Source organism: Drosophila elegans, unplaced genomic scaffold, assembly GCF_018152505.1.
Source record: "Drosophila elegans isolate 14027-0461.03 unplaced genomic scaffold, ASM1815250v1 contig_208, whole genome shotgun sequence".
Taxonomy (NCBI): Eukaryota; Metazoa; Arthropoda; class Insecta; order Diptera; family Drosophilidae; genus Drosophila; species Drosophila elegans.
Window position 1 is genome coordinate 28,232,456 of NW_024545578.1, and position 144,179 is coordinate 28,376,634.

The 144,179-nt window shown below is 40.1% G+C and overlaps 1 protein-coding gene across 1 annotated transcript; it reads right to left on the reverse strand.

Annotated features, from left to right (window-relative positions):
- Positions 1-3,424: 3,424 nt before the first annotated feature.
- Positions 3,425-96,541, reverse strand: LOC108140077 (leucyl-cystinyl aminopeptidase). Its single transcript, XM_041708029.1, has 4 exons — positions 96,431-96,541; positions 96,220-96,370; positions 95,425-96,119; positions 3,425-3,882 (listed from the first exon to the last, which is right to left on the reverse strand). The coding sequence occupies exons 1-4, from the start codon at positions 96,442-96,444 to the stop codon at positions 3,690-3,692; spliced, it is 1,053 nt and encodes a 350-aa protein (XP_041563963.1). The 5' UTR covers positions 96,445-96,541; the 3' UTR covers positions 3,425-3,689.
- Between the last annotated feature and the right edge of the window lie 47,638 nt (positions 96,542-144,179).

Sequence of the window (144,179 nt, forward strand, 5' to 3'; positions counted from 1 at the left end):
TACAGCAGAGTTAATCAAAATAATAATATTCTAATTAAAACCAGTTATAACATTTTTTGATAACTTTTTTTATATATTTAAAAAAAGAAGAAATAAATCAAGGTTAAGCAAGTATCTACGATTATTTTTCCATTATATTTGTATTATTTAGTATCTTTTTTATTAAACTATTTCATAAATTTGAAATATTTAAATTAAGTAAAAAATATTTACTACAAATATAAATAATAATTTTTAATTTTGCAATCCGTACTAGTAGTACTTGTAAACATTTCTATCAAACAAACTTATAATGAAACCCAAATTTAAACATCACTTGGAAGAAACCAATTCAAAGGGGATGCTGACGCTACAGTGGAGTATGTCAAGAAAATTACATAATTGCTATGTAGGATAGGGAAGAAGCTACCAAGAACCACACCCAAACCCGTCGAGTTCATGCGGCGCAATCCGGTGCCTGACCATTGGGCGCTTTTACCTCGGCCCATGTCCTTTCAGGACTGTGGCACTAGTATGCACATGTAAGAGAGTAAGGCAAAATGTTAGTAACAAGTAATAGTTTTAAGTCTATGCCTGTTTAAATAAGTTTGTGTCTCCCATTCAAAGTGACTGGCGCTACAAAACTAAGTGCTTGCTGCACTGGGATATTAATTATAATAAAATTAAATTAAAACAAGAAAGGAAGCAAACTTTGGCAAGCCGAGGTTCAAATACCCTTGCAGCTATTGCAAGAATTAAATATTTTTTAAAACATTAAAATTATGATTACCTTGCGTTTATGTCTAAAAACATTGAAGCTATGATGATTTGCAGCTCAATTATTAGATAGTTGTTTCATATATTTTTGTTATTTCTATGGGAGCTATAAGATATAGTCGTTCGATTTTGATGAAATTTAAACCGTAACTCTGAAATATTTAAACATTACTTTATGTCGAAGAACTAAAAAATCATTAAAAAACAGAAAAGTTATCATTTTTTCTTATTTTTTTGATTGTTCCTATGGGAGCTATATGATATAGTCGTCTGATCTTGATGAAATTTATACCGTAATTCTGAAGTATTTAACCATTACTACTTGTCGCAGAACTAATAGAAAACTTTAAAAACAGCAAAGTTATAATTTTTTTGCGATTGTTCCTATGGGAGCTATATGATATAGTCGTCTGATTCTGATGAAATTTAAACCGTAATACTGAAATATTTAACCATTACTATATGTCGAAGAACTAGCAAAAAATTAAAAAACAGCAAAGTTATAATTTTTTTTATTTATTTTTTCGATTGTTCCTATGGGAGCTATATGCTATAGTCGTCCGATCCGGCTCGTTCCGACTTATATTCTACCTGCAATAGAAAGACAACTTTTGGGAAAGTTTCATGCAGATAGCTTTAAAACTGAGAGACTAGTTTGCGTAGAAACGGACGGACGAACAGATGGACAGACGGACATGGCTAGATCGACTCGCCTGGTGATGCTGATCAAGAATATATATACTTTATAGGGTCGGAGATGTCTCCTTGACTGCGTTGCAAACTTCTGACTGAAATTATAATACCCTCTGCAAGGGTATAATTAAATCGGTCTTTACTGTGTTAGAATTGATCGTTAGCTAATTTTATATACAGCGACCACATGTTAATTGTATTGGATGTAATGCCATTGACATTGGCATTTTTTTAAGTTTTCTGTAAGTTCTCATTCACAAGCTTTCAAGCTTTCGATTGAACTTTAAAAGAACTTAGCCAAAATAAGCAACAAAGAGAACTTTTATTAAAAAATTATTGAATTTGATTAGGGATAAGCCGAATAAATATTTTAAGTTCGTTGTTTAAAACATGGCTCCTAAAAAATCAAAGGAGGAAGTAGCTCTTACAGCTGAAATTGGCCAAGTGAATTCTTTTACCGACAACAGGGTTTACATTACAAAAATCAAATGCACCTAATGGACAAGCGATTTTAATACAGTGAGTGACAGTGATTATCTGTACACCGTAGAAAAACTTTATTGTGCAACTAAAGCTAACATATTGAGCAGTCTAGCATGGCCTTGGTGACGTCTTGAATAGCACACAGACCCTCGGCAGCAGCGCTCGGTACCAATTCCTTCCTTGAATATTCCTGAATTTTTCGGAAAATTCCGTTCCAAAGGAACGGTTTTAATACAGTGAGTGACAGTGAACTGGGTGGGCTATCTTAAATGATTCATTTGAGATCTGCTCTAGTTCCCGTTCCATTAATCGTTGCCAGGGGAAGATTATATTTGTGCTCTTCGCCTGCTGCATGATCGTTATGAACATAATTTGTAATTTAAAACTCAGAAGACTTCAAAATTTCAGTAGACAGTGTAAATTAACAACTAGCTTTTTTAAAATCGCTAACTACCGAGCAGGAAATTTTATATGCTGTTATGTTTAATTTGGATTGTGGCAAGCTGGAAGATGGCACTGTAGGAAAATTAAATAGAGAATGGGATTGCACTGAACTCTTTTCCTGGCCAATTATTTTAAAGTTTATAGTATCTAGAGGTATGAATTTGGGAAAACGGGAGGCTCGGCAGATGAACAGCTCCAAGCCCAATGCTAAAAGCTATTCCAAAAAGGCAAGCTTAGCTACAGCGGTGTTTACCAGTGGAATAGGTAGTTGTTTTATTTGTGCGAAGGTGGACATTCTATTAAATCCTGTCCAACTTTTAAAAATCTTTTGCCGATCCAGCGACGGAATTGAATTCAGCAAACGCAATATAAATTGGTGATATTACACTGGATCAACAACTGCAGAATTCTATACATAGTTCATCCCCCAATTTTCTAGTAACTGCTATTGTAATAATTAAATTCACCGATGGAACTTACCAAATTTGTTGGTGCATTTTAGATTCTGGAAGCCAGTTAAATTTTTTGACAAGTGAAGTCATTTTGAATCTAGCAGTGAAATAATCGAGAACCTGACTTAGTGGGATCGGTACTTCAACTTCTCAGACTAGGGGATCTGTTACAGCCACATTTAAGTCCATAGTGACAAGGTTTGAGTTGCCCAAAATCACACAGTACCATGCTTCAAAGGATGCCCATTGTTTGAAGCTAAAAGCAACGAAGGCCGAAAACTGGCAGATCCCTCTTTCCAATCTGAAGAAAGAATTGATATGCTAGTGGGTGTGTCATCTTTTTTAAGATGATTTTAGCATCGAAGTGCCATCAAATTTTGTTTCCGTAATGAAATTTCAGTTGCTGAAACGTTGCGGATCATGCATTTGAGCTTGTCCTGATGATCAAAAAGCATTGTTTCACACACATTAACGCGACGACTTTTTTGCAAGAAATTGAGCACTTTCGGTACCAAACGAAATTTGACATTTCATAAGATAGGATCTGGTTTTCCTGATCCTTTTAATGTTCCCATTATATCAGTAAGGTCTCTAACAGTCAACTGACGATTTGTGTGCACAAATTCCTTCACTTTATTGAGGTGTTGGTCATCTGCTGAAATAAACTATGGTCGTCCGGAGCTCTCCAAGTCATCATCAAGAAAAAAGCCCTTTGGCAAAATCCTAAATTTCATTCCGCAAAGAAAGTTCTGAAGAACATAAAGCTTCTGCGTATTCTAAACGCACATTGGTTGACGTGAACAATCCCCTGTCGTGTAAAGACCCAAAAGATCTTATAATTTTCTCTTGAGAGCTTCTTTTTCAGATAAACAGCAGCGAGTTCATACCCAGCAGCTGAGGGGTTAGTCGCTGCTTAACTCCTCTTCGGTACGCACCAGCCGCCCGCAGTATTACGACCTTATCGGCCACGTGCTCAAATTTAATTATAATGACCGGGTCCACGGTCGGATTGGGTCTTCTCGGTGATCGATCTTTTTTAAGATTCATTGTCATACTAAAAGATAAGTTAGACGTAAAATTAACTCGGCTATTAAGTAGAATGACGTTAAAATTAGGGTAGATACAAGGCTTAATGTAAGAGAAGGGTTACAAGTCATCCGTGTAGGCGGGCGATTAGTAAAGTCTGATTTACCATGGGATACAATACATCTAATTTAATACCACATAATCACAATGCAGTAGTATTATAATTTCAGTTAGAAATATGCATTGCAGTAAGGGAGTAATTTCCACTAGGAGAGTCGATATACCCATGTCCGTATATCCGCCATGAAACTTTCACAAAAATTGTATTCCTGTTGCTCTTTTATATAGTAATGGTAAAGTATATCATAAATTACGGTTTATAGCTTATTAAAATCGGACGAGTATGTCATGTAGGTTTAATAGGAGTCACTGGAATACCAAACAAAATTAAAGGGAAAAAAATTGTATCTTCTCTCTTTTTTACTTTTTTTCTTGATATTTGGATATGGTGCTAAAAATGAATTACGCTTATAATTTTATTCAAATCGGTAAACGATATTATATAGCTGCTGTGGCAGCCTGTCACTGCGAGCGTTGCTGAGAGCGGAGAGCATTCTGGCCCTCATTAAGGCAGTCGTTTACATACACTTGTAAAGTGCGGATCGCACCGAAGAAATAATAAAAATTGTTTGGATGTCTGAGTAATTGGGTTCAGTTGGTTTGTAATTATTGGGCAATTTGCAGGTCATTACATTGGCGACGAGAGAAAAACCGAACAGAAAAAAAATAAAAAAGACCGATAAAGAATAAAATTCATTTCGGCTGTATGTGTGTTATTTTGCTACATACAAATTAAGTATATCACTTGTAATTTTGTTAAAAAATATATATTTTATTTTATGTAATTTGGTGTTAAACCTTTTTATTTAATTTCCCAAATACAATAAATACACTTTATTTTTCACATTCGAATTTTTTACTTCCGAAATGTTTCTTGATTTTTGAGCAGCTCTAATAACTATTTCGGAAAAATTATTTAAATTAAACTCCTCTTTTATGCAGCGAGCTATTTCTGTTAATGTTGAGTGTGCCCTTTCTACTTGTACGTTTGAAGTACTATGTCTTGGGTCTGCGTAATGCAAAGTAGTTCCACACCTTTGTTCAAATGATTTAAATTGGGCCGAGGTATAACTAGGTTCGTTAACGGTCATAATTACTTTTGCTTGGGGAAATTGTTGAAGTAGTTCCATTACCTTAATTAAACATTCAAATTAAGTTAATGGAACTACTACTTATTTTGAATTTCTTTTACAACAAGGTATTTTGAATACGCGTCTATACAAGTAATAAATGTTAATTTTGCGCGTAGTATATATCAATATGGTAGTATATATCAATTGGAATTTTTATTGGATGCCTGTTATATTTATTTTCACTACAAATCACACAATTTTTGATATATTCTTTCAATTTATTAAATAAGTTTGGCCAACAATATAACCTACTGTCTTGAAGAAAGATTCTCGTGAAAAGAAATGGGTTATTGAAATTATTTTTTAAGGGTAATTGAATGTGATATAAGTCCTCTAATGTACAATGAATTCCTACCGTAATATTTGGTGGAATATACTCTTTTAATATAGTTATTAAATTTTCTGGTTTATCATATTCAATTATGTGTCGTGTCCTGCCAAAAACTTCCAGTGACTCATGTATTGTAAACCTCCCCGTTGTTAATAACAGTTGTTGTTTAAACTGATTTAACGGTTTACGGGTTTCTTGTATTCCATTTTCAAAACTACTGTCAGCAGAATGCTGTGTGTTTTGATCTGAGTCTGACTGTTCTGTTTGTTCTACGTCACTGTTTGTAATGTTATTTATTTGTATTCGAGATAATGCATCGGCTACAACATTTGTTGTACCGGGCTTGTTTAATATTTTTGGGGTAAAAATTTCTATGAAATCTTTTCATTTCTACGTTGGGATTTTTGTCCGAAATCGTGAAAGACAAAGATTAATGGTCCGTTTGGATTTCTATACCAATTACTCCGTACAAAGAGTTTCTCAAATTTTTTATGGCCCATACTATGGCTAGCAGTTCCTTTTTGTTTGTGGCATAAAGTTGCTCGGTTTTATTAAATGTCTTAGGAATGAAAGTAATTGGTTTGTTATTCTGTGATAATACCGCCCCGATAGCTACGTCTGATGGGTCTGTTGTCAAAGTGAATTTTTTACTATAATCTGGTTGAACTAGTTCAACTTGAGCTATTAGATTCTCTTTTAGTTCGTTAAAAGCTTTATAGCTGAATCGTCTAACTGTATTAAAACTTTTGTAGATATTCTTATAGAAACATTTCCAGTTTCCCCACCTAAATATTTTGTAAGAGGTTTTGCAATTACGGACAAATTTTCGGTAGTAGCCAGTTTAGCCTAGAAATCTTCGAAGTTCTCTAATATTTTGTGGTAACGGATACCTTGAAATTGTGGAAATTTTTTCAGGATCTGTTTTGATTACATTAAAAGAAACAATGTAACCAAGAAAGGAGGTTTATAATTTAAAGAATTTAAATTTTTCGAGAGAAATTTTCATATTTGCTCTTTGTAAAATGCCTATTATTTGAGTTAAATCTGAAAAATTGTGTTTTTATAATATCGTCCATGTAGACGTGGCATGTTTTTCCTACTTGTTCTCTGAGAATATCATCCATTGCTCTCTGGAAAATTCTGGGCGCATTGGTTAACCCGAAAGGGTTCTTAATAGAAAAAGACGTTTTTTTCCAATATCTGAGTCTTTTATTAGAATTAGAATCCTGATTCCAAATCGATTGTGGTTCTAAAAGGAATTTGTCGGTTTATTTTAGAGTGTTTCTCTTCAATTATGTATATTATTCTTTTCTCCAAATCTTCTACTTAATTTGAATTTAACATTTAAATATTATTTATTTTATTTCCTTCAGAATCCCTTGATCCCAAAGTTTTTACTTTTTTATTGACGGATAGTTCGACGTCGGCACATTGAGGGTTTTGTGTTACCAAACGTTTTAAATTTTTGTTAACGGAAAATTCTTCGTCGGCGTGTTCAGGAATTTTTTGTCACAAACTATATAATTTTTTGTTGACGGATTTTTTTAAGTTGGCGTGTTCAGGATTTTTGGATCCCAAACTCTACATTTTTTTGTTGACGGATAGTTCTACGTCGGCGTGTTCATGTTTTTTGGATCCCAAACTATTTGATTATTTGTTGACGGATAATTCTGCGTCGGCGTGTTCAGGATTTTTGGATCCCAAACTATTTGATTTTTTGTTGACGGATTATTCTACGTCGGCGTGTTCAGGATTTTTGGATCCCAAACTATTTGATTTTTTGTTGACGGATAATACTACGTCGGTGTGTTCAGGATTTTTAAATCCCAAACTATTTGATTTTTTGTTGACGGATAATTCTACGTCGGCTTGCTCAGGATTATGTGATCTCAAGCTAAATAAACTTTTTTCCACCATTTGTGATTCTGTTTTAATTCTACTTTGCTCTTCAACGTATTTTTTTATAATATATTTTTTCAATGGAAGGATAATTTTTCTATTTGTTAGCGAGAATTGCTTTAAAGAATCATCCTCATCGTAAAGTAATTTTTCTTTTTTCCGTCATATTTGATGGTCCCTTTTTGAATATCAATTACCGCTCCTATTTTTTTTAAAAGATTAAAACCTATAAGTAGGTCGGATTCTAACCCTTCTATTTTATAAAATACTTGTCTTGTGTTAAATATCGTTATTAAATGATAATATTTTATTATTGTAAACCGAATTTTATTTATTTTATTATTGAAAATCTTTTGTAAATTGGAAACTCCTTTTTATTTGGATAAATTCCTGTTTTTATGTAACAAGATGTTGCTCCTGTGTCAATTAAAACTTTTAATTCCTTTTCGATTTTTTTGTCAGTTCTCATCAAGTAGGGTAATCCTACGCCGGATTCTGATCTAAAAAACGATCCTCATCTATATTATTTACTCTCATAATTTTTTGAGCAGGCTGATTAATTGAACCAGTTGGTTCCCGCTTTAACGGTGGATGTGATTCATGTGATGTGATTTGTTTTGAGTGGCGCTTATATTTGTTTTTTGCGCTTGGTTTTGATTATAATTATTTCTTGTATAATAATTATTATAATTTTGTCTGTTATTATTACCCCTGCTAAAATTATTCATAGGACAATTTTGATACTGGATTGATTCATCTATCTCCATGGGTTCAGGAGCAGACTGAACCTGATTGTTATTAAACTTCCAATTATTATTTTGTCCCCACTGATTATTTTTATTCTGACTCTGATTCCATTGATTATTTTTTACTTGTTGCGGATATTTTTGATTGTATCTCAAATAACTTGAATTATTGTAACTAGTGGTCTTTTGATTAAAAGAATTATCATTACTATAATTTGAGTTATAATTTCTATAACTCATTCCTACGAAATTGTGAGCAAATTTTGCTCTCATATTATTACTTTCCATCTCCTGTACAAACGCCATTGCATTAGGCAAGTCAGTTGGGTTCATGGAATACAGAGTCGATGATATTGGGCCGTTAAGGCCAGTTACGAAAACTCTTAGTGCACTCTGTCTATGTCTAGCATTAATTTCTGAAGTGATTGGCTTATTATGCCCATATGTCATTATAGTTTTGTTAGTCAGTAATGTTAGTTTCCTGTACACTTGGTTATAGTATTTCATTACACTTAGTTTTCCTTGTGTAAGAATACTTAATTCTTGTTCGATAATGTGTAGCGGTCTTCTATCGCTTAAAACGAAATCTAATCTGGCTAAAATAGCATCAAAATTTAGGATTGTTCCATGGATGGTTAGAGCATCGTTTGCTTTTCCTGTTATCTTGTTTCTTAACATTGCTGCGAAACATCGCTTACTTTTGCGAATATACTGACTCATAGCGTTTTCTGCTGCTTCCCTCCAACTCACATAATTTTCAAGTTCCCCCTTAAATTCTGGAACTGATTTAACGATTTCATAGGATTCTTCACATTTTGTCAAATTGTCAACTTCTTCAATTTTATAATCTTCTACTTTGTTGACATTCGTTTGAAGTTCTGTTTTTAGTGTTTCTATTTCGTTTTTTAAAGAATTTACTTCTGTTTAAACAATCTGTTTTATTAATTCTTTGGTCAAAAAGGCTTGCTTTTCTAATTCTTGATTCACCATTTTACTTTTGCTTTTTATGTTATTTGGTATTAAACCTTTATATTTGATTTCACAAATACAATACACTTTATTTTTCACATTCGAATTTTTAACTTCCGAACTGTTTCTTGGTCCAAGATGAACTGCCGGCTTAATTCTAAACTCTTATCCAACGAGCCTCGGCCAGAAGCTTCTCTTTGAGCTTCAAGAACTTTTCCTTTTGTTTAGAATATAAGCTTAGGATGAAATCATGGCATCCTATTGTGAAATTCAAATATGCTGACCGATGCAATTTGTTGGGGCTTAGATCGCAATAGTTTGAACTTAGAACGCAATTGATTGGGCTTCGAGTGGAAACTTGTGTTTACTTTACGTTTTGTTTGTTTATCTTGGCAGGGAAACCAAAGCCAAAGGCATGGGCAAAGACAAAGGCAAATGCAAAGGCATAGGCAAAATTGAATTTTAAAAATGTTTATTAATTCCATAAGCGGCTTGGTTTCACGGGTTGGTTAACTTACATACATATAAAAAAAAGAAGGAATACTAAAAAAAAAGTGGCTTCTTAAATGTAGCAGGTGTGGCAACTTAAATTTATCCTAAGAAAAAAAAAAATTGGAAGATAAAATAAAAAATATATATAAAAAAAAAAAATAGAAAGAGTGGCCACTTCAATGTATCCTAATGGAAGCCGTTTCGATACAGCTTAGGAAAATACAAAAATTAAAAGGCGCGTTATTACGGCTTTTGTAATACTTTGTCACTCTAAAGCTGTTTTTCAAAGTAGCGTGGTCGCAAAGTTACGTTAAGAATCGAATAAAAACAAAACAAAGTAATGGCCGAAACTAAGCCATTTGTGTGCAATAGCATAGACAAATCACTCTGGCGCTCCGAATAGGAGGTCTGGTGGCGCGCATTCAACATATATGCGGACAGCGACGAGATCCGCGAGCACTTTGCTAAGAGTTGTCGGACTACTGTGAAGAGATCCGGCAGAAATCGTCGAGGAGGTGCAAAGCAGCGCTATGTAGATGAAGCACCGGTCCGAGCATTGATTGGTGGTCAACAATTTTACAATCCCTGTTTCCGAGTTGCGAATGATTGTGACATGGGCGAAGTCATTTCTTGCCGAGTTTGTGGCTTACCATTTAGCATGGTCATCGATTCCGGATCCAATTATAACTAATTAAGTCAATATGATTAAATCTGCGAACTGAGTCGACAAATCAATTTCGAGTATATGCTGCGGATCAGTTGTTACAGATTTCATGTTGGAGGGAATGCTGAGTCTATTGCAACTTTTTATGTAATAAAAAAGGGTAGGCAATCGTTGCGTGGTCGCGAAACAGCCATTAAACTCAACGTGTTGATAATGGACATAGCTATAAATATAATCGAAAAGTTGGAACCTTTTCCAAAGTGGAATAATGTATCTATTAGTCTGTCCATTGATCCATATGTGAAGCCCGTGAAGCAACCAATGCGACGCATCCCAGCCGCCATTAAGGACAAGGTAAAAGAAGAGCTAGAAGAGCTATATCTCAAGATATAATGGAGCCAGTACACGTACCAAGTAAATGGTTTTCTCCAATAGTTATCGCATTCAAAGGTGATGGAAATATAAGGCTGTGCATTAATATGCGTCAAGCGAATAAAGCAATTCAACGGAAAAATTACCTATCACCAACATTTGATTCGTTTTTAACGAAGCTTAAGGACGCTAAATATTTTTTCAATTGAATTTGAAGAGCAATTGGAATTGCATCCAAATAGCCGAAATATTACTATATTTATAACACCACTAGGACTGTATAGATACAAGGGTCTACTCTGCGGTGTTAACTCAGCACCTGAGATAGTTCAAAAACTGCTGGAGGAACGATTAGCAAAATGCCCGAATGCATTAAATTATATAGATGATGTAATTATCTTCGGGAGTTCATTGGAGAAACACGACAAAATGCTGGAGATGGTAAAAGTTATTTTCGTTTCAGCATTTCTCCTGGTCCAGAGAAAGTAGAAGTAATTACGACATTCAGGCCACCAAAGAACAAAGAGGATCTTCGTAGTTTCTTAGGCCTGATCACGTACGTGGGAATTGGCAGATACAAAAGAACCGTTGAAAAAGTTACTTAAAACGGATGAGAAATTTCTATGGAACCAACGAGAACAAGCATGATGTCGAAAATAATCCATTTATCATAAGTCGTTTGCAAGTAAGAGTCTTTCTGATGTTGAGAATCCATATTTGAAAACGGAAAAGGAAAGTTTGGTATTCGTATGGAACGTGGAAAAATTTCATTACTATGTTGCTGGTCTGGAATTTGAGTTAGCAACTGACCATAAGCCATTGGAATCGTTTTTTAAACCATCTTCTAAGTCTCCAGCTAGAATTGAGAGGTGGTTATTACGTCTAAAGGCACACCGTTTCCAGGTGATATATAAGTCTGGGAAGGAAAATGTTGCTGACCCGAACTCAAACTTATGTGACATTTCAAGTACTAAATTATTTGATTGGGGTGGAGAGGAGAAAATATTCCATATGATTTCAATTTCTATTCCCACAACTTTAAATATTTCCGAGTTTTCCGAAATGAGCACATGGGTCGAGGAAGTACCAGATAATTCTACGTCGGCGTGTTCAGGATTTTTGGATCCCAAACTATTTGATTTTTTGTTGACGGATTATTCTACGTCGGCGTGTTCAGGATTTTTGGATCCCAAACTATTTGATTTTTTGTTGACGGATAATACTACGTCGGTGTGTTCAGGATTTTTGAATCCCAAACTATTTGATTTTTTGTTGACGGATAATTCTACGTCGGCTTGCTCAGGATTATGTGATCCCAAGCTAAATAAACTTTTTTCCACCATTTGTGATTCTGTTTTAATTCTACTTTGCTCTTCAAAGTATTTTTTTATAATATATTTTTTCAATGGAAGGATAGTTGTTCTGTTTGTTAGCGATAATTGCTTTAAAGAATCATCCTCATCGTAAAGTAATTTTTCTTTTTTCCGTCATATTTGATGGTCCCTTTTTGAATATCAATTACCGCTCCTATTTTTTTTAAAAGATTAAAACCTATAAGTAGGTCGGATTCTAACCCTTCTATTTTATAAAATACTTGTCTTGTGTTAAATATCGTTATTAAATGATAATATTTTATTATTGTAAACCGATTATTGGTTGAAAATCTTTTGTAAATTGGAAACTCTTTTTTATTTGGATAAATTCAGGTTTTTACGTAACAAGATGTTGCTCCTGTGTCAATTAAAACTTTTAATTCCTTTTCGATTTTTTTGTCAGTTCTCATCAAGTAACGTAATCCTACGCCGGATTCTGATCTAAAAAACGATCCTCATCTATATTATTTACTCTCATAATTTTTTGAGCAGGCTGATTAATTGAACCAGTTGGTTCCCGCTTTAACGGTGGATGTGATTCATGTGATGTGATTTGTTTTGAGTGGCGCTTATATTTGTTTTTTGCGCTTGGTTTTGATTATAATTATTTCTTGTATAATAATTATTATAATTTTGCCTGTTATTATTACCCCTGCTAAAATTATTCATAGGACAATTTTGATACTGGATTGATTCATCTATCTCCATGGGTTCAGGAGCAGACTGAACCTGATTGTTATTAAACTTCCAATTATTATTTTGTCCCCACTGATTATTTTTATTCTGACTCTGATTCCATTGATTATTTTTTACTTGTTGCGGTTATCTTTGATTGTATCTCAAATAACTTGAATTATTGTAATTAGTGGTCTTTTGATTAAAAGAATTATCATTTTGTTCTGGGCCATTACTATAATTTGAGTTATAATTTCTATAACTCATTCCTACGAAATTGTGAGCAAATTTTGCTCTCATATTATTACTTTCCATCTCCTGTACAAACGCCATTGCATTAGGCAAGTCAGTTGGGTTCATGGAATACAGAGTCGATGATATTGGGCCGTTAAGGCCAGTTACGAAAACTCTTAGTGCACTCTGTCTATGTCTAGCATTAATTTCTGAAGTGATTGGCTTATTATGCCCATATGTCATTATAGTTTTGTTAGTCAGTAATGTTAGTTTCCTGTACACTTGGTTATAGTATTTCATTACACTTAGTTTTCCTTGTGTAAGAATACTTAATTCTTGTTCGATAATGTGTAGCGGTCTTCTATCGCTTAAAACGAAATCTAATCTGGCTAAAATAGCATCAAAATTTAGGATTGTTCCGTGGATGGTTAGAGCATCGTTTGCTTTTCCTGTTATCTTGTTTCTTAACATTGCTGCGAAACATCGCTTACTTTTGCGAATATACTGACTCATAGCGTTTTCTGCTGCTTCCCTCCAACTCACATAATTTTCAAGTTCCCCCTTAAATTCTGGAACTGATTTAACGATTTCATAGGATTCTTCACATTTTGTCAAATTGTCAACTTCTTCAATTTTATAATCTTCTACTTTGTTGACATTCGTTTGAAGTTCTGTTTTTAGTGTTTCTATTTCGTTTTTTAAAGAATTTACTTCTGTTTAAACAATCTGTTTTATTAATTCTTTGGTCAAAACGGCTTGCTTTTCTAATTCTTGATTCACCATTCTACTTTTGCTTTTTATGTTATTTGGTATTAAACCTTTATATTTGATTTCACAAATACAATACACTTTATTTTTCACATTCGAATTTTTAACTTCCGAACTGTTTCTTGGTCCAAGATGAACTGCCGGCTTAATTCTAAACTCTTATCCAACGAGCCTCGGCCAGAAGCTTCTCTTTGAGCTTCAAGAACTTTTCCTTTTGTTTAGAATATAAGCTTAGGATGAAATCATGGCATCCTATTGTGAAATTCAAATATGCTGACCGATGCAATTTGTTGGGGCTTAGATCGCAATAGTTTGAACTTAGAACGCAATTGATTGGGCTTCGAGTGGAAACTTATGTTTACTTTACGTTTTGTTTGTTTATCTTGGCAGGGATACCAAGAGCGGACTCCAAAGCCAAAGGCATGGGCAAAGACAAAGGCAAATGCAAAGGCATAGGCAAAATTGAATTTTGAAAAATGTTTATTAATTCCATAAGCGGCTTGGTTTCACGCTTAACTTACATACATATAAAAAAAAGAAGGAATACTAAAAAAAAAATGGCTTCTTAAATGTAGCAGGTGTGGCAACTTAAATTTATCCTAAGAAAAAAAAAATAAGTGTGGCTACTTAAATGTAGCCTAATTGTGGCAGTTTCAATACAGCCAACGAAAATTGGAAGATAAAATAAAAAATATATATAAAAAAAAAAAAATAGAAAGAGTGGCCACTTCAATGTATCCTAATGGAAGCCGTTTCGATACAGCTTAGGAAAATACAAAAATTAAAAGGCGCGTTATTACGGCTTTTGTAATACTTTGTCACTCTAAAGCTGTTTTTCAAAGTAGCGTGGTCGCAAAGTTACGTTAAGAATCGAATAAAAACAAAACAAAGTAATGGCCGAAACTAAGCCATTTGTGTGCAATAGCATAGACAAATCACTCTGGCGCTCCGAATAGGAGGTCTGGTGGCGCGCATTCAACATATATGCGGACAGCGACGAGATCCGCGAGCACTTTGCTAAGAGTTGTCGGACTACTGTGAAGAGATCCGGCAGAAATCGTCGAGGAGGTGCAAAGCAGCGCTATGTAGATGAAGCACCGGTCCGAGCATTGATTGGTGGTCAACAATTTTACAATCCCTGTTTCCGAGTTGCGAATGATTGTGACATGGGCGAAGTCATTTCTTGCCGAGCTTGTGGCTTACCATTTAGCATGGTCATCGATTCCGGATCCAATTATAACTAATTAAGTCAATATGATTAAATCTGCGAACTGAGTCGACAAATCAATTTCGAGTATATGCTGCGGATCAGTTGTTACAGATTTCATGTTGGAGGGAATGCTGAGTCTATTGCAACTTTTTATGTAATAAAAAAGGGTAGGCAATCGTTGCGTGGTCGCGAAACAGCCATTAAACTCAACGTGTTGATAATGGACATAGCTATAAATATAATCGAAAAGTTGGAACCTTTTCCAAAGTGGAATAATGTATCTATTAGTCTGTCCATTGATCCATATGTGAAGCCCGTGAAGCAACCAATGCGACGCATCCCAGCCGCCATTAAGGACAAGGTAAAAGAAGAGCTAGAAGAGCTATATCTCAAGATATAATGGAGCCAGTACACGTACCAAGTAAATGGTTTTCTCCAATAGTTATCGCATTCAAAGGTGATGGAAATATAAGGCTGTGCATTAATATGCGTCAAGCGAATAAAGCAATTCAACGGAAAAATTACCTATCACCAACATTTGATTCGTTTTTAACGAAGCTTAAGGACGCTAAATATTTTTTTCAATTGAATTTGAAGAGCAATTGGAATTGCATCCAAATAGCCGAAATATTACTATATTTATTACACCACTAGGACTGTATAGATACAAGGGTCTACTCTGCGGTGTTAACTCAGCACCTGAGATAGTTCAAAAACTGCTGGAGGAACGATTAGCAAAATGCCCGAATGCATTAAATTATATAGATGATGTAATTATCTTCGGGAGTTCATTGGAGAAACACGACAAAATGCTGGAGATGGTAAAAGTTATTTTCGTTTCAGCATTTCTCCTGGTCCAGAGAAAGTAGAAGTAATTACGACATTCAGGCCACCAAAGAACAAAGAGGAACTTCGTAGTTTCTTAGGCCTGATCACGTACGTGGGAATTGGCAGATACAAAAGAACCGTTGAAAAAGTTACTTAAAACGGATGAGAAATTTCTGTGGAACCAACGAGAACAAGCATGATGTCGAAAATAATCCATTTATCATAAGTCGTTTGCAAGTAAGAGTCTTTCTGATGTTGAGAATCCATATTTGAAAACGGAAAAGGAAAGTTTGGTATTCGTATGGAACGTGGAAAAATTTCATTACTATGTTGCTGGTCTGGAATTTGAGTTAGCAACTGACCATAAGCCATTGGAATCGTTTTTTAAACCATCTTCTAAGTCTCCAGCTAGAATTGAGAGGTGGTTATTACGTCTAAAGGCACACCGTTTCCAGGTGATATATAAGTCTGGGAAGGAAAATGTTGCTGACCCGAACTCAAACTTATGTGACATTTCAAGTACTAAATTATTTGATTGGGGTGGAGAGGAGAAAATATTCCATATGATTTCAATTTCTATTCCCACAACTTTAAATATTTCCGAGTTTTCCGAAATGAGCACATGGGTCGAGGAAGTACCAGATAATTCTACGTCGGCGTGTTCAGGATTTTTTGGATCCCAAACTATTTGATTTTTTGTTGACGGATTATTCTACGTCGGCGTGTTCAGGATTTTTGGATCCCAAACTATTTGATTTTTTGTTGACGGATAATACTACGTCGGTGTGTTCAGGATTTTTGAATCCCAAACTATTTGATTTTTTGTTGACGGATAATTCTACGTCGGCTTGCTCAGGATTATGTGATCCCAAGCTAAATAAACTTTTTTCCACCATTTGTGATTCTGTTTTAATTCTACTTTGCTCTTCAAAGTATTTTTTTATAATATATTTTTTCAATGGAAGGATAGTTGTTCTGTTTGTTAGCGATAATTGCTTTGAAGAATCATCCTCATCGTAAAGTAATTTTTCTTTTTTCCGTCATATTTGATGGTCCCTTTTTGAATATCAATTACCGCTCCTATTTTTTTTAAAAGATTAAAACCTATAAGTAGGTCGGATTCTAACCCTTCTATTTTATAAAATACTTGTCTTGTGTTAAATATCGTTATTAAATGATAATATTTTATTATTGTAAACCGATTATTGGTTGAAAATCTTTTGTAAATTGGAAACTCTTTTTTATTTGGATAAATTCCGGTTTTTACGTAACAAGATGTTGCTCCTGTGTCAATTAAAACTTTTAATTCCTTTTCGATTTTTTTGTCAGTTCTCATCAAGTAACGTAATCCTACGCCGGATTCTGATCTAAAAAACGATCCTCATCTATATTATTTACTCTCATAATTTTTTGAGCAGGCTGATTAATTGAACCAGTTGGTTCCCGCTTTAACGGTGGATGTGATTCATGTGATGTGATTTGTTTTGAGTGGCGCTTATATTTGTTTTTTGCGCTTGGTTTTGATTATAATTATTTCTTGTATAATAATTATTATAATTTTGCCTGTTATTATTACCCCTGCTAAAATTATTCATAGGACAATTTTGATACTGGATTGATTCATCTATCTCCATGGGTTCAGGAGCAGACTGAACCTGATTGTTATTAAACTTCCAATTATTATTTTGTCCCCACTGATTATTTTTATTCTGACTCTGATTCCATTGATTATTTTTTACTTGTTGCGGTTATCTTTGATTGTATCTCAAATAACTTGAATTATTGTAATTAGTGGTCTTTTGATTAAAAGAATTATCATTACTATAATTTGAGTTATAATTTCTATAACTCATTCCTACGAAATTGTGAGCAAATTTTGCTCTCATATTATTACTTTCCATCTCCTGTACAAACGCCATTGCATTAGGCAAGTCAGTTGGGTTCATGGAATACAGAGTCGATGATATTGGGCCGTTAAGGCCAGTTACGAAAACTCTTAGTGCACTCTGTCTATGTCTAGCATTAATTTCTGAAGTGATTGGCTTATTATGCCCATATGTCATTATAGTTTTGTTAGTCAGTAATGTTAGTTTCCTACACTTGGTTATAGTATTTCATTACACTTAGTTTTCCTTGTGTAAGAATACTTAATTCTTGTTCGATAATGTGTAGCGGTCTTTTATCGCTTAAAACGAAATCTAATCTGGCTAAAATAGCATCAAAATTTAGGATTGTTCCGTGGATGGTTAGAGCATCGTTTGCTTTTCCTGTTATCTTGTTTCTTAACATTGCTGCGAAACATCGCTTACTTTTGCGAATATACTGACTCATAGCGTTTTCTGCTGCTTCCCTCCAACTCACATAATTTTCAAGTTCCCCCTTAAATTCTGGAACTGATTTAACGATTTCATAGGATTCTTCACATTTTGTCAAATTGTCAACTTCTTCAATTTTATAATCTTCTACTTTGTTGACATTCGTTTGAAGTTCTGTTTTTAGTGTTTCTATTTCGTTTTTTAAAGAATTTACTTCTGTTTAAACAATCTGTTTTATTAATTCTTTGGTCAAAACGGCTTGCTTTTCTAATTCTTGATTCACCATTCTACTTTTGCTTTTTATGTTATTTGGTATTAAACCTTTATATTTGATTTCACAAATACAATACACTTTATTTTTCACATTCGAATTTTTAACTTCCGAACTGTTTCTTGGTCCAAGATGAACTGCCGGCTTAATTCTAAACTCTTATCCAACGAGCCTCGGCCAGAAGCTTCTCTTTGAGCTTCAAGAACTTTTCCTTTTGTTTAGAATATAAGCTTAGGATGAAATCATGGCATCCTATTGTGAAATTCAAATATGCTGACCGATGCAATTTGTTGGGGCTTAGATCGCAATAGTTTGAACTTAGAACGCAATTGATTGGGCTTCGAGTGGAAACTTATGTTTACTTTACGTTTTGTTTGTTTATCTTGGCAGGGATACCAAGAGCGGACTCCAAGGCCAAAGGCATGGGCAAAGACAAAGGCAAATGCAAAGGCATAGGCAAAATTGAATTTTGAAAAATGTTTATTAATTCCATAAGCGGCTTGGTTTCACGCTTAACTTACATACATATAAAAAAAAGAAGGAATACTAAAAAAAAAGTGGCTTCTTAAATATAGCAGGTGTGGCAACTTAAATTTATCCTAAGAAAAAAAAAATAAGTGTGGCTACTTAAATGTAGCCTAATTGTGGCAGTTTCAATACAGCCAACGAAAATTGGAAGATAAAATAAAAAATATATATAAAAAAAAAAATAGAAAGAGTGGCCACTTCAATGTAGCCTAATGGAAGCCGTTTCGATACAGCTTAGGAAAATACAAAAATTAAAAGGCGCGTTATTACGGCTTTTGTAATACTTTGTCACTCTAAAGCTGTTTTTCAAAGTAGCGTGGTCGCAAAGTTACGTTAAGAATCGAATAAAAACAAAACAAAGTAATGGCCGAAACTAAGCCATTTGTGTGCAATAGCATAGACAAATCACTCTGGCGCTCCGAATAGGAGGTCTGGTGGCGCGCATTCAACATATATGCGGACAGCGACGAGATCCGCGGGCACTTTGCTAAGAGTTGTCGGACTACTGTGAAGAGATCCGGCAGAAATCGTCGAGGAGGTGCAAAGCAGCGCTATGTAGATGAAGCACCGGTCCGAGCATTGATTGGTGGTCAACAATTTTACAATCCCTGTTTCCGAGTTGCGAATGATTGTGACATGGGCGAAGTCATTTCTTGCCGAGTTTGTGGCTTACCAATTAGCATGGTCATCGATTCCGGATCCAATTATAACTAATTAAGTCAAGATGATTAAATCTGCGAACTGAGTCGACAAATCAATTTCGAGTATATGCTGCGGATCAGTTGTTACAGATTTCATGTTGGAGGGAATGCTGAGTCTATTGCAACTTTTTATGTAATAAAAAAGGGTAGGCAATCGTTGCGTGGTCGCGAAACAACCATTAAACTCAACGTGTTGATAATGGACATAGCTATAAATATAATCGAAAAGTTGGAACCTTTTCCAAAGTGGAATAATGTATCTATTAGTCTGTCCATTGATCCATATGTGAAGCCCGTGAAGCAACCAATGCGACGCATCCCAGCCGCCATTAAGGACAAGGTAAAAGAAGAGCTAGAAGAGCTATATCTCAAGATATAATGGAGCCAGTACACGTACCAAGTAAATGGTTTTCTCCAATAGTTATCGCATTCAAAGGTGATGGAAATATAAGGCTGTGCATTAATATGCGTCAAGCGAATAAAGCAATTCAACGGAAAAATTACCTATCACCAACATTTGATTCGTTTTTAACGAAGCTTAAGGACGCTAAATATTTTTTTCAATTGAATTTGAAGAGCAATTGGAATTGCATCCAAATAGCCGAAATATTACTATATTTATAACACCACAAGGACTGTATAGATACAAGCGTCTACTCTGCGGTGTTAACTCAGCACATGAGATATTTCAAAAACTGCTGGAGGAAGGATTAGCAAAATGCCCGAATGCATTAAATTATATAGATGATGTAATTATCTTCGGGAGTTCATTGGAGAAACACGACAAAATGCTGGAGATGGTAAAAGTTATTTTCGTTTCAGCATTTCTGCTGGTCCAGAGAAAGTAGAAGTAATTACGACATTCAGGCCACCAAAGAACAAAGAGGAACTTCGTAGTTTCTTAGGCCTGATCACGTACGTGGGAATTGGCAGATACAAAAGAACTGTTGAAAAAGTTACTTAAAACGGATGAGAAATTTCTGTGGAACCAACGAGAACAAGCATGATGTCGAAAATAATCCATTTATCATAAATCGTTTGCAAGTAAGAGTCTTTCTGATGTTGAGAATCCATATTTGAAAACGGAAAAGGAAAGTTTGGTATTCGTATGGAACGTGGAAAAATTTCATTACTATGTTGCTGGTCTGGAATTTGAGTTAGCAACTGACCATAAGCCATTGGAATCGTTTTTTAAACCATCTTCTAAGTCTCCAGCTAGAATTGAGAGGTGGTTATTACGTCTAAAGGCACACCGTTTCCAGGTGATATATAAGTCTGGGAAGGAAAATGTTGCTGACCCGAACTCACACTTATGTGACATTTCAAGTATTAAATTATTTGATTGGGGTGGAGAGGAGAAAATATTCCATATGATTTCAATTTCTATTCCCACATCTTTAAATATTTCCGAGTTTTCCGAAATGAGCACATGGGTCGAGGAAGTACCAGATAATTCTACGTCGGCGTGTTCAGGATTTTTGGATCCCAAACTATTTGATTTTTTGTTGACGGATTATTCTACGTCGGCGTGTTCAGGATTTTTGGATCCCAAACTATTTGATTTTTTGTTGACGGATAATACTACGTCGGTGTGTTCAGGTTTTTTGAATCCCAAACTATTTGATTTTTTGTTGACGGATAATTCTACGTCGGCTTGCTCAGGATTATGTGATCCCAAGCTAAATAAACTTTTTTCCACCATTTGTGATTCTGTTTTAATTCTACTTTGCTCTTCAAAGTATTTTTTTATAATATATTTTTTCAATGGAAGGATAGTTGTTCTGTTTGTTAGCGATAATTGCTTTAAAGAATCATCCTCATCGTAAAGTAATTTTTCTTTTTTCCGTCATATTTGATGGTCCCTTTTTGAATATCAATTACCGCTCCTATTTTTTTTAAAAGATTAAAACCTATAAGTAGGTCGGATTCTAACCCTTCTATTTTATAAAATACTTGTCTTGTGTTAAATATCGTTATTAAATGATAATATTTTATTATTGAAAACCGATTATTGGTTGAAAATCTTTTGTAAATTGGAAACTCTTTTTTATTTGGATAAATTCCGGTTTTTACGTAACAAGATGTTGCTCCTGTGTCAATTAAAACTTTTAATTCCTTTTCGATTTTTTTGTCAGTTCTCATCAAGTAGGGTAATCCTACGCCGGATTCTGATCTAAAAAACGATCCTCATCTATATTATTTACTCTCATAATTTTTTGAGCAGGCTGATTAATTGAACCAGTTGGTTCCCGCTTTAACGGTGGATGTGATTCATGTGATGTGATTTGTTTTGAGTGGCGCTTATATTTGTTTTTTGCGCTTGGTTTTGATTATAATTATTTCTTGTATAATAATTATTATAATTTTGTCTGTTATTATTACCCCTGCTAAAATTATTCATAGGACAATTTTGATACTGGATTGATTCATCTATCTCCATGGGTTCAGGAGCAGACTGAACATGATTGTTATTAAACTTCCAGTTATTATTTTGTCCCCACTGATTATTTTTATTCTGACTCTGATTCCATTGATTATTTTTTACTTGTTGCGGATATTTTTGATTGTATCTCAAATAACTAGAATTATTGTAATTAGTGGTCTTTTGATTAAAAGAATTATCATTTTGTTCTGGGCCATTACTATAATTTGAGTTATAATTTCTATAACTCATTCCTACGAAATTGTGAGCAAATTTTGCTCTCATATTATTACTTTCCATCTCCTGTACAAACGCCATTGCATTAGGCAAGTCAGTTGGGTTCATGGAATACAGAGTCGATGATATTGGGACGTTGAGGCCAGTTACGAAAACTCTTAGTGCACTCTGTCTATGTCTAGCATTTATTTCTGAAGTGATTGGCTTATTATGCCCATATGTCATTATAGTTTTGTTAGTCAGTAATGTTAGTTTCCTGTACACTTGGTTATAGTATTTCATTACACTTAGTTTTCCTTGTGTAAGAATACTTAATTCTTGTTCGATAATGTGTAGCGGTCTTCTATCGCTTAAAACGAAATCTAATCTGGCTAAAATAGCATCAAAATTTAGGATTGTTCCGTGGATGGTTAGAGCATCGTTTGCTTTTCCTGTTATCTTGTTTCTTAACATTGCTGCGAAACATCGCTTACTTTTGCGAATATACTGACTCATAGCGTTTTCTGCTGCTTCCCTCCAACTCACATAATTTTCAAGTTCCCCCTTAAATTCTGGAACTGATTTAACAATTTCATAGGATTCTTCACATTTTGTCAAATTGTCAACTTCTTCAATTTTATAATCTTCTACTTAGTTGACATTCGTTTGAAGTTCTGTTTTTAGTGTTTCTATTTCGTTTTTTAAAGAATTTACTTCTGTTTAAACAATCTGTTTTATTAATTCTTTGGTCAAAAAGGCTTGCTTTTCTAATTCTTGATTCACCATTTTACTTTTGCTTTTTATGTTATTTGGTATTAAACCTTTATATTTGATTTCACAAATACAATTCACTTTATTTTTCACATTCGAATTTTTAACTTCCGAACTGTTTCTGGGTCCAAGATGAACTGCCGGCTTAATTCTAAACTCTTATCCAACGAGCCTCGGCCAGAAGCTTCTCTTTGAGCTTCAAGAACTTTTCCTTTTGTTTAGAATATAAGCTTAGGATGAAATCATGGCATCCTATTGTGAAATTCAAATATGCTGACCGATGCAATTTGTTGGGGCTTAGATCGCAATAGTTTGAACTTAGAACGCAATTGATTGGGCTTCGAGTGGAAACTTATGTTTACTTTACGTTTTGTTTGTTTATCTTGGCAGGGAAACCAAAGCCAAAGGCATGGGCAAAGACAAAAGCAAATGCAAAGGCATAGGCAAAATTGAATTTTGAAAAATGTTTATTAATTGGTTTCACGGGTTGGTTAACTTACATACATATAAAAAAAAGAAGGAATACTAAAAAAAAAGTGGCTTCTTAAATGTAGCAGGTGTGGCAACTTAAATTTATCCTAAGAAAAAAAAAATAAGTGTGGCTACTTAAATGTAGCCTAATTGTGGCAGTTTCAATACAGCCAACGAAAATTGGAAGATAAAATAAAAAATATATATAAAAAAAAAAATAGAAAGAGTGGCCACTTCAATGTAGCCTAATGGAAGCCGTTTCGATACAGCTTAGGAAAATACAAAAATTAAAAGGCGCGTTATTACGGCTTTTGTAATACTTTGTCACTCTAAAGCTGTTACGTTAAGAATCGAATAAAAACAAAACAAAGTAATGGCCGAAACTAAGCCATTTGTGTGCAATAGCATAGACAAATCACTCTGGCGCTCCGAATAGGAGGTCTGGTGGCGCGCATTCAACATATATGCGGACAGCGACGAGATCCGCGAGCACTTTGCTAAGAGTTGTCGGACTACTGTGAAGAGATCCGGCAGAAATCGTCGAGGAGGTGCAAAGCAGCGCTATGTAGATGAAGCACCGGTCCGAGCATTGATTGGTGGTCAACAATTTTACAATCCCTGTTTCCGAGTTGCGAATGATTGTGAAATGGGCGAAGTCATTTCTTGCCGAGTTTGTGGCTTACCATTTAGCATGGTCATCGATTCCGGATCCAATTATAACTAATTAAGTCAATATGATTAAATCTGCGAACTGAGTCGACAAATCAATTTCGAGTATATGCTGCGGATCAGTTGTTACAGATTTCATGTTGGAGGGAATGCTGAGTCTATTGCAACTTTTTATGTAATAAAAAAGGGTAGGCAATCGTTGCGTGGTCGCGAAACAGCCATTAAACTCAACGTGTTGATAATGGACATAGCTATAAATATAATCGAAAAGTTGGAACCTTTTCCAAAGTGGAATAATGTATCTATTAGTCTGTCCATTGATCCATATGTGAAGCCCGTGAAGCAACCAATGCGACGCATCCCAACCGGCAGGACAAGGGAAAAGAAGAGCTAGAAGAGCTATATCTCAAGATATAATGGAGCCAGTACACGTACCAAGTAAATGGTTTTCTCCAATAGTTATCGCATTCAAAGGTGATGGAAATATAAGGCAGTGCATTAATATGCGTCAAGCGAATAAAGCAATTCGATTTTAACGAAGCTTAAGGACGCTAAATATTTTATTCAATTGAATTTGAAGAGCAATTGGAATTGCATCCAAATAGCCGAAATATTACTATATTTATAACACCACAAGGACTGTATAGATACAAGCGTCTACTCTGCGGTGTTAACTCAGCACCTGAGATATTTCAAAAACTGCTGGAGTAACGATTAGCAAAATGCCCGAATGCGTTAAATTATATAGATGATGTAATTATCTTCGGGAGTTCATTGGAGAAACACGACAAAATGCTGGAGATTGTAAAAGTTATTTTCGTTTCAGCATTTCTGCTGGTCCAGAGAAAGTAGAAGTAATTACGACATTCAGGCCACCAAAGAACAAAGAGGAACTTCGTAGTTTCTTAGGCCTGATCACGTACGTGGGAATTGGCAGATACAAAAGAACCGTTGAAAAAGTTACTTAAAACGGATGAGAAATTTCTGTGGAACCAACGAGAACAAGCATGATGTCGAAAATAATCCATTTATCATAAGTCGTTTGCAAGTAAGAGTCTTTCTGATGTTGAGAATCCATATTTGAAAACGGAAAAGGAAAGTTTGGTATTCGTATGGAACGTGGAAAAATTTCATTACTATGTTGCTGGTCTGGAATTTGAGTTAGCAACTGACCATAAGCCATTGGAATCGTTTTTTAAACCATCTTCTAAGTCTCCAGCTAGAATTGAGAGGTGGTTATTACGTCTAAAGGCACACCGTTTCCAGGTGATATATAAGTCTGGGAAGGAAAATGTTGCTGACCCGAACTCACACTTATGTGACATTTCAAGTACTAAATTATTTGATTGGGGTGGAGAGGAGAAAATATTCCATATGATTTCAATTTCTATTCCCACATCTTTAAATATTTCCGAGTTTTCCGAAATGAGCACATGGGTCGAGGAAGTACCAGATAATTCTACGTCGGCGTGTTCAGGATTTTTGGATCCCAAACTATTTGATTTTTTGTTGACGGATTATTCTACGTCGGCGTGTTCAGGATTTTTGGATCCCAAACTATTTGATTTTTTGTTGACGGATAATACTACGTCGGTGTGTTCAGGATTTTTGAATCCCAAACTATTTGATTTTTTGTTGACGGATAATTCTACGTCGGCTTGGTCAGGATTATGTGATCCCAAGCTAAATAAACTTTTTCCACCATTTGTGATTCTGTTTTAATTCTACTTTGCTCTTCAAAGTATTTTTTATAATATATTTTTTCAATGGAAGGATAATTTTTCTATTTGTTAGCGATAATTGCTTTAAAGAAAGTAATTTTTCTTTTTTCCGTCATATTTGATGGTCCCTTTTTGAATATCAATTACCGCTCTTATTTTTTTTAAAAGATTAAAACCTATAAGTAGGTCGGATTCTAACCCTTCTATTTTATAAAATACTTGTCTTGTGTTAAATATCGTTATTAAATGATAATATTTTATTATTGTAAGCCGATTATTGGTTGAAAATCTTTTGTAAATTGGAAACTCTTTTTTATTTGGATAAATTCCTGTTTTTATGTAACAAGATGTTGCTCCTGTGTCAATTAAAACTTTTAATTCCTTTTCGATTTTTTGTCAGTTCTCATCAAGTAGGGTAATCCTACGCCGGATTCTGATCTAAAAAACGATCCTCATCTATATTATTTTCTCTCATAATTTTTTGAGCAGGCTGATTAATTGAACCAGTTGGTTCCCGCTTTAACGGTGGATGTGATTAATGTGATGTGATTTGTTTTGAGTGGCGCTTATATTTGTTTTTTGCGCTTGGTTTTGATTATAATTATTTCTTGTATAATAATTATTATAATTTTGTCTGTTATTATTACCCCTGCTAAAATTATTCATAGGACAATTTTGATACTGGATTGATTCATCTATCTCCATGGGTTCAGGAGCAGACTGAACCTGATTGTTATTAAACTTCCAATTATTATTTTGTCCCCACTGATTATTTTTATTCTGACTCTGATTCCATTGATTATTTTTTACTTGTTGCGGATATCTTTGATTGTATCGCAAATAACTTGAATTATTGTAATTAGTGGTCTTTTGATTAAAAGAATTATCATTACTGTAGGAGTGAGATTGTACTATTCCCCGAATCCCTCACATAAAACCCCAGCATTCGTATAACATGACGCCCTAGACAACGAGAGAAGCAACTAAAACGAAGAAGACGAGTAGATGATCAAAAGACGAATTCCAAGAAGACGAGCGTTCTAAGAAGACGAGCGTTCTAAGAAGACGAGCGTTCCAGGAAGACGAGCAGACGACGATCACTACAACGAGATGTGACGACGAGGAGACGAGCAGAGCAACATCGAGAGGACGAGCGTTAGTTGCTGACGAGATCGAGTTGAGTAAAGACGTGCTCAAGCGAACGACGTGTGACGACGAAACGACGGTTAAATCAAACACAAAGATTACTTACTATGTTAATTAATATTAATAATCTAACTTTTAAATTATAACTTTCTTAATAAATAAAAACCCCACATTTGGGAGCTCGCCGGGAAGTATCCGAGGAAAGCTGAAAGTGAAAGTGAAAAGTGACTAAAGACGACTGTGAAAATATCATTTTTTTTTCTAAACTATGGCTTGCCTAAACGATCTGATTTCCAATACGCTGAAAAGTGCATCGAAAGAAAGCATTTGCGCACTTCACAAATTCATATTCGAAGGAGAAGGAGACAGAAACAATCGCAAACGTTTACGTGAATTTGCTGGCTTTCAGTATGACGAAAATGACGCAGTTTATAAATCCAAATGTGTATACATACACGCAAAATTGAAAGACAAAGACTTGATATCAATATGCGCAGTTTTGGGAATTAACTACGACGTAGAAAATTTGCAGCTACACATTTTTCGCAATCTGCAGTTTGGAAAACTTCTCTTTTTCAACGAAGTGGTCGATTCAGAGAGCGAGGAAACCGACGAAGAGAAGGAAAATGACGAAGACAGCCAAAATGATGATGAAATTAGAAGTGTTTTTTCAACAGGTGTAGAAATACCTTCTACAGGCGAAAGGAAGAGAAAGTCGAATTCGCAACGTATCAAGGAAGTTGATATGCCGCGATTTGCTCTAAGTTTTCGAGACATAGAAGAGTCAATTAAACATGGGAGATGGGAGTGATGAAATTCCAGTTGAGGTATGGATAAGCGACTTTGAAGATCAAGCCTTACTTATGGGTTGGAATGCGCTACAAAAGCTTATCTTTGCCAAAAAGTCACTTAAAGGTGTCGCTAAGATGTTTATATTGAGCGAAAAGGGATTAAATTCGTGGAATGCATTAAAGGAGTCTTTGCTAAATGAGTTCAGGTCGAGAGTAAGCAGCAAACAAATACATATGCAACTAGGAGAGAGCAAGCGACGTGCAAACGAAAATGTGCAAGAATACTTTTATACTTTTATATTGCATCCCGAGGAAATATTGAGGACGAAGCTCTTATTCAATATGTGATCGACGGTATCGACGAACTTTCTTTAAATAAATCAATTCTGTACGGTGCTAAAAACATTAACGAATTCAAGTACAAATTGAAGGACTACCAAACAATTAGTGCAAAATCGAAAGTTCTGGAAGGAAGTGTAAAAGACAAAAACGCTTTTGCAGCAAAAAGTGGTTCAAGAGGTGGCAAAAAGGAAGTCGTTTGCTACAACTGTGGTGAAAAGGGACATATTTCTGGTAGCTGCAGCAACAAAGAAAAAGGAAGAAAATGTTTCAAGTGCAACAAATTTGGACACATTTCCAAGAATTGTCCACAAAGTGAAAAGGCAGTCGAAGAAAGCAAGCCCAACGCGCGAGTTTTAAGTGAGCACAGTGACATGACGAGCAAAGCAGTTTCAATCCAAAATCAGAATTGCGTGGCGCTGTTTGATACGGGCAGCAAGTTCAACATTTTGCGCGAAGACTTATACAAGCAGCTAGCTTTGCCAAGGTTGAAAGAGTGCAGTGTATATCTAATTGGATTTGGAAAAGATCGTAATGCCAATAAGATCAAGCCGATTGGACAGTGTAAGCAAGCAGTATCGATTGACAACAGTGTTTATGACTTGAACTTCTTCATAGTTCCGTGTGATTGTATGGACACTCGTTTGATAATAGGGGAAGAATTGTGCTTGCAAGCAGAAGTTTCGTTCAGTCCAAGTGGCTTGCGTGTACGAAAGTTGAACAATCTTGACGAAGATGAATTGGAATCCAATTTAATGCAAATCGAAGCAGTGCTTGACAACGAAGAACTCGATATTAATCAATCAGCCAGTGAGTATGCAAAGAAAGAGGTGCGTGAACTAATAACGAATTACATTCCTAAACCATCGAAGTCAACAAACATTGAAATGAAAATCATTTTAAACGACGAAACCCCAATCTTTTCGCGTCCGCGTAGATTTGCATTCGCTGAAACGAAAATAATTGACGAGCAGATCGAGCAGTGGCTCTCAAACGGCGTAATCGAAGAGTCCGACTCTGAATTTACAAGCCCGGTAGTGCTTGCTAAGAAAAACGACGGTTCCAAACGACTTTGTGTGGATTTCAGGCGTATCAACAAGGTAATAATAAAAGACCATTTTCCGTTGCCCCTGATTGACGACCAGCTTGATCGCTTACAAGAAGCTATGATGTTCAGCACGATTGACTTGAGGAATGGCTTTTTTCATGTGCCAGTAGCCAATTCCAGCAAGAAGTATACCTCATTCGTGACCCAAAGCGGGCAGTACCAGTTCCTTAAGGTGCCTTTTGGTTTGTCAAACTCACCTGGAGTGTTTCAGAGACACATTAATGCGATTTTCCGAACGCTGACTCGCAGAGGAATCGCTCTCCCTTACGTTGACGATATCATTATACCAGCAAAGGACGAAAAGGAGGCTGTATCGAACCTCAAAGAAGTTATAGGAACTTGCAGCAACTATGGGCTAGAACTCAACCTAAAGAAATGTCATTTCCTGCAGACCCGTATTCAGTTTTTAGGTCACATCATCGAGAATAAAACAATTTCCCCGACGCCTCAGAAGATCGATGCCGTTTCGAAATTCAAGACTCCACAGAATCTCAAGCAGCTAGAGAGTTTTCTGGGTCTTACCGGATACTTTAGAAAGTTTATCTACAATTATGCTCTTATTTCGAAACCCTTGACTGATCTGACTAAAAATAAAGCAAATTTCGTAATTGGTCCAGAAGAAGAGAACGCGATTGAATCCTTAAAAAAGTACTTGACTTCCACCCCTGTTTTGGCAATTTACAACCCGAAGTATGACACCGAGGTACATACTGATGCATCAATCGATGGATTTGGCGCCGTGCTTTTGCAAAAATCACCAGATGACGGCCAATTTCACCCTGTCTACTTCATGAGTAGGAAAACAACGGAAGCTCAGCGAAAATATTCAAGCTACGAATTAGAGGTATTAGCGATTATCGAGGCCATAACAAAGTTCAGAGTGTATCTCCTTGGCATTCCATTTAAGATAATCACAGATTGCAATGCATTCACGAAGACGCTAGACAAGCAAAGCCTGTGCACTAGGGTTGCACGCTGGGTACTTTTGCTCCAAGAGTACGACTACAAAGTTGAACACCGTTCAGGTTCACGTATGAAGCACGTTGATGCCCTTTCCAGGTACCCAATAATGACGATCGTTGACGAGTCCATTACCCTTGGTTTCAAGCAAGCGCAAGAAAAAGATGAACACCTAAAAGCGATTATTAAAATCCTAGAAGACTCCAACTCACCATATGAAGACTATTTTCTGAAGGCCGGTGTCCTGTACAAACTTTTCAAGGACTTAGAACTAATTGTAGTTCCCAAGGACATGCAGAAGCAGATCATTGGGAGAGCACATGACCGAGGACACTTTGCTATTAAAAAAACGAAGGCGCTGATTTGCAACGAGTATTTCATCAAAAACATTGACGAAAAAATTCAGAAGTACATCGACTGCTGCATTCCGTGCATTTTGACCAACCGCAAGCGTGGCAAACAGGAGGGCTGGTTACATCCATTTCACAAAGAGGATTTCCCGCTGCATACCTATCACATTGATTTCTTAGGTCCACTAGACTCCACAAGCAAAAATTACAAGCACATTCTCGCCGTAATCGACTCCTTTACGAAATTCTGTTGGCTTTACCCTACCAAGTCAACCACTGCCAGCGAAGTCATAGCCAAACTACGAGGACAAAGTTATATATTTGGTAACCCAGCTTGCATTATATCGGACCGAGGCTCAGCTTTTACCGCGCAAGACTATCTTCAGTATTGCGAAGACGAAGGCATAAAGGTGGTGAAATCAACGACAGGCCTACCACGTGTTAACGGACAAGTGGAAAGACTGAATGCCATCATTATTTCAGTTCTATCCAAACTGAGTGTGGATGATCCCACAAAGTGGTACAGACACGTCGATCGAGTTCAACAAGCCATTAACTCCACTTTTTCGAGAAGCATCGACGCCACTCCTTTTGAGGTTTTAATCGGAGTCAAAATGAGAAACAAAGATGACCAGAAGCTTCAAGAAATTATCAACAACGAGTCCATAGCCTTATTTCAGAACACGCGCAACGACCTTCGACTCAAGGCAAAAAGACAAATTTTGAAAATCCAGTCCGAAAACAAGAAGACCTACAACTTACGACGTAAACCGGCAATGACTTATAAGATTGGTGAACTAGTAGCCATAAAACGAACGCAGTTTGGCGGCGGTCTCAAACTAAAACCGAAGTATTTGGGTCCTTACGAAATAACCAAAGTGAAGCACAATAATGCCTATGATGTCCAAAAAGTCGGCAACTCAGATGGACCAAAAATTTCTTCAACCTGTGCAGAGTACCTTAAGCCGTGGCCCACCCTCGAAGACAAAGACGAAACATTCGAGGCGAATGTTTAATCAGAATGGCCGAATGTAGGAGTGAGATTGTACTATTCCCCGAATCCCTCACATAAAACCCCAGCATTCGTATAACATGACGCCCTAGACAACGAGAGAAGCAACTAAAACGAAGAAGACGAGTAGATGATCAAAAGACGAATTCCAAGAAGACGAGCGTTCTAAGAAGACGAGCGTTCTAAGAAGACGAGCGTTCCAGGAAGACGAGCAGACGACGATCACTACAACGAGATGTGACGACGAGGAGACGAGCAGAGCAACATCGAGAGGACGAGCGTTAGTTGCTGACTCGAGTTGAGTAAAGACGTGCTCAAGCGAACGACGTGTGACGACGAAACGACGGTTAAATCAAACACAAAGATTACTTACTATGTTAATTAATATTAATAATCTAACTTTTAAATTATAACTTTCTTAATAAATAAAAACCCCACATTACTATAATTTGAGTTATAATTTCTATAACTCATGTCTACGAAATTGTGAGCAAATTTTGCTCTCATATTATTACTTTCCATCTCCTGTACAAACGCCATTGCATTAGGCAAGTAGTTGGGTTCGTGGAATACAGAGTCGATGGTATTGGGCCGTTAAGGCCAGTTACGAAAACTCTTAGTGCACTCTGTCTATGTCTAGCATTAATTTCTGAAGTGATTGGCTTATTATGCCCATATGTCATTATAGTTTTGTTAGTCAGTAATGTTAGTTTCCTGTACACTTGGTTATAGTATTTCATTACACTTAGTTTTCCTTGTGTAAGAATACTTAATTCTTGTTCGATAATGTGTAGCGGTCTTCTATCGCTTAAAACGAAATCTAATCTGGCTAAAATAGCATCAAAATTTAGGATTGTTCCGTGGATGGTTAGAGCATCGTTTGCTTTTCCTGTTATCTTGTTTCTTAACATTGCTGCGAAACATCGCTTACTTTTGCGAATATACTGACTCATAGCGTTTTCTGCTGCTTCCCTCCAACTCACATAATTTTCAAGTTCCCCCTTAAATTCTGGAACTGATTTAACGATTTCATAGGATTCTTCACATTTTGTCAAATTGTCAACTTCTTCAATTTTATAATCTTCTACTTTGTTGACATTCGTTTGAAGTTCTGTTTTTAGTGTTTCTATTTCGTTTTTTAAAGAATTTACTTCTGTTTAAACAATCTGTTTTATTAATTCTTTGGTCAAAAAGGCTTGCTTTTCTAATTCTTGATTCACCATTTTACTTTTGCTTTTTATGTTATTTGGTATTAAACCTTTATATTTGATTTCACAAATACAATACACTTTATTTTTCACATTCGAATTTTTAACTTCCGAACTGTTTCTTGGTCCAAGATGGACTGCCGGCTTAATTCTAAACTCTTATCCAACGAGCCTCGGCCAGAAGCTTCTCTTTGAGCTTCAAGAACTTTTCCTTTTGTTTAGAATATAAGCTTAGGATGAAATCATGGCATCCTATTGTGAAATTCAAATATGCTGACCGATGCAATTTGTTGGGGCTTAGATCACAATAGTTTGAACTTAGAACGCAATTGATTGGGCTTCGAGTGGAAACTTGTGTTTACTTTACGTTTTGTTTGTTTATCTTGGCAGGGAAACCAAGAGCGGACTCCAAAGCCAAAGGCATGGGCAAAGACAAAGGCAAATACAAAGGCATAGGCAAAATTGAATTTTGAAAAATGTTTATTAATTCCATAAGTGGCTTGGTTTCACGGGTTGGTTAACTTACATACATATAAAAAAAAGAAGGAATACTAAAAAAAAAAGTGGCTTCTTAAATGTAGCAGGTGTGGCAACTTAAATTTATCCTAAGAAAAAAAAAAAAGTGAGGCTACTTAAATGTAGCCTAATTGTGGCAGTTTCAATACAGCCTACGAAAATTGGAAGACAAAAAAAAAAATATATATAAAAAAAAAAATAGAAAGAGTGGCCACTTCGATGTAGCCTAATGGAAGCCGTTTCGATACAGCTTAGGAAAATACAAAAATTAAAAGGCGCGTTATTACGGCTTTTGTAATACTTTGTCACTCTAAAGCTGTTTTTCAAAATAGCGTGGTCGCAAAGTTACATTAAGAATCGAATAAAAACAAAACAAAGTAATGGCCGAACCTAAGCTATTTGTGTGCAATAGCATAGACAAATCACTCTGGCGCTCCGAATAGGAGGTCTGGTGGCGCGCATTCAACATATATGCGGACAGCGACGAGATCCGCGAGCACTTTGTCGAGAAGGTGCAAAGCAGCGCTATGTAGATGAAGCACCGGTCCGAGCATTGATTGGTGGTCAACAATTTTACAATCCCTGTTTCCGAGTTGCGAATGATTGTGACATGGGCGAAGTCATTTCTTGCCGAGTTTGTGGATTACCAATTAGCATGGTCATCGATTCCGGATCCAATTATAACTAATTAAGTCAAGATGATTAAATCTGCGAACTGAGTCGACAAATCAATTTCGGGTATAGGCAATCGTTGCGTGGTCGCGAAACAGCCATTAAACTCAACGTGTTGATAATGGACATAGCTATAAATATAATCGAAAAGTTGGAACCTTTTCCAAAGTGGAATAATGTATCTATTAGTCTGTCCATTGATCCATATGTGAAGCCCGTGAAGCAACCAATGCGACGCATCCCAGCCGCCATTAAGGACAAGGTAAAAGAAGAGCTAGAAGAGCTATATCTCAAGATATAATGGAGCCAGTACACGTACCAAGTAAATGGTTTTCTCCAATAGTTATCGCATTCAAAGGTGATGGAAATATAAGGCTGTGCATTAATATGCGTCAAGCGAATAAAGCAATTCGTTTTTAACGAAGCTTAAGGACGCTAAATATTTTTTTCAATTGAATTTGAAGAGTAATTGGAATTGCATCCAAATAGCCGAAATATTACTATATTTATAACACCACAAGGACTGTATAGATACAAGCGTCTACTCTGCGGTGTTAACTCAGCACCTGAGATATTTCAAAAACTGCTGGAGGAACGATTAGCAAAATGCCCGAATGCATTAAATTATATAGATGATGTAATTATCTTCGGGAGTTCATTGGAGAAACACGACAAAATGCTGGAGATGGTAAAAGTTATTTTCGTTTCAGCATTTCTGCTGGTCCAGAGAAAGTAGAAGTAATTACGACATTCAGGCCACCAAAGAACAAAGAGGAACTTCGTAGTTTCTTAGGCCTGATCACGTACGTGGGAATTGGCAGATACAAAAGAACCGTTGAAAAAGTTACTTAAAACGGATGAGAAATTTCTGTGGAACCAACGAGAACAAGCATGATGTCGAAAATAATCCATTTATCATAAGTCGTTTGCAAGTAAGAGTCTTTCTGATGTTGAGAATCCATATTTGAAAACGGAAAAGGAAAGTTTGGTATTCGTATGGAACGTGGAAAAATTTCATTACTATGTTGCTGGTCTGGAATTTGAGTTAGCAACTGACCATAAGCCATTGGAATCGTTTTTTAAACCATCTTCTAAGCTAGAATTGAGAGGTGGTTATTACGTCTAAAGGCACACCGTTTCCAGGTGATATATAAGTCTGGGAAGGAAAATGTTGCTGACCCGAAATCACACTTATGTGACATTTCAAGTACTAAATTATTTGATTGGGGTGGAGAGGAGAAAATATTCCATATGATTTCATTTTCTTTTCCCACATCTTTAAATATTTCCGAGTTTTCCGAAATGAGCACATGGGTCGAGGAAGTACCAGATAATTCTACGTCGGCGTGTTCAGGATTTTTGGATCCCAAACTATTTGATTTTTTGTTGACGGATTATTCTACGTCGGCGTGTTCAGGATTTTTGGATCCCAAACTATTTGATTTTTTGTTGACGGATAATACTACGTCGGTGTGTTCAGGATTTTTGAATCCCAAACTATTTGATTTTTTGTTGACGGATAATTCTACGTCGGCTTGGTCAGGATTATGTGATCCCAAGCTAAATAAACTTTTTTCCACCATTTGTGATTCTGTTTTAATTCTACTTTGCTCTTCAAAGTATTTTTTTATAATATATTTTTTCAATGGAAGGATAATTTTTCTATTTGTTAGCGATAATTGCTTTAAAGAATCATCCTCATCGTAAAGTAATTTTTCTTTTTTCCGTCATATTTGATGGTCCCTTTTTGAATATCAATTACCGCTCCTATTTTTTTTAAAAGATTAAAACCTATAAGTAGGTCGGATTCTAACCCTTCTATTTTATAAAATACTTGTCTTGTGTTAAATATCGTTATTAAATGATAATATTTTATTATTGTAAACCGATTATTGGTTGAAAATCTTTTGTAAATTGGAAACTCTTTTTTATTTGGATAAATTCCTGTTTTTATGTAACAAGATGTTGCTCCTGTGTCAATTAAAACTTTTAATTCCTTTTCAATTTTTTTGTCAGTTCTCATCAAGTAGGGTAATCCTACGCCGGATTTTGATCTAAAAAACGATCCTCATCTATATTATTTTCTCTCATAATTTTTTGAGCAGGCTGATTAATTGAACCAGTTGGTTCCCGCTTTAACGGTGGATGTGATTCATGTGATGTGATTTGTTTTGAGTGGCGCCTTTATTTGTTTTTTGCGCTTGGTTTTGATTATAATTATTTCTTGTATAATAATTATTATAATTTTGTCTGTTATTATTACCCCTGCTAAAATTATTCATAGGACAATTTTGATACTGGATTGATTCATCTATCTCCATGGGTTCAGGAGCAGACTGAACCTGATTGTTATTAAACTTCCAATTATTATTTTGTCCCCACTGATTATTTTTATTCTGACTCTGATTCCATTGATTATTTTTTACTTGTTGCGGTTATCTTTGATTGTATCTCAAATAACTTGAATTATTGTAATTAGTGGTCTTTTGATTAAAAGAATTATCATTTTGTTCTGGGCCATTACTATAATTTGAGTTATAATTTCTATAACTCATTCCTACGAAATTGTGAGCAAATTTTGCTCTCATATTATTACTTTCCATCTCCTGTACAAACGCCATTGCATTAGGCTAGTAGTTGGGTTCATGGAATACAGAGTCGATGATATTGGGCCGTTAAGGCCAGTTACGAAAACTCTTAGTGCACTCTGTCTATGTCTAGCATTAATTTCTGAAGTGATTGGCTTATTATGCCCATATGTCATTATAGTTTTGTTAGTCAGTAATGTTAGTTTCCTGTACACTTGGTTATAGTATTTCATTACACTTAGTTTTCCTTGTGTAAGAATACTTAATTCTTGTTCGATAATGTGTAGCGGTCTTCTATCGCTTAAAACGAAATCTAATCTGGCTAAAATAGCATCAAAATTTAGGATTGTTCCGTGGATGGTTAGAGCATCGTTTGCTTTTCCTGTTATCTTGTTTCTTAACATTGCTGCGAAACATCGCTTACTTTTGCGAATATACTGACTCATAGCGTTTTCTGCTGCTTCCCTCCAACTCATATAATTTTCAAGTTCCCCCTTAAATTCTGGAACTGATTTAACGATTTCATAGGATTCTTCACATTTTGTCAAATTGTCAACTTCTTCAATTTTATAATCTTCTACTTTGTTGACATTCGTTTGAAGTTCTGTTTTTAGTGTTTCTATTTCGTTTTTTAAAGAATTTACTTCTGTTTAAACAATCTGTTTTATTAATTCTTTGGTCAAAAAGGCTTGCTTTTCTAATTCTTGATTCACCATTTTACTTTTGCTTTTTATGTTATTTGGTATTAAACCTTTATATTTGATTTCACAAATACAATACACTTTATTTTTCACATTCGAATTTTTAACTTCCGAACTGTTTCTTGGTCCAAGATGGACTGCCGGCTTAATTCTAAACTCTTATCCAACGAGCCTCGGCCAGAAGCTTCTCTTTGAGCTTCAAGAACTTTTCCTTTTGTTTAGAATATAAGCTTAGGATGAAATCATGGCATCCTATTGTGAAATTCAAATATGCTGACCGATGCAATTTGTTGGGGCTTAGATCACAATAGTTTGAACTTAGAACGCAATTGATTGGGCTTCGAGTGGAAACTTATGTTTACTTTACGTTTTGTTTGTTTATCTTGGCAGGGAAACCAAGAGCGGACTCCAAAGCCAAAGGCATGGGCAAAGACAAAGGCAAATACAAAGGCATAGGCAAAATTGAATTTTGAAAAATGTTTATTAATTCCATAAGCGGCTTGGTTTCACGGGTTGGTTAACTTACATACATATAAAAAAAAGAAGGAATACTAAAAAAAAAGTGGCTTCTTAAATGTAGCAGGTGTGGCAACTTAAATTTATCCTAAGAAAAAAAAAAAATGTGAGGCTACTTAAATGTAGCCTAATTGTGGCAGTTTCAATACAGCCTACGAAAATTGGAAGACAAAAAAAAATATATATAAAAAAAAAAAAAATAGAAAGAGTGGCCACTTCAATGTAGCCTAATGGAAGCCGTTTCGATACAGCTTAGGAAAATACAAAAATTAAAAGGCGCGTTATTACGGCTTTTGTAATACTTTGTCACTCTAAAGCTGTTTTTCAAAATAGCGTGGTCGCAAAGTTACGTTAAGAATCGAATAAAAACAAAACAAAGTAATGGCCGAACCTAAGCTATTTGTGTGCAATAGCATAGACAAATCACTCTGGCGCTCCGAATAGGAGGTCTGGTGGCGCGCATTCAACATATATGCGGACAGCGACGAGATCCGCGAGCACTTTGTCGAGAAGGTGCAAAGCAGCGCTATGTAGATGAAGCACCGGTCCGAGCATTGATTGGTGGTCAACAAATTTACAATCCCTGTTTCCGAGTTGCGAATGATTGTGACATGGGCGAAGTCATTTCTTGCCGAGTTTGTGGATTACCAATTAGCATGGTCATCGATTCCGGATCCAATTATAACTAATTAAGTCAAGATGATTAAATCTGCGAACTGAGTCGACAAATCAATTTCGGGTATAGGCAATCGTTGCGTGGTCGCGAAACAGCCATTAAACTCAACGTGTTGATAATGGACATAGCTATAAATATAATCGAAAAGTTGGAACCTTTTCCAAAGTGGAATAATGTATCTATTAGTCTGTCCATTGATCCATATGTGAAGCCCGTGAAGCAACCAATGCGACGCATCCCAGCCGCCATTAAGGACAAGGTAAAAGAAGAGCTAGAAGAGCTATATCTCAAGATATAATGGAGCCAGTACACGTACCAAGTAAATGGTTTTCTCCAATAGTTATCGCATTCAAAGGTGATGGAAATATAAGGCTGTGCATTAATATGCGTCAAGCGAATAAAGCAATTCGTTTTTAACGAAGCTTAAGGACGCTAAATATTTTTTTCAATTGAATTTGAAGAGTAATTGGAATTGCATCCAAATAGCCGAAATATTACTATATTTATAACACCACAAGGACTGTATAGATACAAGCGTCTACTCTGCGGTGTTAACTCAGCACCTGAGATATTTCAAAAACTGCTGGAGGAACGATTAGCAAAATGCCCGAATGCATTAAATTATATAGATGATGTAATTATCTTCGGGAGTTCATTGGAGAAACACGACAAAATGCTGGAGATGGTAAAAGTTATTTTCGTTTCAGCATTTCTGCTGGTCCAGAGAAAGTAGAAGTAATTACGACATTCAGGCCACCAAAGAACAAAGAGGAACTTCGTAGTTTCTTAGGCCTGATCACGTACGTGGGAATTGGCAGATACAAAAGAACCGTTGAAAAAGTTACTTAAAACGGATGAGAAATTTCTGTGGAACCAACGAGAACAAGCATGATGTCGAAAATAATCCATTTATCATAAGTCGTTTGCAAGTAAGAGTCTTTCTGATGTTGAGAATCCATATTTGAAAACGGAAAAGGAAAGTTTGGTATTCGTATGGAACGTGGAAAAATTTCATTACTATGTTGCTGGTCTGGAATTTGAGTTAGCAACTGACCATAAGCCATTGGAATCGTTTTTTAAACCATCTTCTAAGTCTCCAGCTAGAATTGAGAGGTGGTTATTACGTCTAAAGGCACACCGTTTCCAGGTGATATATAAGTCTGGGAAGGAAAATGTTGCTGACCCGAACTCACACTTATGTGACATTTCAAGTACTAAATTATTTTATTGGGGTGGAGAGGAGAAAATATTCCATATGATTTCATTTTCTATTCCCACATCTTTAAATATTTCCGAGTTTTCCGAAATGAGCACATGGGTCGAGGAAGTACCAGATAATTCTACGTCGGCGTGTTCAGGATTTTTGGATCCCAAACTATTTGATTTTTTGTTGACGGATTATTCTACGTCGGCGTGTTCAGGATTTTTGGATCCCAAACTATTTGATTTTTTGTTGACGGATAATACTACGTCGGTGTGTTCAGGATTTTTGAATCCCAAACTATTTGATTTTTTGTTGACGGATAATTCTACGTCGGCTTGGTCAGGATTATGTGATCCCAAGCTAAATAAACTTTTTTCCACCATTTGTGATTCTGTTTTAATTCTACTTTGCTCTTCAAAGTATTTTTTTATAATATATTTTTTCAATGGAAGGATAATTTTTCTATTTGTTAGCGATAATTGCTTTAAAGAATCATCCTCATCGTAAAGTAATTTTTCTTTTTTCCGTCATATTTGATGGTCCCTTTTTGAATATCAATTACCGCTCCTATTTTTTTTAAAAGATTAAAACCTATAAGTAGGTCGGATTCTAACCCTTCTATTTTATAAAATACTTGTCTTGTGTTAAATATCGTTATTAAATGATAATATTTTATTATTGTAAACCGATTATTGGTTGAAAATCTTTTGTAAATTGGAAACTCTTTTTTATTTGGATAAATTCCTGTTTTTATGTAACAAGGTGTTGCTCCTGTGTCAATTAAAACTTTTAATTCCTTTTCGATTTTTTTGTCAGTTCTCATCAAGTAGGGTAATCCTACGCCGGATTTTGATCTAAAAAACGATCCTCATCTATATTATTTTCTCTCATAATTTTTTGAGCAGGCTGATTAATTGAACCAGTTGGTTCCCGCTTTAACGGTGGATGTGATTCATGTGATGTGATTTGTTTTGAGTGGCGCTTATATTTGTTTTTTGCGCTTGGTTTTGATTATAATTATTTCTTGTATAATAATTATTATAATTTTGTCTGTTATTATTACCCCTGCTAAAATTATTCATAGGACAATTTTGATACTGGATTGATTCATCTATCTCCATGGGTTCAGGAGCAGACTGAACCTGATTGTTATTAAACTTCCAATTATTATTTTGTCCCCACTGATTATTTTTATTCTGACTCTGATTCCATTGATTATTTTTTACTTGTTGCGGTTATCTTTGATTGTATCTCAAATAACTTGAATTATTGTAATTAGTGGTCTTTTGATTAAAAGAATTATCATTTTGTTCTGGGCCATTACTATAATTTGAGTTATAATTTCTATAACTCATTCCTACGAAATTGTGAGCAAATTTTGCTCTCATATTATTACTTTCCATCTCCTGTACAAACGCCATTGCATTAGGCAAGTCAGTTGGGTTCATGGAATACAGAGTCGATGATATTGGGCCGTTAAGGTTAGTTACGAAAACTCTTAGTGCACTCTGTCTATGTCTAGCATTAATTTCTGAAGTGATTGGCTTATTACGCCCATATGTCATTATAGTTTTGTTAGTCAGTAATGTTAGTTTCCTGTACACTTGGTTATAGTATTTCATTACACTTAGTTTTCCTTGTGTAAGAATACTTAATTCTTGTTCGATAATGTGTAGCGGTCTTCTATCGCTTAAAACGAAATCTAATCTGGCTAAAATAGCATCAAAATTTAGGATTGTTCCGTGGATGGTTAGAGCATCGATTGCTTTTCCTGTTATCTTGTTTCTTAACATTGCTGCGAAACATCGCTTACTTTTGCGAATATACTGACTCATAGCGTTTTCTGCTGCTTCCCTCCAACTCACATAATTTTCAAGTTCCCCCTTAAATTCTGGAACTGATTTAACGATTTCATAGGATTCTTCACAATTTGTCAAATTGTCAACTTCTTCAATTTTATAATCTTCTACTTTGTTGACATTCGTTTGAAGTTCTGTTTTTAGTGTTTCTATTTCGTTTTTTAAAGAATTTACTTCTGTTTAAACAATCTGTTTTATTAATTCTTTGGTCAAAAAGGCTTGCTTTTCTAATTCTTGATTCACCATTTTACTTTTGCTTTTTATGTTATTTGGTATTAAACCTTTATATTTGATTTCACAAATACAATACACTTTATTTTTCACATTCGAATTTTTAACTTCCGAACTGTTTCTTGGTCCAAGATGGACTGCCGGCTTAATTCTAAACTCTTATCCAACGAGCCTCGGCCAGAAACTTCTCTTTGAGCTTCAAGAACTTTTCCTTTTGTTTAGAATATAAGCTTAGGATGAAATCATGGCATCCTATTGTGAAATTCAAATATGCTGACCGATGCAATTTGTTGGGGCTTAGATCACAATAGTTTGAACTTAGAACGCAATTGATTGGGCTTCGAGTGGAAACTTATGTTTACTTTACGTTTTGTTTGTTTATCTTGGCAGGGAAACCAAGAGCGGACTCCAAAGCCAAAGGCATGGGCAAAGACAAAGGCAAATACAAAGGCATAGGCAAAATTGAATTTTGAAAAATGTTTATTAATTCCATAAGCGGCTTGGTTTCACGGGTTGGTTAACTTACATACATATAAAAAAAAGAAGGAATACTAAAAAAAAAGTGGCTTCTTAAATGTAGCAGGTGTGGCAACTTAAATTTATCCTAAGCAAAAAAAAAAAAGATTTGGCTACTTAAATGTGGCCTAATTGTGGCAGTTTCAATACAGCCTCCGAAAATTGGAAGATAAAATAAAAATATATAAAAAAAAAAAAATAGAAAGAGTGGCCACTTCAATGTAGCCTAATGGAAGCCGTTTCGATACAGCTTAGGAAAATACAAAAATTAAAAGGCGCGTTATTACGGCTTTTGTAATACTTTGTCACTCTAAAGCTGTTTTTCAAAATAGCGTGGTCGCAAAGTTACGTTAAGAATCGAATAAAAACAAAACAAAGTAATGGCCGAACCTAAGCCATTTGTGTGCAATAGCATAGACAAATCACTCTGGCGCTCCGAATAGGAGGTCTGGTGGCGCGCATTCAACATATATGCGGACAGCGACGAGATCCGCGAGCACTTTGCTAAGAGTTGTCGGACTACTGTGAAGAGATCCGGCAGAAATCGTCGAGGAGGTGCAAAGCAGCGCTATGTAGATGAAGCACCGGTCCGAGCATTGATTGGTGGTCAACAATTTTACAATCCCTGTTTCCGAGTTGCGAATGATTGTGACATGGGCGAAGTCATTTCTTGCCGAGTTTGTGGATTACCAATTAGCATGGTCATCGATTCCGGATCCAATTATAACTAATTAAGTCAAGATGATTAAATCTGCGAACTGAGTCGACAAATCAATTTCGGGTATAGGCAATCGTTGCGTGGTCGCGAAACAGCCATTAAACTCAACGTGTTGATAATGGACATAGCTATAAATATAATCGAAAAGTTGGAACCTTTTCCAAAGTGGAATAATGTATCTATTAGTCTGTCCATTGATCCATATGTGAAGCCAGTGAAGCAACCAATGCGACGCATCCCAGCCGCCATTAAGGACAAGGTAAAAGAAGAGCTAGATGAGCTATATCTCAAGATATAATGGAGCCAGTACACGTACCAAGTAAATGGTTTTCTCCAATAGTTATCGCATTCAAAGGTGATGGAAATATAAGGCAGTGCATTAATATGCGTCAAGCGAATAAAGCAATTCGATTTTAACGAAGCTTAAGGACGCTAAATATTTTTTTCAATTGAATTTGAAGAGCAATTGGAATTGCATCCAAATAGCCGAAATATTACTATATTTATAACACCACAAGGACTGTATAGATACAAGCGTCTACTCTGCGGTGTTAACTCAGCACCTGAGATATTTCAAAAACTGCTGGAGGAACGATTAGCAAAATGCCCGAATGCATTAAATTATATAGATGATGTAATTATCTTCGGGAGTTCATTGGAGAAACACGACAAAATGCTGGAGATGGTAAAAGTTATTTTCGTTTCAGCATTTCTGCTGGTCCAGAGAAAGTAGAAGTAATAACGACATTCAGGCCACCAAAGAACAAAGAGGAACTTCGTAGTTTCTTAGGCCTGATCACGTACGTGGGAATTGGCAGATACAAAAGAACCGTTGAAAAAGTTACTTAAAACGGATGAGAAATTTCTGTGGAACCAACGAGAACAAACATGATGTCGAAAATAATCCATTTATCATAAATCGTTTGCAAGTAAGAGTCTTTCTGATGTTGAGAATCCATATTTGAAAACGGAAAAGGAAAGTTTGGTATTCGTATGGAACGTGGAAAAATTTCATTACTATGTTGCTGGTCTGGAATTTGAGTTAGCAACTGACCATAAGCCATTGGAATCGTTTTTTAAACCATCTTCTAAGCTAGAATTGAGAGGTGGTTATTACGTCTAAAGGCACACCGTTTCCAGGTGATATATAAGTCTGGGAAGGAAAATGTTGCTGACCCGAATTCACACTTATGTGACATTTCAAGTACTAAATTATTTGATTGGGGTGGAGAGGAGAAAATATTCCATATGATTTCAATTTCTATTCCCACATCTTTAAATATTTCCGAGTTTTCCGAAATGAGCACAAGGGTCGAGGAAGTACCAGATGCCATAACATGCCTGGACAATGACTACTGGAAATTTGCAACAACTAGCCCATATTATCCGTTTCCATTGTTAGACGAATGGAATTGACCTCATTACAACCCCTCCATATTGGCCTCAATGGCGAGGTAGAAAATATGAAAAGGTCATTAGTAAAGCGGTTGAAAATAGTACATGTGAATGATAAACATTATAAACATGAGATTTAAAAATTCATATTAATGTACAATGTTACTCCCCATGGTACTACGGGCTTATATTCAATCGCACAATTAGAGACAAGATTCCGGGAGTTTAGGATATAGTGGGGGAAGTGGGAGAATCTGAAGAGAGAGACAGGGATTTTATTAATAAGGGAAAGTGGAAAGAGGTGGCAAACTAGAAGAGCCACGAAATCTAAAATACAACTGGGAGATAAAGTAGTGCTAAAGAACGTGATTTTCCTAACAGTCTATGAGGTAATACATTTGAAGTTTGTTGTTTTGCTGGAACTTGTCGCCGAATTTTTTCAATTGCGTGCTCTAATTGGGGCGTTTTTGATTTTATTACACACCATTAAGAAAGTCAAAACAACTTTTAGTGCTTTCCGTCCCGTCGCTTTATACTCATATAGTCTGCCGTTGTATAATTATTAGTAAATGTGTTAATGTTAATGTGATGATCGGAAATTAAGTGACACGCAGTATACCGACAGGAAATTCAGGCATATAGTATCTGTCGTCACAGCGGCCACTCCGCGATTGTTCTTGTTTATACAAATTTTCTAAGACTCGACTAAGTTATGAGTTCTCACTGTGTTTGACCAATTAAAAGCTGTGAGCCGAGGCACAGCCAGCCGTCAAGGCAAATACATTACCTCCGCCGGTTCACTTGTGCAACATTCGGATCAGGGACAACTTAAGGGGGAAAAGAGAAAGACTCGGATGATCGTAACAACATAATTCTTTCAAACATAGAGGAAAAGGAGATTCGTACAGGTGAAACTCCTTCTAACGAACCCAATACATCAGCAATGCGAACAGATATATCAAAGATTAAACAAGGTCAAAAGGCCATTCTATCATATATACAACAAGAAAGGAAGCAAACTTCAGCAAGCCGAAGTTCATATACCCTTGCAGCTATTGCAAAAATTAAATATTCTTGAAAACATTAAAATTATTATTAACTTGATTTTATGTTAAAAAAACATTGAAGGTTTGATGACTTGCAGTTCAGTTATTCGATAGTCTCTATGGCAGCAATATGATATCGTTTTTCGATTTAAATTAAATTGAAACCGTAATTCTGAACTGTCTAATTATTAATAAATCAAAAGGAATTTTTAAATAATATTACAAATTAAAAAAGATAAATTTTTTTTTAATTTTTTTTTTTTATATTTTTATTGTTTGTATGGGAGCTTTATATTATAGTAGTCCGATTTTGATGAAATTTAAACCGTAATTCTGAAATATTAAAAAATTACTATATATCGAAAAACTAAAAAAAAAATTAAGAATCAGCAAAGTTATAATTTTGTTTTATTAATTTTTCCGATTGTTCCTATGGGAGCTATATGCTATAGTCGTCCGATCCGGCTCGATCCGTCTTATATACTACCTGCAATAGGAAGACAACTTTTGGGAAAGTTTCATGCAGATAGCTTTAAAACTGAGAGACTAGTTTGCGTAGAAAAGGACGGACAGACGGACGGACGGACGGACAGACGGACGGACGGACAGACGGACGGACGGACAGACGGACATGACTAGATCGACTCTGCTAGTGATGCTGATCAAGAATATAAATACTTTATAGGGACGGAAACGTCTCCTTCACTGCGTTGCAAACTTCTGACTGAAATTATTATACCCTCTGCAAGGGTATAAGAAGCACTCTTTGGAATACAACATAATCAAAATGAAATAAATACGTTAGCTGTACGACTAAAAAGACAATACGAGATGTTAACACAGAAAAATAACTTAAGTTCATAACATAGATGAAAGATGAATCTGAAATACCTACCACAATTTTCTGGTGTAACCGATGAGTGGCCACTATTTAATCAGAGTTTTGATGACTCCACTACTCCCTTCTAATGGCAACAGATAGAATTTAATATGCCTGCGCAAGTGCTTGGTAGGCAACGCCAAAGAAATCGTATAATCTCTGATGATACATATATCCAAACGACGTCCCAGATATAATGGAATAATTAGAGTTTAGGTTTGGAAAACCAGAGTAATTACTTAGAACCCAGTTGCTGAAAGATCAAAGTTTTTTCTAATATTTCTTACGGAAAGAAAGAACAGATTGTTTCATTTCCAAAAATTTTATAGTCATCAATCTTCCGTCATCAACGCTTCTCTTAAAATCCCAAATCATAAAGCTTCAAAACCAGTTTTTATTGCGAAACCCTCGAACAAGCTGTCGAAATGACTGCAAAATCTGGAACAAAAATACAAAAGTTGCGGCACGGTGGAAAGTCGCCAAAGCAAATCGACTTTGTTTTGCGTGCCTACCAAAAAGGAACAATGTACAGAACCGGAGAACTAAAAAGTTTAAGAGAGTTCGCCTGGAAATAAGTGGCATTGATACAGCTTTCCAGTATGACATAAATGGTGTTCAAGCGTTTAAAACTTTGGACCTACCTATACAATCATTTTTAAAAATTCAACATAAACATCTACAATATTTACCGATTTCAGACTAATAATGTAAACGCAAGGCTAGTAATTTAAATTGGATAAGATCATCTGCATCTAGGACTATCGAGAACTCATACTGAAATACAGCGGTCACAACGAAATGCAATAAAATCCAAACTAGGTTGGCTCGCTTATGGTCCTAACAATCAGATGTCGATAAGTAACTCAAGCTGAAGATTATGGGGTTTCTGAAATACCATCTCTAGAGTCTGTGGATAACATTCGAGCAAAAATATGGAAAGAAAGTCGAGAGTATAGAAAATAAAATGGAAAGAAATCAGGAGTTTGCTAAAAAGTATAAATTAGTTAGTCAGAAAAGATAGCTATGGAGGCGAATTGTCTTTATACACAAACAGGGTGCATTTGATCTAAGAAGTTTTATGTCAAATTCAAAGAAACTACAAGAAATCATTGATACACCTCGAAAAAAAAGTGCGCAGGGCTTGGAAAGTTAATGTATAATCGAGGAAGTACTGGTAATGTATTGGAATACCCAAACAGATGAATTTCAATAAAAAACTAAATTTCACCATGGTCCGACTTTCGGGAAGTTTTATTTCGTTTAGTTGACACATGTCCATTGGGTTAGAGTATTTTGGATCTAGTCTGGCGGGAATACATATAAGGCTGAAGTCCTTAAAAACGCACTCTCAGTTGATTAAAATAACTCATTTAATCAAGAACAGGTCGAAATTCAATCATTATAGTAGATTTTCAATATTTGCTCGGAAACAATAAACAAGTTTTTGCTAATGAACTAGCCTAATTTCTTTCATTTTAAGCCGCCGTTTAACATATACCGTACACATGTCTTGAAGATATATTTTCACGACTTAACAAGTATCAAACACTTATTGTTTCGGGTGAAACGAAGAAAAGCTTTTTAACCAAATATTTATCAACTAACATAATTGACATAGATATTGGAAAAAGTTTAACTGAATTATCAAATTTTTTCACGAATTGTAGAATACATAAGAAAAAAATCCATATCGATGCTTATTAAATAATTTTTTTAAGCATTTTGTATTCCTAGAAAACTCGAATTAAGAAATATAAAGTAATAGTGACAAATACGTTTAAGATTTAGTAGAAAATAATGAGTGGACCCAACCTGATCGTAAACTATGGACTCCCTAAAAAAATTTTTGGAAATGATCCATGATTTGGATACATGCAGCTTATATATTTTACTTATTGCGCATCTGATAAGCATTTCGAGAAGAACTGTGCAAAGAAACGCGATCAAGAAAAGCATAAAAAAGATTGTAATTTAAAAAAATATAAAATCCTAATATAAACAAAAATGAAGTAAAATACTGTTAAATTAATCTTGAATAAAAAATTTTTTTAAAAATATATTAACCCAAAAACTAAAAAAAATGTTTACACAATTTATACATCTATTCACAATTTTAATTTGCGGGCCCTCTGTATTAACAAGAAAAATGATCTTTTTAATATTTCAGTTGATAGAATTATTTTATGTAATGGGTGTTACGGGAGCGGGGTAAGAAATAAAACAAGAAAGAAATAGATACAATAATCAGAGACAGAAGACACCGTGAAGTGCAGGTAGCGAAACTCAGAAATTGGCCAATACAGTAACCAGCAACGAATTGGTCGGAGTAAGCAATTCATGAGAACATACAGCAGGCAAAAGGTGTACGCAGCAATTAATATGAAACATAGCAGAATCAAGAAGTGGGCCATTAAGCCAGAAAAAGGGTAAATGCTGTACCTAAGTGGGAACACTTAGATGACCCGGAAGCAATACTACCGGTATAAAAGATCCCCACCTTAGGTTCGGAGAGGACAGTCCAAGATGATTGCAAATCGGGCAGTCACAGTCCAAGATGATTGCGAATCGGGCAGTCATAGTCCAAGATAATTGAGAATCGGGAGTCGAGACAGAAACGACCGCGGAACCGCGTCAAGTCCTCTACTGGCAAGAACAGTAATCGCGGAGGACCTATCTGAGTGATCGAATTTAGAACCCGATAGAAATATAACTTATATATCATGGGATCTTGAAAGCATCGGACAACACGGCAAACCTGGTGAACAACGTCGAAATTGTTGATGTGCAAGCGATCTGTGCAGAGTCGTCGGGACCACGGATACGAGCTGCAGAAAATCATAGCTGCCACCGCCAATTGGCCAGAAAGGAGCCACCACTAACATATCAACCCGTGCAAACATAACAATTACTTCATTATGATTGTTTCATTTTCGGCGAAACAATCAACAACACCCATCAATAATAAGCAAACAATTAAATGCAAGCAAAAGACCAAAGTTTTTATTTGTAATTGGAACCACCAGAAGAAACCTCAGCTAGAAGTGCTACCGTCAACCGTCGAGTGCCGTTTTCACTCTTCTCTTCCTCGCACTTTGGATCGCAATAAAGCGAATAACTTTTTTTCTTCTGTTTGTGAAATAAGACCAAAATCGCGCAATTGCCCAAGATATGACAATTAACTTAATTTTTTATATAAACACTTTAGTAATAATGTTAAGTGAATTTGCACTAATACAAATATATTTATGCATATGTGTATAATTAATTTCCCAAACCCAGAATACCACAATAAGAGCTCTCGTCGATGGAAATAAAAAGGGGTAAGTGAGCTGCGTTCGACTTACTGTCTAGCAAAAGTATATATATATATATATTTACACATATGCGTATATATATATATAGATCTATGGGCAACTTAAACATTTAGATCTATATCGAATCCTCATACATTACATTTAAAGTCCTGTAAGATCCCTATCATTATTTTTATAAATTAACTCAAAATATTATTCTTTACCAATTTATTCATTCTCAACAGTTTTATTATACGTTAATACAAATATTATATACACCGCGTAGAATATTTCTCAATTGAATTATTTTGGCACCCTAATTTACTCTTTTATTTGTCAATTAAATGCGCACCTTTTTAAATGAAAAATCTTTTCAACAAATTATAATATGAAGCAGAACTCAATAATGTCTTGGTAAACGTTTATAAAAGGGGGAGCTGGCGCAAATGGAAAAACTCGGGTCAAGAACAATGACGTAACTTTCGACTGACGACATTGACAATAGGGGATCGCATTGCAGTGGCCGGCGGCGATCCATCGGCCTACGGGAGGTATGAAGGGCAGGGTAAAACAGCCACACGCTGCCGATCGAAATTCTCGTTATGTAGGGGAGGGAGTGGTTTCCAAAGAACCCACCCCATCCTATTCTGTTGATACTAGACGACTTGATGATGGGTGCCTTTAATAAAAATGGATGTGAACTGTTTACGAAAGTAACACACCTCGGAATTTATCAGTTGTTGTGGTTATTATATCTATATATATAATAAATATATATATCATAAATTACGCATACCCGTGATATTTCACTAAACACCGATTTATAATAGCTTTTAAAAATCTCCGAGATAAGCTTCAATTTCAATGTTTGGCAAGACAAATTTATAAGCAATAGCGATAGTGAACTGTTAAACACAATAATGAACATAGTTTTAAACACATTAAGAGGAAATCACATGGTTACTAAAACGCATCTAAATTCCCTATAAAAGTTAAACAAGTGCATGGCGCTACCTTTCATCTCCAAAACGCACATTAAACTCTAAGAGAAAAGCTCTTATTCAAAAATGTGGATTTGTACCTATTCTACTAAGTTCATTGCTCTCAGGAGTTTTTTGAAAAATTTAAAAAAATTATTAATAACAAACATAGTTTAAAAAAGTAATTTTAATAACTCTCGACGAAATGAATTGATAAGAACAACATTTTTACAAATTTTAAGAAATAACAAGAAAAGTAGTTTGATAAATGGCTTAAAAATAGACAAGAACTGAATTTCTATCAAAATTAAAAATCGTGGAATATTCAAAATGAACAAAAATCCCCATTTATGTCAACCAAAACAACTGAATCGCTAACTACAGATTGGATTGATAAAAAAAACATACCACTTCTGATGCATCAGAAAGTGATGACGAATATTTTAAATCCAACAAAATTCCTAATTTTGTAAACGTTCAACAAAAGTTGAAGTATGATGTATCACTTCCGGCTTGTCCTAGACAAGCACCACGGGTTCGGGGTGTCTTAGCTAACCGCATCTCCTAAACACCGCTCCTGACCAGCTCTCCTGACCGCCGCTACCGTAAGTCATCACTACTACTCAAAAACAGAGGAAAACCACAAAAATTAAATGCAACGCCACAAAAAAAAAAAAAATTTCGTATCATTCGAAAGCATTCTCTAAAGCTTTTAAATTACAAACGAGAGTGCCACATTATCATCAATATCTCTAAACTTATTCGAAACACTTTTAATTTCTACATCAACTTTCAGCTGAGTTCTGAAACCCAATTTCTGTATTTTGAACTTGCCACTTGTGTTTTTTTTTTTGTAATTGACCCCGAGGAGTAAAATAATAATCCTTCAGATAAAAAACAAAAAATTTGAAATGAAATACAATATAAATAAATATTTACTTAATAATTACTGGTTCCCGATTTTTGGCTTTGCTAGGAAAAATATCTAAAAGCTCGTCCAATGTGGAAAGCAGCTTGCTTGAAGGATGATATTGTTATTAAGTATTTCATAATAATAAGGTTTACAAGAATGTCTCTTTTCTGTTTTGTCAATGCCTTACATGCTAGAAGGTCTTTTCCAACAACCTTACCTTTTAAAATTGATTTCAAGCTCTATGAAAAATGTGAAATTTTATGTAATAAAAAAATGTTGTAGCTTTTTAAGGTTGCACAATTACAATAAACTTATAGACTCATACCTTGTTAAGGGTATATTTGAACTTACGCGCATTTAAAGGCAACGAAAATGACTTGTGAGGAGTCTCAAAACTTCCCACAAATCCCGATGCAGGAGAGTTGCATAGCAAACAGGACGCACAGTGAACGGTGCGGCAGTGGATCTTGGACCCGATCACTCAATCTGGAGGAGAGGATAACGAGACCATCACAGCCTATAAAAGGGCGGCGCAAGCGCAGCTCGGCCCCGAAAAAATAGTGCGCGAATCAAAGTGGGTGCGTGTACGCGAGACCAGTAGCAAGTTAATCAAGTGCCGAGTGTCAGGATCAAGATCGCAAAGTCCAGACGCCAAACGACTATAAGTCTACGATACTAAGGCTACAACGCTGAGTTCCAACGGGTGCTATGTCGTGGTTGAGTCCTTGCGTGGAGTCTACGATACAGGTGACTGGGCGAAGAAGCGGAACCTTGTTCTACCTGCTAGGCGATACACCTTGCCGACACATTCCAGACCGATCTTAGGGAGCCTGCGATAAAGGTGGCTGGGCGAGAGGCAGAACCTCGTTCTCCTGTCGGTTCCGACAGTGAGGTTCGCATAACATCCCGAGTCTCGGTGGAGCCGTCACGATTCAGACACCAGCAAGCAGTCAACGACGAGGAGCGACGACGAGGAGCGATGTTTAAGGAGACAAGTGAAACCTTTACGATCCCAACACAGTCCTTGCGTTGTCTCTTGGTCAGAGGTAGGGCCAGATAGCTCAAACAGGAATGTCCAGTTAAGGAACTAACTGCCACCAGACCTTATGCCGGCGGGTTCAACAAGAATGTTTCACAGGGTATATATTGTTACTGAAGAATAGAAAGCCAATTGCAAGTGACAGTCCAGTGGGGAAAGGGAATATCCCCATATATGGAAAAATATGGTCTTATACACCCTTCTCGCAGAATTAATGAAGAATCGTTTCTTCCAGAACAACCGCGTTGACCTATTTGTGACCTTAAGATCATTACTTGTCGAAACTTGCAATTCGACGATTCCACGAAGAATTCCACCACCAAAATTCAGTCCTTATCTTAAATCAATGTCGTCAAAAGTTCTGGATACCAAACATCAAGCGATTATTAAAAATAACAACAACAACGAATTATTTGGATTTGACGTTCTGATCAAGGAGTAATTTTAGAAGGAAATCAAATGGATCTTTAAATGCCCTGGACAACCAAATGCTGGTGGTTGTTGGGAACGTTAAGAAATTATTAACAAAAAAACTCTTTGAGACTTCACACCACGCGTTGGAACTCTTCGTTCTGTATTAATTGAAGCAGAGAAATACTGAATTCAGGACCTCTGACGGAGATTCTTCTCACACATGCAATTTCTTAATAGGATGCTTGAACTTTACTCAAATCACCTACACTTCAGGTCCAAACATTTGTCTGCGTTAACAATAGAGAATCTAACAAGCTTGAAAGAGCCGAATTTGAACATGTTGGATAACAGAATATTTATCCCAGCTAGTTTGTCGACAGAAGTGGCGTATAACCATCCAAAACATTAAACTTGACGACGTAGTAAGCTGCGTCGATGTAAGAATTTCAAATACCACTTTTGGCAGATCGGTATCTAAACTTATCCAGCTACGATTTGATAGTGAATCATAGTGTACTTCACAAGGAGGGCGGATGTTATATTTTAAACTTGTTTAAAAACTTGATTTGAAATTCTTTAAATATATGAAACTTTTGTAACCGTTGCATTCTGTAATGTAGAAATATCGATAACAACTTATAGAGATGAGCAGACTCTTTTTTGTGAGGGTCAGTGTGTTAATAATTGTGAATTAGAGCACTCGCAGTCGAGTAAAGGGAATTCCAAAATGAAACGCAATTAAGTTATTATTAATAAATACATTTGAACATTGTGGTTTTGCTGGAACTTGTCGCTTATTGGTGAAGCCGATTCGCCACCAATGTTATGGTGAGTTTGCCGACTGGCTGAGCTGCACTCAGGAGAAGTTGGCGTCGTGCTAGAAGTCATTTAAATAAATGCGATATAGCTATGAATGCTATTAAAATGCACTCGCCCCGAACGGTTTTACGAAAAACACCGGAAAATACCGATTCTTATTTCGTTAGTGCCACCACTACATCAGCTGGTTGTTATATGCAAGGTTGGCGCAATTTTTTACTTCTGTCGAATATAAAAACTAGTTAGCACTCCCACATATACGGAGGACTTTTTATACCTGATTCTTGTAAGGTAAAAGGGTATATTGTATTCGTTGAAAAGTGTGAAACAGGTAGAAGGAAGCGGTTCCGACCCCATAAAGTATATGTAGAGATAGGTTTCCGTGGTTAAATGTTTTTCGTTTCATTCAACTTAGTTTAGTTTATATAATTCCATTATAAGACTGGATTTCTTATTTTTCACAAAATTCTTATGGACCTTTCTCTGCTGAATCTCATTTCCCCTTTCCTTGCAACGTTCTCTGTTGAATTTATATTTATAAATTAATGTTAAAATCCAATTCTCTGGCGTTACCAATCATACATTCGGCTATATTGACAAATCATTCGTCCCGAATGAGGATATCCACAATTTCATGTACTCCGCGACAGTATTAGCTTCAATAGGACCTTCATCATCTCCTACCGTTTCCACAATGTATCTTCAAATTACGAGTAGCTGTGTAGGGTCCTACGATTTTCGTACTGAATCATTCCAGTTAGAATCATAAATGGTGCTAGCTCGAAACACGATACACGTGGAGAGAAATTAATAAATTGTTGAACCTTTCCTATGTGTTTGTACTAGGCTTTCGGATCTTCTGCGCAAAGCTTTGTCAGAAATGTAATAACTATTCTGTTGGTGCGCAAAATTTGGATGTTGCCACGATGCTGTAGGGTTCGGGGTAATAGCAATAAACAAAACGTACATATCCCGCATGTCAATTCGGACAGGCTCAGGCAGGAATGTAGAGAAGACGTCCAAACTTCCAATAGTCGCATTGCACACACACACACACACCTACTTAGATTTCTCTCTCTCTCTCTCGCTCTCTATCGGCGTGCGAAAGGCAAAGAAGGAAAGATGAGCGAGTTTGGGAAAAGTCCCGTTTATTGTGGATCTAGAAGTTTCCAATTCGCGCTGCCTGAACCAACGCGAAGACATGCTCGCTCACTTGATTTTGGGAACCATAAGCAACCACAAGTATTTGGTCAGCAGTGTTAATTTAAACTTGCAATATCGACACGTGCATAAACTGTACCCCAAAAGCCAGAGAGGACGTAGACCACGCGCTCTTACAAGAAGAACAGAGCCTATTGTTAAAACAATAAAGTCGTTCAAACTGCAAGGAGCACGCTCATCGGAAGCCGGCCAGAAAGCACACGCGCTCGTCGCGGCCGCTGTTGCGCTTACATCTTTATAACAAAATACATATTTGTACATCACCGTGCCTGGCCGGCCGATATTTTGCTGCGAAACTGGGAAATCTGTGCGTTGCTGCGGCCCACACACACCAACACGTGACAACATAACCCCTATACCCGCAAAGCCCAGCTAAGGCTGCTGCAGGTTTGGGGCGCTTGCGACCTCGTCTTCGTAAAGGCCGAATACGAAACTACGAGCGGAGCACAAGTGATACCTGGCCGGAACTTGGAGAAACGCATACCGACCCGTGGAGCCCTTACCTAGAAGGCAGAAGACTCGCACAACAGCCTTTCGGGAGTACCTGCGGATCATACCATTTCTGGATGGAAGTAAACAGACCCAAAGGAGACCGGCGCAGCAAACCTGAGAAGAGGGATTGGCACTTCTAGCAGCATGTAGTCCGCTACGGAGTACAATCGATGCAAGCACGCATACTTGCAAAACAGCGCCTACACTGGCACTAAACTAGACTGGAGAAGTCTTATTGTTTTGATTTAGCTTGAACTTTTATTTTTTGTTGTTGAGAATTAGACATTTTTCTTATTAGCTGTTTCTATTTATTTAGCATATAAATTAAGTGAATGCCATATGCCACAACGGCGGAAAATATGTGCGTATGTTTTTCTTAACGAACGTAGAGGGGTGGCCGAGTCCTCTGGAGGGTCCTGAAAGTTGCACAGGTCCTATAGTTGAAATGACGAGTCGTAGGCGTTTCGGTGTTTGGTAGGGGTGTGGGCGCAACCACTTTTATTCACTATGTAAATCGAACTGACTATTCTAACTTATTCTAATGCTCTTCAGAGCGCAGTGAAGACTTCATGGAGACTTCGTTGTGGGGAAGAGGGAAGCTGCGTGAGAGCGGAGAGCAGATGGGGAGAGCGGAAAGCCGGGAATACCGGGTGCTCCTTCGTGGCCTGAACATTCCGCCCCCCTTGCAATCGCTAGCGTTGCAAAAGAAGATGGCTTCTAAGGTTGGTGGCAGGCGCCGGAAATGATCCACCCAAAAACCGTCTTCTGGGCGACCGGCAGTCCTTCGTCGACCATCAGGAACCCCGACTGGATCACCTAGGGGTACACGTCCGCCCCAAGAATGACAGAAATTGTGGCGGGAAGATAGAACCGCTCATCCGCGAGCTGTATGCCCTTAAATTTGGTACGGACGGCGTCGTTGAGTGTCCGAGTCGGTGTGCGAATGCCCACCTTGGGCTCGACTATGAACACCACCTCCATCTTGGTCGTCCCGCATTTGGACTGTATCGTCGCGTTGCACACCTTGTCGTCACCAACACTGGTCGTTGGCAACCGAAATGCGGCGGCCCGAGAAGCGTCGATGCAGCTCACTGGTGTGCAAGGGTCGATTAAAGCTGCGGTTCCGTTGGCACTTCTTGCATTTTCCACTGCGACAGTCAGCTTTCGAGTGGTCGTGGGCAAGACAGTTCGAGCAATACTTGTTTACCAAGACTGCACGAAGCCGCTTCTCAGCGCTCAGCTTCAGAAACCTGCTACACTTCCGTAGAGGATGGACTCCCTTGCAGACTCGGCAACGGTAGGATTTAATACCTCCAGTACGTCTGCCGTCCAGGGGTTCTTCGGTGTGTGTTCGGAGAGCCATTTTTCTGATCTAGATCATGGATGAATGAAGGTGAATAAAGGGAAATCATATTAGGAATTGTGGATAACAACTTAGGACTAAAAAAATGTGGGCCAATTTATTGTGGAAGTTTTGAAGGCTCCACAGGCAGAAATACGACTTTGGTTATTGGACGTTTGGCAACCCCGCGTGCCGTGCGGATGTCCACTACACGGACATTGCCATCGGCTCCTGGGAAGACAGAGTCAATTCTGCCGAGCCGCCACTCGTTGGAAGGCAACTTCTCGTCCTTTATGACAACCATGTCGCCGACGTGAAGATTCTTCGCGGGGGCCTGCCACTTATTGCGCTTGTGAAGTTTTTGTGAAGAGCCTTTAGATGCTGCCAGCGGTTGATAGGGCCAATAGTTCGGTAGGGTCTTCGGACATAGGGGAGAGTGGCCTGGAATTTAGACAAGCTTCAATTTTTGCCAGAAGCGTCGAAAGCTCTTCGAAAGTATATTTTCGAGTGGCTGTGGACTTATAGAACAGTTTTTAAAACACCAGCTTCCCATAGGCCTCCCATGTGAGGGGCTCCCGGAGGTATAAATTGCCAGGTGAGCTGCTGATGAAGGAAGGTCGCGAGAAAGCAAGGCGGCAGCGCCAACGAAGGTTTTTCCGTTGTCAGACTGGACTTGTCAAGGACACCCTCTCCGGGAAACGAAGCGAGCGAAAGCGGCGAGAAACTTCTCGGTCGTGAGATCAGAGGTAGGCTCTAAGTGGATGGCCTTGGTGGAAAAACAAACGAACACTAACACATTGTTATGAGACACGCTCTTCCGGTATAATTTTTAATTTCGAATGGGCCGGCGAAGTCCATTCCCGTGTACGTAAATGGTCGGGAGAACGACGCACGTTTTTTCGGCAAAGTGCCCATCAACTGTGTTTGTAACCTTTTCTTGTAGATCACGCATACCTTGCAGGAGTTTACTATTGCCTTTACTAAGTTCTTTAGTCTTGGTATCCAGTATCTTGACCGAATGAGGCGTACCATTAACTGGATGTCGCCATGGATGGTTATGCGATGAGTGAACTGGACAAGTAGGCGAGAAAGTGGGCAGCTATATGGAAGGATAACTGGATGCCGTTCATCATATTGAAGGCTGTCGGAGGCCGTCACGCGACCGCACGCTCTTATCAGACCATGTTGATCTATGAACGGGTTCATGCTCAGGCTAGAACTTGAAGAAGGCACAGAGCGCTTTTCACTTAAGCAGTGATAATCATGGGAGAAGTCTCTGCGCTGAGTATTCAGAATAAGTAGTCGTTCCGCGGCGGAAATTTCCGCCGCTAGCAGGTGCTTATCAGAGGGTGTTGCTTGTTTTTTGCATCGCTGGATGAAACGATTGACATAAGCGAGAGCCCGCAGTGCTTTGTCGAACTTGGAAAAACGGTCAAGGAAATCTTCAGACGGAATAGTTGCGACGTGGGACTTAAGGGGACGTTTCTCTAGCTCGGTCGCTGGGGAATTGTCGCCCTGACTTGGCCATTGGCTGCGTGGCTTTTGCAACCATGCGGGACCATGCCACCAAAGAGGATTGTCGACCAATTCCTGAAGTGCTACCCCTCTACTGGCCAGGTCTGCGGGATTGTGTTCGGATTGAACATGCCACTTCTCGGCCTTTGTAGACTGGGTAATCTTGGTCACCCTATTGGCAACAAAAGTGGTCCACTGGCAAGCTGGCTTGTTTAACCATGCGAGCACAATGGTGGAGTCTGTCCAGCAGAAGACTTCGGATGTGAGTATTGGCATACTCGGAAGAACACTTGCTGCCATTTCAGCAAGTAACAAGGCCCCGCAAAGCTCTAATCTGGGAAGCGATACCCTTTTTAACGGCGCAACTCGCGTCTTTGCAGTGAGAAGGTGCACCATAGTCGATGCCCCACTTCCACTCGTACATAGATCGCAGCACCGTATGCCGTTTGAGACGCGTCACAAAAACCGTGATGCTCGACTCTGAATTCTGGTCGGAAGGAGACCCACCTTGGAATGCGGATTCGATTTAAGGCAGAATAGCTTTGTAGAAAGCTCTGCCATCTCAGACACAGATCACTTGGAAGTTCGTCGTCCCACCCCAGGTCCTGCAGCCAAATCTCCTGCATGAAGATTTTCGCACGCACTACGAAGGGCGCGAGCCACCCTGCAGGGTCAAACAATTTGGCAATTTGTGACAGAACTTGGCGTTTTGTAACGGACGATTCATCGGATAATTCGGGTGGAACAAAGAAGTATTCATCAGATGTGGCTTTCCAACGGACACCGAGCGTTTTTGCCGTGCTTTCGGCATCGTTCTCCAGAAAATCGGAGCGCAGGAGATGGTCACTGGAATGGATGGTCAGATGGAATGTGAGCCAAAATATCCTTTTGATTGGACGTCCATTTTCTCAATGGAAACCCAGCGGAGTTGAGGGCACTTTGTAGCTCTTGAATCGAGAGCCGAGCGTCTTCTTTAGAGTCGGCGCCAGCTAGGATATCATATACATTCATAAAATGACGAATGACATCAATCGCTTTAGGATGGCTGTGTTATACGTCAGTTGCCAGTTGTTGAAGCACGCGAATGGCCAGGTACGGAGCGCAATTGACTACAAAGGTGAACTCTCGGATGTCCCCATCAGGATTACGGAACAATATCCGCTGGAAAGGCGTGTGCTTCGGATCTACCCAGATCTGCCGATACATCTTTTCAATATCGGCGCTAAACACGTATTGAAAATACCGCCACTTTAGGATTTGAATGGTAAGGTCGGACTGTAAGACTGGGCCAGCATGAAGGATATCATTTATACTGGCCCCATTCGCAGAAGGACTGGATGCGTTGAATACTACGCGTAGCTTTGTAGTAGTGCTCTCAGGCTTAAGTACGGCATGATGTGGAAGGTAGTAGCTGGCGAAATCGTGGGTAGGAAAGACCTCTCTCATATGGTTCAGATCCAGATATTCTTGAATCACTGAGTCGTATCGTATCTTTAGTGGAATGTCCCTTTTTAAGCGTTGCTCGTTTCTCAAAAATTGAGATAACGCAAAAGACCTGGAGTACCCTAACCCTGACCCTGGATGTTCCAGGTCGCGAAAAGGTAGGGTTACGACGTATCTGCCGTTCGCATCTCTCGTGGTCGTTCGGAGAAAATTCTCTTCGCAGACGGAATCGGATTCCTTTACCAACTTTATTGGTAGATCCTCCACCTCCCAGAATTTGATGAGGATTTTATCTAAGCCATTGTCGTGCGCTTGGGAAATTTGCGTAGAGAAGGTGGCAATCTGACTCTGGGTGGAAGCGGATACTGGCCCAGTGAGCACCCACCCGAAAATTGTTTCTTGTCCAAGGGGGGAGCCACAGATGTTTGTTTTTGGCCCATTTAGGAGAACCGAAGGCAGAATGTCGGCTCCTATCAGAACATCTATCTGCGCGCTCTCATAAAACTTCGGATCCGCCAATGGTAAATCGGGAAGATTTCGAAGAAAGTCTTGCGGAATTGGGTAGGAAGGCAGATTCCCTGCCAGTTGAGGAAGGACATAGGCTGACGTCTCTAACTGCAGAGCGGGCCTACTTGGAATTCTGATTGTAAAATGACAGAGCTTCTTGGACTGAGCGGACACTGTCTGATTTAAGTCTGAGACTTGGGTTTGGACGACTTGGAAGGGTAATTTGAAAAGATTGAACAGACGCTCTGTTACAAATGTTGCTTCGGATCCTAAGTCGATAAGGGCACGAGCTTGGAAATTCGAACCCAGGTGGCAAATATTTATGATGGCTGTCCTTAACAGAACCGATCTTGCACCTGACGCAAAACAGACTTGCACTACCGACTGGTCATCGGAAGCGGCTGAGCCTTCTGTCGAAGTTGCTGGTCGTGACATGGGAACATCAGGCCGACTTGGAGGGCTGGCAAAAGGGTTGCTTCGGTGCAGCAGCGTATGGTGTCGACTGCGGCAGGTGAAGCAGCTGTGGGTGCTTGTGCAGTCCCGAAGCTGGTGCCCTCGGGCAAAGCAGTTCAAGCACAATTGCTTGTTTCGGATATAGGCGGCCCGCTCGTCTACTGTCATTTGGAGGAAACGTGGACAAGTGCGTATAGGGTGGCTTTCCCTTGAGCACAGATCGCAACGTCTCGGTTTCGCTAGCGTTCGTTGCTTTGGACTGCGAATGACTTGACCCACAAGGTCGCACGTCATCTATGGCCTCGAGGGTTCGATGGCGCTCAGTGAGAAAGGTGTTCAGGTCAACCCATTTTGGAATTGCGGCTTCATCGTGCAAGGACTGCTCCCATAAGGAAACTGTAAGCTTGCGGAGCTTTGACGAACACATATAGACAAGAATGCAGTCCCAATCTGTAATCAGGATTCCGGACAGTTCCAAGGCGTTCAGACAGCCTTGAATCGTAGTATGCAGTTCCTTTAGAGCTGCCCCAGATTCTTGCGAAGTCGACTGGAGGTTGAAGAGGATTTTAAGCTGGCTATTTACTAGCAATCGCTTGTTGTCGAATCGCTCAGTTGGGTTATCCCAAGCTGAGCGAAAGCCATCGTTGGTGAGAGGGGAATTTGCGATTATGGCATGCGCGTCACCGCTCGTTTTAGCGTTTAAGTGGAACAGCTTTTCCACAGGCGTGAGCCTTGGATTATTTATATATATCGCTGTAAAAAGGTCCCGGAAAGTGGGCCAGCGTAGGTAATCGCCTGAGAAAACCTCTGTGTCGCACGGAGGCAGCCGACAGCCCGAGGAGATATAGTTCTGGGCAGGGGCTTGAGCTTGAGCTGGCGGAGCTGTGCCCTGTTGGATTATATCTGTGAGCTGTATAACTGTATAACAGTAGTTATACTTTGACTTGAGAATGGGCAATGTGGACGCTGCATCCTCGCCTGCTGCCGTATTGCACTCTGAGCATACGTCGAACTCTTTCTTGCTCCCGACGGACATGGAGCATGGATACGCTTGGAGTTTCGCTCCCAGGATTGTTGGTTCTGTTTTCGAGATCGCTTAGACGATCTGAGACCGCAATAAACTTATTTAAAGCTAACTCGTAAGCAGTTGAAGCCATTTTTTGTATGGATCGAGTCACACTTGAACTGGAAGTAGCGGGTTAGGCGTTTGGACTTGGAGTTTTGGCGTAGCCGGCTTCACCACGATCCTTGGTGGGCTCTTGGAGCTTTTGGTTGCCAGCGGCGAGAGCGTGGACTTGGTTTTGCTAAAAAGGGAAGCAAATACCTTTTTCTTATCGTCTCCACCGGGCATACTAAGACCAAAAAACGCTCGCGAATAGCTGAGGATCTCGCCACGCTAGGTTTATGTCAGTTTGGATGAAAAAAAAGCGGAATTGTGTGGAACGATTGGAATGGAACACTCTACTTGAAACTTGTATTTTTGAGTTTTTATGGACTCGGACTTTTCGGAATGTTGGAGTTGGAAGTGGAATTTTTCCATTAACCAGGCGACAAAAAAAAAAACAAATATGCGGAATTGTATGTATGTGGAAGGACTGGAATGGGACGCGATACTGAAATGGTATTTTTGAGTTTTTATGGACTCGGACTTTTCCGGAATGTTGGATTTGGAATTTTTCAATTAACCAGGCGAGAAAAAAACAAACATGCCGAATTGTATGTATGTGGAACGATTGGAATGGGAAACGCTACTAAAAAAGGTATTTTTAGTTGTGTCAGTTTGGGAATACCGGGTGCTCCTTCGTGGCATGAATCTTGGATTTTGTTACCGTTTAATATGAGCGAATAATTTGTATAAGTACGGTCCGCTGCTAGTACAGCGATGCTGTTGTCAACCTTCTTGAATATGATTTAATCTACAACAAAGCGTTTGCCGAGAGGTAACAGCAAGCAATTTCTACTGTTACTAAGGTTGGGAGGGTAGAGAATGGGGGCAAACTACACCTAAGCCACCCATATTGCTGGTATTCTTCTCTTATTATATATTCTTTAGGGTCCGTCTGTGTCGTCCGATATCTACAATATTTTGACCAATCATTAAAGTACAGATAGTGCACTTAAAACTTTTCGTAGTAGAACGGGTGTGATATATAGATGAGGAGGAAGACCCACGCCATATCAGACAAGCTTTGCACCGAGCCATGCAAGAAGTGCACGAACACCGATCCGCCTATACGCTAGAAAACTAACAATATCTAGTGAACACCTACCTCAGGGATACTACAGAAAATGGCGCCCAAACGTGGGGCTAGAAACCGATTACCGTTTTGAGAAATTAAAGAGAAATTAAACACTCAGGTAGTATACAAGTCCTAGGAGCCGAAATCGCAAGTCATGTGCAGGATCCTTAGGAGGTACTTGCCATCAATATTGCTCAATTATTCATCCAATTAGCTTTTGAAGTTTTTACAATTTGAAATCTTTTAAATATGATAATCCGCAGAAACCTATTTTTGTATTTGAGGTTAGCCATAACTGTTTTATAAAGTCGTTGCCTGGAATAGCGACTGCAATTCGAGTCCTTACGGATTGAGGCGACCGGAACGATCTTATTCACAGGGTTAATAATTAAGTCAGAAATTAATCCGGTAGACTAAAGTTTTGATTCGATATTAGAGGGAAGCGAATTCGGAAATTCGTACTTTGGAACCGCGATTGAAAATCAAGTCATTATGGTATCATCGACCAAGGCGAACCAATCGTAGAAAACTATTTTCGTTGAAATTGCTTAGTTCACCTGGCGTCAGGGCACAGTACGCGTACTCAGGAGTAGCAAGTCATCGGAGGAAGCCAAATCCATCAAGCAAATATTAGTATAGAGTATTTTTAGGAGATAATACCAAGCATGTTCGAGAGAATTGACAAACAGCTCGTTGGAAAGCAAAGACCAATTTTGAAGAAACATAAAAACTATATAACATTTTGAAGAAAATGCCACTTCATCACAGTACGGAGATCTTAGCAGCCGCGTCAAATGATAACACAACGGTTTGCATTTTATGGGCTCGACCATTAAATGTGGAGGACCTGAAAGCAGTTTCTCCATGTAATCATAAATTCTACCGTCAATGCATCACGGATCACTTGCAAGTAACAAATACTTGCCCAACGTGTAATAACATATGTAATGTGCAACAGTTATCGATATCAAATAATAATTTATTAGCTGAGTTGACCGACGCAGAGCAAAGATCACACGTTGCAACTGCGCCGTCTGAAATCGATCCTGGCGAAGGCAGTAGTAACCAAATCGTGAATCGAGGCCGAGGTAAACTCAACTCGCGAAGAGGCAGAAATACTGTGCAACCCAGAACCATGGTTACTAGATCGCAGCTACCTCTTAATGCAGGACAGCAACTAGACAGAACCGCGAATACCGATTCCATATTGGATTCTTCGAAATCAGAGAGTTTGGAAGAGATAGGAAGGGCAGTGCAAGCGGCAATGCAGACTCAACAGGAAAAACTTATGCACGACCTGACAGTTTTCATTCAGACACAGTTGGCGAACATGCAAGTAGGCAACAATGGACAGTTCCCCAGCGGAAGACGGGTCAACGATATTACTGAGAACTCAGGGATCACAGCTGGTCAATCACAGCCAGTGGAGGAGCAGAATTCGCCTAACGTTAGCACAAACATCAGTCCGGTAAATCAGCAGCTTAGAAGGATATCAGGCAGATTCCACAATTCGGTTCAGCCGGAGAAAGTGCCTAATATTATTCAGAGTTGGCACATCAAATTTGATGGGGCCAAAGATGGATTGCAAACGGAAGACTTTTTGTACAGAGTTAATGCTTTGGCTCAACAGAATTTAAATGGTGATCATCAGTTATTATGCGACCACCTGCACCTATTTTTTATAGGCAGGGCTAGCGAGTGGTATTGGAAATACCACAAGGCCAGTGAAAAGGTAACTTGGAATGAGTTTTGCAAAGAATTTAGGGAAAAGTTTAGGGACATAGATACAGACTTAGATATATGGGAATCAATTAACAACAGGCGTCAGACAGATAGGGAACCATTTGAGGAATATCAAATTTATATCGAAAAACTTATGGCGCGCTTGAGCAACCCAATTTCTGAACAGTCTCTGGTCCAACTTCTTATTCGACGAGTTATTACTTATTCGTAGGTACGAGTTAATGCACTTAAGTATCGACTTCTTAGCTAGCTTAAGAAAAGAGTTTAGAACGCACGAGCAGTTTTGTAAACAGAATAGACAGCAGCCAGAAAGGAATACTTTCTCCGCGAATGTTTCTGAGCTTGATCCAGATTCTGAGGACACAGTCCGAATGTTTCTGAGCTTGATCCAGATTCTGAGGACACAGTGCTAGACGAAGTTTCAGCTTTGCAGCTTAGGGAAATGAGATGCTTTAACTTCGGCAAGATTGGGCATAACTTTGACGACTGTCTTGAGTCAATCAGTATATTTTGCTTTGGATGCGGTGCCAAAAACACCAAGAAGCCAAATTGTCAAAAATGTAACCCATCGGAAAACCACCAACGGGATGTTGGTGAGTCTAATATCACGTTTTATTAATATGTCTTTGTAAAATATATATATCAAGTGAATTACTTTGCGTCCCACCGTACAAAACCTAGCAGTTCGAATAATCCATAAAGGAGAAGAAAAAAAGGGAGCAGATTTACCATCTCTCTTGTCTCTCAAATTTTTGAGTGAGATGAATTTCGAAATAAGTTAAACAAACCACTCAATTTGAATTCGCCGTGAGCTTATCACTGCAATTTTCTGCCGTTTCCGCATTCTCGCTCTCGAACAATATTTTTTTGGTTTTAATTCGTATTACCATCTTACTGCGAAGGTTAATTTAATAATTCAATTGTATTGCATGTATTTATGTTCTCATATAGTATCTTTCCATTATGTTCTCTAATTTTAAGAATTTTAATTAGGTTTTAAATACACTTTATAATGTTTAGCTAAATTATATTTTTTGTTTGCCCTCGACTAGGATGAGTCCCCGGTAGAACCCGAGTCAGTAGAAGGGGCCGTTCGATAATATGATGGGAAGTTTTCGGTAAAGAACGGCCAAGGCAGGGAGGGCAAATTTGGTTCCATTAGAACACCCGAGGAACTTTAGGAATTCCATGAGTAAAATAACTACCCCTCTTCGTGCTGGCGCGGATTCATATGATTTTTCCTACCCCATACCACTTGTCGCTGCACGCGAAAATTCGATAAAATTTTAGAATTTACTGGCTCGTGACGAAGGACAAGATCACCACCCCACATAGCCGACAAGGAGCAGCTGGACCATCGCGCGTGCGTCCTTATCGTCATGCAACAACATCATAGCCACGTACTCGTTACAGTAATAATAATATAATTCTATTTATCAAACAGACTCGGCCAAAAACCACTCGACGGATCCGAAAAATTAAAATCAGACTGTGGTACGCAGACCGATCCAATTGAATGTTCGGATCTGAACACACGACCTAATCATCTCAAATCTTACCACGTTAGAGAAGCACAATATACAGAAGCTAGACAGAGAATTTTTGGAGACATTAGCAGATGTAGCATTTCTCAGAAACCCGGACGTTCAACTTTACGAATACGACAATTTTGGAAAACGGTGCGACAAAGCCGGAAAAGGTTGGTCGCAGCAGTTTTCCTTAACGCCGATAACCGTTTATATACCGAAATAGATATATCTGATAAGCGTTACGTAGCTTTGCTGGATTCAGGTGCGACGAATAGTTGTATCGGGGGCAACGCTGCGAAAGATGCATGCGAGGATGCGTAAATGTTCAGGTCAAATTAAGACAGCTAATGATGCATCGTGTTCAGTCGTGGGCAGACTTATTTTGGACATCACATATCGTAATCACACTAATGTAGTTGAGTTCTTCGTCATACCAGAGCTCAAGCAAGATATTTATCTTGGTATTGATTTCTGGCGCGATTTCGGATTGCTGAAGAAAATAACGGAAGAAACTGGACCAAATAGGAGTTCCAATACTGTTAATAAAATAACATGCACCAAACACTGTATTAATATTAAGTGATGTGTACCTGTGCCAAAAAAATATTAAATTTTTTAGAAACATTTATTAACAGTCTTCAAAACAGTGTACGGTCAAAACAAATGTAAACAAATTGTTTCTAAAACTGTGTGTGTGGCTCTTAATCAAACAAATAAAAAGAATTATTTTTTTTTGAGCGTACACTGCAATAAGACTTGCGTTTTAATTTAATTAATGCGTTTTTAATATTATTTGCGTTTAATTCCAAGAAAACTATTTCAAGACAAAAGGTAATTTATATATTATTTGTGTGCTCTCTTTTTTCTCTCTTCCTTGTACTTCTACCTAGGGTGGACCTACATCTACGTACAAGTTGTGCTTTTTAGGGTGGACCTAAGGACACAAATTAAGTGAACAAAAATTTAAGAAAAATAAACATAAATTTAAATAAACATTAAACATTACATTAATAAAAAATTTAATAATTCAATTGAAAAAAAATATTTTACAAAATAAACAAACAAAAAAAATAAATTCAACGCAAAAACAAAAGGAAGAGCTTCATCAATCGGCTGCTAGAGCTCTTACTTTTGATAGAGAAAATAATTCTGGAAATGAATGCCCAAATTTATGTGAACCCGAATCGGATAAAAGTGCATCAAACTATTCTTTTGAGTGTGATACCTATGAATCTCCGTGAAAAATGATTAGAATGGTACCATAATAATAATGTTACTAGAGTTCAACTTGATGCACTTTTAAAAACTTTTGAATTCGGAAAATCTAGATCTTCAGTAGGATATTAAGTCCAAGTTTGATAATAGAGCTTAATTATGGCGGTACTAGGAAGGTTTTGTGTCCTACATTCATTTAAATGAAACATTATTCGGTAAGTGTTTTACAAACTTACAATCATATTTTAAAAAATTACATATTTCCTTCTCATCATTATATTTTATATTATATTTTCTCATTATTATATCACAAAGGAGGGACGGCTACCGCTTAACCGACCACATAAAAGACCTTTGACTGGCCTTCACTAGTGCTGAGAACAAAATTTACAAGGCTAAAAGTATAGCAGAAAGGATGAGAAAAGAAAAAAACGACCCGGAGTAATTATAGTAATTATAATTAATTACAATAAATTAAATAAATAAATTAAATTAAATAAATAAATAAATAGTTTTAAATCAAACGTTTATAAAAAAAAATGAAATAAATAAAAATTGGAATTGAAAAAAAAACGGTTCCCAATAGCTTTTTTGGGAACGATAATATTTGCATTCTTGGGTAAGACTATTAGAAGGCATGTTTTGGAATCATACTAAATGTGTTCTTGTGGAAGGGATCAATATTCATTCTTTACATGTGTTACGCAAAGCTTGCTTTGGAGCCTATCCAGTAAGGTTCCCGAGGAACGTTTCTATGTTCATTCTAACAGTGCGCTGTAGAATGCTTCCTTCGTAAAGTGCAAATGGAAGGGAAGCCCGAGCGTTTCCGAAGTTGAAACTACCTTCCAATGGAACGCATTAAGACTCGTTCTTAGATCGGTTCTAAAAGAAGGCTTGCTTTTTGTCCCGTCTCGAACAAAAAGGAAAGGGAGCTTTCAGGGATCTGTAATGCGTTTTTCGCATGCAAAGGAAGCGTAAAAGAACACATCCTGGAAGCGTGTTTTTTCCGACTGGAAACGCACACAACGTATGAGAATGCATGATCACTCATACATACAAAGACGAATTCAAGCGCAGGGCAGCCTTTCTCAAAACGCGCCTCTCTGCGACTGAACGACTGAACTCGTGCAATGAGTGCGCGAGCATAAAAATGAGAGAATAAGAATGAGAGAGAAAAATACCCGAACGCACACGAAGTGCAGGAGCCTGCTGCTGTGAGCACGGAGGCCCCCCGCTTTCAATCTGTTTGTGTCCAAATTCGTTGTATGAAATGACCAGTCTATATGTTGTATGGTTAGTGGTTGTAGTCTGATATATTAGCGTGGAGAAACCACGTAGAATGTAGAAAGCAAAGTTTGTAGTTGGGTCGGTGATAAGCATTACGCGCGATGTGAGTGTTTGCAATGAAACGATGACCAAGCAAATGCACAACAAAACACAAGTGTAGAATAGTGTAGAGCAACAAATTACGTATAAGTCACTGTATTTTGCTATCAAAACTTTTCGTAATGATAACGATCACCGAAGACTAGTCAAAATGACAAAAATCGGCTTTGATCGATGTAGTTTACACGGGTAAAATTTAATCATATGGAGGAGCGATTAAAATACACGTCCGACAACGACAAGGAATCAGTTGTTTAAATAAAGTCATATTTTGGAAAAGTTTCATGCAGATAGCTTTAAAACTGATAGACGGACATGGTAGGATCGACTCTCCTTGTGATGCTCATCAAAACTATATATATTTAATAGGGCCTGAGATGTCTCGTTCACTGCGATGTAAACATCTGTCTGAAATTTTAATACTCTCTGTAAGGGAATACATAATTGAGTTAATGCGTGGAAAGCAGCGGAGAGCAGTGAAGAACAGCAGAGAGCAGCAAGGGCAAGTTTACTATTATACTGTGCTCGCACTTAATCAGTTGTTTAAATAAGTTATATTTTGGAAAAGTTTCATGCAGATAGCTTTAAAACTGATAGACGGACATGATAGGATCGACTCTCCTTGTGATGCTCATCAAAACTATATATATTTAATTGGGTCGGAGATGTCTCGTTCACTGCGATATAAACATCTGACTGAAATTTTAATACTCTCTGTAAGGGCATAAATAATTGAGTTAATGCGTGAAAAGTAGCGGAGAGCAGTGAAGAACACCAGAAAGCAGCAAAGGGCAAGTTTACTATTTACTTCTATACTGTGCTCGCACTTAATTTGTGTGTGTAATTTGCACTGAGAAATTTGTCTATGTAGGTGTGCCGACAGCCATGTAAAACTGCTCGTGTATTCTGGTCTACATAAGATATGTTAGTTGTTGCGGGGATGTAGAACAGCTCGTTCTTTCCTTGTAGTGCTGTCAATGCAGTACGGCAGATGTTAAATATTTATTTAAAATTGGTTTGCCGAGTAAAGGGTATTTAATAGTCGGACACTTATATACTATCTGGAATATACAGACATTTTTTGGAAAAGTTTCATGCAGATAGCTTTAAAACTGAGAGGCTAGTTTGCGTAGAAACAGACGGGCGGACAGACGGGCGGACAGACGGATTTTATTCTTTTTTGAATGTCCAAAAAGTCTGCTAATGTGTGCCAATGTGAAGAGCAAAACTATTTATAATAAAAAAAATATGTTCTTTTGCACAAAAAAAACTAAGCCTTGTTTCTAAACAATTCTTAAATAGCCTATCAGAAATATTTGGAGTTGAAGGTGTTTTTGTTTGATAAATCCTATTGGACATTTCAAAGAAACTATTCATGTTTACTTGTTGTTGGATTTTTTGTGGTTCCAATATTTATTTCAAGTTACTAAGAAATAAAGAAACAAATTTTGCTTTATGTTGACGATTGTCGTATGGAATTACATTATGACCCTAATTCTCACTTCAAAGTAGTTTATATAAAATAGTATATAGAGTATAGATATAGGGTATTCGTATACAAATGGAGCAACGGCTCTTAGGCCGGTAAAATTATATTAACAAGAGTATAAAAAGGGGTGTGCAGTCTCACCAAATACATATAGATCTGTAGAATTATGAGTCAGTTAAATGCTGACGGCTATGCCGTACTTACGCACGATCCAACAATGTCCTCAGGCCAGATAACTGTTGAAGTGTTGCTGTATGGCTTTATAAATTTAGAAACGAACACATAAAATGTAATATTTTACACTACAATATGCAACGCAAGTCTCGACTGTGTCAATGTGGAGACTATCATGCGGTGTGAGGGGGCAAAAAATTGCGATCACCCATGCGCGGTTATTGTTTCTACGATGCGCAGGTGGAAAATACTGTCAGCAAACAGAAACTTTCTGCGTTACACGTGGAAACCCCAATCCTGTGGCTGGAAACGCAGACGACGGCAGGCCACAAGCAAAGAAGTCGCTCTGCTAGAAATTAACTTCTCACGAGTTCCAGGAATGTGTTTAAGGTTATGAAATACGCTGTATGCTGTTTTAAGGTTGCAATAAATAATCTTTTGCCAAATGAACAGAACCAACACCACAAGATTAGGGAAAATTGTTTTAATAATTCGCCAACTGGAAATGGTATCTGATCGTTGGGATGAACACTGATTTGATACTTTTTGCTAGGTCGCAGCAAGCTTCCAGAAGTAGCTTGCGAAAAGCCCAGAAAATGGTATTTTGCATTTTCTGATATTTTTGGGATAATTTGAGAGGATTAGACCTTGACTAAATTAAAGTGCTGAGACCAATGTTGCCAGATTATTTATTTATTTTACTGCTAACAAAATAAGTTTTAATAAAGAAGTTTAAATAAAATAAACAAAATGAACTGACTCCTACAGCCACTGTTTTGATTTTTAGTCCCTGCGACGAGCAATAAAAACTGATAAAGGTATCAGTGGGTATTACCAAATTTCCTTGGCATGGAACAGGACATATATAGATTGACCAAGTTTTTTCTTTACTTGAGCTTTGGATCCCATTAGTTTTGCATTAAAATTATATGCTGCTTTGCCTAAAGCTAAATTTCTTTTGATCACCTCCTGTCCTACTTGAAAAGATCGGGGTCTTGTTTGCAGGTTATATGTATTTTGGCTTACCTCGTAGGTTAATGTTAGAACGGATTTCCTGAAGATCGTCAGTTTTTCAAAGATTGACGTCACTCTCGGTTATTAAGCCAAGCCAATCAAATGTGGACCTAAGACAACCTGGTAGGGAGACATACCAATAGACTGATAAATTGAGTTCCTAAGTGAGCAGTTGATGCTACTGAGGAATACGTCCCATGAGCGCTCATCTGAGCGTTTGATTGCGGAGCATAAGCAACTGTGAACATATGGCGAAAGCCATATATTAAAAGAAAGTCGGAGAAGTCACGGCTTTTAAACCAAGTGCCGTTGTCACTCACGACTGTTTCAGGCACACCAAAGCAAGTAAATATTTTATCTCGTAGTATGCTGATGGTGATCCGGGATAATCAATATTCCTATCTTGCCAGATTTAGAACGTGAAAATGGGACAATAAAATCGAGGTAAAGCCTTAAGACATTTAACCTTTCTACAATTAGCCGATGAGGGTTGATAAAGAGCAGCACTGACTACGATTTGGCGCAACGGACCGGGTACAAACAATTTTTCAGCATTCATCTTGTGAAGTGTCAGAAGTATTGCGAAATTAGGCTCGGTAAAAAATAAAATTTTCGACCATTTGAAAACCAGGTAGATTCGAAGACGAGAATTTATTCTGAGGGCAGAATATTCCTCTGACTGGAATGCATCTGAAGTTTAAGATCAATCAAGGGTGAACTTCGATATCTATTGCCGTAACTTCGTCAGCATTTTTAAACGATCGGGACAGTGCATCGCTACGATATTTTCTCCTTACGATTTTAAAGCAGTAACCTTGAAGTTAAATGGCCCATCTGGCCAATTTGCAGCTTAGATCAGATTGATTCATACATCAATGCAAACTAGTATGTTACCTAACACTTTGAAAGAATGTCCACCAATATATTATACATCCTGAACTTTTTAAATGGCAGGACTACAGTCATGCACTCAAGTTCTGTTAGTTTTTAGTTCCGTTGAGCCTACGCTATTGAACGCTATTGTTCGTTTATATCCAGAGTCGTCACATTGGGCTAGAGCAGCACCAACTGCATATAATGAGGCATCGCACCGTATGATAAACATTTGTTCATAGTTGGGATGAACGAGACAAGGTGCCGAACATAATATCGCCTTAACATTCTTAAAATCCTCTTGAGCCTAATCGTTCCACTGAAAAGACACGTCATAACTCTGTAATGTGAAAGATGGCTAAATGAATCGTTGGTACCAACCAGTCATCCCAAGAATTCCTTTCAACTGTTTTTGAGTTCTGTTAACTGGGAAATCACTTACATCGCTGAACTTATTAGGGTTCACTTGATGTGTGCCTTAAACATACAAGGTAACCTAGATAGTCAACACTTTTTAGACAGAACTGACTTTTCTTGTCGTTTATTGTCAATCCAGCTTTACACATTTGGGTGGCTACTTCGGACAGATGCAGAAGATGATCTTTGAAATTATTTGACAACATCAATAAGTCATCAAGTTAAACCAGCACATGGGTCTTCAGGTGGTAAATAATAATAAATGCCCATTAAACGACACATAGCTTGTGGAGCGTTGGTTAACCCAAAAGGCATTCTATTAAATTGCTAAAGCGGACGATTCGAAACAGTGATAGCTGTTTTTGCGAAAGATTTTTGATCCAAACAAATTTTCCAGAAGGCATCCTTGAAGTCAATTTTGGTACCTGACCAGACTTTATATTCAAAGTAACTGGAGAAGACCAAGGCGACGAAGGAGCTTTTTCTATAACATCCATCTCAATTATGCGGCTTTTTTCTTTGCTGGCGATAAGGAACCGAACCTTTGCTTAATGGGATTTGCATTAGATGTGTCGATGTTGTGCTCAACTAGTTTGGTCAAGCCTATGCCCTTATTTTCGAACTATGGGAAGAAGTCGCTAATTTTTTGCAGTTTGGTTTTTTCTATGTTGGATGAACAGAAAAAAACGAGTCCTCTTCCGGTTTGAGATTGATTTCATTGATTGAAAAGGATTGTTTGATGGAAATTCCCAAAGTTACCCAGAAATCCATACAGCATATCACGCTCCGCTGAATGGAAGATAAAATTAATAATTCAAATTTTAAATCGGTGGAGTTGTATGTTAAGGGGATATAGATTGTGCCAGCTACGGATTGTATTTGGCATCTGAGGAACGAGCTATGCCTCTGAATTCATTAAATGGTTTCTCGTTTATTAACAAGATTCTTTTGGCACTAAACTTTGTGATCCACATTCGTTTCTTCTTTAGACTGATCTTTAGAATCATCTTCGTGAAGAATTGTGTTAAGGAAACGTTTAATCTGATTCAGACCGAGTGTTACAATAAATTCTTCGTGTCGATGACACTCCGTACGCAAAGTTGCCAAATTTGGTGTATCAAGTATCAAGTGATTCAAGTTTTAAAGATTATGGCGCACTTCACCAGCTATATTACTATAATGCATAGGTTCTCGAAGTGAATCAGCAATGAAGAGCATTGCCTCCAAGAACTCATCAAAACTTTCATTAGAACCCTTTTGCGACGACGCATGAAGCTTTCGATCTCGCGGTCTGATCTCTGGTCTTAATATCTTTCCTTTAAAAACCTACATAGTTCGTTCCAACTCAAGTTATCCACTCCAAGGTAAAGCCGGAGCCTCGAAAAACAAATTAGTGTACTAGGAAAGCGAATTGAATTTAAGGCATTGAGAAGTGAGGAAATTAACACGGTGTATAATGCCCTCGACTGCAATATCGTTAGCTGAGCCACTGAACTTGATTCGCCAATTTGAAACCACTTTTAAAATGCTATCGGTTTGATCCATCGAAACTTCGCTGCGATTCCCATTAGCACCTGTCGATTTTTTAATCTGTTGATTGTTTCGATCTTGGTTGTTGTTACGGAAATATGCTCGGGTCAAATTATTTCGCATTTCACGATGCGATGGCTTGTAACGCATTTTAAGCTTTAAGCTTTTTTTAAGCTATCTTACGGTAAAGTAAAAAAAAAATTTAGGAAACGATTTAAGCAATCATAGAAGCAGTATGAGAAACAAAATATTTGTAGGAGATAGGGGGTCTGGTTCGTCTGCCATTATGGAATTCTATTTTCTTCAGCCCAGCGAGTCGCAATGACTTCTCTGCACAGGCGTCTGTTCAGTTTCGCAGGCTTTCTTGAACTGCCTTTATCACGACCTCGTGATACTTAGTTTCACTTAAGATTGGCACTAAACTTCATTTCTCATTAATTTCTAGTACATCACTTGACCTCTTTTCTTATGATACTTGACTCAAATTTCAACACAAATTTTTTTCACTTTTCGTGTCTTCAAATGTTAGTTTGGCGGGACACCCTTTCACAATTTCTCTTAGAGTACAAGCTCTCTTCCGCAAAAACTCAACAATTTGGAAATCAACATTACAATCCATGAGACATTAGCTTAGCAGGATAACCTTTTACATCATTAAGAGTACAAGCTCTCTTCCGCTCAAGCTCAATCGTCTGGCTACCAATTCTCAAATCATCAAATGTTAGTTCAGCAGGCTATTCACTTTAAAAGTAGAGTACACCGCTCTCTTCTGCATAAACTCAACCATTTGGATACCAATTTTCTCATACCACAGTCTGACCATAACCAAAACTTAAACTTAGTCCTTGTATGTGATTCCACCTGTGCCTCTCTTAGGTCTTATTGATTTGTCTCTCTCGACATCGCCAAACTCTTCAATCAACTTAATAGCCTCCCGCTCATCAGGTAGACTGCGTATCATGTGGATACTTATACATCCGCTTTGTAGTTAATGACTTTAACAAATATCGATCACCATCAAGCAATTCTATAATAACAAATGGTCCTTTAAATTTTGGATCTAATTTAGTTTGGTGTCGCTCTTTACTTTTCAATAAAACATGATCGCCAACCTTATGTTTTACAACTCGGGCATGCTTCTTATCAACTCGTTCTTTCTCATACATGGTATTCTCATCAATGTTGTTTTTAGCATTTTCTCTAGCTTTCTCGAGATCTATTCGCATGTCTTCATTGATGGTTAACATTCCCATTGGCCTCGCCTCTTTCCCTATCAACAATTCCAAAGCACTATGTTTAGTCACTCGGTTTGTTCTACCTGCCCATTTGCTCTGCTGGCACCTGTCGCTATCACATGTAAATCTATTTTATTCGTGGAACAAAACTTAAGAAACTCGCTACTTGTGAAGCATCTTCCCTAGTCAGCTATAATCTTGCTGGGAACACCAAATATCGATATCGCGGACTTCACAGACTGTATGCAACTTGCAGTATCTAAATTCCCTGTATGGTACAAGTAGACAATCTTTGTGAATGCGTCGATTTGAACAATGATTTATTCATTCTCGTCCTTTTTTCCACTTAATTTACCACTTATGTCGATATGTAAAGTATGCCACGGTATCTCGACTTTGGGTATGGGGTGCAATTCTAATTGTGTTTTACCTCACGCTGATTTTGACAATTTACAGGTCACGCAATTTTCAACAAACTTTCTTACATATTTCGACATGTTCTCAAACCAGTACTGCTCGTAGACATTATGTAGAGTTTTTTGCCAGCCCAAATGCATTATAGCATTGAATGTGGTTATTAACAGACCATCTGAACGGCCTCGGAACAACGAGTAAACATCGAGTCTTGCCATTTCTTTGAATATTGCGATGCAACAAACTTTTCCTTATTTCGTAGGTGTTTGCTAGCTCTTTCGTCACTATTCAATTCGGTCATAATTCTGGATATATTTTTATCACGCTGCTGTTCAGATACAAGCCAGTTGTGAGTGATAGTTGCCAAGTCAACTCGTACTTCCACAACTTTGCTTGCATTTGCCTGCGCAACAACTTCGACGGTATTTCTTGATAAGCAATCAACTTGAGCCATTTGGCTCCCCTTTCTGTACTCTACCTGAAATTGGAAGGGCTGCGGGGTTAATACTGCTTTTTCACGACTCGCTCTGATGGAATTACAATCGGTGTAAACGGTGAATTTTCTGCCGCTTAGGTAATGCCGGAAGCGTTTGATACCATTATACACCGCCAATGTTTCGAGCTCGTAGGAGTGGTATTTGGATTCTGCCAACGTGGTGCATTTGCTGTAGTATTCGACTACCCTACGCTTGTGTATTAACATAGCGCCATACCCATTAGCGCTTGCATCCGTGTGCTTCATTACTTCTGAAATCTAGGTTCGAATTGGCTGAAATAGGATGATAATCCTATAAACTGTCTAATCTGTGTGACTGAAGCTGGTTTAGGTAGTTGAGTTTGTGCTTGGATTTTTCGAGGGTTGGGTTTTAGCTCATCGTCCTTGATTAGAAAACCTAAGTATTCTATCTCTGTGTGCAGAAACTGACATTTCTTTACATTGAAAGAAAACCCCGACTTTGATAACACGCTCAACACTGCCTCTAACCTTTCGAATGCTTCATCTGTGGAATTTGATACAATTAGAACATCATCGATATAGACTACTGCATATGTATTGACTAAATCCCCCAAGGCTCGAACTATGGCGCGCTGAAAGACCGATGAGGCGTTCTTCAGTCCAAACGGCATTGCTAGAAATTCGTATTGACTCCTCGGAGTCACGAATGCAGTTCTTTCAACGGAATCGGGGTGAAAAGGCACCTGGTAAAAGCCACTGGCTATGTCTAAGCTAGAAAAATATTTTCCACCTCGCAGGCGATCAATCTGGTCTGCGATTAATGGTAAGGGGTACGTATCTGACACAGTGTTAGCGTTTAATTCACGATGCATAGTCTGTCACGCCCGTCTTTCTTTTTGACTAGTAACTTTGGGCTAGCGAACGGAGAACTGCTAGGTCGTATTACATTTGCTTCTAACATTTGCTGAATTTTGTCCCTAACTATCTGCTTCTCGTTTTCGCTAAGGCGATACGGTCGCTTTTTTACCATTTTGTTTCTATCCAACAAACGGATTTCCAATGAACCTGTAGTCACACGCCTACTTGGGATACCATCTATGAAGAACATGGAATATTTGGTCAATATGTCGTTTAGCTTTGACTTATCACTATCAATTAAATCTATATTAACATTATTTTTATAGTCAATCTTATTTAATGTGTTATCGTCAATTACCGATAATACCGTTTGAGTTCTATAAATATCAAATTTATTACTTTCTGACATTACTCCAAATCCAAGTTGAAAAATGTCTTGTCCAATTATCATATCATATTTGAGACACTTATTATCTACTACGTGGAACAACAAATCGAAATTAAATTCTGAAATTTGTACGGTAGACAGAATTTGCATGGTGCTCTTGACAATATTGTCGCCAATGCCTCTTAGAACTACCAAATTATGACATCTTTTGCCGCGTAGCTTCTCGCTTGTTGTTTCTTTTACCAACGAGCATTCGGAACCCGAATCAAAGAAAAATGGAAACCACTCACCCAATTGTATTGCTGTTCCGTTAGGCTGAAGAATCGCGCATGTGTCCACTCTTCTCTCGCTGCTTTTACTCGCTTCTGCTGGTTCCTTCGTGCACACTGACGCGATGTGTCCAACGTTGTCGCATTTAAAACATGTCACAGTTGATCTCTCTTCATCGTCGTTAATTTGCCGTTGCCATGGCCTGCTCTTGTCTCGTTCCTCTCTACTGCTTTCCTCCTGCGACACTCTATTGCTTTGTGCCCCAGCTTTTCGCAACTATGGCATCTAATCGGCGTTTGCATTTTAAACCTCTTTTTCTCGGGGCCCATGTCCATTCCAGAGAATTATGAATTTCTGACGAACGTATGCGCTTTGAGTTGTTGTTGTAGCTCCGCTCTTGTCTTTATGTTTGTTGTAAACACTAAGCGCTGCAGTCTGGAATCAATTTGCGTTGCATGTGCCAGAACCAACGATATAGCAATTTCTTCGTGTGTCATCGCTTTCCACTTGGTTAATAAAGATGTAACCATTCGGCTGGAGTACACTGAGAGGCATTCGTTGGGGCTTGGGCGTCCATTCTGTTTAGCAATAATGCCGCCGGCGTCTCGATGCCTTCATAGCGCTCCAAGAACAATTCCTTGAATTGCGCCCAGCTCATTCCGGCGAAGCATATTTGTGATAGCCACTGCGATGCACTACCGAGCAACGATTTGCTGAGCGTCATTACTTGCGGATGTTCACATAGAATCATGCTAGCCGTTTTGCACCATGCTGCTGCGTCGGCGTCAGCAGCTTTGGGGTTGAACGTTGGTAGCACTGCCGAGACAGGGCGCGTGGCGTCTCAATGCCTTCATAGCGCTCCATTAACAATTCCTTGAATTGCGCCCAGCTCCTTCCGGCGAAGCATTTTTGTGATAGCCACTGCGATGCACTACCGAGCAACGATTTGCTGAGCGTCATTACTTGCGGATGTTCACATATAATCATGCTAGCCGTTTTGCACCATGCTGCTGCGTCGGCGTCAGCAGCTTTGGGGTTGAACGTTGGTAGCACTGCCGAGACAGGGCGCGTGCTAGGCGCGTGCTAGGCGCCGGCGTGTATTGTGCTGCTTTCAAAAGTTCCGTAATCACTCTATTTTGCGATTCCAGAAGCGTCCGCCAGCTGTACTCCGATTTGTCTTGTAGGGGTGCTGATCCCACTTCTGATGTAGGAGATAGGGGGTCTGGTTTGTCTGCCATTATGGAATTTTATTTTCTTCAGCGCAGCGAGACGCAATGATTTCTCTGCACGGGCGTCTGTTCAGTTTCGTAGGCTTTCTTGAACTGTCTTCCTCTCGCTCATTATTCTCTACCTCTCATTGCGCCACGCTCAGCAGTGAATTCGCTCTCCTTCCCCACCGCGCTCTTATTCAAAAGCTTCTCTCTTCCTTATTTTTATTTAACTTCGTTTATTCAATACACTCAGAGACTTACAAATAAAATTTCTTCATTGCATTTCAAATTAATCTCCGACATATACAATAGACGATATAATTATATACAATATAGTTGTGCGATATAATTATTACGATATGAGGTATGCAATATGCTTTACGATAAATGTTATCAAACTGAAAGATATAAGAAATATATAAAGTGCTTATCCTGGGAAGTAAAGCAGCAGTATGTTGTTTTGTTTGATAGGTTGAACTATTTACTGAAAATTAAGGCGGATTTAACCATAAAATTTATGTTTTGAGGTCTTGCCAAATAAAAAAGGAACTAGACATATCTCTTCATCTAGAGCAGTTCTCGATTTTACATGGAAAAAAAGATGAGGTCGAAATCTGACACCCGGTATAGAACGGACCTAATATCAGAACTATTATTTCATGGTAATAAAAAATTCGAATTTAAATGTTTTTAACTATACTGTTCGGCTAGGACCAAACTGATACAAAAACATGTTTTTTAAGTATAGCATTTAGCTCTTTCTACATTTTTGACCGGCTTGCTCAATAAGAGTGGTTGTGGGCTTATGTTAAGAGATAACGAGATGTTTTACAGAACTAACATTATTAGACAGAGAAACGAGAACGGGAGAAAGCCCAAGATAACAAGCTAAAAAGCTAAAATCGGAGAAAACAGTGCACCTATCGAATATTGAGGATTAGATGTTATTGGCCTCGATCTTCACCCACCCTACTTGTGAAATCTAATTGGAGTCAACCCATTTACAACCACTGCGATACCCGAAGGTGCCTTCAAAAATATTACCAATTTGGTCATCTTAAACATCATTTACTTCCGCGAAATTAAATTCGGGTTCATGTTGCGTAAATATTATAGTTCCTATTAATATGTTCTTAAATAAAGTTGATGGGCTTCTTATTAAAAATTCACGGCTCTTAGGCCAGATATGTTACCTCACAAAAAAGATATAAGTATGGAATTATGTGTCAAGAATGCACACCAAGTTTTACACTATAATATCTAATATATCTAACTAAACTACGCACGCATGAGCGTGTCTTCTTCTCGAATCATCAGCGAAAACGCGGAGGCAGTCGCGAAATTTTGTGAGGCTTTCTGCCTGCAGCAGAGGGAGTGACAGGATACTGTTTTAAAATGTATGCGGTGACTACTCCTTCTGTATGAATATCGAAGACGGTAACGCAGCGTTTTGAAGCGTGTGGTGACTGCTCATGCACGCTGACAGAGGCTAGGATGGTGACGCAACGTTTCGATGAGAGTAAAATCTCCCCCTGACTCCTGCACGTAGAGCGAGGACGTGGTAAGTCGTGTAGAAGGTCGAGGTTGGTAATGCAGCGTTTCGTTGTATGTAACGCCAGTCCTGGCTGTGATGGTGAAGAAGATTAATCAAGCTGGCAGAGCCTTCTGATGTATGCAGCTCAAAACCCGGCTGTGTACAAATTGAGGATTATGACGCAGCATTCCAATGTACATATGTGACGGGTGAGGGGCAAAGAAATTGCGATCACCTGTACGCGGTTATTGTTCTAATTGTTACTTCTCACGAGTTCCAGGAATATGTTTGTGGTTAGGAAATACGAGTGTGACGCTGAATGCTATTTTGAGGGAGCATTAAATAACTTTTTGCCAGCTTACCACCAAAAGATTAAGCGCAATACTAGTTTTAATAATTCGGCTACTCTTTTTGGAAATGGTATTTGATCGTTGGGATGAACACTAATATATTATAATATCTCTTTTTAAACAACTTTGAGGAGCAAATTAACTGGGTCTCAGCAAGCTTCCAGAAATAAAGTTCGGAAAAAGACAACTCAAGTGGGGACGTCGCTTGCGAAAAATCCACAAAATTTTATTTTGAAATTTCTGTTATTTTTAAGATAATTTAAAAGGATCAGTACTTGACTAAATTAAGGTGCTGAGACCAATGTTGCCAGATTATTTATTTATCTTACAGCTAACAAAAAAAGTGTAAATACATTTTGGGGGCGTGGCAACCAACTCCTTGAACAAAACATTTCCTATTTTTTCGTGGGTTACAATGATATAGCCCCTTAAAGAGCTTATTAACACTTCTTAAAAAATTAATTTTATTTTAAAAATGGGTTTTGATTTCCTTGGTCATATTACTGAAAATCAGAAGATTGGTCCAACACGAAAGAAGATTGAAGTTGTGTCCCAATTTAAAGAAGTTGAAATGGGGCTATTGCCATTATTTTCAGGCCTCCTTACTGACCTGATCAAGAACAACACCAAAATCTGTATCAGTCCCAAATCTGTAAGAGTCCGTGAGCCTGAAGAAGCTATTGACCGCAACTCCAGCTCTGGGTTTCTACAATCAGAATCTCAAGATTTGACTAAGGTATATCGTAAGGCATTCATCTCAAAACGATATAAGAAGTTAGTCAGCGACGCTGACTTTGTGTTGGTACCGAAAGACATGAAAAGACAAATACTAAAAGAGCTCATTGAAGGGTCATTTTGCATCGAAGAAAATTAAGGATCTGATTTGGACAGAAGACTACACTCCAAATCTCGAGGAAAAGTACAGAAAGTTATAGATTGGTGCATCTTGTGTTTACTCTGCAATCGCAAGAGGGGCAAACAGGAGGAATCCTGTGGACAAAGGAAATATCCGTTAGACTCAATCTACAAAGAGTACAATCATATCTTAGCAGTCATAGACTCGTTTACAAAGTTCTGCTGGTTGTACTCGACAAAGTAGACTTCTTCGAACGACATTGCTGAAAAACTTTGTAACTAGAGTGCAGGTTTAGAAAACCTTACGATCATCACTTTGAATAGGTGCTCCGAATTCAATTAATCTTAAAGAATGGCGACGAGGAAAACATTATACTCATATAGACGACCACATGATTTGCTTGCGTAAACGGGCAATTCGAGATATTGAACGTTACCATGATTTCTTTCCTCTAAACCACAAACCCCAAAAAGTTTCCCCATTTTACAGGATGTCACAAAACAGATAAAAAGTGAACTCGATAGACACTCTTAAACACCAGATTACTTTTTGTACAAACCTGTTTTCCTAAGACTCTTTGATTCTCAAACTCTAACAAAGTGTGTTTCGGCGTTATATGTATGTGTTTTAACGAAATGCTTAATTTTTCTGTGAACCCAAAACGTTTAAGAAAGTTTATTATTATTTGAATTTCGACGTTGACATAAATAGCTCCTTTTGAGGCCTCTGTAGACTAAAACTAACTTGCCATTTCATTATTAAAAGCTTGGAATGACCCAGCTCTTCGATTCACATATTGGTGTATATATAAAAAAACAAATTATTAAAATAACGCAAAGGCATAAGATAAATATGATGTTTAGGTAATGACTAAATCATATATAAACTACATATATATTACATCCGAGAACGACAAAAAAATGGTGAAGAAATAGTCTTCAAATGTTTCCTAACAATGATGTCACAGAAGAAGGCGATGATGACAAACATTAAGGTTTAATAGACAAGCTGGATCTCATGCAGTTTCTGAGTATACAACGTATGCGTTGGGCAGCGTTTATACTCAATTGTGTGTGTATAATGTCAATATGTAATGAGAAATCAGTTAAAAATAAGTTCTTGTCAGCATAATATATGAAATAACTCACTATCAAACTTCAATAAAATTAATATTACCAAGGCGCATGTTATTGATTTATTGATTTATAGTTAGCAATGAACTGCTAACTTACACATATATGCTAAAAATAAATATAACTTAAGCTTATTAAATATTATATGATTCAAGAAAAGCATAAATATTTGATGATATCCGATCAATAGAATTTTCCAAAGATAGTGCAGGATATACTGCATTATAGTTTGAACAAAGCACCCGAAAGGGCTCATGAAGGGCAAAGTTGGATCTACACATTGGCAAGTGAATAGGGCGAAAAGTACGAGTAAATCTTGAGGAAACAGCGATGTTAATATAGCTTAGGAGGAGGCCAAAATTTTCCTCACCTATGAGAAGCTTAAGCAAAAAAATTACTCCGCTGCACATTCCACGATGTTTTAAAGACTTTAGATCAATTAACATTAACCTTGAAGAGTAAGGTGGCAAAAGCCTCACCGGGTCCCAATTCAGCTGTCGGAGAGCAAATAATAAAAATTGCTTTTGGATTGACTCGATTAATTTTTGTTGATCAATATATTGAGGGCTCCAAACACATGCGCAGTATTCCAAAATGGGGCGAACCATGGAAATGTAAAGAGACTTTGTTGTATACGGGTCGTCAAACTCCTTGGCCCAACGTTTTATGAAGGCTAAAACACCCTAAGCTTTATCAATGATGACAGAAATATGGCTTTTGAAACATAACTTGTTATCAAATAGGACATCTAGATCAGTTACTTGCGAAATGTTCTAAAGTAGAGTTTCCAAGATGGTAAGAGTGTATGTGGGCTGTAGTCCGGTAAAAGGACATACATTTGCATATAGTGTGGTTAAGAAGCAACAAATTGTTGGATCACCAAAATTGTAATTGATCAATGTCCGACTGTAGGCGAAGGTATGACATTTGATCAGAGAATGATAGGCAAATTTTTACGTCGTCCGCATACATTAGAGTAGATGCAAATGACACTACTTTTGGAAGATCATTAATAAAAAGAACGAAAAGTAGTGGCCCCAGATGACTTCCTTGGGGGACACCAGAAAAAGTATTTACGACGGAGGAAAGTTTATTATTGAGGAGAACGCGTTGAGTTCTGTTTGAATGATAGGCTGAAATCCAGTTAAGTAAATAAGGTGGAAAACCAAGAAGAGATAGTTTATGAAGGAGAAGGCTATGGCTCACTGAATCAAATGCCTAGTTGAAGTCAGTAAAAATAACGTCAGTTTGGCATTTATTTAGGAAAATACGGGGAATGAGAGTAGAAAATTCGAGAAGTTTAGTAGTGGTCGACCGTTGTTTTACAAGCCATGCTGTGCGGGAGAGATGATAGAGGCACACATATGTTGAAGTTGACAAGTGAACAGCTGTTCAAAAAGCTTAGGTATGGCAGAAAGGTTGGCTATACCACGATAATTTTCGACATCGGACCTTGAGCATTTTTTATGAATTGGAATAGTAAATTTTCGGAAACTCTGAAGATAATAAAGATAAGTTAAATAGAAAAGTGATTGGCCAAGACAGAGCTTCGGCACGTTTCCAGCGACAGAAGGGCTTTAAGAACAATGCTAACTTCAAATTGAGGAAAAAAAATATTATTGATGCAGGGCATATCATAAGGGTAGGGAGTGGAAATGAGATAGGATTGTAGGGAGTAGGTTGACTGAAAAAAGTTTGCAAAAAGATTAGAAATGTCTAAAGATGATGATTCAGTTCGGGGGGGGGGTTGTATAAATACATAGTTGAGGGATACGCATTTGATTTTCTTTTGGAGTTTACAAAGGAGTAAAAACTTTTCGGATCATTACGAATGTTATCTCTACATTGAGCGATGTAGCATTCATAACAAAGTTTAGAGGCATTAAAGAACAGCACCCGGGTCGTGACATAATTGGAAAAATCCACCGCAGAATTGGATTTTAAGTATTTTTTATACAACCTCGATTTTTTATTTTTGAGGTAAGACAAGTGCCAATTGAACCATGCGGACTTAGATGAGTTACTTACCGATACCACGGGAATGAAGAGATTTAATGACGACTGCAATGTCAAATTAAAGGATGACACTGCAGTTTCTAGGTCATTACATGATTTTAAGAAGGACCAATCGATAGCACTCAAATGCTGGTGTAAACCAACAAAATTGGCATTGCGGAAACATTTTACGCGTAAGGCCGCCTTAGGCAGAGTTTTTGCAACGATCTCAACATTCAACAACAGGGTTGGATGATAGGGGAGAGAAAAGGGAGGGCTTCTGAGGACATTATATACATAGAGTGTCGTTATTAACAAATATTAAGTCAAGAAGTCTATCCATATGTTTAAAGTTTTTCTGGCCCAGAGACAAGTCCGTCAGGCCGTCGATAAAGTCGTGCTGGCTTTCGGCAAAAAGGAGATGGGAGTCTAATGAATAGATCCAAGACACGTTAGATATGTCAAAATCTCCCATTATAATTAGATGGTCCTCATCGGCAATAGAAGAGGATACTTATTGAATGGTAGACAGGTGCATTAAATAGAGAGAAGTATCAGATCTAGGAGGAATTTAAGAGCAAATTATATAAATAATAATGTTATTGATATTAACTTTAACTGCAACGAATTCAATGGAAAGAGGGTTTTTAAAAGGAAAAATCTACGATGAAAGTGAGTTGTGAACTGCAATTAACACGCCACCGCCCAGGGAGATGCGGTCAGTTCTAAAGATAACAAACTTATCAACGAATAATTCTTGATCGGAAACCGAAGAGTTTAGCCATGTTTCAGTTAAAGCAATGACGTCGGCGTCGGTGGAAAGACTATCAGAAGTCGCCTCGCTGTTCCTTTGACGGTTACTTCTCGGAACACCACTTAAAGGGACATTAGTGCGTCTAGGAGCCGCAGATGTAGGAGCAGAGTTGGTAGCAACAGGAGCCAGTTGTAATCCAAGAGAGGCCATGTTTTCTTCCGGTAGAACATTACCAAGTGATTCCGTAGCCAATGATGCACGCGAGGGACCAGAAGAAGGTCCACAAGGGGTAGAGTGAGCCAGTGGCAGAGACGGTGTTAAGTAGTTCGGCGAAAGGTCCATATTATTAGCATTAGTTGGCGTCGAGATGGATGGTAAATCATAAACAGGAAGTTGAAGATTATTTTTTTGGGATTTTTCTTTTCGGTGACTCGCTAAGAATCTTAAGTCCGAGAAACTGAGATTCCACTGCCAGGAACTCGTCATTCATAGCATCCGTATCAGCCTCTAGCGTAAGCGAGAAATGTTCGGCAACAGCTGCAAGCGCTTAGCAGCAGCGGAGTAGATACCGTATAGACGTTGAAGCAGCAGCGGTGTGAAGAGCGGTCAGATGTAAGCGTTGAACAGCAGAGCAGTAGCAGAGCAGAGAGCGTGTGGGCGTTGAAGAGCAGCAGCAGCGGTACAGAGAGCGGTCGGATGTAAGCGTTGAGCAACCGATCGAAACAAGTGCAACGAATGGAGCTTCGTGTAAATGAACGCGGAGAGCACTAAGAGCGCAGTGTCACTAACAGCACCTAACTTTAGGATTAGCGGTAAACGCTGAACAAGCAGAGCAATAAGAAAAATAGTCTATTGGTAGCTTGTTTTAATTTAAATAAACCGTCATTAACTTTTAATGTCTATATGTAATACGTATTTATGTAGGTTGTAGGGTTACTGATAATACAACTGAGCTAGGCAAAATACGTAAAACTCCGGAAGAACACAGTGTGAAAGAGGAGCGTCGAATTACACGTCCGATTAGATGAAAGTTTCTGCGCGCAATTGATGTAAAATATACAAATAATAACTAATCTTGTTGACCCCACAAGGTGGAATTCCAATTATTCTTTTAAAATTATTTAATTTGAAAAAGTTTATTTCGCGTTACTCAAAAAGCAAAAGGGTTTACTGTTTTCCTTGAAAAGCATGTAGCAGATAGAAGAATGCATTTCCGACCCTTTCCTGATCCGGATCAGGATCAAATCCGAGCTGATCTAGCAATGCCCATCTGTCTGCCCGTTGTATGAAAGTCAAGATATCGCAAACTATAAAAGCCAGAAATTTGGAATTTTACAACAACAATAAATCGAAACAAAACAAAAACAATTACAAGGCGATAAAAAGCTAAGCCCGGAGTAATTGACAACATCTGGTACTAATACGGACTCTTTGACAATTTTGGAAGCACTAATCTTATCTTACTTAGCACGAAATGTATGTAGCATTTTGTTTCGTGTGTATTTTGAACTTAACCGTCCGTTCCTTTTCTGGTCCGTCTTATTTCACCTCTCGCAATCTTGTTTTGAGCAACCCCCTGAGGTCTGCGCCTAACAATCATTGCTTGGTGTCGTAAGGGCCACTTGTTTGTACTGACCATGGTGCATCCACGTCCAAATGAAAACCATTATTAATGTTTTAAATTGTCAATAATATTCTAATATAATTTGGCTATTCCCCAAAACGACTGAATCACTGAATCGTTCAATTTCGGTCAGCTAATGTCCGGATGTTCAAGAACTAGAAGGTCTTTTAGAATTTTAGCAGTTAATAAATCCATTGGCTAATGAATCGCTAAAATCCTTTTTTATTGATTAATTGCAAGTTTATTTCAATTAAATAAGGAAGCATTACTTGCTTGTAGGTTACTTATAGCTATAAGGAACTGATTTAGTTATCGCTACGAATATCGTGCGGCTAGCTCAGAAGATGTATGTGCTTACATAAACGTGACCGCCAATTGACCAGTAAGAATGCACAGAAAGTTCGAGTATATAAACGGGACCTTTATTTGCCGACTTGACCCACGGCCTAGGGTTGATGGGTAGCTCTAATGCCTTCTTCGCCGGCCCCGTCTGAGCACTCACCTTTCCAAGATGATGCTCCGGATGGCTCCGGCGTTGATCAACTCGCTCTGGGTTGATTCCGCTTTTACAGGTTCCGCTCGGGGTGCTCGTGGTTCGTTCTACTGCCGTTGGCACGGCGGCTATCAAGGCTTAAGATTGCTTCACCGTTCCCAGACTAGAGTAAACAGTCACTGTGCTCTCAAGGCGTACTCCTTTCGCAACCGCAGCCTTCCTTTGTCCCAGCCGGTCGCATCAAACGCCTGCTTAGTTCTTGCCTGACGGTTCAGGCGTACTCAAGAAGCCACCAACGTAGTCCCTGAGACAAATGCTGGTTCTAGACGAACGCTTCCACCCTATCCTTTTGACGTGGACTTGAAGACTTGCATTTCTCGATGTTCTCGCTTCGCTCCCTGGTACGATGTCCTGGCTCTGCTTTTTGCTTGCTCCTTGCCCCTTCCGAACCCAGGCACAGTGGTCGCTCTTGTATAATTTAATATTCCCTAGTTTCGGTTTTAATATTATTGACATCGGACAACTAAATCATAAGGCTTTCATTGATACGATTGGCATTCCGAAGGAAATAATAAGCTATTATTTTAAAGAAAATAATATAAACGCAACATAACACAAAAATAACAACAAACAACAAACAGCAAGCACGTCTTCTTTTTAAAATTGAGGTTATGTTACCTTTTCGTATATTTGCAAGCCGTTCGGCAACTTTCGGAACTGGAATTAAACATTCTTATATTCTTAAAATGCTTAATATTAGACAAAAAGATTTGTTTGTGCCAAAGAATGCCATTACAATTAAAACTCTAACATACATACATATACTACATATACTTTTTGTTGTAAATTGTAAGTTAATACCTTTTTTTATAATATTTAGTACCTTCATAGCACTATAACTTGTTTTTAATAAGCTTAAAGCATTTTTTAAGGAAAGCTTCCCTTGCACGTTGCTCACGCTGAAATACCCAATGAATATCATGCTCTCTCTTTCGATGCTATTCTTGAAGAGGACAGATAGAGCGAAACAAAAAGATGAGTGGTTCTTCGGTCACTACGTTCAGCTGACCCTTCCTGTACGCTATTTAAAAGTCGTACTGCTGCAGTTTCAGGGCCCAATCCTTTTTGAAGGACTTTCGATGCTTATGTTTAACCATTTTAATGCCCTGTGGTCATTTTGAAATGGTATCCTTCTAGGTATGGTTTCAGCTTCCTGATTGCCCACACGATTGCCAAGCACTCCTTTTCTATGGTGGAGCTGTTCATTTCCGCCCCGGCTTGAATATGATATGACCTTTTCGCCGTTCTCTGTTTCTTGCGTTAGGATTGCCCCTACACCAGAATAGCTGGCGTCTGTTTTCTCGAAATCTAGGCATGCCAGTACGGGGTTTCTCACTAGTCTTGCCTTTACTTCCTCAAAGGCCTATTGGTGCTCTGCCTGCCATGCCCACTTCGTTTCTTTGAACAGAAGTGAGTGGCTTTACAATCCGGCAAAAGTCTGACACGAAGCGTCTGTACCAAGAATCTACGTGTAGATATTGACGTAGTTCCCGGACGGTTGAGTGTTGCTCCAGTTCGACTATGGCTGCTACCTTTTCTGGATCTGAGCCGATCCCTTGGTTTCTAACACGGTGACCCAGGTACAGCAGTTCGCTTCTAAGGAATTGACACTTCTCGGGATTTATCCTAAAGTTAGTCTGCTAAAAGACCTCGAAAGTGTTCTCAGATTCCGTCAGTGTTCCTCTAGTGTGTGTCCGATCACGATGATTTCGTCTTGGTAAGCAAATGCGTGTGGTGAAATTTTTTGGTCAGATAACCTTATTAAGTGCTCTCTAGAAGGTTGCCGACTCAAAGTGTAATTCGAACGGCATTACCTTCCACTGGAAAAGTCCCTTTCCTGACACCGTGAATGTTGTGAATTGCCAGCTACTTTCTTTAAGGGGGAATCTGCTAGTAGCCATCATTTAAATCCAAGCTACTTATATATCTTGCTTCTCTGAGTTGGTTGGTCCAGTTTGAAGTTTATTCTAGACGCATACCGAAGTTTTTTAACGACTTGGCATTGATCTGTACGAACTTCTAGAGTGCTCTATGCATCCTATTTGTAGAAACTCGTCGACTTTTGCATTGATTTCCCCTTCCACTTTCGAGTTCTTTCGTCTGTCATGGTGATTTGGTGCTTGGCTGTTTTGGATGTTCCCTGCATTGTTCAAAATTCCGCGAGCTCGCTATCCAAAAATTTCTCAATGCCGTTTTTGTCAGTTGTGTGTTGGATCACCGCCACTGACAACTTCTCCTTGAGCCATCCCTTATGTCCGGCACGTTTATTGCCGAAGTCATTCTCTACCTCGAGCTGTGGCATCTGCCATCTGCCAACCTAACTTGCCGTCTCTTCCTTGAAATTCTTCCTCCTCAAGCCAGTTTATACGCGAGCTCCTCGCTTATAAAGCGACGAGTATCCGAGCGGTTCTTTCATAGTCTACATGTCGACTATAAAGTCTTCAAATGACTCTCTGAAACACAGTTCCACCTGGTCTGCGAGCTTTGAGAAAAATCCCCTCGGTAGGAAATACGTATGAAACTCTCGCTGAACTCTGTCCATGTTTTCCAGTGTTTATTTTCGGAAATACATAATTTTAACGCTTTGCCTTGCAGCAATTCTGGCATTGCTCGGGGAATCATGTTCAGGTTCAGCCCATAGGTGTTTGCTGACCATTTTGCTTGGCGACTTTGGCGTAGTCTAGTCTTCTGTTTTGTCTTGCCACTGGTACTTCCTGCCTCCTTCATGCTCTCCACGCCCAAACTTGCATTAAGCTGTTCTGCGTCTGGGCTCAGCAATTTTACTGTTGGGTCTGCGATTTTTGCCATACTCTGGTCTTCCTGGGTTTTTGTGACGTATTCAGAGAGGGCTTTCCGTATGTCTCGCGACTTGCCTTCCAGGGTAATACTCAGCTTGGCAGCCACCCTCGGGAAATCCTCTTTCTTAAGGAGATAAGTCCATTCTTTTCCCATTTCTGTTTTATGCTGATTCTTACTGTCATAACAATCACGTTTTGGGTGCCAGAACTGATTTTTTTAGTTTCCGGGGCTAGCTCCGAAGATGTATGTGCTTGTCCCACCAAATTTATATAAACGCCCATTGTCAAGTATGAACGCACAGAAAGTTCGGGTATACACAGGGATCTTTATTCGCCGTACTGACCCTCTGCCTGGTGATGAAAGTAACTTGTGGGTAACTCTATAACCCCCTGTCCCTTGCTCTGTCCCGGCCGGTCGCACCGAACGCCTGCTGAGTTCTTACCTAACGGTTGAGGCGTACGCCGGAACCCGCCAACGCAGTTCCTGAGACACACGCTAGGTTCTAGACGAACGCTTCCACCCTAGCCTTTTTGCCGTGGACTTGTAAAGTTGCAGTTCGCGATGTCCCCGCTCTGCTTCCTGGTACGACTTCATGGCTCTGCTTCTTGCCCTTTCCTGCAAGTCCAAGCGTAGCAGGGTCTTTGGCTCTCGGTATTCGGTCAGCTACCGCTTTTGGACTAAATTGGAAACTGCTGTGCTCTTAACACATGCGCCCTTCGAGACACCAGCCAATGTAACGCGTGTAACGGGCTATTCTCGCAGGACGATCAGGCGTACGCCTGACTTCGCCTATAAGATCTTTAAAGCAAAGCAGCTAGCTCTAGACAACTTCCCTTCCGAAGGACTCTTTTTGTGTAACTCCGCCTGACACGCCGGGCAATACGCCAAGCTCAAATCGAGACTGAAGTTGAGACAAAGCGCCTTGACTTAGTCGTGTGATGACGTAAGGACCTTAGCTACCAGTGTCTCTATTCGGAGACTTCAAACTTCTTGCTCCTTAATGACTCCGCACGGCTTCAATTGATTTTTACGTTGTTTTACTGATTTCTGGATGTCTCGACTGGCTCCGCTCTTTATTGGCGTAGCGCTTACGATTCGGTAAGCTGCCGTTCTGGGACTTTAGCGGTGAGCTGCTGTGCTTTTGACGCATACGCCTTTCGAGACACTAGCTGAACAAACCCGCGTCCTTCCGGGCTAGTCGCACCAGGACCTTGTACAATTCCTGCAGGACGGTCAGGCGTATGCCGGAGTTCGTCAATGCAGTCCTTGTAGGCAGGCAACTAGTTCAAGACAGCTAGTTCTTCGTCGAAGGACTCTCTTTGTTCAACCAACTCCGTACGGCTTGACTTGGTTCCTCACGTTGCTTCACTGGTTACTGGTTCACTTGATGACTGTTACTTGTTGACTTGGTATAAATTGACTGATCCACCTTCCTGCGCTCGGCCTGCTTATATGGTCCTCTGTTTACCGCTAGTTATCGACGTCTCCTTGCCTCCTAGTCCAAAGTCCACGGTTTTATCGTTTGGCCTTTCGCCCGAAGTCCGGTGCTGTCCCGTTACATCCTTTTCTTTTGACAAAAGCCAAGCCAAAAGCCACTGTGCGCAGACTTATACTTAATAGCTCTCTCGTTTAAGTTATTCATATAATCGATATTTTATTCGGATAAAACACCTTTGGTGTCAAAACTTTGCATAAACACTGAATCTATCTATAAAACGGAAAAGTCACCAATTTTAACCAACATATTAAACAAAAGAACTGTTTAAAGATATTTTTCAAAGCCGTTGTGTGTTTTGTTTCTGTCTGTGGGTTATACTTCTATCAAACATTGCACCGGTACCCACATACTAACACAGTTTAGTTTTCAAGTACACTCTTAAGATCCACACTTCAATAACTGTAAGCTAAATTTACACTGCAAAACAAAAATATTAACACGTTTCGAAAATATTTACCTGTTACAAAAAAAAAAAAAAAAAATGAGTACACAATGCCTGTTACTACGGCGCCGCCGACTAAGCCTACCCGTAACAATGTTGGGCTTACAAGTGAACGACTTTTGGACGCCCCTCGCCACAACTGTTGGAGCTCACGCACGTCGATCCGGTGATTAGAAAACGTCCGGGGGAAAAAAAGTCAACTGAGCTTGCAGCTTTTGGGTCTCAGATCAGACGCTTCAGTATACATCAATGAGCAGCTCTCCAAGGAGAATTACAAAATATTTAAAGAGGCAATGCAAATGAAGAAGCGTCGACTGCTCTCTGCTGTATTTACACGTCTCGGTCTTTTGCATTTTCGTTGCACTGGTAAAGAGGGCGTTCACTGCCGCGAGAGGAATGAAGAGCTTTCTTTGATGCACGCCGATCCTCTAATTACCTCTTCAAATGCTGCCATTACTCACGCTTCGGTGGGGAGAGAGACTACCTCATCTGCAGATGATAGCTTTCGCTCTTAATTACATTGAATTCACTCTCTTTGAATCTTGAGTTAAGATATTTATACCCTTGCAGAGGGTATTATAATTTCAGTCAGAAGTTTGCAACGCAGTGAAGGAGACATCTCCGACCCTATAAAGTATATATATTCTTGATCAGCATTACTAGGGGAGTCGATCTAGCCATGTCCGTCTGTCCTTCTGTCCGTCCGTCTGTCCGTCCGTTTCTACGCAAACTTGTCTCTCAGTTTTAAAGTTATCCGCATGAAACTTTCCAAAAAGTTGTCTTTCTATTGTAGGTAGTATATAAGTCGGAACGAGCCGGATCGGACGACTATAGCATATGGCTCCCATAGGAACAATCGGAAAAATAATTGAAAAAAAATTATAACTTTGGTGTTTTTTCTTTTTTTTTAGTTCTTCGAGATATAGTAATGGTTAAATATTTCAGAATTACGGTTTAAATTTCATCAAAATCGGACGACCATAGGAACAATCATAAAAAAAATAAAAAAAATTATAACTTTGGTGTTTTTTCATTTTTTTTTTAGTTCTTCGAGATATAGTAATGGTTAAATATTTCAGAATTACGGTTAAAATTTCATCAAAATCGGACGACTATAGCATATAGCTCCCATAGGAACAATCGTATAGTTGCCATAGGAACTATCGAATAATTAAGCTGCAAATCATTATAGCTTCAATGTTTTTAAACATACAGGCAAGTAAATCCTAATTTTAACGTTTTCAAGAGTATTTAGTTTAGTGAAATAGCTGCAAGGGTATATGAACTTCGGCTTGCCGAAGTTTGCTTGCTTTCTTGTTTTATTATTATTTAATATAAATTACCCTATTCAGTTCTTTGAAAACATTTTTAAAACTCTAAAAATTTAGCTTGCGCCCCTAATAAGCCTTAAATATCTAAACGTCGGGGTGAAACAGGTGGTTGTTTTGAATATTAACATAAAGTAAAGTCATCATGTAATTAAAAACCTTATTTATTAGCGCGTTACCGCTTACTTTAGATGGAAGCGATACCGTACTGACCTCTTTCATAAACAATTTAAGATGGCTAAAGAAGCCGTTACCAAGAAGATACGCTCAGCTAAAAAGGATCATCATTAAAACGAATTTTATCAACTGTCCCTCGATGAAACATAAATGGAAAGAATTGAATAGCTTAGGAATAAGTAAAGCTACACAAAAAACTGGTCAAACTGTCTTTTGTTGAAGAACTTAACCACAAGTTTTCATCCATCAATATACCTAAAGCTTCTTCTAACATGTACCTGAATTCCAGAACACTCTGATAATAGTTTAGATTCATGTGCGTAAGTCAATGTGATGGCCTTGCTTTTATTCTTAAAGTAAAGTCCAGTTCTATTGGTCTAGAAAATATTAGCCCAAAGTTTTTAAAAATATTAATAACCGTTCATTTTGCCATAAAACTGCTTCTTCTTCTTTTTCCGACGGTATGGAAAAGAGCAAAAAATAATTACGATACCAAAGGCCAACAATAACTATAGATCAATTTCCATCCTTCTTTTTCATTACAAAGTTTTTGAAAACCTTATGTGTGTACAGATTCAATATTTCCTAGAAAGCAACTTTTTACTGCACAATAAACAGTCAGGGCAAATCGACCAAAATGACGTTATTCTCCTGACTCTTCTTGAACATAGCAAGGCCTTCGTTTCTCTGAATCACAACATTCTTTGTATTGTCTAGGGAAAGCAACCGGGCGAGGATATGATGTGCTACGTAAACATTCCGATACAAAATTTTTCCTGCCAGTAGATTCAAAGCTCCTAATCGCCAAAGCCATCCTCGTTCCTACACTATTCTACGGTGTTGAAATATTTGTATCAGGTGTGATAAATAATAATAAAATTCTAATTATAATTCTAATAAAATTCTTGACCTAAATTTAAGCTCATGGATTAAATATAAATCAATAAATTACTTCTATAAAATTGTTACCAGCCACGAACCGATGTATCTAAGCAGTATCTATATCATAACGAACTAATAACTATAAATGCCCTCGCAGTCGATCTCTCTGCTCGGAGAGGCAGTTCTACGTCACTGCAATCCGCTTTTGGAACAGTCTACCATACGTACTTTAAGCGCAACTCTATTTAAAAATAAGTTAAAGAAATTTAAAAATTTATAAATATTATTAGAAAAATAAACATATACATTATTATAAAATTCAAAAACGGTTGTTTTTAGGTGTTCGGAATTTTGCGCGATTCCACAATTGTTGGAAATTTAATTTTAATTTTAAACGATACAATAATAAAGTCGTTTCGGGAATAAAAAGCAATATGTACCTCGTATATACTGGTGTTGATTCCCTTCCAGCGTCTGTTCTTAGAAATATTTGCAACATATTCCAATTTTTATCGTCATAGTTAACCGGAAATGGTCCGATTTCCTCTTGGTTAGCAATTATAAACTTTGTTTGACTTGGCATATTAAAAATTGTAGTTTGCTTAGTCTTATTTATCCATGTATATGGACTATATTTAAGAAAATTAAGAGTATCTTGTCGAACTAACGCAATGGGGATCCACCATAGCATTTTGTCTTGCTCGGGTACATCGTGGGGTCTCTCCCGAAGATACACTTTTTGTTGAATATTTGCAGTTCCCAAATTGTAGTCTCTCGTTATTGTGATAAGTGGCAGACGGCTTTGCTGTAACCAAGACTCGGCAATATTTAATATACTAAGCTTACTATCAAGCGTATTATCTTCTTTAGCTTGTTCGGAAATAACATTCCACAGGTCAACCGCTTTATATGTATTGAATTTGTGATCGCAAATTAATCTTTGTATTGCGATTTTAAATGTATGCTCTCCTAGGGAAAGTCTAAGCATTCGAATAACAAGCTCCACTTTGAAAGACGTAGACTCCTGTTTCATTCCGGTTATGCGAGAATGGGGATACCTCTTGCTTAACTCATAATACAATGAGTAAAGAATTGTCATTGGATATTTGCCATTAAACTCTACTCCATCATTTATCTAAATAATCAAATAAATATTAAATATCACTTTACATGTAGTTAAGGATTTGTTAGTTCAATTAAAAATATTTTGTTCAAATATGTTAAGAACGACTTACTTCAGTTACTATTTCTGATGCTATAAAACTTATTAGTGCTTTGTTTACTTTGGCATCAGTCCACCAATCAGGAGTTATCCATATACCAATCCATTGATAGATAAGTTCCCGCGAAATGTCAAAAACACCATTTTTAAGCAATTCAGCCTCTCTATGAAGTAAAGAAGTATTTGACTTACAATAAATAAATTAATCATCGTAATCACCATACCTTACTATCAGCATGCCACATGTGCTGACATATCGAACTGAGGGGAGATCAGGGATAGCAATCACATCAATCTTCGCAACGGGCAATGGTGTTTTAAAATAGATTTGTATAGTTTTATATGCAACGTTAAGTTTGCTTTGAATGTCCTGCAACGATTGGAATATAATAATTTAACATTACTACTAAAACAATATATTAATTTTTTGTGAAATTCGGAGAAAACAAGAGTGGAAGCTTACTTCTGCAGATTGACGTTGATCCATTCAGCTTTAAAAAAATTTATTGTTTTATATATCGACTATGTATAGATTGTTTTGGACCCACAAAAAAATCCTTGACATTAGTAATCAAGATACAAATGTGATTCGAAATAAAAACTCAAAATGTTTTAATTCCTCCGCATATTCAGTGATTTATCAGCACAAGGCCAGTTAAATTAAAAAAAAGAATAAAAGCTAACTACGGCAAACCGAAGTTTTTATACCCTTTCAGCTATTGCACAATTACGATTTTTATGCGTGAATGTTCGAAAACATTGAAGATAGATGATTTTCAGTTCAATTATTAGATCGTTCCTATGAGAGCTATATAATATCGTTATTCCAATTTAGTTAAATTAAAAGCGTAATTGTGAATTATTTAACCATAACCCAAAATATATATATATATATTTGTATAATTTTAATCAAAATTAAGCTATAATAAACCTTAAATATACTTAAAAAACAGCAAAGTTTTATATTTTGTTCCTTTCGTTTACTCGATTCTTCCTATGACTTTTTAGAAAGTTTCATGCAGAACTTTCATGCTCGAGCTATATCAAGAATCAAATCCTTTAAAAATTAAAAAGTTAAATTTTATACTTGTATTAAAATAAGCTATCGATGATCCAAATCGTAAACAGATGAAAAATGTTATATACACTTAAAAAACCATTATTGTTGGCAAATTTCTTAGGGGACTAACAACAAGTTACAAAATCAGAAATCCATAAATGTACATTATGCACTTTAATAGGGTCATACAGTAGATGTGTGGCTTCGTTAGCTACGTAAGTCATTTCTTCTAAGTCGGGCTTGTGTTCAAAATTCGCAGAGAGAGAGTGTGCTAACTGGCTGGAGTGCGTTGATAATTTGGATATGTATTTGTCTTGCAGTTGGGTAATTTTTTTTTTTTTACTAACAGGATGCTTAGATCTCTGTGGATTTAATTCTAGTTATAAGCACTTTTGACTGTTCTCTTTGAATCAGCTCAATATTTCTGTTACTGCCCAGTGTGTTAGAGCATTGCTTTGTACTCTAACCGTAGTGGAGAGCGGAAGTTTAATAGCTAATGCAATTGTGAGGACTTATGGTTTATTTGTTCCCGCTTCGCTTATATGTGAGACGCCTATTTAGGTGTACTCCGAGATATGTGACTTCAATTGCAGATGGTAATAATACGTGATTTAGTGATAGTTGTGGACAATCTTGTTTGTTGAGTGTGAATGTAATATGTTTGAATTTTTTGCTCGCTCACTTTTATCCGCCAATCAGATATCCTTTTTACCCAATTGTTGTAGATGAAAAGCTCGTGATGATGATGCCTTAAGTGGACATTTTGAGCCACTTCAGATATCTGTGTTATCGGCGAACGTGGATGTCATAAGTCGCTGGTTTGTGGGTATATCTGCCGTATAGGAGGTAAAGACTAGGTCCAAGGTCGCTTCCTTGGGGTACGCCTGCCGCGATGTCAACCTTTTTAGTTAAGCAACTTTTGTGTCTTACCATATAGACTCGGTTTAAAAGCTACTCAAGTACATTATGAAGTAAGAGCTTAATTTTATAGATAAGAGCTTCCTGCCAAACTCAGTTAAAAGCCTAAAGACGTATAGGAAGATAACAGAATACTCCCTGTGTTCAAAGTTCGAATTTTGGAAGTGATTCTATTGACTTGTTCAATGGTACCATGCTTTTCTCTTAATCCAAAATGATGATCCGGGATGATGCTGCGTTATGTCAATTGGGGCATAATGCGTTAAAGTTTATCCAAGAGCTTCCCGGCTTCGGAATCATAATTATAATCGATTTCTTCCACTGTTGCGGAAAGTGACCAATTTCGTTATGGCATTAAAAATGTTCTGATGTTATCTATTGCGCAAGAAGGGATTTATATTACCATTTTGGGTGTGATTTTGACAAGCGCAGGAAATTAATTTGGCTTGAGATGCTCCTTGATGACCTTGGGGATCTCAGTATTCTGGATTGAGACATATGTGGTGTGCGCGTTTGGTCTTAGTCCAGGTGCTGTGAACGGCCTTCAGCTCCATTTGTCCAGTAGGTAAGTCTTTCTGGCAAGACAAAGTCCAGTTTATTGCTTTTTTGGATAGTCGACCTGTATAGTGGGCTCCCTTTCGGACTTAGATGGCGAGTATCCAAGTGAGTGTGCTTTACATTTACACACCTGCTGCTAGGAAACGGTTTCGGGGACAGAAAATCGAGGAGATTGGTAAGGAGCGGCTTGTGAGGTCATACTACAGTTTGTTTTTATGCCTGTTGTTGTATCCTGCAAGTAGGTTGGTTCGTACGCTTGACAAAAATTTTGTTTTATACGTTTTTTACCAGTAGACCAGTACCACAGTGGGCTTTGCTGTCTGAATGATTCGAGCCATAAAATATATAAATATTAGTGTAATAAATGTTTTTTTTTGCTTGTTAGATGCTCTTCTGAGACTTACATAATGTCAATTTTCAACTGGCGGAGGGACTGCAAAAGCGTTGGCTTGTGATGGAATATTCCGTTAGAATTCCAGAAGCAAATTCTAAGGGAGGACATTATTTATTATGTTGGTTGGTAAGTATTTGAACCAGTTGATTTTGATTCTTCATTAACTCCGACAATGATTTCTGCATGAATGCCAAGAAGGTCATAAGGCTTTGACGCAGGAGGATATAAGTGATTCTTAGACATTGGGAGTTTTTAAAGTGTTTGCTATTGGATCTGTTGAATCGCTGTTTGTTTCTGGTACTGTTGTTGTGATTGCAACCATACCTAGATACCGAAGAGCGTTAGCAAATGAATATGCTGGCGTTTTTGCGTTAGGGTGCCTTTAATGGAGAGTACTTAAGATTATTGGCAGATGAAACCGTTTGGATAGTGTTCGAAATCAAGGGGCGATTAATTTTATACTGGAATTGCAAATGTTCTTTTAAGGTCTTGTATACCGGGCATCCACTATAGTTGTCAGTATGGTTACCACCGCAATTACCGAATTTTCTGTGGCATGTTGGTTTCGACACGCAACGGGTGCAATACATTTTCGTGTGACCTAATTCTTCACAGTTGAGCCGGGGTTTTCCTTATGTGTGATTCTTCAACAGATATTCTACGATGCAGATGTATACAAGATTATAAATGGGGTGAAATGAGTTTGAACGTTGTCTGAAAAACTTTATTTTTGTTAATTATGTTTATGTCTTTTTTTACCGAAAAGTCTTCCGATTCGAAAGAACGAACTGTATCGACAATAGTTCAATTCCTTTTATTACCACTTGCAGCCGTTGCTGCTTTTAAGCTGATACGTACAAAAGTTTTTATTTTTGTCGTTTAATGCTTTGGTTACGATAAGGTAGTTCTCCTCACTTTGAATCTGGAGTTTGGTTTCTTTTAGGTTGCCCTTGGTCAGTGAAAGTACGTGAAGCATATAAACTTATTTTCGTAGAAACGTTTGTTACGCGAGCGGGGTAAGGAATAACACAAGAAACAACAAGAACAAGAATAAATACAATAAGACACTGTGAAGTGCAGGTGGCGAAACACCGAAATTGGCCAATACAGTAACCAGTAACAAATTGGTCACAGTAAGCACTTCATAAGAACATGCAGCAGGCAATGGGTGTGCGCAGCAATTAATTTGAAACCTAGCAGAATGCAGAATTGGGCCATTAAGCCAGAAAGCGGGGAAGTGCTGTACCTAAGTGGGAACACTTAGATGACCCGGAAGCAATACCACCGGTATAAAAGAGCCCCCACCTTAGAATCGGGCAGTCACAGTGCAAGATAATTGAGAATCGGGAGTCGAGACAGAAACTACCGCAGAACCGCTTTAAGTTTACTACTGACAAAACCAGTAATCGCGGAGGTCTTATCCGAGTGATCGAATCTAGAACCCGATAGAAGAACACTATTTATATATCATGGGATTTACTACCTCGAAGACATCCGACAACACGGCAAACGTGGTGAACAACGTCAAAATTGTAGACCATAAGGAGGTAATGTCCTAAGTTTACAATGTTTTGTGCCTCATTACTGGACTCTTGATTCTTTTGTTGATTCTGAATTTCCTCCGGATGTACAAACGATCTGTGCAGATTCGTCGGGACCACGGACACGAACCCGAGAAAATCGTAGCTGTCACCGCCAATTGGCCAGAAAGGAGCCATCAACCCATGAAAAAATAACAATTACTTCAATATTATTATTTCAATTTCGGCACTATAAGACTCCTCTGAACAATCAACAACACCCATCAATAATTAACCAACATTTAAATGCAAGCAGAAGAACAAAGTTTTTATTTTTAATTGGAACCACCAGAAGAAACCTCTGCTAGATGTTTCAATCATCGCGAGTGCCGTTTTCATCTTCTCTTCCTCGCCAATTCGTATCGCAATAAAGCGAATAACTTCTTTTTTTTCGTTTTGTAAAAAATTACCAACATCGCTCAATTGCCCAAGAAATGACCATTAACATAATTTTTTTATTAATCCAACACTTTATTTTGACTTGCAGTCAAGCAAACTTTTATAAAATATATATATAAATATGTTAAGGCCGGACATGGCCGGGGGGTACGAAGCTACCCTATACTACTGTAACGAACTGATTTTCTTTATTATCTGCTCGATACGAATGTCGTGCGGCTAGCTCAGAAGATGTAAGTGTTCGTTCCACCAAATTTATATATACGTGACCGCCCTGTTGATCAGTGAAAAGCGCACAGAAGATTGGGGGTACACAGTGATCTTTTATTCGCCGACTTGACCCTCGGCCGGGGTGATGTATTGATAATGTAGAACTACGTTCTTCTGTCGCCTCCTTCCCACGTTGAACGTCTCGCTGGATCGTGCTGGCTCGCCGGAAATTGTGTCTCTCTCGCCGGTTTGGCTTGCGATGTCCTCTGCTGCCCTTGGCTCGGCTGGGTTATAGGGATTAGGGACGCGTCACCGTTGCCAGACTAGGCAGGTAGCTAGTTCTAGACACTTTGCTTCTGAGCCCACGGTTCTTCGTCGAAGGACTCTATTTGTTCACTTTGTCGGACACGCCGGGTGGGATGCCAAGCTCAAATCGCGACAGAAGTTGTAACAAAGCGCTTGGACTTAGCCGTGGAATGCCGTAAGAACCTCAGCTACCAGTGTCTCAATTCGGAGACTTTAGCTCTAAGTCCCGAACGTCTCGACGTAGCGATCTTGTTTCCTTGATGACTCCGCACGGCTTTACTTGCTTCTTCACGATGTTTCACTTTGTAGAATCGACTGATCCAGTTTCCTGCGCTCGGCCGGTTTATATAGGCCTCCATTTACCGCTAGTTATCGGCTTCTCCGTGCCTCCTGGTCCAAAGTCCACGGTTTTACCGTTCGACCTTTCGCCCTCTGCGCACGGCACCAATATCAGGGTCCAAAGTGCGGTGCCGTCCCGTTACTTCCTTCTGCCCACGGCCCTTCGCCGCTCTCTTGTATTGCTGTCCCTCTCGGACTCTCCTTGTTCTTGTCTGGTGCTCAGTGCACCACTCTCTCTCGCCACACTACCGTTACTACGGGCGAATTCGCCGCGTAACTGGTAACTGGTAGGCCACTGCTTGCATGCGCTTACCCTGCTTGCTTCTTAACTTGTGGGGAGTTATTCAACTCCTCACACTACCTTATGGTAACGTTGATCCGCTGCATCTCACTCGCTCACTCGTTATTTTATTTTTTAAGAAATTCAACAACTTAACTTTTACAGTCTAATACTGGGTCCGCACAGTACTGCGGTGGTAACAGAAAAGCGCTCTTAAATACTAGTGGGTTGGCCTCTTAACCAACTCCGGTCCTCCGGCGTTAGCATGCCGTTGGCAGACAGCGCTGCCGCTGTCGTTTTGGCGCTGCTGTCGCATCTCTGCCGCTGTTTAGCTGCTGCTGCCGTCGTCGTTATTGCTGGTGCTGCCGGTGTAGCTCTTGTGGCCCAGCGGCCAGGTCATTGCAGCCACTTGAATTGAATGTGTACGATGTGGGTGGCCGGCGGGTCGAATAAGAAGGGTCGTCGTCGGGTATCGTGAATGGCGAGAGGGGGTGAAGGGAAGGGGGCGCTAGCCGGTGTTAACCCCTCCCCACCACAAGATCTGTGTCCCAGAGATCCTTAAGCCTTTGTCGGTTCGAGGTTCGCTGGTGGGTCTCGCAGCATCGGGATCCCTTTGGTTGATGCTATCTTTCTTCAAACAAGGTAGATTGCTACTATGATGGACTCTGCGGAGAAGGATATTACAATTTCATTAGACATAGTTGATCATTTTTTCAGGTTCTCCATGCTGAAGTCATGCACGTATTTCAATGATAATTCGTAACCCGTTGTCGTTATTTGGGTCAAGACCGCTGGCATTGCCATCAAGTGCGTTGACGAATAACTGATGTAATTCCGGTCACCGATCAAATTGTACGACGTAAGAGTCTTCCAGGTGGTGTTCCTTTGTTGGAGTGGTTACTGTGCCATTGAAGTTCGTCAGGTAGATTGTGCCGTCATCGATGAGTTTCACCGTTTGTTGGTTTGTCCTAAGATAGTCGCATGCAGCTTGACCTCCTTTAAGAAGTTTTGGTATGCAGCTATCCTCCTCCAGTTTGTATAGGTCCCTTTCTCGGCAGACAGTTGTATTGCCGATAGATACGCAATTTCCGAGAAGGGCGTATGTTTCTACCTTATTCATGGCCAGTTTGTTTTACCCGTCGGACACCGTTGAGTAAATTAGCATCAATCGGAATTTTTGGTCCACTACCTTGGGCATTGCTACAATAATGTAGTTCCATTCGTGAGGATTGTTGGTCGGGAAAATTCGACGGCTTTGACCACGTTCTGATACGGAAGGCTTTCTACCTCTGTCAAAATTTCGTCAATTTCCTCGTAATCCAATAGATTCGTGTTGACCACGTCAGTCTTTGCCAGTTGGCAGGCTCTTAGTATATTACTGACTTGGTCCGCTGTTAGTATTGCCTTGTGGATTACGGCGGTTGTTACATGGAAATCGACGTCTATTGCGTTGACTCTTCCGATGACGTCGTTTAATCTCTGGAGTGATTCGAGTGTCGAGTCTAAGAGTTTTGTATTTATCCGGATCTGCTGGTTATTGTTCCTGGTTATGTCGTCTTCTGTTTTTAAGATCGCGTTCCAGTCAGACCTATCCGGTGACCCTGCTACCCATATCCAGGCTGATCCTAGCCAGTCGTTTGATCGTGGCCTCCGTGCTGGTGTGCCATCCATGCGTTAGATGCCCTCTGATTCGTGTTGCAGGTAGTGGGAGACCAAAGCATTGATCCGTTGGTCGGTGATTATCTTAGCCTCGTTGGTTGTTTGGTCGATGTCTTGCTTAATGCGGCCTAGATAGATAATATGGGCCAGCTTAAAAACACCGTTGGTTCGCCAGACGGTACCCTGTTGTAAGGGGACAACCGGTGCGTCATATTTGAAAATATGAAGCGTGGTCGCCACGTACAGCGTGGACACGCTTGTAGTGCCGAAAAAAAGGTAATAAATTCTTATAGTTAGGTGAATAATAGTTCTTAGTCTAGATATTTCGTGTAGGTGTTGTTTGTGTTGTTTTTAAATTTTTGGTCTACATTTTTTGGTCTTAAGTTAGGTTTATCTTATTTTGAAAGTTTATATTCGATAGTATTTAATTTCATTACTTTAGTTTAAGTTTTCTTATTTGTTTGTTTACTTTAGTTTATATGCTCAGGTTTGTTAGTGTTTTAGTTTAGTGTGTTTTCCTGTAAGGTTGTTTTTTTGTGTATGTTTTATTTTTTTTAGGTTTGTTAGCTTTTTTGTGTTTAAGTTTGTTTTTGTTGTGAATTTTGTGTTAAGTCTGTTAGTGTTGTAAAAAATGTTCCTGTGTTTTTCTTATATGTCTAGATTGGTTGTGTGTGTTTCTTTTGCTTTTATATTGTTACGTCGGTGTATTAGTGCCCAGTCCGAAGGACTTGGGCCGAGGGAGTTGCGTCCTGGGTAGGCGCGCTGGTTGCCGGCTCAGCTCGCCGGATGGGGTGGGTTCATTAAAAACCACTCCCTCCCCTACGTACCGAGAATAAATTTATCGTGCCTTAGGAAAAAGATAGAGATCGTTCAGTTCGTTTTGTCATTTGTCCTCGCCGCCCACAAGCTTCTCAAGTAGCTAGTTCGAGCGCTTGACCGAATTTCGATCGGCAGCGTGTGGCTGTTTTACCCTGCCACTTCATACCTCTTGTATGCCGATGAATCGCCGTCAATGTCGTCAGTTGAAAGTTACGTCATTGTTATTGACCCGAGTTTTTCCATTTGCGCCAGCTCTCCCTTTTATAGACGTTTACCAAGACATTTTTGAGTTCTGCTTCATATTATAATTTATTGAAAAGATTTTTCATTTAAAAAGGTGCGCATTTAATTGACAAATAAAAGAGTAAATTAGGGTGCCAAATTAATTAAATTGAGAAATATTCTACGCGGTGTATATCATATTTGTATCAACGTATAATAAAACTGATAAGAATGAATATAAATTCAAGAATAATATTTGGAGTTAAGTTATAAGAATAATATTATGGATATTAAATGACCCTAAATAAATCGTTTAAATTGCACATAGATCTATGTATATACGCATTTGTGTAAATATATGTATATATATATATATATACTTTTTGCTTGACAGTAAGTCGAACGCAACTCACTTACGACGAGAGCTATCATTGTGGTATTCTGGGTTTGGGAAATTAATTATACACATATGCATAAATATATTTATATTGGTGCAAATTCACTTAACATTATTACTAAAGTGTTGGATTAATTTATATAAAAAAAAATTATGTCAATTGTCATTTCTTGGGCAATTGTGCGATGTTGGTCTTATTTCACAAACAGAAGAAAAAGTTATTCGCTTTATTACGATACGAATTGCGAGGAAGAGAAGAGTGAAAACGGCACTCGCGACGGTTGACGTTAGCACTTCTAGCTGCGGCTTCTTCTGGTGGTTCCAATTACAAATAGAAACATTGGTCTTTTGCTTGCATTTAATTGTTTGTTTATTATTGATGGGTGTCGTTGATTGTTTTGCCGAAATTGAAATCATAATAATGAAGTAATTGTTATTTTTGCACGGGTTGATTTGTTAGTGCTGGCTCCTTTCTGGCCAATTGGCGGTGGCAGCTTTGACGACTCTGCCCGACGACTCTGCCCGACGACTCTGCACAGATCGTTGTACATTCGTAGGAAGTTCAGAATCAACATAAGGATCAAGAGTCCAGTAATGAGGCACAAAACATTGTAGACTTTATGTCCTCCTTGTGGTCTACAATTTCGACGTTGTTCACCACGTTTGCCGTGTTGTCGGATGCTTTCGAGGTTGTAGATCCCATGATATATAAGTTATATTTCTATCGGGTTCTAAGTTCGATCACTCGGATAGGTCCTCCGCGATTACTGTTTTTGCCAGTAGAGGACTTAACGCGGTTCCGCGGTCGTTTCTGTCTCGACTCCCGATTCTCAATTATCTTGGACTATGACTGCCCGATTCGCAATCATCTTGGACTGTGACTGCCCGATTCGCAATCATCTTAGACTGTCCTCTCCGAACCTAAGGTGGGGCTCTTTTATACCGGTGGTATTGCTTCCGGGTCATCTAAGTGTTCCCACTTAGGTACAGCATTTCCCCTTTTTCTGGCTTAATGGCCCACTTCTGGATTCTGCTAGGTTTCATATTAATTACTGCGTACACCTATTGTCTGCTGTATGTTCTCATGAATTGCTTACTCTGACCAATTCATTGCTGGTTACTGTATTGGCCAATTTCGGAGTTTCGCCACCTGCACTTCACGGTGTCTTCTGTCTCTGGTTATTGTATCTATTTCTTTCTTGTTTTATTTATTACCACGCTTCCGTTACACGCTCGAAGGTTGTCGATGCTGATTCAGCGTGGAATACACTCGCAAAAAAACTTACGAGGAGCGATTGTAATTAGGTTGTTATTGCCCTAACTTGTGGCCTCGACCCATACCCTGGGATTTACGAGTCTCACGCTCTATTGTCTGAGATATCCGGGCTACCATCAACAAAAAAATAGAAAAAAGTCAGCTGACAAATATATATATATATATATATATTTTTTTTTATTTTTTATTTATTTGATAAGATAGAAATTTTTTTTTTTTTTTCTTTTTACATTGACAAACGCCATCTTGCCGGGGTCGGCTCGTAGTCGTCTTCATCTTCGGTATAAATACGGTAGTCTGGAGGCAAACTTTGCCTCCTTTGCCGCCGGCGAATTGCAAACTGGCTTTCTCGCCGGATCCGCTCATTCTTCTCGTGGATGTATTCAAACATCGCTCGAAGTGTGGAGTCTCTAGCCGTGCCTGGCGGTAGTCTTCCTCCCATATCCGCAGGTCTCGCTGTATGGCGTCCCTCAGCCTTACTAGTTCGTTGAGGCGTATGTAATCGGCCTTTATCCTTGCCATGGTCTTCTCAATTTCCCGCTGGGTTGCCTCAGAGTAACTTCTAGGGCAGTATCAGCCCAGGCGAGTCTCTCCCGCTCGTCCACCGCTATGTCTCCGCGGTTCCGAGCGTCGGCTTCTGAGGGGAGGGGTCTTCCCTCAGCTTCACACCTTTCAAGATGCTTCTTCACGGTCTCCCTCGTGATTTCGATCTCTTGTATGAGTTTCATCTTCTTTTCCTTTTTTTCTTTTTGATGTTTGCTCCGGCAAAATCGTTCCTTCCGCGCTCAGAAGTACAATTGCACTGATCGCTGTTGGTTTTCAACCAGTTTCAAACAGCGAAAAGGTCTTTGGCATGGTATACTCCAATACTTTTTCCAACCAAATTTCCTAATTCGTACAGCGACCCTCCCTTGCGTCCAAGTATGAGACACCGTACCCGATTGGGCCCTAGCTTTGCATTATACCCTTCCATTCGGTTACTCTGCTTGTAGTTTTTTCGGTATACCACCTGACCTACTGCAAATTCAATTTCCTTACAGCGGGTATTATACGTTCTTTCAGCTTTTTCGTGTGCCCGAGCTAATCCTTGTTTAACTACACTGCGTACTAGTTCCATCTTATCCGCCAAGCATAGAGCTTGATCTGTTACTGATAGGCCGCCGATAAGCCTCATGATCGGATACGCACTTGCGTGTGTGACCATGTTGGTCCCAAACATTGCATAATATGGTTCCAGTCCCAAAGCTTCGCGATAGCCACTTCGTAGGGTACACGCGATTCGACTCAGGTGTGTGTCCCAATGCTGCTGGTCTTTGTCCGTGGCTGACCTGAGCATTTGTAGCACGGATCGGTTTACTCCTCCTGCTGCATTCGCTTGTGGCGAATAAAAGCCCGTTCGAACGTGTCGGATTCCATATTGGCTGACTAAATCGGCAAATGTTGACGACACAAATTGCTTACCGTTATCGGAGTGAATGTATTCTGGAACTTTGAATTGATTGCTTACCGTTATCGGAGTGAATGTATTCTGGCACTTTGAATTGATGAAAAATGTTTCTTTCGAGAAAGGTAACTAACTTTTCGCATTGCCTCTAGCCAGACGAATTTGCTGAAATGGTCCAGACACACAAAGATCACGGTGTTTCCGGATTTGGTCCGGGGATACGGTCCCATGAAATCAATGTAAAGTCTTTGCCCTGGCCGTTCAGTTATTTGTTGTTTTCCCATTAGCGGTCTGCTGGATTTGTTCGTTGCTTTGCTGACTCTGCAAATTTCACAATTCTTAACAGTTTATTGTACATCCACCGTCATTGCGGGCCAGTAATATAACAGCCTTAGTCGAGCTTGTGTATACCGCCATGACCTGCCACTTGCGAATGGTGTGCCTGATGAACTAGGTCTTGCCAAAGTTCCTCTGGAACCCACAGCTTCCAAGCACGGTCCTCGTTAATTATTTCGCCTGTTCGGAAACCTAACCTCTTATACACGTATCCTTCGGACGTTTGGGTATCAGGAGTCTTTTCTGCGTGTTTTTCGACAGCTTGAACAAATTCTTTGTATTCTTTTGACTGAAAAGCTGCTGATTGTAAGTCGATGTTAATCTCTGCCGAATCCCTAAGTCCCGATGTTACTTCATCCATATGTACCCGTGAAAACGCATCTGGGACCACATTTTGTGACCCTTTTCGATGTTCGATTTCAAAATCAAAGGCCTGTAGTTTTAAACTCCACCTTGCTAGCCTGCCTCATAAATCTTTCTGGCCCATGAGCCACTTTAAACTAGCATGATCTGTTATGACCTTGAATGGGATTCCTTCAACGTATGGGCGAAACTTTCCGATGCTCAATACTGCCGATAAACATTCAAGTTCAGTGATACTGTAGTTCCTTTGGGCCTTGTCCAGCCTCGAGGACATGTATGCGATTGGATGCTCGCCACCCTCTTCATCTGTCTGGAACAACACCCCTCCGACTCCGGTCGTCGATGCATCGCACTGAATCGTGAAAGGTTTTGAACAATCCGGTGTTGTCAATACAGGTGCTGATACCAGGCTGATCTTCAGTGCCTTAAAGGCTTTAATGCCATCTTCATCGAGCTCATATTTCCTGACTCGGTCCTTTTTGAGACTTTCATGAAGCGGTGCTGCTGTTCGAGCGTAGTTTTGTATAAGACGCCGATACCACCCTGTCATTCCCAAAAATCTCCGCATCTGCTTAGCGGATATTGGCTGTGGGAATTCTTGAATAGCCTTTATTTTTGCTGGATCGGTTTTTATGCAACCCCCACCTACTACATATCCCAGGTATTTAGCTTAACTGTAACAGAACTTACTTTTTGCCACATTGATTGTTAATTTTGCTCTCCTCAAGCAATCACTGACCTGCCGCAACATATCCAAATGTTCTTCAAAAGTTGGAGAACTGACCAGTAAATCATCCAGATACACGAAGACGAATTCTCTTAATGCTGCTGGAATTACTTTGTCAATCAGTCTGCACATTCGCTGGGCAGCATTACATAGGCCGAACAGCATGACGGTAAATTGGTACAAAGTTCGTCCTGGCACTATGAAAGCTGTTTTTTCTATACTTTTAGCTTCCAGTGGGATTTGCCAAAATGCAGCTTTCAGGTCTATATAAAGAACGTTTCTTGTAGACGACTTAGTAGACCCTCCATGCGTGGTATCGGATAAGCGTCCTTTACAGTCCGGGCGTTTTTTGGGGCCCTTTTGCACTAAGGTCATAGGGGCACTCCAACTACTATTACTTTCCTCTTTTACCCCTAATATTATCATTCGGTCGAGTACGGCAAATACCAGTTTCTGTTTTGCTTGTGAGATGGGATAATGCCTCTGCTTGATAGGTAAATTCTCCTGTGTAACCTCTATGTCATGTTCTTCTAACTCGATTTTCCCTAAGCCCATATCTGTACAGGATGGAGCAGGCACTATTAAAAATTCCAATTCTCTTGTTTCGCCTTCCCATTCCACTGGCAAAGTGATCATGCCTGTAATTTGAGTTTTCCCCCCACTGGCCGTTTGTACGTTTTGTCTGGTTAACCTCTGCACCTTATGCTGCCTCCGTTGTAAAAACAGCTATGTTTCTTTGCCAATGCAGTTGGCAGTTTCCAAGGTCTGGTGTAGTTGTCGAAGTTTCTTATTCTTCCGGTTTCCCGTTTCGTCTTCTTCCTCTTGTGCCGTATTAAAGATACGGGCGCGAGCCTCCTTGTACTCTGCCTTACGCTGTGCGGGGCTTGTGGTCGCCTCTTTTATTGTCTCGGGGTGTCGTTTTTCTGACTGGTCGTCCCCGGCTCTACGATCAGACCTTTCCGTAAAAAGAAGAGTGACTAGAGTGATAAGAGTAGTTTTTACCACAATAGTGACACTGCGTTGCATGGAACCGGGCTTGGCACCCCGTTCCGTCTACAATTTTACGGTGGCGATAAAAGTCCGCCGGCTTATTGCACGTGCTATACGTGGTATGTATGAAACGGGGACGTGCATTCTCCTCCGGGTTCTGTGCCCATTGACTCCAAGGTTTTCTTGTTCAAGTTTTGACGAAATGAATTTCCTCTTGCTGGCTTTATCATTCCAGCACACTTCGGTGGCCGGTTGTTCTGAATAGCCTTTACTTGGTAGTCATCGGCCTCGTATCCTTCTTCCGATTCATTTATGATCTCGTTAACGTGACGCTGGCGTGACCTCTTGTCTTTCACCCATTTTTCGACACGTATTCCTTCCCTCTTAAACTCGGCTAATGTAGATATGCTTGACGCCAACAAAAAGGCTCCCATTTGAGAATTTAGGTTCTCTTTCAATATCTCCACATGGTTGGATTCTGGAATCTTATTTCTTAGTTTAAACTGCAAATTGTGCATCGCAGAAATATAATCCTCCAAAATCTCGTTATATCCCTGTCGTCGTTCCATTAATTCTTTTATGGTGACATAGTCGTTCTCAGATGTTGACAATGCTCTGTTCATTGCTCGGGTTAATGAGCATTTGCCAATACCATTTGCTGGCGGATCCAGTGAGTAAACAGTGAAATTCTCGGAATACCTGTTCATCTCTATACCCATACATTGCTTTCATGCGATCTACTCGGAAGAGAAAACTTTCTATTGACATCCCTCTGCTGGTCCCATCAAATTTAAGATTCCACGTGTCCAATCTAACGTTCCGGTTCTCTGTTGGTCCAGTGAATTAAGTCCTGGCGGCGGTGCTGCCCCCGAAACTCCTGTTTCGGTGTTAAGTTGACGTTCACAACGGCTCGAATGTGCCGGCCGAGAAGTGCTGTTTTGTGCAGGCAGGTCTCCGGCTGTTTGTGAATTATCTGATTGTAATTAACTCATTCCTGCTACTTTTGTTTGTAGATTAATTATCTGGATATTTAATTCAATAATCTGGGTTGCGACTGTAGCCCTTAAGTCGTTGCCTTGCATGATCAGCGCAGATATCATTCGCTCCAGCCTGCTTTCTGACTCCGACTGCCGCGACCGTGCTCCTGTATTAGGTAGCACGCTGGACCTTCCTTGTGGTGGTCCTAAGCAATAGTTTTCAACGTTACCTTCTTCCTCTTCCCTGCCATTTACTGACCTATCTCCTTATTTCAAGGTCTTGGCTCGTGCCGAAGTAATTAAAAAATAAATAAACAATAAACAACCTTGATAGTGGCACACGCCTGCCACACTTTTTTTTTTGTTAAGTCAGAAAAATATAAAAGTTCAAAATAATTGAGGTAAATCTTCAAATTACCAATTCGAATGACGACGATAAAGACACTTGAGCCAAGACGCGACTCAAAAAAGACTGGAGATTCAAGTTCCAATTATGTCCTTCTGACCTCTTCCCAGGGCTACAGCCTCCACCGGAGTGCTGATTCCCCGTAGAAGGAACTGTCCGAAACCCCCTCCCGCACAGTCGTCGGAAACAGGTAGACTTGCTCACAGACAGACGAATAGAGCTTTATTTCTGACAGACGAAAGAAATTGGCTCCCTGTTTCCTCTCTCTCTGGACTCGAACCTCTCGAGCGACCTAGTTCATGCCTAGTACAAGCGGATAGCGTCGGCCAGAGAGATAGATTCAGTCCTCCCGCCCTTGTATTGGTGGAATCCGTACAGACTCGAACCTCTCGAGCGACCTGGTTCTTGCCTGGTTCAAACGGATAGCGTCGGTTTGTACGGATCTGGTCTGTTCGCCCCCTCCCCCCTCTTGGTCAATCGGTTTCCTCTGGGCTCGAACCTCTCGGGCGACCTGGTCCTTGCCTGGTTCAAGCGGATAGCGTCGGCCAGAGAAAACCCAAAAAAATTTAGTTGGTTCCCTAAAAATGCTATGTCGGTCTTGCGCGTGATTTGATACTATTATACAAAGATTACAAAATTTTTGATTAAAACGCATTAAATTTTTCTATTAATATAACACAGACAAACGATTTTACTAGTTATTGAAAAGAGTCATAAGGTTGCACGGCTATTCTGAGACAAGGTTCCGATTGCGAGGCCTCTTAATTCAGACTGTAGCTGAAGTTGGGGACTTTATATGTGCAAAAAAGAATTAAATTAAATTCCTGCGAAGAGGAATTTTAGGTGGGGACACAAACTATTTTTGCTCTTTCCGAAAGATTGAAAATTATGTCTGGCAAGTAATTTTTCAGATATGCCCTACATCCGGTATTCCGATTTTGAAATCGTAACCTTTAATACGTAAAACAAAAAATCTTCAGATGTTAAAAGTCCTAGGTTTAAGGATGCGAAGAATCCTCCGTTGGGCGCCAATTCTGTTACGTCGGTGTAATAGTGCCCAGTCCAAAGGACTTGGGCCGAGGGAGTTGCGTCCTGGGTAGGCACGCTGGTTGCCGACTCAACTCGCCGGATGGGGTGGGTTCTTTGGAAACCAATCCCTCCCCTACGTAACGAGAACAAATTTATCGTGCCTTAGGAAAATGATAGAGATCGTTTAGTTCGTTTTGTCATTTGTCCTCGCCACCCACAAGCTTCTCAAGTAGCTAGTTCGAGCGCTTGACCGAATTTCGATCGGCAGCGTGTGGCTGCTTTACCCTGCCCCTTCATACCTCCCGTATGCCGATGGATCGCCGCCGGCCACTGCAATGCGATCCCCTATTGTCAATGTCGTCAGTCGAAAGTTACGTCATTGTTCTTGACCCGAGTTTTTCCATTTGCGCCAGCTCACCCTTTTATAAACGTTAACCAAGACATTATTGAGTTCTGCTTCATATTATAATTTATTGAAAAGATTTTTCATTTAATAAGGTGCGCATTTAATTGACAAATAAAAGAGTAAATTAGGGTGCAAAATTAATTAAATTGAGAAATATTCTACGCGGTGTATATAATATTTGTATCAAAGTGTAATAAAACTGTTAATTGACTAATTTTCAGCTTCTCAGCAATCGTGCGTAACAAGCAGCCACTTTTAGCTAGGTGAACAATACTCTTTTCGGTTTTTAGCGATAACTTCTTCATTTTACATAAATAAGTTGGAGAATAATTTCTTACTTCAATAAATGTAGTTCGAACTATTAGAAGTTCGTGTCTTTCGGCATAATGACAACGTATAACGAATGAAAAAGACATTAAACGGGAAGTATGCTTGTCAATTGCTGATGAGAAGAGGGGGAGACAGAAACTAGAGCGTAAAACGAAGTTCAAGCCTCTTGCTTAGGTTTTATATTTCTGACAATTATGTTGATTCTTATATCCAAGCATTTCTTTCTTGAGGTAGCTTTCAGTTGGTAGCTTACAATTTGGAACTGAATTCCAGTGAATAGTTCCTAAAGAAAACACGGTACTTGAGATTTTCTGCACCACTAAGATCTGGAGTTGCAGTTTAAACAACGTTGCCCCTGCGCTACAATATATTGAAGTGAAAGTTACCAGATCTACGGAAACCCTTTCAGTTGTAAGCACTATTACATCTAATAAAAAAAATCTATTTTCTTGGCTTTCCGTAGCGATATCCACTCTGCTTTCCTTAGCGATAGCCGCACCGCGCGGCAGAAATGCGTAACTTTTGGTGCCGGACGTGGGGTTATTTGGGCTTGGAAAAACCCAGATCCATTAAAATTACTAAACATTCCACTCGCCATCGACGTCAATCCTAGCCACAAGAGCGCAATCCATTCGAGTAACAGAACAGAGGTGCCACATGGGATGCCGGTGACTGAGCCATTAACCACTCGGTTTGCTTGATCAGTCGCTTACCCACAAAATTGAGCAGAAGATCGACATTTGAGAGAACCATGTTGGGAGACCGTATGGTGCCCTGACTGCCGCCAAGGGAGAGTATCTTAAGATCAGTACTCATACCGGCAATCACGTGTTTCATAATCGCTTGCAAGGGCCGCGAGAATCCGTCGAGGACTTTGCAATGGAGTTCGAACGCCTGGGCGGGCCATGCTCGGGGAATTGCCGACTTCGACATACAACAGAACAATGTTTCAGAGTTTTATTGAGAGACCAGATACCAGGTATCTCTCGATATGGCTACACGGATTGAAGCCCTATGCCGACGACGTCCAGCTGATGAACGTCAGCAACGCGGTAAAAGCATCCAAAAGAAGCTCGCACAGGAGCGAAACTACGTTCAGGAAACCAATTACGCGACGCCCGCCGTCCGTCGATATGGCCCCAACGCCCACAACTTCGGAGGAATAACATAAAGCTGGTTCTTTTACAAAAGGTGATCATCGTTGAATGGTGGGATGGCGGGAGCCAGCCCTTTCCCGCCAATGCTACGTATACTCGTAGTGCCTTTGGTAGCTAACATTTTCACGGTTCGATTTTTTTACAGACGCATCCCGTTCGATTAATCGTCGATACTGGTGCTACAGTATTCCTGCTTAACGATCAGGATCTGCAACAACGACTACAAAGAGCACCCTGCCGGCGGAGCAGTTTCTGGCCACTGCTCGAGCCCACGCCAATATTGTGATTGCCGGTCGACAATTAAATGAGTTCCTCCTAGTAGCAGCACACCTAGCTTGCTGGGCAGGGACTTCCTGCTGTGCTATCAACCCATCCTGGATTTTCAATTTTCAACTAGCTCGCTGGATTGAGCGCCTCCAATAGTATGACATGGACATCCCACATCGTAGCAGAATGGGAGTTCAGGCGCCTTGTCTCGCCGACCATGTGGATACTGCCGCAAATGCAACAGAGCGGAACAATGCGATTCCCAAGGAGACATGTTTTTTTTCAAGTACAACCCTCCGACTTGTCCAGCATCCAGGAAAATGATACCACTTTGGCGCTCATGTTACCTCGGAACCAAAAAGGACAAAGGCCACCAAAATCCACGAGATGGGGCGAAATCCTCGAGAAAAAAGCCTACTGGCATTTATTCGATCGCCTTTTCCTAAACCAATGATTATGGTAGCACCGCTTTCTCTTAAGGGTTAGACCATGCGCATCGCTCATAACTCTACTACCGTAGGACACTTTGAAATCAAGAAGACGACCGCCAAGCTGAAGAAACGTTTCTTCTGGATCGGGCAAAGCGCGGACGTTGCGGTTTGGAGCGCGCTGCTCAAACGACAAACTGGTCGTACGGTGGGCCGACTTCAGCCAAGCGACTGGCTACGCGGAATATTTGCAGGAACTCATCCGACGAACACAACAGATCGCTCGACAAAGTCTAATCGTGGTCTATAACATCGAACCCATTCGAATTCAGGACTGGAGAGGAAGTTTGGCTCTACTCTCCTACACTGCGAATGGGACGTTGCAAAGTTCCAGTCCGATTGGGTTGGACCTTCCACCGTAATTCTCCGCCACTCCGACCTAGTCTACGACATACGACTCCACGGGAAACGAGCTACCAGAACTGTTCATGTCAACCGCCTGGACCGGTATAGAAACCCAGAACCAGAAGTACTCGGCAAGGAGACTCGAGTCTGAGAAGGGGGTAATGTATTGAAAGTTACCAAATCTACGGAAATCTTTCAGTGAGCTTTTGATATTCGGACAAAATGGCAACGTCGTAAACGCTGTTAGATAATTTCCCTATTACTTGTTTATCGTTCCTAGGTGGGCAGACGTCGTCATACTGACATCGTGATGACTTTAAGGATTAAGGGCGTTTTGGAGGTGAGGCGGAAAATTGTCGGTAGTAAGTGCTATTACACCTAATAAAAAAGGTATCGGCTCGGGTTTCCGTAGCGGTAGTGTGGTAGAAATTCGTTACAATATTGATATAATCAAACATTTTTAGCTACAAGAACAAAATTCCTGCTCTCAAAAACTCATCCCAAGCTTAAACAGGAATGCAATATAAGCGAACATTTTCACAAAACACCTTTACAAAGTTTTTAAAACAATAGGAGCTGCAGGCACATTTACATTTCCGAACTAAACAAAGTCGAGCACACCACTGAACATAGGATGTGCTGTTCTGTTATCTTCCTAGGCGACTCCGAGGCATTTGACAGATGTAAAGTCTTATCTTAAGATTAAGCTATTATAAGCTTGCCATTTTTTTCGCATCGATATGTTGGGTTGACAATACATATCAGAGCTAGAGTCAGCTGCTGCAGTTATTTGTAGTTGATAATTTGTGCATAAAACACAATTAATGCCGTTTTGTTGATACTATCAAAGACGCAAAACACAAAACCCGCAACAAAAAAAAAGTTTTTTTCTATTTTTTTTAGAATGTACCCCGCCTATAGGCAGCCTTTAGACAATTTGGGAACTAAATTAAAGGTGGGTTTTAAAGCGGAAATCCTCATATCATATGTAGCATATGTATTTTAGTGCAAATAATAATTTAATAGACATGGAACGACAAGTCCATACGTTATTTTGTTCTTTCTTTTGTGGAGATTGAGAAATTTTTACGATGGTGTTTGACATTGATACGGAGGGAGAAGAAGATTTGAAGGATGATGTGGCTGATGATTTTTGCGAGACAGCATTTCCTATCAATCAAGGGCACGCGACTTTGTCAAAACTAAAGGCAGATCATTAATAAATAGTGGGTCCAGGTGGCTCCCTTGTGGGACGCCTAAAGTAACTTGGATTATTTTAGAGACGGAAGTTTTAAAGAGTACTCGTTGTGTCCTACCATTTAGATAACACAAAATCCATGTTAGAAAATCATTTGAAACCTTTCCGTACAAGAAGAGAGTGATTTATAGGATCAAACGCTTTATCGAAGTTAGCGTACACAATATATATGATACATACATTGTATGTGTTTGTTCATACACATATTTGTGCATAGAATGTGCCATTTCCATAAGAATATTAAAACATTCAGAACTCGAAGCAACGCGGTTCACGCCAATTTTTTACTTTAATGCACATATTCATTCAGGTATGTCTATGCACATGCATTTTTTCGTGCGAGATTTTTTTTTCCTAAAGTTAAAAAAATTTTAAGATGCAATTAAATAAGAAATAGGAGGTGAATGGTGTTGCTTCGAGCTATTGTAGCAAGCTGATTTTCCTGGTTAATCGGCTCGCTACGAATGTAGTGCGGCTAGCTCAGAAGATGTAAGTGTTTGTCCCACCAAATTTATATAAGCATGACCGCCCGATTGATCAGTGAAAACGCACAGAAAGATTGGGAATATACAATTATCTTTTATTAGTCACCTTGGCCCTCGGCCGGGGTTTTGTATTGACAATGTGGAAATATGCTCCGCCCTCGGCTCCTTCCCACGTTGACCGTCTCGCTGGGTGTTGATTGCTGCGAAGTGGTGTCTCCCTCGCCGGTTTCACTCGCTATGCCTTCTGTTGCCTTTGGCTCGGCGGGACTACAGGGCTTACGAATGCGTCAGCGTTCCCAGACTAGGGTGAACAGGCACTGTGCTCTTTCGCAACCGCAGCCTCCTGTCCCTTGCTCTGTCCCGGCCGGTCGCACCGGACGTCGGCTCAGTTTCTACCTGACGGTTCAGGCGTACGCCGCCAACGCAGTCCCTTAGTAAAACGCCGGGTTCTAGACGAACGCTTCCACCCTACCCTCGCTGCCTCAGACTTCAGAATTCGACGTATTTATATTCTTCGTCCTGGGTGTCGTTGTACTTACTCTGCCACCGGATGTATCGACTGGCTCCGCTCCTTGTTGGCGTAGCGCTCACGATTTGATAAGCTGCCGTTTTGGGATTCTAGTGGTGAGCTGCTGTGCTCTTCACGCATACGCCTTTCGAGACACTAGCTGAACAAACGCGCGTCCTTCCGAGCTTGTATAATTCCTGCAGGACGATCAGGCGTACGCCGTAGTTCGTCAATGCAGTCCTTTTAGGCAGGCAGCTAGTCCAAGACAGCTAGTTCTTCGTCGAAGGACTCTATTTGTTCAACTCTGTCGGACACGTCGGGTGGGATGCAAAGCTCAAATCCCGACAGCAGTTGTGACAAAGCGCCTGGACTTAGCCGTGTGATGCCGTAATTACCTCAGCTACATGTGTCTCAATTCTGATCTTGTTTCCTTGATGACTCCGCACGGCTTTACTTGGTTCTTCACGTTGCTTCACTGGTTACTGGTTCACTTGATGACTGTTACTTGTTGACTTGCTATAAATCGACTGATCCAGCTTCCTGCGCTCGGCCGGCTTATATAGGCCTCTATTTACCGCTGGTTATCGGCGTCTCCTTGCCTCTTGGTCCAAAGTTTTACCGTTCTACCCTTCGCCCTCTGCGCACGGCACCAGTAACAGGGTCCGAAGTCCGGTGCCTTCCCGTTACTTCCTTCTGCACACGGGCCTTCGCTGCTCTCTTTTAGTGCTGCCCCTTTCAGACTCTCCCTGTCCTTGTCGGGTGCTCAGGGCACTCTCTCTCGTCGCACTACCGTTACTAAAGGTGAATTTGCCGCGTACTGGTAACTGGTAGGCCACTGCTTGCATGTGTTTACCCTGCTTGCTTTTTAACTTGTGGGGAGTTATATTACAGTAACTGATCAATCAAACGTCATCGTAGCCACTCCTCTTCGTCGTCGTGCTTTCCCAAAAGTTTTTCCACAAGTTTCGCAAAATAAATCGTCTAAAACCTACTGCAGTCACAAGCTTCGCGTTATTAATACAAAACAATATTAAATTTTCATGGTGACCCCGACGTGATATCAGTAGAGTTCGCGAGTTGTTTTAATTTTTTTCGGTGAAGGACTATAAAAAAAAAACAAAAAACCAATTCATTCGTGTCGGTTCGCCCAAAAATTAAATTCACCAATATTACGTCGCTGGAAATTTTCTGCCGTTCCTTGAGTTGCCCAAGACGTTTCTGCAAATTTAATTGCTTATTTTGCTGCTGCCGCCAAATGGAAGTAAAAAAGGAAGTTGCAATTATCCCGGTAAAGAGTGCTAAAAGTTGAAAGTTAATCTGTTGCGTTTTGACAATTGTTTTTTGGCCCATCTTTCAACTTTTTGCATTCGTGTAAAAATCGGTAGATAGTGAGCATTCTAACCAACAAATAAAAATTTGCATGTACTAATAACCAAAATTCTGCAATAAACATAATATATTACGAATTATATGTGAATCGCTTTGGCCCATAAAAAAGCAAATAAAATACTCGTCGTTGCCCCAAATAGTTCAAACTTAATTCCCCCAATTTTCGTCGTAGTGAGAACCAATTTAGGGTATAAATAAAACAGCTGGAAAAAGTGCAAATTGTAGAAAGTGTAGTTCTCAAAAATTAGTAGCAAAAACTTTCACCGCAGCTTGTCTTGTCTAGCTTGTCTTGCGCTTTTCAAAACTTTCGCCGCTTTTTTTCTGAATATTTTTCCACGCTTTTCAGAATTTTTCCGTACACATACACCGACACCGCTGCCGCTATTTCGAGTTATCTTCGGTCGCCAATTAAAAGAAGCTAAATTATCAGTAAATCCGGTCGAGTTTGAGTGTCGATTAGAGATTCTAAATATGCACATTGAAAATACTTCACTTTTGCAAGACCAAATAGAAGTGAAAGATACAAAAGATGTATATCGCGAAGAGTTAAAAGAGAGGGCCGTATTGACAAAGTCCTTGCTGATTTCGATTTTAAATAAGTGCAAACAAAATAATATCGAGAAATCCGCTCCGCCAGCAAATCGCCCGCCTCAATGTCGTCTACCGAGCGTTGCTCTCCCAAATTTTTAGCGGAAAACACTCCGAATTTAAAATTTGTATAAGCCTTTTCGAAACTTATGTTGACAAAGATGACACTTTACACGATATTGAAAAATTTAATCATTTCATTTCGTGTTTAGCTGGAGACGCTTGAGGAACAGTTAGGGCCTTTCAAGTCACTGCGGAAAATTATCCCAAGGCCCTTGCTAGCCTGAAGCGGGTGTACGATAATGATTGTCTTATTTTTTTGACAACATATCGACACTTTTAATTGCAAAAAATTTTCCAGCCTTCAGCTACAGCCTTGAGAACCCTCATCGTCACGGTCACAGGCTTGTATGACTCTTTGTTGTCTATGGGGGATGATAGACGCATTACTTATGCTATTTTAATACATCTGGTAGTGAGCAAGGTCGATGCAGGAACTAAAAGAAAATGGGAAGAACAGTTAAATTATACGTCGCTTCTTCTTTGGAACAAATGTGAGGCGGCCCTCAACAGGCGATACCAACACATGGTAGCGGAAGAGGCTTCCAAGCCCAAAACTGTTCAGCAGACCCAATCTAACCCTAAGAAGAATGGAAATAGGTGTTATTCGTTTGTCGCTGCCAGGAACAACTCTGCAACTCAGCTGAAACTGCGCTTCCTTCGCAGCCCTAACAGTTCAGCAAAGATTCGAATTTGCTAAAAGAGCACCCATATGCATTAACTGCTTAGGAAAGGTCACACGTTCAAAAAATGCAAATCGAAAAGATGTAGACTGTGCAATTCCTCACATCACACTTTGCTACACATATATTCCCCAAACACAAATCTCGCGTTGCCACCTCGTTCTCAGGCAATCTCACGCAGGAGTCTCCATCCACTTCACATTGTAACGACCCTGTTTTGGGAGGCGGTATAGCTCGCCGTGGCCAGGGTTCGAGACAGAAATTTATTTCCTCTTTTGATCGGTTTACCTCCCTTTCCCCAAAGAATAACACAAATCGAACGCTATAGAGTATGGTTATATTTCAATAGTACGATTGATTAAGACTACGTTTTCTAACTATAATTATATCGAGCGTTATACTTCTTGATAAGTGGCGTCGGCGTTGCTGAAAGGCCGAATGTGGTACTGCTTGTTGATATCGACGCTGCGGAAGGGCCGAATGTGGTACTGCTTGTTGATATCGACGCTGCGGAAGGGCCGAGTATATCGCAGCTCGTTGAGTATCACACTGCTTTGTGTGCGGGATCGGCGCTACGGAAGGGCCGTATGTTGCACCGCTTGCTGCTGGCACTGCGCAATGGTTCGAGAGACTGCTTGGCGTTGCCGACGTGTGATGGCTGAGTGTACCGCTTGTTGTCGACGTTGTGCGGTAGCTGGGAGCGCTGCTTGGTGTTGGCGCTGCGCTGTGGCTGGGTGCACTGCTTGGTGCCGGCGCTACGGAAGGGCCGATTGTGCTCTACTTGACGTCGTCGTGTCTCGTCGTTCGAGTACGTCGGGTTCGTCGAATAAATGTGATCGGGTGCTGTTGGCTTTGGGCGCGCGTTTGAATAATAAAAGGCCAGTGTTTGGAATGTTCTTTTTAAGTTTTAATGAGAAAGTTGAATAATGAATACATATTTGTGACGGTGGGTCGTCACACTCCTTCCCCTGTTTAGGAGGCCGTGACTCCCGTGGTCACGCTGACGTTGCCTCTTCGCCCGATCCGGATCATTGTTGTTAGCTCTCCAGTTGTCGCCCTCCGGGTTCCATGGTTTCCTGGGCGCCGCCACCTTCTCCTCGTGTTGGGTGTCGATGAGTGGCTTTGCTGTTCTTCCGCACTTCTCATCCCAATTCTCCTCCGACTCCTCGGATAGATCCACTGGGCCAACTCCCAGGTCCCTATATAGGTCGGATAGGCGTCTCGACTTCACCCATGCCGTCTGTGGTCGCTGTCTGTCCATTAGTCCTGTGGATGTTCTTTGCTGTGGGGATCTTGATATGTGGCTATTCGGTTGTTTGGTTTCGTATCCTGTTCCTTTTCCGTGTCCTTGTATTGTCATTGTCTTCGTTGTTGGGTTTGTTTCTTCTCTCCTAACTGGTGCCTGCCTTGCGACCGGTGCCGCCCTGGTTGGTCTTCTGCCTCCAGCTGGACGGCCAAGAGTATGATGGCTCGACGTCGCTGCTGGTTAAGGCTTTCCAGATTTTCCCGGTATTTTTTTATGGAGCTTTCCAGTTTTTTGTTCATTCTGAGAATTCAGTAATGGTTTTAGTGATTAGTTGGGAGATATCACTTCAAGCTACTTCGTTCTCTAACACGGGTTTCAGTTCGTTTATGTATGCTCTGTGTGTTTTTCCTGTCGCCGTATGTCTTATTGTCGCTATAACTGTTGAGATGAAACCCGTCACTTTGAACGGCCCCTCGTATTTCGGTGCTAACTTTGCTGCAAACCCAATAACTGCCTTTGACAATGGGTGTTATTGTTCCCATACGATATCTCCCACTTTGGGTCTCCACTCTCTTTTCCGTAAGTTGTATGATCTGGCTTGGTTTTGTGCTGCTTTTCCCATGTTCCGATGTGCTAGTTTGCTCGTTTCTATCATGCGTTGCAATCTTGCCTCTATCGTTTCCTTTACTATTCCGGATCCAGGTGTGGTCTTCCCGGGTAGTCGTATTTCCCGTCCGTATAGTAGGTACGCCGGGCTGTATCCTGTTGATTCTGACCTGCTGCTATTGATGGCCATTGCTATTTCGGGTAGCCAGTCATCCCACCGTGTGTTTTCGGTTCCGGAGAATTGAGCTATCAAAGTTTTTATTGTCCTATTTGCCCTCTCGGCTGGGTTCTCTTGCGGGGTGTATGGCGCTGTTAATTGGTGGACGATTCCCCATTTCTGTAACTGTGCCTTAAACATATTACTGGTAAACTGTACCCCGTTGTCCGAGATGAGTTTTTTTGGTGTACCATATCGTGTGAGGATCTGTTCCTGTCAAACTTTTAATGCAATTTCTTTTGTTGCTTTTCTGACGGCTGCTAGCTCCACCCACTTGGAGAACTTGTCGAACATCACTAGAAGCATGTTATTGCCGTGACTAGTTCTCGGTAGTGGACCAACGAAGTCTATGCAAAGTGTTTCTCAGGGTGCTTTTGCTATTTCTGTTAGCATTTTCCCTGCTGACTGCTGCGGTGAGGTCTTGTACCGTTGGCATGTTTCACAGCCTGTGTCTCGGTGCATCCCTTGCCAGTAGTACGATGCCATTACCCGATGCTTCGTTTTTCTAACTCCTAGGTGGCGTGCTGTAGCTTCGCTGTGGTTTTCTCGTAGCACTCGTTCTCTTTGGTTCTTTGCCACGCATAGCTTCCACGGTTGTGTATCCTCGTCTGCGACCCATGACGGTAGATGAATTGCCAATACTCGTCTGGCAATCCGTCCTGAAGGGCTCTTGATCGAGCTAAGCCATTTAAGTGCTTGGTGGTCCGTGATAACGACGAAGTGGTACCCTTCCAGGTACATCCTCATTTTCTGGATGCCCCAGTGTATTACCAGGCACTCTTTTTCGGTAGCCGAGTAGTTTTGTTCTGTTTTTGTCAGCTTCCGACTGGCAAATGAAATAACGTGTTCTCCGTTTTCGTACTCTTGGGTCAGTACTGCTCCTAGTTCGTAAATACTGGCGTCCGTCTGAAGTACAAAGGTTTTTTCAAAGTCCGAACAAGCCAGGACCGGTGCTTAGGTTAGGGCTTTCTTTAAGTTTTTGGTCGCCTCTTCTGTCTCCTCGGTCCATTTGAACTTTGTCCCCTTCTTGACCAGGTTGCACAGTGGTTGCGCTAGTTCAGTGAAGTTCGGGACGAATCTTCGGTACCAGGAGGCCACTCCTAGGAAGCTGAGTACTTGCTTCGTTGTCTGTGGGCTTGGCATGTTGAGGATCGCGGCTATCTTTTCTGGATCGGTGTGTATACCTCTTGCGCTGATTACGTGTCCTAGGTATTTCAGTTCTTCCTTGAAGAAGTGGCATTTCTCTGTGTTGATCTTTAGATTTGCCTTGCGGAGACGCCTCATTACCTCCTGTAGCTTCTCCAGGTGTTCCCGTTTCGTGCGTCCGATTACCACTATGTCATCCAGGTATGCGAACGCGAATGGTTCTATCTCTGGTCCGATGACTGAGTCTAGCGCTCTTTGGAACGTCGCTGGTGCTGTGTGTAATCCGAAGGGCATTACTTTCCACTGAAACAGTCCGCGTCCTGGTACCGTGAATGCAGTGTACTGTTTACTGTCTTCGTCCACCGGTATCTGCCAGTAGCCACTTTTCAGATCCAGTGTGCTTATGTATTTTTCCTCGCGGAGTTGGTTGAGAATGTGATCCATTCGTGGTACCGGGTATGCGTCTCGCTCAGAGTGCTCGTGCCTGTAGTCTATGCAAAACCTCCATTCCTTGTTTTCCTTTTCCACGATTACCACTAGCGAACTGTAGGCGGAGTGCGAGAGCTCTATAAGGTTCTGTGCTATGAGTTCGTCGACTTGTTTGTTTATTATAGACTGTGTTTCTTGCTCCTGCGTTGGTTCCTCTTCTTCTTTTTTAATTTTCGCTGTGATGCCTCCGCATTCTAGAGTAGCGTTGCATTGTTTCAAGAAGTCTATTCCCAACAGTAGGTCTCCGATGACCTCGTCGAGGACTAACAGTGTTGTTGTGTTTGTTTATGTCCCGAGTTGTATTGGTACTTCTAGTGCCTCTGTGACCGTACTGTTTGTTCCGTCTGCAAGTCTTATGGCTTCAATTACTTGTTTTCTTTTTCCATGTCTTGGTATTCTACTGGCTAGTTCTTGGCCGATAAAACTCCGTGTGGCTCCTGTGTCAATTGAACCGCGAATTCTTGTGCTGCCTATGATGACTTGTGCTAGTAGACGTCGACCGTTGAACTTTATTGATGTTGCGGATGTGGTGTGTGCCCTGGGAGCCCGCTCTGATTCCATGGGCGTCTTCCTTTTCCCGTCGTTTCATTCCTGCGACAGCAATGAATTGTTCGTATTCCATCCTGTTCGCATACCCAGCAAAATAGTCTTGGTTGGTTATTGCATCTACGTGCTATGTGTCCCACTGCTTTGCACCGCGAGCATTTATTGCTCATGTCCCAAGATCTTGTGACGCCTCTGTTAAGTATTGGTTGTGTTTCTTGGGGTCTCCATTGGTTTCTTGGTGGTCTCCAGTAACTTCCTGTTGGTTGGTGTCCCAAGCGAGTTTCCGGTGTTTGTTGCGTTGTCTGCTGTGCTGTGTGCTCATGTGGTTGTAGTGCCTCGAATTCCTCGGCTAGTCGGAGGTATTCCGCTAGGGTTTGGCATTCTCCACGTTTGGCATATCGCTTGAACTACACTCGACTGTTTCGGTACACCCACTCCAGTTTTTTTCTGCTTTGAGCGTAGTGAATCGCATGATTTTCCTGAGTTCTAGCGCATATTCCTTCGCTGGCTCGTTCTCGCCTTGGTGTCTATGTGTGATGCTTTCCAGATCTTTCTCCTCATGATCCGCTGGCCTGTAATACTCTAAGAATTTTTTACCGAAGATGCTCCATGACGGCATCGGTTTGGGTGGGTGTGCCACCAATCCAAGGCACAGCCCCTGAGAAGTATTACCATTGCTCCTGCTGCATGATCTAGATCTATGCCGTATGCCTCGTCTGTTCTACTAATTAACTCTTCCGGGTTTCCAGTTCCGTTCTTCACCTCCTCAGCTTCGTATTACTCCCATCGTGGCCACTTTATTTCCTTCTGTCCTTGTGGGCTTAGGTCCAGGTTTTCCTTCGACAAACTCCGTCGGGTTCGGCACTTGCTGATATTTATGTTTTTCCTCGATGTGTTCCTCTGTGTCGGTTGTCCCACTAATGCCTTTCGGTTGGTTTCCTGTTCCGTTAGGTGCTGGTGATGGGCTTCTTGCGTGTTTCTGAGCCAGTTCTAAAAGGCGTTTGATAGTTTCCTCGCCGTGGTTGCCGTTCTTTATAAAATCTGACATTTGTCTTCGCATGTCCTCGCACAGTGTTTCTGGCTTGACCTCGAATTCTATTAGATATGCTTCCAATTGGGCTTTGTTGGTATTTTTTATCCAGCCTCGAGTCAACTTCTCTGCCATTGTATTATATTGTGTTGTGTTGAGGAAGAGGGTAAACGATCTTTGGTGTTTCTATTTGATGATACTGTCTTTTTGTGTTCAATTTGCTCGGGCGCCACTGTAACGATCCTGTTTTGGGAGGCGGTATAGCTCGCCGTGGCCAGGGTTCGAGACAGAAATTTATTTCCTCTTTTGATCGGTTTACCTCCCTTTCCCCAAAGAATAACACAAATCGAACGCTACAGAGTATGGTTATATTTTAATAGTACGATTGGTTAAGACTACGTTTTCTAACTATAATTAAATCGAGCGTGATACTTCTTGATAAGTGGCGTCGGCGTTGCTGAAGGGCCGAATGTGGTACTGCTTGTTGATATCGACGCTGCGGAAGGGCCGAATGTGGTACTGCTTGTTGATATCGACGCTGCGGAAGGGTCGAATGTGGTACTGCTTGTTGATATCGACGCTGCGGAAGCGCCGAATGTGGTACTGCTTGTTGATATCGTCGCTGCGGAAGGGCCGAGTATATCGCAGCTCATTGAGTATCGCACTGCTTTGTGTGCGGGATCGGCGCTACGGAAGGGCCGTATTTTGCTTTGCTTGCTGCTGGCACTGCGCAATGGTTCGAGGGACTGCTTGGCGTTGCCGACGTGTGATGGCTGAGTGTACCGCTTGTTGTCGACGTTGTGCGGTAGCTGGGTGCGCTGCTTGGTGTTGGCGCTGCGCTGTGGCTGGGTGCACTGCTTGGTGTCGGCGCTACGGAAGGGCCGATTGTGCACTACTTGACGTCGTCGTGTCTCGTCGTTAGAGTACGTCGGGTTCGTAGTGTTCTAGGTCGTTTTAGAGGAAAGAACTACTTGGATTTTCTAGTGGGATGTGGGAATGTGGGGCATCGTTAGTTTCGGGCTGCCGTTTTATTCCGTATCGTTTCCGGGTCGGAAGCCGGAAACGTGACTTTTGGGAGGAACTTACTGAGATGGGCCGGAGTTACGAAAACCTTGTCGGGCTCAGCGATCTCGACCGAGCCTAGGTGCGTATTCCTAAACCACACCGGGCGTCGGTGATCCTCACCAGGTCGTAGAGCCGAATATTAAACCGAACTCTTACGGAACCACCACCACTACCAAGACTTACTACCAGAACACTTACCCATGTATTCCTCCTAGTGGTCGAGAGTCGTCGGCACGCAAGTGACTGGTCTGAGGCGGTGTCTCCGCTTATATAGGCGCTGCTTAGTGTGATCAGGTCGAACGATGATGATAATCCCGTTTTGGGCAATCGCGTTTTATTGGGCGATGATTATCGGCGATCCATAACTTCGTCGAATAAATGTGACCGAGTGCTGTTGGCTTTGGGCGCGCGTTTGAATAATAAAAGGCCAGTGTTTGGAATGTTCTTTTTCAGGTTTAATGAGAAAGTTGAATAATGAATATATATTTGTGACGGTGGGTCGTCAGAACATGTTTCGCATGCGAATGCATCGGATCGAGTCATTTTTGCAACTGCTGTTGTGTGCGTTCAAACCAAAAGTGGCGAGTTTGTATTAGCTCCAGCGTTGTTCGGCTCTAGTTCACAATTAAATTTTGTGACCGATGAGCTCGCTCAGAGGCTCAAAATTACAAGAGAGGACGTGTGCATGAGCTTGCGAGGCATTGGTGGAACTAATGACCAAGCCACAAAAAAAATATACACGATTGTGAAGTCGCGAGTAAGGAATAGCCAGTTGTCGTCCGATTTTTGGATTATGAAAAATATTTCTGGTTATTATCCGGATCAAGCGGTGAACACCAGCGGGTGGAGGGTGCCTGAAAATATTCAGTTGGCAGATCCATTATTCTTCAAGCCGCAAAAAATAGATATTCTTATCGGCGCTGATACATTCTTTGAACTTTTATCTATTGACCAGATAGAGCAGGAGCCTGAACTATTCATCTTACAAAAGACAGTTCTCGGCTGGATAGTGTCAGGGAGATGTGCCTCTGAAAATAATGTAAAGGCTGAAAAAATGGTACATCTCAGCTGCCGGAGGGAAGCGTTGGAGTCAACTGACACAACCCTGCAGAAATTTTGGTCTGTGGAGGACTTGCCCAAGGCTAAAGGTCGTACTCCTGAGCAACAACTCTGTCAACAACACTTTGAGAAAAATACTCAAAGATTGTCATCTGGTAGATTTTCGGTTCGTTTGCCGTTCAAATCTGACCCAATTACTCTTGGTTCGTCATACGAAGTTGCGAAACGTAGATTTTTGTCGCTAAAAAGGAAATTGTCAAAGGACCCTTCGCTGAAGAAGATGTATCTTGAATTCATGGAGGAATATGTTTCAATGGGCCACATGTCCTACACCAATGACAAAATTCCGAATACTCCGCACTATTTCATTCCTCACCAATGCGTTCTACGGCCACAAAGTACTTCAACTAAGTTGAGAGTAGTTTACGATGCATCGAGCCGTACTTCCACGCAGGTAGCGTTGAATGGCATCTTGATGGTAGGCCCAACTATCCAAGAGAAGCTGTACTCGACTCTGCTTCGGTTTAGATTGCATAAGTTTGCCCTTGCGGCCGACGTCAAAAAGATGTATCGCCAAGTGATGGTGGACAAAGCTGACCGAAACTTCCAGCTCATAGTATGGAGACGAGATCCTTCTGAGTCCCTGAAAATCTTTAAGTTAAACACCGTTACATATGGAACTTCGCCAGCAACCTTTTTGGCGATTCGGTGTTTAATGCGGCTAGGAGAGATGGCCCAAGCAACTCATCCAAAAGCCGCAAAGGTTATTCAGAATCATTTTTATGTTGACGCTTTGTTGACTAGCGCCGAATGCGTGAGGATCTGAAAGGCCTTCGAGACGATGTTTCTCAGGTCTTGTAAGAGGCAGGCTTTAAATTGGCAGCCTAGAGTTATCCGCATCTGATAGCGCTGTAATGCCACTTGTGGCAGACTCAGACTTCACTAAGACCCGTGGCGTGATTTGGTTACCGGTTAAAGATTACTTTCAATTTCGGTTGGATGACTCTTTCCTGGATCAAAGCGAAATATTTTGTCGGTGACTGCTCGACTTTTAGACCCACTTGGCCTCTTGTGTCCTTTGGTCACAAATGCAAAGATGTTGATGCAGGAACTGTGACTTCGAAAATTAGATTGGCACGAGTCGCTACTGATGCAGTTGCTTACATCGTGGGAGAGCGACGCTTCTGCAGCTGCCTAAAATTAAGGTATCGCGATTCGTCAACACAGATCCAGAAGTCCCGATTTAAATACATGGTTTCGATGACACTTGCATGCGAGCGTATGGAGCGTGCATCTACGTTCGTACTTAAACTGCTGAAGGTTTGAAAGTATCTTTATTGACCGCCAAATCGAAAGTAGCTCCACTCAAAACGAAAACTTTGCCTCGTCTTGAGCTGTGTGCAGCTCCCCTTTTAGCAGATCTCTATAATCGTGTCAGGCCATTGCTTAATTTTCCCATTGAGAATGTTTTTCTGTGGACAGACTCCGAGATCACATTACACTGGATCAAAACCCCTCCCTCGTCGTTGTCAGATTTTTTTCCTAACCGGGTCGCAGGATGTGACGAGGATGTGACGTAGAGGAGCTTACAACGTCCATTTGGTTCGGTGGGCCTTCGTTCTTGCTAGACCCAGAAAATAATTGGCCTGTAAATAAACATTTCGAACTGCCGGCTGATGTAATGTCGATGGAGCTACGCAAATCGGCAATAGCTCTCGTAGTCAGCCCACAGCCAAATTATGTGCTTCAGAAAATAGAGTCCTTTTTGTCGCACCTGAAGCTTCTGAGAGTGTTCGTGTGGGTTTTTCGTTTTATTCAAGGGTGAAGAAAAGTTTAGAAGCCCATTAAAAAAGTATTTCGCCAAGAGAACTGGATTTCGCTTTTGAGAAAATTGTCGAAGTTATCCAATTTCACGAATTCAGGGACGACATAAGTAAAATTCAGAAAAATAAACCGGTAGCAACGAATATTCAAAAGTTAAACACTTTTCTTCAGGAGAATAAATTAGATTGGTGCTCGACATTGCTACAAGTTGGCGGTCGGTTATTGAATGCTCCTATCCCGTACGAAGCCAAAATCCCGTTGTTTCAGTCTAAAAGCTCACAGTTCGTCAGATCCAATATGTCATACCTGCACGATACGAACTGTCACGCTGGCCCACGAGCTCTCGTAAGTCGTCTGCGCGAAAAAATATGGCTAGTTAATGCTCAAGTCTGCCGACGAACAGTTCAGTCGTGCATGCGCTGCTTTCGCTGTATGCCGCAACTTATGGTATGGGTAAACATGCCAGCAGATAGACTTTGAGCTCTCCGCCCGTTCAATATTTGTGGTCCCTTCAGCGCAACGTATCGTATCCGTGGTAAGCCACCGTACAAGTCGTACGTGGCCTTGTTCGTCTGCTTTGCGGCCAAAGCGGTCCACTTAGAATTAGTGTCTGACCTAACCACTCATGCGTTCTTGTTGGCATTTCAAAGGTTCGTGATTCGTCGCGGGATTCTGGAGAAGGTGTGGTGCGACAACGCCACCAACTTTGTCGACGCAGATCGCCACATTAGAGAGTTCCAAGCCCGTCTGGAGGAGCAGGGGGGCGGTATCGAAACATTCGCATCAAAAAAGGACTGCGAGTTTGCGTTCATACCGCCCAGGGCACCGCACTTCGGCGGCCTATGGGAGGCAGGTGCTCACCAGCGTGGAGGCCGTGCTAAACACCAGACCCCTCGGAGCTCTAAGCAGCGACCCGAACGACGGCGAAGCCCTGACCCCCGGGCATCTGCTCGTCGGCGGCCCACTTCTGACCCCACCATCAGCGGCGCTCCCGGACCAGATCAGCCTGACCTGCTTGCGACGACGCTCGTCGCCGTTGCAGAAGACAACCTTCCGCCCCAACAGTGGAGGATAGGATGAGTGGTAGCGGTGTACGCCGCCGCCGATAGCAAGGTTCGCGTGGCGGACGTCAGGACCCAGGACGGGGAATATCGGCGAGCTGTCCACCGACTGGTCCTGTTGCCCGTTCTGGGCTGAAGGACGTCGTCCCTTCAGAGGGGCGGTGCTTGCGCACTTGGCGCTTGTATTTTAAATCACTAGTTGTAGGGCGAGAGCGGGAACCAATAAAGCTTTCGTCCGTTCGCTCTTGCGAATTCACCCCGTCTCTCGCCACCGTAGCAAAAGTTAATTTCTAAGAGAAATTATTGAAATATTAAAGTTAGTGATCAATCAAACGTCATCGCAGCCACTCCTTTTCGTCGTCGTGCTTTCGAAATATATTCTTCACAAGTTTCGCAAAATAAATCGTCTCGAACTACTGCAGTCACAATTTTGCGTTGTTAATACAAAACAGTTTTAAATTTTCAGTGTCCTCGTACTTGTCCTCGTTTACTTGTAGCCTACTAGACGACTTGTTCTTCCAGATAGTTCCCACGACGCTCACAGCTCCTTCTTGAGTTCCACAGCGCCGATCCTCCTTCTAGATGTTGAATCTCCCGCCCCAGTCGTTTCCCCCGTAGACTTTGAATTCCCGCCCCAGACGTTTCCCCATGAACTTTTGAATTCCCGCCCTGGATGTTTTCCCCGTTGACTTTCTCGATTTCCGTGCTTTGTCCTCTCCGTTGGATGGTCACTCTACGTCGTGCCGATCGGTCTCCAGCTGCTATCGGTGTTATCGATATTGTCCAGTGTGACTCTCCGTTGTACGGTCACTCTCCGCCAAGCCCATCGGTCTTCATTTGCTATCGGTTCCGTGACCTAGCGTGGCCTTGCCACCCGATGTTATCGATGTTCCACAGTGTGACTCCGTGCGCCGATATTTCCAGTATTTTGTGCCCACCGATCGACACTATCGTCCAGTGCCAATCGGCGGCCATGAATCGAAGCGCCCCATCCCTTTGTGACTTCGCACAATGATATGGTAAGAGCAATTTCCTATCGATTTGTTGTTTACTTATTGTCTTTTTCCTTCACAGCTTGGCCCAGGATTGCAGAGTTGACCCTCCCTGCCCTTGGGGCCGGGTTCAATGACCCTGCTAGGTTCATCACTCTCTTGCGTCGTTCTGCATTTAGTTGTGGTTAGTTAGTGGTTTGTTTCCCTGCAAACCCGGTTTTCATGTATATCTCTCATTTCCCTGCAGTTCCAATTCCTAAAGATTCCCTAAGTAATCCCCCGGGCGCCGCCAAATTCCTGAGGGAATTTCCTTGACTGTTCCTCAGGAATTCCTTAAGAATCCCGGGGAATTCTCCATACAAAACGGAAAGGAATTTGTATGAAACAGGCCTTCCCGGCGAGTAATTCGAAGATTAGGAGGAATCCAGAAGGAATTGCTCGGGAATTCCTCGGTAATTCCTAAGGAATTTCGAAATAAATCCGTGGGACTTTTTGATCGAATTCCCCCCGGAATCTCTCAGGAATATGGAATTTACTCAGTAGGCAAATTCGTAAGGAATTCCTGAGGAAAATACTAAAAAGTCCCCAAGAATTTCTGGGGAAAATTGCAATGAATTCCTCCGGAAATCCTAATGAAAATGCTTGGGAATTACTGGGGAAAACTGCATGCAATCCTTACCGAATTCCTAAGGAAAATCTTCAGGAATTCCTGGGGAACAGTCAAGGATATTCCCTCAGGAATCCTAACGGAAAAACATCAGAAATTCAATTTATAAACATTTATTAAAATTAGTGTTTTAACATTTATTTTTGTTTGCGTTGTTTTTTGCGCAAGAGAATGCGTGCGCAAGGGCCTTATCGACGGCAGCTGGCCCCCCAATGCAGATATGCTGTCTGTAAACAAAACTGATATGTGTATTAGAATAAAAAAAAAATTTCGCCTAAGAATTGCGGTGATGGTCTCAATCTGTAGAAAATACACAGAATTAATTGCACACTCATCTTCTTCATAAATAATTTACTTACATAGGCGGTTTTAGTAGACAAGCATATTTTAACTTCTAACGCAATCAGCTCCTCCTCACTTTCGATCGAAGAAGGAATTAGGTACCTCTGCATCATTGGACATTCCCTTAAGGAAATTCTGCAGCATGGCCGTCAGCTAATACGCTTTTGCCGCGCTTAGACACCGTATTTAAAATGTGCAAATATATTAATTTATATATTGTTTATTTATTTAAATTGTGTCCTGCGCCCATATTTTTTTGTTGTTGCATGCTCGTGTTGTCCTGCGTTCTATAAAGACTCTGGCACCTGCCCGACGCTATAGTTCGCCCTGCGCTTTATATAGACTCTGGCATTTGCCTGACGCTATAGTCCGCATCGCTTGTTGCTGACTGCCTGTGTTGTTCTTGCTTGTCTGTACCGAGTTCTTGGGTTTGTTGTTTAAGCTCACTGACGTGGACGGTTCGTTCCTTTTATGTTTCCTTGTGGCGGATTCTACAAGTGACTGGTGAGACGAAGACTATCACGGTATACGGTCTGTCATATCTCGGGGCTAGCTTTGCCGCGAAACCCTCGGCTGCCTTCGACAACTGGTACTCCTTTGCCCAGACCGTGTCCCCTATTGTTGAATTCCACTGCCTCCTTCGTAAATTGTAATGCCTGGCTTGGTCCTGAGCAGCTTTCTCCATGTTCCGGCGCACAATTTCGAAGATCTCCTTAATCTTATTAGCCTTATCTTCAGGCGTTTCCGTCTGCTTTCCTGTGCCGATGGTCTCCCTGTCGTACAGGGCGCTGGGCAGTCGAGGCCCTCGAGCCTGCGTGAGGAAACACGGGGAGTACCCTGTTCCTCTGGTTCTGTCCTGCAAACTGAGCTATCATGGATTTAACAGTTCAGTTTGCTCTTTTTGTCGGATTTTCCTGCGGTGTATATGGCGCTTGCATCCTTGCAATCGTTTTCCGACTTCCCACATGTTCAGCGGGTGAGTCGTAATTCTCCTTCAGGACGGTTTCTCCCAGCCCCCGTTGGACACAGAGCTTCCATGCTGCCACGTTTTCGCCGCCTGCTCTGTGCGGGATATGCCTATCTAACGCGCCTCCTTCCATGAGAGCTGTGTGTTGATTTTCTCAGACATCTCTTTGACCCAGCTGCATGCTCCTGTGTGTCCTCCGGAGTTTCCTTGGCTGCCTCGACAGTGCATCAGCGACAACGTTAAGCTGCCCCTTCCTGTACGGTATTTCAAAATCATACTGCTGTAGCTCCAAGGCCCACCTCGCTATCCTTTGTGAGGGACTTTCGATGCTGTTTAATGATTTAAGCGCCATATGGTCAGTCACCACTTTGAAGTGGTATCCTTCCAAGTGTGGTTTGAGCTTCCGGACCGCCCACGCGATTGCCAGGCATTCTTTTTCGCTGGTTGAATAGTTCTTTTCCGCGCCATTCAGGGTCCGGCTTGAATACAAAATGACCTTCTCCCGCTTTCTGCTTGCGAATGGTTTATCAAAATCTAGGAATGCAAGCACAGGATCGGCCACTAGCCTTGCCTTTACCTCATCGAATGCCTGCTGGTGATTAGTAGTCCATGTCCATTTCGTGCCTTTCCGCAACAGATTATTTAATGGTTTCATTATTCGAGCAAAATCGGGCACGAACCGCCTTTACCAAGATGTTACGCCTAAGTATTGGCGTAGTTTTCGGATGGTATTAGGTGGTTTCAACTCGGCTATTGCTGTTTCCTTTTCCTTCTGTGTTCCTCCAGTGTGCATCCGATCACGATGATTTCGTCTTGGTACGCAAACGCGTGTGATCTCTGGAAAGTCGCCCAAGCGAAGTGCAAGCCAAATGACATTACTTTAGATTGGAAAAGTCCCTTTCCTGGAACTGTGAAAGCCGTGAATGTCCTGCTTTTTTTCTTCTAGGCGAATTTGCCGGCCATCTTTTACATCTAGACTGCTTGCGTATCACGCCTCCCTGAACTGGTCCAATATGTAATTTATCCTTGGCATCGGATAAGCATCTTTAATAGATTTGGCATTGTCTAAAGTCGACACAAAGCCTCCACTGACCTGTCTTGTTCTTCACCATGACAGTCGGGGAGCTGTACGGACTTCTGGAGTGTTCTATGCATCCCTTCTCCAGCAACTCGTCGACTTTCGCATTGATTTCCCCTTGAACCTTTGAATTTTGCGGGTAGTATCTCTGTTTGATTGGTTTGTCGTCCTTTATGGTGATTCGGTGCTCGGCTATGTTGGATGTTCCACTCATTCTTCGAAATTGCGCGAGCTCCTGCTCTAGGAATTTTTCAACATCGCACTCCTCAGAGGTGGTTTGCACCACTGCCACGGACAATTTTTCCACCACCCGTTGTGCCTTCTTCTTTCTGGGATCACCACTGTATGTCTTGCACACCTTATTTCGGCGCCGACTCCTGTGAGGAAATTCCATCCTAGCACCAAAGCGAGTCTACCACTCCTGGTAGGATCAGCAGGCTCATGGGCATTGCCGAATACGATCTCCACCTCGATCTGTGTGTTTATCCCGCTGCACCTGCCATCTGCCAACCTAACTTGCCTTCTCGTTCTTGTAATCTTTCCATAAGCAGCCAGTATATCCGCCAGCTTTTCGCTTATAAAGCTCGCTGTTGCTCCGGTGTCGATTGTGGCTTTGTGTGAGGTTCCGCCAATCGTTACCGCTGCGGACTACTGCTGCTCTTCTTCAATTAATTTGCCAGTTAGTTTGGAGAGACAACACCTTGCGACCCCTGCTCGCCTCTCTTCGACTGGGATCGCTAGCTATTTGCCAATCTCTGGCAGCACTCTACGCTGCTAACCCCACCTTGCCGCAATTCTAGCAGAAAAGTAGCCGTTGGTTTTGGCATCCACTGGTCAATGCCCGTGACCGCCAGACCGCATAAATGCTTTGTGTGGGTTCACGATGTGTGTCTGTGACCTTTGGGCTCTTGGTGCTGCACTGGGTGGTCACTGATTGGTAGTTGGTGGCCTCCATAACGTGCTCTGGTGGTTATATTTGTTTGGAGTCCAGTGGCTTGGTCCGTCGATGGTCGCTTGGTGTCCGCCTTCATCTTTGCACCTTCTACACGTAACCTGTTGTGGTGCTGTTGCTTTGCTTCGCGAAAATTGATTTTATTGTACGAATGCTTCTCGCTCTTTCTCGAGTTCTTCATGCTCATCCGCCAGGACCATTATAGATTCGAGATGGTCTCATCATGGTCTGCATGTCGATCATATAGTCCTTGAACGACTCTCTGAAACCCTGTTTCCTTTGTTTGTCCTGATCTGCGAGCTTTGAGAAGAATCCCCTTGGCAGGAAATAATTTGGGGAACTGTCGCTGAACTTTCCCCATGTCCTCCAGTGTTTATTGTTCGAAATAATCCACTTTAGGGCCTTGTCTTGTAGCAGGTTCAAACCGTATGTGTTTGCTGACCATTCCACTTGTTCCAGAAACTCCAGTGGTTTCTCCGTGCCGTCAAACCTGAACGATCATTCCCTGACTTGCTTTGCGACATTCGCATAGTCTGGTGCGTTAGGCCTTTGCTGTTCTGGTCTTCTTTCTGAACTTGTGTCCCTGGATCTACCTGCCTCCTTCATGCTCTCCACGCCCAGGCTAGCTATGAGCTTTTCGGCGTCTGGGACTTGCAGCTTGCCCCTTGAGCATGGTTTGTCGTAGATTTCCTCCAGCTCAGCCCAATTTTTCGCCATTCCTGGGTCGTTTTGAATTTTCGTGACATACTCTGAAAGGGCTTTTCGCATATCGACCGACCTGCCCTCCAGGATTATGCCAAGCTTGGCTGCCACATTTGAGAAATCCTCTTTCTTCAGGAGATATATCCAATTTTGCTGAATTTCACTGTCAGGACGATCACGTTGGGCGCCAGATGTAACTAACTGATTTTCTTGGTTTATCTACTCGCTACAAATGTCGTGCGTCTAGCTCAGAAGATGTAAGTGTTCGTCCTACCAAATTTGTAAAAACGTAACCGCCCTATTGATTAGTGAAACCCCAAAATAGATTGGGAATATACAATGATCTTTTATTCGTCGACTTGACCCTCGACCGGGATTTTGTACTGACAATGCGGAAATATGCTCCGCCGTCGGCTCCTTCCCACGTTGACCTTCTCGCTGGGTGTTGATTGCTGCGAAGTCGTGTCTTCCTCGCCGGTTTCGCTCGCTTTGCCTTGTCTTGCCTTTGGCTCGGCGAGATTACAGGGCTTAGGGATGCGTCACCGTTCCCAGACTAGGGTGAACAGGCACTGTGCTCTTTCGCAACCGCAGCCTCCTGTCCCTTGCTCTGTCCCGGCCGGTCGCACCGGACGTCGGCTCAGTTTCTACCTGACGGTTCAGGCGTATGCCGCCAACGCAGTCCCTTAGTCAAACGCCAGGTTCTAGGTTCAACTCTGTCGGCCTCCCGGGTGGGATGCCAAGCTCAAATCGCGACAGCAGTTGTGACAAAGCGCCTGGACTTAGCCGTGTGATGCCGTAAGGACCTCAGCTACCTGTGTCTCAATTCTGAGACTTCGGCTCTAAGTGATAACTCCGCACGGCTTTACTTGGTTCTTAACGTTGCTTCACTGGTTACTAATTCACTTGATGACTGTTACTTGTTGACTTGGTATAAATCGACTAATCCAGCTTCCTGCGCTCGGCCGGCTTATATAGGCCTCTATTTACCGCTAGTTATCGGCGTCTCCAAAGTCCAAAGTTTTACCGTTCCGTCGTGCCGTCCCGTTACTTCCTTCTGCACACGGCCCTTCGCTGCTCTCTTTTAGTGCTGCCCCTATCAGACTCTCCCTCTTCTTGTCTGGTGCTCAGGGCACTCTCTCTCGTCGCACTACCTTTACTACGGGTGAATTCGCCGCGTACTGGTAACTGGTATGCCACTGCTTGCATGCGTTTACTCTGCTTGCTTTTTAACTTATGGGGAGTTATATTAAAGGAAGTGATCAATCAAACGTCATCGTAGCCACTCCTTTTCGTCGTCGTGATTTCGCAAAAGTTTTTCCACAATGTTCGCAAAATAAATCGTCTACAACCTACTGCAGTCACAAGGCTCGCGTTATTAATACAAAACAGTATTACATTTTCATGGTGACCCCGACGTGATATCAGTAGAGTTCGCGAGTTGTTTTAATTTTTTTCGGTGAAAGACTTTAAAAAAAACACAAAACAAATTTATTCGTGTCGATTCGCCCAAAAATTAAATTCACCAATATTTCGTCGCTGGAAATTTTCTGCCGTTCCTTGAGTTGCCCAAGACGTTTCTGCAAATTTAATTGCTTATTTTGCTGCTGCCGCCAAATGGAAGTAAAAAAGGAAGTTGCAATTATCCCGGTAAAGAGTGCTAAAAGTTGAAAGTTAATCTGTTGCGTTTTGACAATTGTTTTTTGGCCCATCTTTCAACTTTTTGCATTCGTGTAAAAATCGGTAGATAGTGAGCATTCTAACCAACAAATAAAAATTTGCATGTACTAATAACCAAAATTCTGCAATAAACATAATATATTACGAATTATATGTGAATCGCTTTGGCCCATAAAAAAGCAAATAAAATACTCGTCGTCGCCCCAAATAGTGCAAACTTAATTCCCCCAATTTTCGTCGTAGTGAGAACCAATTTAGGGTATAAATAAAACAGCTGGAAAAAGTGCAAATTGTAGAAAGTGTAGTTCTCAAAAATTAGCAGCGAAAACTTTCACCGCAGCTTGTCTTGTCTAGCTTGTCTTGCGCTTTTCAAAACTTTCGCCGCAATTTGTCTGAACATTTTCCCACGCTTTTCAGAACTTTCCCGCGCTTTTCATAATTTTTGAGAGCCTTGCGGCATTATATATTCGTTGCCCTTAGTTATCGGTCAGTTTATCATTCTCCGTTAGCATTTGTCTAGGAAGAGCCGCTAGCCGCGTACACGCACACCGACACCGCTGCCGCTATTTCGAGTTATCTTCGGTCGCCAATTAAAAGAAGCTAAATTATCAGTAAATCCGGTCGAGTATGAGTGTCGATTAGAGATTCTAAATATGCACATTGAAAATACTTCACTTTTGCAAGACCAAATAGAAGTGAAAGATACAAAAGATGTATATCGCGAAGAGTTAAAAGAGAGGGCCGTATTGACAAAGTCCTTGCTGATTTCGATTTTAAATAAGTGCAAACAAAATAATATCGCCTCAATGTCGTCTACCGAGCGTTGCTCTCCCAAATTTTTAGCGGAAAACACTCCGAATTTAAAATTTGTATAAGCCTTTTCGAAACTTATGTTGACAAAGATGACACTTTACACGATATTGAAAAATTTAATCATTTCATTTCGTGTTTAGCTGGAGACGCTTGAGGAACAGTTAGGGCCTTTCAAGTCACTGCGGAAAATTATCCCAAAGCCCTTGCTAGCCTGAAGCGGGTGTACGATAATGATTGTCTTATTTTTTTGACAACATATCGACACTTTTAATTGCAAAAAATTTTCCAGCCTTCAGCTACAGCCTTGAGAACCCTCATCGTCACGGTCACAGGCTTGTATGACTCTTTGTTGTCTATTGGGGATGATAGACGCATTACTTATGCTATTTTAATACATCTGGTAGTGAGCAAGGTCGATGCAGGAACTAAAAGAAAATGGGAAGAACAGTTAAATTATACGTCGCTTCTTCTTTGGAACAAATGTGAGGCGGCCCTCAACAGGCGATACCAACACATGGTAGCGGAAGAGGCTTCCAAGCCCAAAACTGTTCAGCAGACCCAATCTAACCCTATGAAGAATGGAAATAGGTGTTATTCGTTTGTCGCTGCCAGGAACGACTCTGCAACTCAGCTGAACATAAGTTTGGAAACTGCGCTTCCTTCGCAGTCCTAACAGTTCAGTAAAGATTCGAATTTGCTAAAAGAGCACCCATATGCATTAACTGCTTAGGAAAGGTCACACGTTCAAAAAATGCAAATCGAAAAGATGTAGACTGTGCAATTCCTCACATCACACTTTGCTACACATAAATTCCCCAAACACAAATCTTGCGTTGCCACCCCGTTCTCAGCCAATCTCATGCAGGAGTCTCCATCCATTTCACATGTTTTGCATGCGGATCGAGTCATTCTTGCAACTGCTGTTGTGAGCGTTCAAACCAAAAGTGGCGAGTTAGTATTAGCTCCAGCGTTGCTCAACTCTAGTACACAATTAAATTTTGTGACCGATGAGCTCCCTCACAGGCTCAAAATTACAAGAGAGGACGTGTGCATGAGCTTGCGAGGCATTGGTGGAACTAATGCCCAAGCCACAAAAAAAATATACACGATTGTGAAGTCGCGAGTAGGGAACAGTCAGTTGTCGTCCGATTTCTGGATTTTGAAAAATATTACTGGTTATTATCCGGATCAAGCGGTGAACACCAGCGGGTGGAGGGTGCCTGAAAATATTCCGTTGGCAGATCCATTCTTCTTCAAGCCCCAAAAAATAGATATGCTTATCGGCGCTGATACATTCTTTGAACTTTTATCTATTGGCCAGATTAAGCAAGGGCCTGAATTCACCATCTTACAAAAGACAGTTCTCGGCTGTATAGTGTCAGGGAGATGTGCCTTTGAAAATAATAAAAACGCTGAAAAAATGGTACATCTCAGCTGCCAGGAGGAAGCGTTGGAGTCAATTGACACAACCATGCAGAAATTTTGGTCTGTGGAGGACTTGCCAAGGCTAAAGGTCGTCCTCCTGAGCAACAACTCTGTCAACAACGCTTTGAGAAAAATACTCAAATACTTTGAGAAAAATACTCAAATGACATCTTGATGGTAGGCCCATATGGAACTTCGCCAGCACCCTCTTTGGCGATTCGGTGTTTAATCAGACAGAGAGGGGAGCGAGCGTTTATGAGGCAATGGAGGCTATTGGATTTTAGTTTTGGATTTCCCACTGAATGAAACACTTTATATCAACTAATAATTATATCCTTTATTGGCCATCCGCTCTGACCGGTGACTCTGAAACTAATAGTAAGGCGTTGTCAACCGATTGGTAAAATGCCAGCAAAACCTACTGTAGAGATAGGGAGAAAACATTACTCTTCTCCACACCCCTTCCTTTTTCTTTAGATGGAGTCTCAGGTCCTCGTTTGGTATATGCTGCTTACTAGAAATCGAATCCTCCTGTCCCGTTAAAGCATAGAATTTCGAGACATCCTCTGAGCTTAAAGACTCTGGTGTTGGCTGTAAAGAGGAGAGGAGTCGACGTTGACGTCCACCGGATTTGTCGACATAGACGATTTAGTCTCTACTATCTTTTTTTAATGACCAACGTTTCTGGTGTACGTCTTACCACCCCCGAGTATCTGGACAACATTTCCTTCTCGCTTAGTAACCTCATAGGTGGTCATATCAAATGTAGGCGTCAATTTGTGTGGGAATACTATGTTCTTTAGAAGTACTTTGGATTTATCCTCCTGGATTTATCTGCATACTGTTTCCCTTTTTCTTTTTCCAGCAGATCCCTGTATTTTTCCTCTGAGTCTGCCATCTCGCCAACAAGATCCTGGATGCTAGGAAATTTATTCCTAATCACCATGTTGAACATTAGCTCCGTCGGTGGAGCGCCTATGGTACCGTGTGGAACAACATTGTACATCAATACGAATGTCTGGATTTCTTTCTTGTAGCTGTTGTTATTCGCGTGAGCTATCTTCAAACGTTTCACTAGAGATCGGTTCATGTTCTCTACTTCGCCGTTAGCCTGGGGCTAGTAGGGAGGTGTATGCAGTAACCTAATTCTGTTTGTGGGGCAAAAACTTTTGAACTCAGAGCTTACAAATTGCCTACCATTATCAGTCGCTAGCGTCTCTGTAAATCCCAGCCGTGAAAATATCTCCTCCATCTCATCAATAATTGTTTTGGATGATAAAGATCTGATTAAATTGAATTCTATATACCTTGAGTTATAATCTATGAGAACTAATATGTTGTCACCGTTACGTAATGGTCCCAAAAGATCAGTAGCTAGACATTTCCAGGGTCCATCCGGAAACGGGTGTCGTTGCATCGTAGCAGGCCTTGATGGCATTGACACTATAAGAAAATCTCGGCATGTCTTAACGCATTGTTCAACATCTTTGTCCAAACATGGCCACCAAACCTTTGAACGCAATCTTCGTTTCATGGCACTTATTCCTGGATGCCCTTCGTGAGCACGGCTAAGGATTACTCCTCGTAGTTTTCGTGGAATTACTAACCGGGTGCCTCGAAGAAGGATATCACCGACTATAGACAGTTCCAGCCGAAACGGGTAATACGGGCTTGAAAAATTCGCCTTCCATGAGTATTGATTAATACACGTCATTGCATCCACCATCTCCTCATCTAGGACACTCATCTCGCTGACTTCAGATATGGAGATGGATTTAGGTATGGATGTTGACAGTAAGCGAAAAATATGCTCCTCTTCAGTCCAGTCATAAGGTTCTGCATCAGTATGTTGGCACAGTCTTGACAACGAATCAGCCATATATTTTCTATTCCCGTTTTATAAATAACATGAAAACGGCAAGGTTGTAACCTTAGCAACCACTTTTAAATTCTAGCCGGGGGTCGTGATGTTGGTTTAAAGATCGTCCCTAACGGCTTGTGATCGGTTATTAAGTCAAATTTCAAACCAGTCAAATAAAAATACAATTTTTCCACACCCCACACGAACGCCAGGCTTTCCTTTTCGGTTTGCTAATATCTCTTTTCTACCGGAGAAAGGCTCTTGCTGGCAAATGATAATATTCGTGGGCTGTAAGATTTGTCAAACTATAGAACCAACAGAACCAAGAGCCACCGGAATAGCATCCGCAATTATACACGTTTTGTCTTTAGGGTTAAGGTATGAAAGTTTTGGTACTGACGCAATTTTTTCTTTTGATATTTTAAATGTTCATCCTGCTCTTTACCGCAAACAAATGGTTCAAAACTCTTTAGTAATTTCCTTAATGGCTCAGTAATGTCTGCCTAGTCAACCACAAATTTAGCCACGTATGTAGATAGACCAAGGAAACTGCGTATTTCTTCTTTACTTTTGGGAGCTCTGAACTCAGTAACACCTTTTAATTCGTCAATCGAAAGTTTGACTGAAACATCACGCCATTTGGGAAACGGTTCAACTTTTTCAACTCTATGTACGCTTAGTCCCAGTCTTAAGACGTTGAGTTTTATAGCTGTGTCACGTTCTAACAAAGATTGTTTACTATTTTCAATAACGTAAAAAGTAGCAATCAGTTCAGAATCGTTCCGTACCAAAATCAGTGCTTCGAAAATTTGTAATACCTTAAGAAGACGGTCTGAGGCATAAGCTCTAAATTGGTTTACTAATTCTGTGCGAACGTTAAACATGACTGCTTTTCCCTCGCGCAATTATTGCCAATCCGAATGACTGATTAGGTTATACTTTGAGCCCGAATTAATAATCATGGCGACCGTATGACCACTTATTTTACACAGAATCTCTTCCTCGCCGGATTGCTCATTTGCTACTCTAAACAGGTTGGTAGGCTTTGAATCGCTATACTCATTTTGAGTTTCATTACTTATTGATTGTATCCTAGTATTTCCCTGACGGTGAAGGAGATTATTCCTCTTCTTACACACATTTGTGATCTGCTCCGTGTCCACATATATAGTAAATGAGGGCAGCCACATTTCCCACTCCGAACGCCATATCGCCTTGTCCATCGCCTGGCATAGAAAAGGTTTCAGCTGAAAGGTTTACCTGAAATTAAAACATAAATTCCAAAATAGTCCTTCAACATCGGGCTTTTCTGTATTCTCTTTCTTTTGCTCTTATTCCATTAGGAATAGATAACTTAAGGCTTTTACTTCCTTTCCTTGATCTCATTCCATTTGGAATAGACTCTTTTATTTTTGTTTTTAGCTTAGGCTTATTCCATTTGGAATAGACTCATTATTTATATTTGGATCTCAATCTATTTGGAATAGGCTCTCTTTTTTTTCATTTCTTTAATCCTTCCGTTTGGCAAGGGTTTTTCACTCTGGCAATGCTGCGT

Excerpts from the sequence above, each read along its gene's own strand:
- LOC108140077 (XM_041708029.1), bottom strand. Across the intron at positions 96,120-96,219 it reads CATCAGAAATAGTAACTGAA|ATAAATGATGGAGTAGAGTT; the intron begins GTAAGTCGTTCT and ends TTGATTATTTAG. Across the intron at positions 3,883-95,424 it reads TCAACACCAGTATATACGAG|TATGACAATGAATCTTAAAA; the intron begins GTACATATTGCT and ends CTTATCTTTTAG.